The sequence below is a fragment of the Ranitomeya imitator genome, chromosome 8 (assembly GCF_032444005.1).
Source record: "Ranitomeya imitator isolate aRanImi1 chromosome 8, aRanImi1.pri, whole genome shotgun sequence".
Lineage (NCBI taxonomy): Eukaryota > Metazoa > Chordata > Amphibia > Anura > Dendrobatidae > Ranitomeya > Ranitomeya imitator.
This window is the reverse complement of record NC_091289.1, coordinates 22,471,559-22,615,737: the sequence shown is the minus strand read 5'-3', so window position 1 is coordinate 22,615,737 and position 144,179 is coordinate 22,471,559. Positions and strand designations below refer to the sequence as shown.

The 144,179-nt window shown below is 42.8% G+C and overlaps 2 protein-coding genes across 2 annotated transcripts; both read left to right on the top strand.

Moving 5' to 3' along the window:
• The first annotated feature begins 40,520 nt into the window (after window positions 1-40,520).
• KBTBD8 (kelch repeat and BTB domain containing 8) lies at window positions 40,521-47,946 on the top strand. Its single transcript, XM_069736554.1, has 4 exons — window positions 40,521-40,547; window positions 43,673-43,883; window positions 44,728-45,842; window positions 46,546-47,946. The coding sequence occupies exons 1-4, from the start codon at window positions 40,529-40,531 to the stop codon at window positions 47,004-47,006; spliced, it is 1,806 nt and encodes a 601-aa protein (XP_069592655.1). The 5' UTR covers window positions 40,521-40,528; the 3' UTR covers window positions 47,007-47,946.
• Window positions 47,947-87,990: 40,044 nt separating this feature from the next.
• Window positions 87,991-125,657, top strand: LOC138647515 (monocarboxylate transporter 2-like). The gene is made up of 5 exons (XM_069736553.1): window positions 87,991-88,153; window positions 95,293-95,532; window positions 116,057-116,200; window positions 120,413-121,273; window positions 122,317-125,657. Exons 2-5 carry the CDS (start codon window positions 95,316-95,318, stop codon window positions 122,598-122,600), a joined length of 1,506 nt encoding a protein of 501 aa, XP_069592654.1. The 5' UTR covers window positions 87,991-88,153; window positions 95,293-95,315; the 3' UTR covers window positions 122,601-125,657.
• Window positions 125,658-144,179: the final 18,522 nt, after the last annotated feature.

Genomic DNA, 144,179 nt, shown 5'->3' with positions numbered 1-144,179 from the left:
GGTGCACAGGTTGTCGTGCCAAAGGAGGAACATGGGGACGACACGTGTTTAATAGTCCAAGCTCCTCGATGAGAAGAACAGACAGCGCTCAGGTGCAGCAGCTTCTGACAGTCGGCTTTCTGGTTCAGCTTTGCTATTTTTCAGTTTTGTTACTAGCTTTACGAAGAGTAGCCGTCATTTTAATTTTAATTTCCTAAATCAATACTTCACATGAAAATAAGCAACTTTGTAATATATCTCATCAGTGAAATCTGCTTCTTTCTCCTCCTCTCAATTCATGGGTTAAATCTGGATTCACTGAAGACAGATTTTACCATATCTACCGCTGCATGGTCCAATGAAACAAGAGTTACAGTTCTCCATAGAACTTCATGAGCACCAATTGTCATCTATTATCTCAGTAATAGGAAGATCTGTATTCACTGAAGACCCCTTTACAGGATTGTTCACTTTTAAAGAAGTTGTCCACTACTTGGACAACTTCTTCTCATACCTGTCGCTTGGCCCCCATAAAATAATAAAGCCTATCTATACTCACCTTGTGTCGGCACCATTCCTGCCGGTGTTCGCACTCCATCTCCCAGGGCTCCGATGCTGTTGTTGTGACACGTGATGCCAGTGCCCAATCAGGCAGTACTTCGGCACTGTTGTTATGAAGGCAATCCAGTAACACAGTGTGCCAGTAATCAGAGCACATACAGTGATCTGACAATAACCCAAAAACAATAGAACGAGCTCTGAGACGTGGAATCTCTGTAGACCGCAATACCTGAACCTATCCTAAACACAACTAAAGGCAGCTGTGGATTGCGCCTGACACTACCTATGCAACTCGGCACAGCCTGAGGAACTGACTAGCCTGAAGAGAGAAATACAAGCCTGACTTGCCTCAGAGAAATACCCCAAAGGAAAAGGCAGCCCCCCACATATAATGACTGTTAGCAAGATGAAAAGACAAAACGTAGGGATGAAATAGATTCAGCAAAGTGAGGCCCGATATTCTAGATAGAGCGAGGATAGCAAAGAGAACTTTGCAGTCTACAAAAAACCCTAAAGCAAAAAACCACGCAAAGGGGGCAAAAAGACCCACCGTGCCGAACTAACGGCACGGCGGTACACCCTTTGCGTCTCAGAGCTTCCAGCAAAAACGAATAGACAAGCTGGACAGAAAAAACAGCAACAAAAGCAAAGAAGCACTTATCTAAGCAGAGCAGCAGGCCACAGGAAAGATCCAGAAGCTCAGATCCAACACTGGAACATTGACAAGGAGCAAGGAAGACAGAATCAGGTGGAGTTAAATAACAAGGCAGCCAACGAGCTCACCAGAACACCTGAGGGAGGAAGCCCAGAAGCTGCAGTACCACTTGGGACCACAGGAGTGAATTCAGCCACAGAATTCACAACAGTACCCCCCCCTTGAGGAGGGGTCACCGAACCCTCACCAGAGCCCCCAGGCCGACCAGGATGAGCCACATGAAAGGCACGAACAAGATCTGGAGCATGGACATCAGAGGCAAAAACCCAGGAATTATCTTCCTGAGCATAACCCTTCCATTTAACCAGATACTGGAGTTTCCGTCTAGAGACACGAGAATCCAAAATTTTCTCCACAATATACTCCAATTCCCCCTCCACCAAAACAGGGGCAGGAGGCTCAACAGATGGAACCATAGGTGCCACGTATCTCCGCAACCATGACCTATGGAATACATTATGTATGGAAAAGGAGTCCGGGAGGGTCAGACGAAAGGACACAGGATTGAGAATCTCAGAAATCCTATACGGACCAATAAAACGAGGTTTAAATTTAGGAGAGGAAACCTTCATAGGAATACGACGAGAAGATAACCAAACCAGATCCCCAACACGAAGTCGGGGACCCAAACGGCGTCTGCGATTAGCGAAAAGTTGAGCCTTCTCCTGGGACAAGGTCAAATTGTCCACTACCTGAGTCCAGATCTGCTGCAACCTGTCCACCACAGAATCCACACCAGGACAGTCCGAAGACTCAACCTGTCCTGAAGAGAAACGAGGATGGAACCCAGAATTGCAGAAAAATGGAGAGACCAAGGTAGCCGAGCTGGCCCGATTATTAAGGGCGAACTCAGCCAACGGCAAAAAGGACACCCAATCATCCTGGTCTGCAGAAACAAAACATCTCAGATATGTTTCCAAGGTCTGATTGGTTCGTTCGGTCTGGCCATTAGTCTGAGGATGGAAAGCCGAGGAAAAAGATAGGCCAATGCCCATCCTACCACAAAAGGCTCGCCAGAACCTTGAAACAAACTGGGAACCTCTGTCAGAAACAATATTCTCAGGAACGCCATGTAAACGAACCACATGCTGGAAGAACAAAGGTACCAAATCAGAGGAGGAAGGCAATTTAACCAAGGGCACCAGATGGACCATTTTAGAAAAGCGATCACAGACCACCCAAATGACTGACATCTTTTGAGAAACGGGAAGGTCAGAAATGAAATCCATCGAAATATGTGTCCAAGGCCTCTTCGGGACCGGCAAGGGCAAAAGCAACCCACTGGCACGTGAACAGCAGGGCTTAGCCCTAGCACAAATCCCACAGGACTGCACAAAAGTACGTACATCCCGTGACAGAGATGGCCACCAGAAGGATCTAGCCACTAACTCCCTGGTACCAAAGATTCCTGGATGACCAGCCAACACCGAACAATGAAGTTCAGAGATAACTTTACTAGTCCACCTATCAGGGACGAACAGTTTCTCGGCCGGACAACGATCAGGTTTATTAGCCTGAAATTTTTGCAACACTCGCCGCAAATCAGGGGAGATGGCAGACACAATGACTCCTTCCTTGAGGATACTCGCCGGCTCAGATAAACCCGGAGAGTCGGGCACAAAACTCCTAGACAGAGCATCCGCCTTCACATTTTTAGAGCCCGGAAGGTACGAAATCACAAAATCGAAGCGAGCAAAAAATAACGACCAACGGGCCTGTCTAGGATTCAAGCGCTTGGCAGACTCGAGATAAGTAAGGTTCTTATGATCAGTCAATACCACCACGCGATGCTTAGCTCCTTCAAGCCAATGACGCCACTCCTCGAATGCCCACTTCATGGCCAGCAACTCTCGGTTGCCCACATCATAATTACGCTCAGCAGCAGAAAACTTCCTGGAAAAGAAAGCACATGGTTTCAACACTGAGCAACCAGAACCTCTCTGTGACAAAACCGCACCTGCTCCAATCTCAGAAGCATCAACCTCGACCTGGAACGGAAGAGAAACATCTGGTTGACACAACACAGGGGCAGAACAAAAACAACGCTTCAACTCCTGAAAAGCTTCCACGGCAGCAGAAGACCAATTAACCAAATCAGCACCCTTCTTGGTCAAATCGGTCAATGGTTTGGCAATGCTAGAAAAATTACAGATGAAGCGACGATAAAAATTAGCAAAGCCCAGGAACTTTTGCAGACTTTTCAGAGATGTTGGCTGAGTCCAATCCTGGATGGCTTGGACCTTAACCGGATTCATCTCGATAGTAGAAGGGGAAAAGATGAACCCCAAAAATGAAACTTTCTGCACACCGAAGAGACACTTTGATCCCTTCACGAACAAAGAATTAGCACGCAGGACCTGGAAAACCATTCTGACCTGCTTCACATGAGACAACCAATCATCTGAGAAGATCAAAATGTCATCCAAGTAAACAATCAGGAATTTATCCAGATACTCACGGAAGATGTCATGCATAAAAGACTGAAAAACAGATGGAGCATTGGCAAGTCCGAACGGCATCACTAGATACTCAAAATGACCCTCGGGCGTATTAAATGCCGTTTTCCATTCATCTCCTTGCCTGATTCTCACCAGATTATACGCACCACGAAGATCTATCTTAGTGAACCAACTAGCCCCCTTAATCCGAGCAAACAAGTCAGATAACAATGGCAAGGGATACTGAAACTTAACAGTGATCTTATTAAGAAGGCGGTAATCAATACACGGTCTCAGCGAACCATCCTTCTTGGCTACAAAAAAGAACCCTGCTCCCAGTGGTGATGACGATGGGCGAATATGTCCCTTCTCCAGGGATTCCTTCACATAACTGCGCATAGCGATGTGTTCAGGCACGGATAAATTAAATAAACGACCTTTAGGGAATTTACAACCAGGAATCAAATTGATAGCACAATCACAATCCCTATGCGGAGGTAGGGCATCGGACTTGGGCTCTTCAAATACATCCTGATAATCAGACAAGAACTCTGGGACCTCAGAAGGAGTGGATGACGAAATAGACAAAAATGGAACATCACCATGTACCCCCTGACAACCCCAGCTGGATACCGACATAGAGTTCCAATCCAATACTGGATTATGGGTTTGTAGCCATGGCAACCCCAACACGACCACATCATGCAGATTATGTAGCACCAGAAAGCGAATAACTTCCTGATGTGCAGGAGCCATGCACATGGTCAGCTGGGCCCAGTACTGAGGTTTATTCTTGGCCAAAGGTGTAGCATCAATTCCTCTCAACGGAATAGGACACCGCAAAGGCTCCAAGAAAAACCCACAACGTTTAGCATAATCCAAATCCATCAGATTCAGGGCAGCGCCTGAATCCACAAACGCCATGACAGAATACGATGACAAAGAGCATATCAAGGTAATGGACAGAAGGAATTTGGACTGTACAGTACCAATGACGGCAGACCTATCGAACCGCTTAGTGCGCTTAGGACAATCAGAAATAGCATGAGTGGAATCACCACAGTAGAAACACAGCCCATTCAGACGCCTGTGTTCTTGCCGTTCAACTCTGGTCATAGTCCTATCGCACTGCATAGGCTCAGGTTTAATCTCAGACAATACCGCCAGATGGTGCACAGATTTACGCTCGCGCAAGCGACGACCGATCTGAATGGCCAAAGACATAGACTCATTCAAACCAGCAGTCATAGGAAAACCCACCATGACATCCTTAAGAGCCTCAGAAAGACCCTTTCTGAACAAAGCTGCCAGCGCAGATTCATTCCACAGAGTGAGTACTGACCACTTCCTAAATTTCTGACAATATACTTCTATATCATCCTGACCCTGGCACAAAGCCAGCAAATTTTTCTCAGCCTGATCCACTGAATTAGGCTCATCGTACAGCAATCCGAGCGCCAGGAAAAACGCATCGACACCACTCAATGCAGGGTCTCCTGGCGCAAGAGAAAATGCCCAGTCCTGAGGGTCGCCGCGCAAAAAAGAAATAATAATCAAAACCTGTTGAACTGAATTACCAGAAGAATGAGGTTTCAAGGCCAGAAATAGCTTACAATTATTTTTGAAGCTCAGAAACTTAGTTCTATCACCAAAAAACAAATCAGGAATAGGAATTCTTGGTTCTAGCATAGATTTCTGATCAATAGTATCTTGAATCTTTTGTACATTTATAACGAGATTATCCATTGAAGAGCACAGAGCCTGAATATCCATGTCCACAGCTGTGTCCTGAAGCACCCTAATGTCTAGGGGAAAAAAAAGACTGAACACAGAGCTGAGAAAAAAAAATGATGTCAGAACTTCTTTTTTCCCTCTATTGAGAATCATTAGTTTGGCTCCTTGTACTGTTATGAAGGCAATCCAGTAACACAGTGTGCCAGTAATCAGAGCACATACAGTGATCTGACAATAACCCAAAAACAATAGAACGAGCTCTGAGACGTGGAATCTCTGTAGACCGCAATACCTGAACCTATCCTAAACACAACTAAAGGCAGCTGTGGATTGCGCCTGACACTACCTATGCAACTCGGCACAGCCTGAGGAACTGACTAACCTGAAGAGAGAAATACAAGCCTGACTTGCCTCAGAGAAATACCCCAAAGGAAAAGGCAGCCCCCCACATATAATGACTGTTAGCAAGATGAAAAGACAAAACGTAGGGATGAAATAGATTCAGCAAAGTGAGGCCCGATATTCTAGATAGAGCGAGGATAGCAAAGAGAACTTTGCAGTCTACAAAAAACCCTAAAGCAAAAAACCACGCAAAGGGGGCAAAAAGACCCACCGTGCCGAACTAACGGCACGGCGGTACACCCTTTGCGTCTCAGAGCTTCCAGTAAAAACGAATAGAGAAGCTGGACAGAAAAAACAGCAACAAAAGCAAAGAAGCACTTATCTAAGCAGAGCAGCAGGCCACAGGAAAGATCCAGAAGCTCAGATCCAACACTGGAACATTGACAAGGAGCAAGGAAGACAGAATCAGGTGGAGTTAAATAACAAGGCAGCCAACGAGCTCACCAGAACACCTGAAGGAGGAAGCCCAGAAGCTGCAGTACCACTTGTGACCACAGGAGTGAATTCAGCCACAGAATTCACAACACACTGTACAATGGACGCATATGGCGGCACACAGTGTGCCTTCAGCTCAGTGGTATCGAGTCCAGAGGACTCTGTGTGCTTCTTCTCTACATGAGACCTTTAGTTAGTATACTGACATATATTGTCTAAAAAATGAAATTAATAGGAACAAATCTCAGAAAGATAACAGTCAACAAAAAGCCGTCACGTAATTGTATTTTTATTACAAAATCCATTCAAGTGCGGCAAACTGATAACATATGAGATAAAATAAGACCAGAGGTTTGTCGCAGTGAGTATATTCCAGTGGTAAGTATTCCTTCTTTTCTTCTTTCTTCTGGTTGGATTTACCCTGTGAAGGATGAAAATATACCGGAGAACACCCTTCAACACCTGTTATTTTTACATCTAGTTTTATGTGCAGTTTTATTCCGTTATGCATCTAAATAGCAGTTGGATATATATTTTTTATTAAAGGCAAATAATAATTTTGTTTAGAGGCAAATAATAAAAAAACATAATTGAAGGAGGACCTGTCTCTTGACATAAATATGTATTTCTTTATCTGGTATAAATTCCGCTGTTCTCCTGAATCCAGCTATGTTTTTCTTTTCCTCCCACGTCTCTCCATTCCTGAGATGTGGCTCCTTCTTCTCTCTATGTAAATCAAGTCTTGATAACAAGTGGGTGTGGCACTGTTCTCTTCTGTGTGGGATGTCTTCCTGCAGGCCACACCCAGTTTGCTAACAAGACTTGATTTACATACAGAGAATAGGGGGTCATATCTCAGGAACGGAGAGGCCCAGGAACAAAGGAAAAACATTGCCGGATTCAGAAGAAGAGCGACATTTACACCAGATTAAAAAAATTGCATATATGTGATGAGTGTTAACTCAGTGAAAGAAAGTAAGTGGCACACAAGTAGGTATATGAAATGGAGTTAGGACCCTCTATGAAATGTATGATATTTAGGTTAGAAAAATGGCTAAAATTTGGTCGACATTAGATATGTATCACAAATATGGGTTAAACCGTTTAATCACCCATAGTGAGTGTAAAGGGTCTATGTTATGGATATTTAGGGTCAATTTTTGATTTTACATGCAACACTCTGAATGTTGCAATTTTACAACAAATACAGGAAATAGAAGAAAACAAGATTAATGTGAGCCGATATAAGAGCCGCTATTTCTGTGGTCAACATATTAAAATTACCCTTTCCGCGCGTATTATTGTATCTACTGTGTGCATCCGAAAAGTTATTTACTAAAGGTCATATCCATGGGCTAATAAAAACAGCTTCACATCACACGATCCATTCCCTGCTCATTATTCATGTGTGAGCGATATTACATGAATGTAGAATTTCTATACAACTAATATACAAGGTAGGTAAAAGCACAGTGGGGGAGGGGATGCATAAAAGTCCATTGGGGTTTGTATTATAGATCCATAGGCACTGTGTGCTTGTATGTATTGTATGAGGCACTGTAATGTGCTGCTGCAGTGTAGTATAGTGCAACCTCCACCAGGGGGTGCTGGTTAAGGAAAAGAGGTTGTACACACAGCGCAGCAATACTGAACAACAACACAGGTGTCACAGGTAATGAAAGAGAAGTCAGACAAGCCAAGGTCATACACATAGAGATCAGCGCAGTACACAGGGGCAGTCAGAGGAAAGGTTGGGGACAAACAAGAAGTCAGAGCCTACCAGGAACGTGGTAAAACGGTAAAACGTGGTAAAACGTGAGACGAAAGATGAAGTCGAGATACAAGCCAGAGGTCAGAACAAGTCATAAACGGGTACAGGCAGTCAGAGGCAAAAAAGGAACACTAGTACAAGTGAACAGGTCAGGTGCTCAAGCCGTGCAGCATGAACTATAGCTGACACTGGCCCACAGGCTGCAGAGGACTTAAATAGCTCAGCCAGCTTCAAAGTGAGGCAGAGGGGATTAACTCACACATGACCAGTCCAGAGACAAGACAGCTGAACATAAACTCAGAACTGGATCATGACACTGTTGTTTAAGTGTTCCCTTTATTTTTGGAGCAGTGTATCTATGTATATGTATATACTGTATATAATTTTTTATCATATTTCTTAAAACTTGTTTTTCTTTAATTTTTTTAGTCCCCATAGGGGACTGGGAGGTAGGATCTTGTTCCATATGCAACAATACTAGTTCTATTATGTTCTATGTTCTATGTTGGGAAGGGGTTAAAAGGGTATTATTATCTGAAGAAAACTGCCCTGCTCAGTGGTATATCTGGAAGCTACCGGCATTAAGGCAAAATCTGTAAAAAAGCCTCCCCACCTACCATGTGCCACTCATAATACTGGTGTCTCCTTGTAGGACAGAGGATCCCCTAAAAAATCAGGGCTGTGTACGACTAGTGTCGGACTGGATTGACAAAGGCCCACCAGTAACATTGATTCTTGGGACCCACTGTTCAGCTACATGAAACCTGATCCTAGCACACATTTACTTTTGTTTCTATGTAATAACTTGGCTAGCTTGTTTAATTAATGATTAGAATATACTTTTTTTTTCAGCAAATTATAAATCAAGTGTAGTAGCGCTGCTCATCAGAACTCCTTGACAGGGGCCTACCAGAAGATTTTTCTGCTCTCCCGTTTGCCAGTCCGAGTCTGTGTGCGACTGCTATTTTTTCATACCATACAGCTTAGTTTCTGGTGTTCAGCTGTCAATGTGAGTAAGACCTGACGATTAGCTGTTAATGCTTGGAAAAGCTTCACAAACCTGTACATTTCCCATACACCACCATATAAATGTATTGTTACATGGAATTCAAATGAAACAACGACCAAGTGACACCTAAGTGCAAAAGGCGATATCCCAGTCCAATATGGAAACCAATGGGAAAAGTTATATTTGAATGGGCAGAGCACACATACGAGGAAATCTGACACCCTAATAATTCAGCACCAATTAGTCTCTCGTTATTAATATAGACAGGTGAGATAACCGCGACGAGGGGAAATTAACGCTTCTTCGGTGGATAGATTTTAAATATCCTTGACAGGTAAAAAGGGAACGGCCCGAGATAATCAAATCAGACAGAATTTCATCATTTATTTCTAAATTTAGTCTGGTCAAGGTCTAATTCTCACCTATGAGAAAGTATCCAATAAAGGAGAACTCCGGCACACACTTTACTTTACTTTCTTTGATTATTTCTTCATCTATCGTTATGCCCCTGCTAAAATATACTCTTCTAGAAGTACAGATAATACCTCCGCAATATAGCGGGTGGCAGAACATGGGAATTTCTTTTCTTTATAAAATCAGTGAGGAAAATCCTTATAAAATTGAACAGTGGAATTCCCATAAAAGCACTCCCCAACAAGAAGGAAAAGTTGTGGAATTATGGAAACCACGGGATGGATAGACATGTTAGTAATGTGCAAACGATGAAAAAATGTAAAAACATTTCAATCTATTCTCTATGGAGTATGAGAGCCACATGGAGAAATCTCGGCACTTACTTCTGCCATCAGGATCATCAAAATCCACTGCTGGCAGCTTCCTTTGCAATTCCTGATCAATGACTTGCCAGATGTACACGATGGAAGAGTAGTCCAGAGACATTGCAGGCCTTGGTAGCACGTTTGTGGTTGTATCACTGGCTCCATTCTGTACTCCAAGTGAAATTGGCACCAAACAGCCTGAAATTCTTGCTGTGAATTGTAAAATTGCCCATCTATTATGATACTTGACTGGGTTTCACAAGTAGGCAAACAAGACAGACACATAAGCCTTTAGTAGGCAGCTTGCTGTCATGACAAGAAGCACCTAATCTCCAACCTCGTAAATGCTGCTGTCACATCTATGAGTGTAAAATGCTGAGATCAAAGCTAGCTCTCCCCACAGGGGTTAGAATCTGCTGCCTGCTGTAAAACACAGCCAGCGCCTGTGCTGTATGGAGTGGGATCAACTGTGAAGCCCAACCCATTCATGCCAAAAGGGCCACTCGGATGTAGTTGTACCCGGAACTATGCAAAGCAATAAAGGGGGCATAGCTCACAGGATCCTCTGGGGAGTGGCTTTAGGTTGGTCTGCATAATTACCCTGTGAAACATGCCTCCTTATAGAAAACCCTAAAAATTAGCACTAAATAAAAAGGTCCATATCTCTGGAATCCTATGGTGGATTTAGAGAAAACAAAAAGCAGAATACTCAGGAGAACAGTGGAAATAAAATAATAACGAAAACTGGACTCTTCTGATCTGGGGAAAGGTCCAATTTATGTTTTGAGACCCTTAACTTTTTTATAGACATGAGACAATAGTAAATATAAGAATTAAACTGACAACTTAGGAGCAAATGGATGTTAAATTTGGGGCACATTATAAAATCAAATTACTCTAAAAACGTGGAGTAACAGGAATAATTGGACCCCACTGATTCTAGGAAAGAATATGGTGCCTGTCATGATCCAGTTCTGAGTTTGTGTTCAGCTGTCTTGTCTCTGGACTGGTCATGTGGGAGTTAATCCCCTCTGCCTCACTTTGAAGCTGGCTGAGCTATTTAAGTCCTCTGCAGCCTGTGGGCCAGTGTCAGCTATAGTTCATGCTGCACGGCTTGAGCACCTGACCTGTTCACTTGTACTAGTGTTCCTTTTTTGCCTCTGACTGCCTGTACCCGTTTATGACTTGTTCTGACCTCTGGCTTGTATCCCAACTTCGTCTTGCGTCTCAAGTTTTGGTTACCACATTCCCGGTAGGCTCTGACTTTTTGTTTGTCCCCGACTATTCTTCTGACTCCCCCTGTGTACTGCGCTGATCTCTCTGTGTATGATCTTGGCTTGCCTGACTTCTCTTTCATTACCTGTGACACCTGTGTTGTAGTTCAATATTGCTGCTCTGTGTGTACAACCTCTTTTCCTTAACCAACACCCTCTGGTGGAGGTTGCACTATACTGCACTGCAGCAGCACATTACAAACAGAATATAACTCCAATAAATCAAACTTCTGTGGAATCAAACTGTCCACTTAGGAAGCAACACTGACTGACAATCAATTTCACATGCTGTTGTGCAAATGGAATAGACAACAGATGGAAATTATTGGCAATTATCAAGACACCCTTAATAAAGGAGAGATTCTGCAGGTGGGGACCACAGACCACATCTCAGTACCAATGCTTTCTCGCGGATGTTTTGGTCACTTTTGAATGTTGGTTGTGCTTTCACGCTCGTGGCAGCATGAAACGGACTCTACAACCCACATAAGTTGCTCAGGTAGTGCAGCTCATCCAGGATGGCACATCAATGTGAGCTGTGGCAAGAAGGTTTGCTGTGTCTGTCAGCGTAGTGTCCAGAGGCTGGAGGCACTACCAGGAGACAGGCCAGTACACCAGGAGACGTGAAGGGGCCGTAGGAGGGCAACAACCCAGCAGCAGTACCGCTACCTCAGCCTTTGTGCAAGGAGGAACAGGAGGAGCACTGTCAGAGCCCTGCAAAATGACCTCCAGCATGCAACAAATGTGCATTTGTTTGCACAAACGGTTAGAAACCGACTCCATATGGATGGTCTGAGTGCCCGATATCCACAGATGGGGGTTGTGCTCACAGCCCAACAACGTGCAGGATGCTTGGCAATGGTCACAGAACACCAGGATTGGCAAATTCGCCACTGGCGCCCTGTGCTCTTCACAGATGAAAACAGGTTCACACTGATCACATGTGACAGACGTGACAGAGTCTGGAGATGTCGTGGAGAGCGATCTGCTGCCTGCAACATCCTCCAGTATGACCGGTTTGGCTGTGGGTCACTAATGGTGTGGGGTGGCATTTCTTTGGAGGGACGCACAGCCCTCAATGTGCTCGCCAGAGGTAGCCTGACTGCCATTAGGTACCGAGATGAGATCCTCAGACCCCTTGTGAGACCATATGCTGGTGCGGTTGGCCCTGGGTTCCTCCTAATGCAGGACAATGCCAGACCTCATGTGGCTGGAGTGTGTCAGCAGTTCCTGCAAGATGAAGGCATTGAAGCTATGGACTGGCCCGCCCGTTCCTCCGGCCCTGAATCCGATTGAGCACATCTGGGACATCATGTCTCATTCCATCCACCAACGTCACGTTGTACCACAGACTGTCCAGGAGTTGGCGGATGCTTTAGTCCAGGTCTGGGAGGACATCCCTCAGGAGACCATCCACTGCCTCATCAGGAGCATGCCCAGGCATTGTAGGGAGGTCATACAGACATGTGGAGGCCACGGACACTACTGAGCATCATTTCCTTGTCTTGAGGCATTTCCACTGAAGTTGGATCAGCGTGCAATTTTATTTTCCACTTTGATTTTGAGTATCATTCCAACTCCAGACCTCCGTGGGATATTAGTTGTCAGTTACATTGATCATTTTTAGGTTTTACTGTTCTCAGCGCATTCCACTATGTAATGAATAAAGATTTACAACTGGAATATTTCATTCAGTGATATCTAGGATGTGGGATTTTAGTGTTCTTTATTTTTTTGAGCAGTATATATAGAGAGAGAGAGAGAATCACCTATCTCCCTCTTTTCTGGTCTTAAAACTAAAGACACTAAAAAAAATAAACATATGTCATATTACCACATATGCAAACGCCCGACCTATCAAAATCAAACATTACTTAACCCATGCGTGAAATGCCATAAACCAATGAGAAAAATGTAACGAAAAATTAAAAAAGGAGCAATCAAAACAATTTGAGTAATAAAATATGGTAAAAATAAAAAACTACAGCTAACTCTGCAAAAAACTGAGCTCTCACAGCCCTACCGACAGAAAAGTTAAAATGTTGCTGGTTTTCCAAAATGATGACACAAACCTAATTTTTATATTTTTGTTTTTACAAGTTTCTTCACTTAAGTTAAAAAAAAAACTATATAAATTCGGTGTCACTGTTATTCTGAAATGGAAAATCGTGCAACCAAATAGTTTTTTACTGCACAATATATGTAAAAACTAAAGCAAAAAAAACCCCAATATTAAAATATCATTTTTTTTTCATCATTTTGCTGCAATTGAATTTTTTTCCAGTTTTCCAGCACATTGTATGGTATCATTCAAAGCTATAAATGATCCTGCAAAAAAAAAGAAAAAAAAAACCCTGGCTATATTAACAGAAAAATTACAAAGAGACAACTCTTGGGAAAAGGGAAGGAAAAAACAAAAGCGCAAAAACAAAATATAGATGCGCGAATATCCTGCACAACCAAAAGTGTCCTACAGATGGCACTGTCGCTCTATGGCTGTTTTCTTGTCCTGATAAATGCAACAAACACCTTCATTTTAATCACCTACCTGTTTTCCGAAAACATCCATCACATCTCTTATTTCTGTAATAGAAGTTAGCATGTAATTCATATTTTCTGCTATCAACATTATTAAATGCTATGTCGTAAAAAGCCTCATTACCTTCCTAAAGAAAGCTCTCGAAAAACCGCCAGTTGGGTGTAGACAGTGGAATTACTGCAGAAAAGATTGTATTTCTGAATTTTCAGACGACATAAAATGATTTTCATTTTCATATCGAATGCAAATACTATACAAACACATAATAGATAATATAAATCGAAATAATGTACGGAATATACATAAACATAATGTACGGTATATAGTATACTTATGTCTGCTCCACATGGGAATATAAGAACAGGGTCCCACATGGAGATTTACACATTCGAGACTTTATTAAACCTGGGCAATTCTGAATTTCCATGCAAACTGGGCTTTTTATATTTGACTTATTTGCTCCTTTTATGTATATTTATAAGCAAATATGAGCAAAAAAATAAGCAAAACAATTCTACATACTATATATATTATATATTTCTATGTATAAATATTCATAAAATAAGCATAATATACATCTGTTTCTGTGTATAAATTTACAGTGCATAAAATGAGCAAAAAATATATTAATATATATATGTATATATATACATATATATATATATGTATATATATACATATATATACAGTACAGACCAAAAGTTTGGACACACCTTCTCATTTAAAGATTTTTCTGTATTTTCATGACTATGAAAATCGTAAATTCACACTGAAAGCATCAAAACTATGAATTAACACATGTGGAATTAGATACTTAACAAAAAAGTGTGAAACAACTGAAATTAGGTCTTATATTCTAGGTTCTTCAAAGTAGCCACCTTTTGCTTTGATGACTGCTTTGCACACTCTTGGCATTCTCTTGATGAGCTTCAAGAGGTAGTCACCGTGAATGGTCTTCCAACAATCTTGAAGGAGTTCCCAGAGATGCTTAGCACTTGTTGGCCCTTTTGCCTTCACTCTGCGGTCCAGCTCACCCCAAACCATCTCGATTGGGGTCAGGTCTGGTGACTGTGGAGGCCAGGTCATCTGGCGTAGCACCCCATCACTCTCCTTCTCGGTCAAATAGCCCTTACACAGCCTGGAGGTGTGTTTGGGGTCATTGTCCTGGTGAAAAATAAATGATGGTCCAACTAAACGCAAACCGGATGGAAAAGCATGCCGCTGCAAGATGCTGTAGTAGCCATGCTGGTTCAGTATGCCTTCAATTTTGAATAAATCCCCTCTGTTATGATCAGGTGGCCTTGGAGCAGCATGAAATGACCTTCGCTGGAGCAGTGGTACCTTTCCTGACCGCAAACCCTGATCCTATCACCTCAACTAGAAGTAGCCGTGGGGTGTGCCTAACCAGACCTAGACACCTCGACACAGCCGGAGAACTAAATATCCCTAAAGATGGAAATAGGAAAACTCTCTTGCCTCCGAGCAGACCCCCAAAGGACAGGTAGGCCCCCACAAATAATGACTGTGAGTAGGAGAGGAAAAGACACACGCAGACAGAAAACAGGGATAAGCAAAGGAGGCCACTTCTACCTAGATAGGAAAGGATAGTACAGGATACTATGTGGTCAGCATAAAACCCTACAAAATATCCACAGCAGAAAAATACAAAAACTCCTCCACCTAACTAAAGATGTGGAGAGTATATCTGCGACTCCAGCGAGTCCAACTAGACTGAGAAAAACATCAGGCACAGTCTAGCAGGAACAAAATAGAAACAAGATCAGCACAGAAAATAAACACACAGCCGTGTGTCTAAAAAAAGAAGCAAACATTCATCTTTTGCTGAATTGGCAGCAAGCAGGAGGGGCCAGGCAGAGGACCAACACTTCCAAAGGAACAATGACTACTGGCAAGGACTAATGAGTCCTGCACAGCTAAATACCCCAGTCCGAATTTCAATTAGCAGAAACACCTGTCCAAGACTGCTGCTCAGGAATAACTGCATTACCATCAACAACCACCGGAGGGAGCCCAAGAGCAGAATTCACAACACTCCTCTTAACAGTTGTTGTAGAGATGTGTCTGCTGCTAGAACTCTGAGTGGCATTGACCTGGTCTCTAATCTGAGCTGCTGTTAACCTGCGATTTTTGAGGCTTGTGACTTGGATAAACTTATCCTCAGAAGCAGAGGTGACTCTTGGTCTTCCTTTCCTGGGGCGGTCCTCATGTGAGCCAGTTTCTTTGTAGCGCTTGATGGTTTTTGCCACTGCACTTGGAGACACTTTAAAAGTTTTCCCTATTTTTCGGACTGACTGACCTTCATTTCTTAAAGTAATGATGGCCACTTGTTTTTCTTTACTTAGCTGCTTTTTTTCTTGCCATAATACGAATTCTAACGGTCTATTCAGTAGGACTATCAGCTGTGTATCCACCAAACTTCTGCACAACACAACTGATGGTGCCAACCCCATTTATAATGCAAGAAATCCCACTTATTAAACCTGACAGGGCACACCTGTGAAGTGAAAACCATTCCCGGTGACTACCTCTTGAAGCTCATCAAGAGAATGCCAAAAGTGTGCAAAGCAGTCATCAAAGCAAAAGGTGGCTACTTTGAAGAACCTAGAATGTAAGACATAATTACAGTTGTTTCACACTTTTTTGTTAAGTATCTAATTCCACATGTGTTAATTCATAGTTTTGATGCTTTCAGTGTGAATGTACAATTTTCATAGTCATGAAAATACAGAAAAATCTTTAAATGAGAAGGTGTGTCCAAACTTTTGGTCTGTACTGTATATATAGTATTTATATTCTTGGTTGTTCTTTTGCTCATATATGTTTATAAATATACATAAAATGAACAACAAATACACATATAAATGCCCAGTTTGCATGGAATATATTTCTCGCTCATTTTATGTACTGTAAATATATACATAATATGTAATAATGTATATAATTTATAATATATATATATAAACATTTTATATATATATATATTATTTTTATTATTATATATATATCATTTTAATGATAGCTTGTGACCTACTCTACATGCGGCAGATGCATGTTGTGATATACAAAAAAAAACTCGTACTTTCTCAACACCTTAAAAAAACTGTGTGAACATGTCCAAAGAGTTTTGTATCGTTAGGGTATGGTCAGACTTAATTGAGCAAATTTATTTTTGTGTCTACGTTTCAAATTTAGCAATACATTGTTCTAAATTTTACATATCAAGTTTCATCTATATTTATTTTACGTTTTAGACCATTTTTGCAGCACTTTTCTCAAGAGGCACCACAAAATTTGCCAAATTTCACCAAAATACAACCGATATCCACCATGTGTCCAACTCCACTTCTGGATCCAACATCTAAAGGAAGAAATTGACTGATAGTCGACCCTGCGGATGTCATAATTTCAACATTTAAAAAAAAAATATTATGCAGTTTTTAAACATAACTCAACTTTGTTGTTGTTTTTTCCCCCAAGATTAATGTCTACATCCAATAAATCAATTGTATATGGTTTCTATTTTCGAAGGAATCTTTTACAATGACTTTGAAAAGCCTCTTTTTTTACTACAGGAATGACAACTTTAATGTCCTAATTAGGCAAATGGCTCAGTGATTTCTGGGGGGATTTGTCTTCAGAGGCTCGCAACGGTTCCTCTAATGGTTACAATTAAAACCTAAGGTGTGAAAGCTGTAAAAATAGATCAGGAGGAAGGACACAATTACTGGGACATGAAGAAGAGGCCACGGACTCCTGTGGAGGTGAACAAAATTATTATATAAAAATGTGATGGATGGTTGGATAGATAGATAGATAGATAGATAGATAGATAGATAGATAGATAGATAGATAGATAGATAGATAGATAGATATTAGATAGATAGATAGATAGATAGAAAGATAGATAGATAAGATGAATAGAGTAATAGCACAGTTGAAATAGGGTGCCAAGCCTCACAGGTACATACCAGTTCTTATGAATAATATCAAAAAAAGATTGAGGCAGCACACCATAATCCGGTAGAAAAAAGGTGCTCTTTAATGGCCCACATGGCGACGTTTCGATTCCAAGTGTGGATCTTTCTCAAGCTTGCCTCAAACTGTTTTTGATATAGATAGATAGATAGATAGATAGATAGATAGATAGATAGATAGATAATATATAGATAGATAGATAGATAGATAGATAGATAGATAGATAGATAGATAGACAGACAGATGTTTGTGCTGATATGCTGTATTTCGTTTTCACCAAATGTAACACAGGGCATTAAGGCCAAACATCTCTACTTTGGTCTCGACTGTCCAAAAGACATTGTACCAGAAGTTTAATGGCTTGTTCAAATGCAACCTTACAAATTTTAGCAGAACTGCGATATTCATTTTGAAAAGAAGAGGCTTTCTCTTGGCAAACCTTTCATATAAGCCACATTTTGTTCAGTCATTTTCTAATTGTACTATCATTAACTTCACCATTTAAGATGCTTACTGAGGCCTTTAGAGTCTCGGCTATAGCTCTTGGGTTTTTTTTTCCTCAATTTATCTGAGCAATGCACGGTTTGACTTTGGTGTGAATTTCTTGGGAAGTGTAGTATTCATTTCCGTCACTGAGCAATCTGTTTCCACTTCTTTGACTGGGTGATGGCACGTCTTTATTACTGGCAACAAGACAGTCCTGTTCAATTCTCTGGGACTTGTGGTGCCATCAAGGCAGAGAGTTTGGGGCTAATACCTCTCCTTGGTTTAGTGTTAACTCCTTGATGTGAGCCCTAGTTGGGGCTACTTACTATATCCCTGTCTCCCACAGCCAGTTATAAGTTCTGCTTAACCTGGTTCACAACCCTGTTTTCAGCTCCTTTTTGTGCTTGTCTCTGACTTTGGTTTGTTTTCTAACTATTCTTTTTGTTTGACAATTTTGTTCTTGTTCCCGAGTTATAATTCTTTATAGATTGATGTCCAGTGACAATTGCGTATGTAAGATTATTGTCTCTGCTTCTTGGCATTGTGTTACCACAATGCTCATGGCCGCCATCAGGGCATTACTACCCTTACTAGTGTATGGGGCCCGGTGAGCAGAAGCAAAGAGGGGAGGCCGGGAACCCAGTCTGGGCCCCGCCTCCTCTTTTGCTTCTGCTTAACTTGGCCTGGTGGGATGCCACCCACATTTTGCCTGTGAAGGAAGCTTTTCTGGAGCTACATGTCCGTCAACAGAACGGCAGCGCACACAGCTCGGAGCTCCCTCCGTCTTTTCTGAGACGGCACCTTACGCGATGAGGTAAGCATGAAAATTGTTTTTCTTTTTTAACAAAATGATTCAAATAGATGTGGGAGTAGCAAATGATGATGAATTGAGACTGCGGGTGGGGTGCAGCAAATGATTATGAATTGAGACTTGGGATGGGGGACTGGAAGTGATCATGAATTGAGAATGAGGGAAGGGGTACAGCAACCGATACTGTATTGAGACTGGGGATGGGGTACAGCAAATGATGATGAATTGAGACTGGGAATGGGGAACAGCAAATGATGATGAATTGAGACTGGGAATGGGGAACAGCAAATGATGATGAATTGAGACTGGGGATGGGGTACAGCAAATGATTATAAAGTGAGACTGGGGAGATGGAGCACAACAAATGATGCAGTATTGAGACTGGGGGACTGGGTACAGCAAATGACGCTGTATTGAGACTGGGAGGTGTCATTCAGCAAATGATTGCAAATTGAGAGTGGGGAATGGGGTACAGAAAATGATTATGAATTAACACTGGGGATGGGGTACATCAAATGATGATGTATTGCGATTGGGGGTTGGGGTACAGCCAAAAAACAGTGCCAGCCAGAGAGTGCTGTTGTGAATTCTGTTGTCGGGCTCCCTCCTGTGGTCATGAATGGTACTTCGGCTGGTTCTGTTCATGGACTTCCTCTGGTGGGTGTTTCTGAGTTTCCTTCCACAGGTGACGAGGTTAATTCGTTAGCTGGCTGCTCTATTTAACTCCACTTAGATCATTGCTCCATGCCACCTGTCAATGTTCCAGTATTGGTCTAGTTCTCTCCTGGATCGTTCTTGTGACCTGTCTTCCCAGCAGAAGCTAAGTTCCAGCTTGTATTTCTTTGGTTTGCTATTTTTCTGTCCAGCTTGCTATTTTTATTGTTGTCTTGCTTGCTGGAAGCTCTGGGATGCAGAGGGAGCGCCTCCGCACCGTGAGTCGGTGCGGAGGGTCCTTTTGCGCCCACTGTGTGGTCTTTTTGTAGTTTTTTGTTGCTGACCGCAAAGTAACCTTTCCTATCCTCGGTCTGTTCAGTAAGTCGGGCCTCACTTTGCTAAATCTATTTCATCTCTGTGTTTGTATTTTCATCTTTACTCACAGTCATTATATGTGGGGGGCTGCCTTTTCCTTTGGGGAATTTCTCTGAGGCAAGGTAGGCTTTATTTTTCTATCTTCAGGGCTAGCTAGTTCCTTAGGCTGTGCCGAGTTGCATAGGGAGCGTTAGGCGCAATCCACGGCTATTTCTAGTGTTTTTGATAGGATTAGGGATTGCGGTCAGCAGAGTTCCCACGTTCCAGAGCTCGTCCTTTATTATCAGTAACTATCAGGTCATTCCGTGTGCTCTTAACCACCAGGTCCATTATTGTCCTGACCACCAGGTCATAACAGAGTGCCACCATAAACAGTGTCAGACAACAGAGAGTGCAACCATAATCAATGTCAGACACAGAGAGTGCCACCATAAACAGTACCAAACAGAGAGTCAAAAGAGAGAGTGTCACCATAAACAGTGTCAGACAACGGAGAGTGCCACCATAAACAGTGTCAGACAACAGAGAGTGCTACCATAAACAGTGTCGGACAACGGAGAGTGCCATCATAAACAATGTCAGACAACAGAGAGTGCCACCGTAAACAGTGTCAGACAACGGAGAGTGCCACCATAAACAGTGTCAAACAACAGAGAGTGTCACCATAAACAGTACCAAACAGAGAGTGCCACCATAAAAAATGTCAGACAACAGAGAGTGCCACCATAAACAATGTCAGGCAGTAGAGAGTGCCACCATAAACAGTGTCAGACAGAAAGTGTCACCATAAACTACCAAACAGAGAGTGCCACCATAAACAGTATCAGACAGAAAGTGTCACCATAAACAGTACCAAACAGAGAGTGCCACCATAAACAGTGTCAGACTGAAAGTGTCACCATAAACAGAGTCAAAGAGAGAGTGCCACCATAAACAGTATCAGACAACAGAGAGTGTCACCATAAACAGTCTAAGGGGTAACGTTTCTCCTTATGGAGAGTGACATACCACCTCTGGCTTGTCAAGGTAAGGAGGCTTATTCGCCGTGCAATGGTCCTCTGGGAAATTAAATATGTAAATTGCCTCTTCTGAGAAAAAGAGGACTTAGACTCTATAGCGCCACCAGTTGGAAGTAGCGATCCTACAAGTCACAATCAACCCTTTAACGAGTTGTGCAATATGACTTAGGATAAATGCCAAATCGGTATCTCAATTCGCAGACATGGTGTTTCGGGCTGTTGGCCCTCGTCAGTGCGAAGCATGAGAACTGATTTGGCTAGGTGAGAGGCTCTGGACTGGGGTCTAAGGGGTAACGTTTCGCCTTAATACCGATACTTAATACTTGATACCGATTTGGCATTTATCCTAAGTCATATTGCACGACTCGTTAAAGGGTTGATTGTGACTTGTAGGATCGCTACTTCCAACAGGTGGCGCTATAGAGTCTAAGTCCTCTTTTTCTCAGAAGAGGCAATTTGCATATTTAATTTCCCAGAGGAGCATTGCACGGCGAATAAGCCTCCTTACCTTGACAAGCCAGAGATGGTATGTCACTCTCCATAAGGAGAAACGATACCCCTTAGACCCCAGTCCAGAGCCTCTCACCTAGCCAAATCAGTTCTCATGCTTCGCACTGATGAGGGCCAACAGCCCGAAACACCGTGTCTGCGAATTGAGATACCGATTTGGCATTTATCCTAAGTCATATTGCACGACTCGTTAAAGGGTTGATTGTGACTTGTAGGATCGCTACTTCCAACTGGTGGCGCTATAGAGTCTTAGGGTACCGTCACACAGTGGCACTTTTGCCGCTACGACGGTACGATTCGTGACGTTCCAGCGATATCCATACGATATCGCTGTGTCTGACACACAGCAGCGATCAGGGATCCTGCTGAGAATCGTACGTCGTAGCAGATCGTTTGGAACATTCTTTCGTCGCTGGATCTCCCGCTGTCATCGCTAGATCGGTGTGTGTGACACCGATCTAGCGATGCGTTCGCTTGTAACCAGGGTAAACATCGGGTTACTAAGCGCAGGGCCGCGCTTAGTAACCCAATGTTTACCCTGGTTACCAGCGTAAATGTAAAAAAAAAAAAACAGTACATACTTACATTCCGGTGTCCGTCAGGTCCCTTGCCGTCTGCTTCCCGCACTCACTGACTGCCGGCCGTAAAGTGAAAGCAGAGCACAGCGGTGACGTCACCGCTGTGCTGTGCTTTCACTTTATGGCCGGCAGTCAGTGAGTGCGGGAAGCAGACGGCAAGGGACAGACACCGGAATGTAAGTATGTAGTGTTTTTTTTTTTTACGCTGGTAACCAGGGTAAACATCGGGTTACTAAGCGCGGTCCTGCGCTTAGTAACCTGATGTTTACCCTGGTTACCCGGGGACCTCGGCATCGTTGGTCGCTGGAGAGCTGTCTGTGTGACAGCTCCCCAGCGACCACACTACGACTTACCAACGATCACGGCCAGGTCGTATCGCTGATCGTGATCGTTGGTAAATCGTATAGTGTGACGGTACCCTAAGTCCTCTTTTTCTCAGAAGAGGCAATTTGCATACCATAAACAGTGCCAGACAGAAAGTGTCACCATAAACAGTATCAGACAGAAAGTGTCACCATAAACAGTACCAAACAAAGAGTGCCACCATAAACAGTGTCAGACAGAAAGTGTCACCATAAACAGAGTCAAAGAGAGAGTGTCACCATAAACAGAGTAAGACAACAGAGAGTGCCACCATAAACAGTACCAAACAGAGAGTGTCACCATAAACAATGTCAGACAGAGAGTGTCACCATAAACAGTGTCAGAGAATGTCACCATAAACAGTGAAACAGAGAGTGTCACCATAAACAGTGAGAGTGTTACTATAAGCAACGTCACCAATAATCAGTGCTAACAAACAGGAAGTGACCCCTATAAACCCCTATAAACAGAGACCATCATAGAGTGTCATCATAAACAGTCTCAGACAGAGCAAGAGTGTCCCTATAAGCAGAGCGTGTCCTTATACACAGTATCAGATAAAGTGCCCCTATAAGCAGAGCGTGTCATGAGAAGTGTCACTTGAAGAGTGTCTCTATAAAGTGTTCTCCAAAGAGTATCCGCATAAACAGTATAATCATTCGCGACCCTCAAAGAATGTCCCTATGAAACAGTGACAGTGAGCGCGGGTCCCTATAAACATAGAGTGCCCCCACAGTATTTTGCTCCCCTTTTTTGCTGAATCCCTAGCTACACCTCCGGAGCCATCCAGAGACTGTCCACAAAAACAATGTCAGCCAGAGAGTATGCCCATCACCCTTCCTATGATCAGTGCCACCCAGATAATCCCCCTATACACTGTGTCAGACAGACTAAGGGTACCGTCACATTAAGCGATGCTGCAGCGATATAGACAACGATGCCGATCGCTGCAGCGTCGCTGTGTGGTCGTTGGAGAGCTGTCACACAGACAGCCCCCCAGCGACCAACGATGCCGAGGTCCCCGGGTAACCAGGGTAAACATTGGGTTACTAAGTGCAGGGCCGCGCTTAGTAACCCGATATTTACCCTGGTTACCTAAGAAAAACAAACACTACATACTTACATTCCGGTGTCTGTCGCGTCCCTCGCAGTCAGCTTCCCGCACTGACTGTGAGAAACGGCCGCGGGAAGCTGACTGCGAGGGACGCGACAGACACCGGAATGTAAGTATGTAGTGTTTGGTTTTTTTAGGTAACCAGGGTAAATATCGGGTTACTAAGCGCGGCCCTGCGCTTAGTAACCTGATGTTTACCCTGGTTACAAGTGAAGACATCGCTGAATCGGCGTCACACACGCCGATTCAGCGATGTCAGCGGGTGATCCAGCGACGAAATAAAGTTCTGGCCTTCTAGCTCCGACCAACGATCTCACAGCAGGATCCTGATCGCTGCTGCGTGTCAAACACAACGAGATCGCTATCCAGGACGCTTCAACGTCACGGATCGCTAGCGATATCATTCTAAAGTCGCTCAGTGTGAAGGTACCTTAACCCTATTACCAGTGCCGGCCAAGGAGTGTTCTCTCTACCTCTCATCTACGGCACGGCACAAAGCACTTTATAAAAAGGCAAACTTCCGATTCCGCGGTGTACGAATGAATTGTGCGTCTGCCTCTTTTTACGCTAAATTAATCTGCAGATTTAATTACATTTGCTCTCATTTAGCGGTGTAATTCAGAGCGCCGGCGCTGCAGTTGCAAGTTACTAAATGGAGGTTTCTTTCTACCTAAGTACATAACAACACTGTCTCCTCTCTGCTCTGTGTCAGCGGCACAAACCTTAAAATGACAAATTGTAATTGCCTTTTCCATATAATCTCTGCAGATAAAAGAGAAAAAAAAAACTCGGGGCCTCCTGACGGGTCTAAGAAGCAGATGAGATTGATTAAACAATTTTTAAACAACTTGCTACCACATAAAATTTTTATGAAACCCTCCGCTGTGAAATGTATTTCTTTGATTTGCCACAGGTTTTTTTTTTCTGCTTGTTCACTGGTGATAATTACTACATTAGGAATTAAATGAACCTCATATACTATGCCCTGCAGATCGCCTCGCTGACTTGTGAACGTGATTCACTGAAGTGAATTTTCTATTGAGCCTAAATGAAATAATTGTTCCCTATAATTTAAACTTGACTTCCTTTTCTTATTAAAGTTTAGGCTGCTCAGTGTTCTCTGTTTCATTCATGAGCCGGCGAGCTTACTAGCGGAAAAAAATCCTTAAAGGGATTCTCTGTGATTTTATCAATGAAGAAAATGGTCCCTGTGCATTCAGACAACCTAATCTGATTAGACAATCTGCAAATCACTTTTTTTTCATAAATTATGTTTTCTTACCCCTGAATTATCACAGCAAAATGCCGTCTGCTGGGTGTCTCATGTCTGTCATACTTGATGACCCGCTGCCTGTTGTCAAGTGTAATCTGTCTCAGATTACAGTAAGGGGGAGTGGGTATTTGTCTCTCTACAATAAGTGGTGGCAGGTCTTTGTTTCTACAGGAAGTGGTGGTGGGTCTTTGTTTCTACAGGAAGTAGGGGGTGAGTATTTGTCTATCCACAGGAAGAGGGGAGTGGTCTTTATCTCTCTACAGGAAGTGGGGGTGGGCTACAGGAAGTGAGGCGTGGTCTTTGTCTCTCTACAGGAAGTGAAGAGTGGTCTTTGTCTCTCTACAGGAAGTGAAGAATGGTCTTTGTCTCTCTACAGGAAGTGAGGAGTGGTGTTTGTCTCTCTACAGGAAGTGAAGAGTGGTCTTTGTCTCTCTACAGGAAGTAAAGAGTGGTCTTTGTCTCTCTACAGGAAGTGAAGAGTGGTCTTTGTCTCTCTACAGGAAGTGAGGAGCGGTCTTTGTCTCTTTACAGGAAGTGGGGGTGGGTCTTTGTCTCTCTACAAAAAAGTGGTGGTGGGTTTTTGTATTTCTACAGGAAGTGGGGTGGGTGTTTTTATCTCTATATGAAGTAAAAACAGGTCTTTGTCTTTCCATAGGAAGTGGGGAGTGGTCTTTTTCTCTGTACAGGAAGTGGGGCAGGGATTTTGTCTTGCTACAGGAAGTGGAGGTGGGTATTTTTTCTTTCTACAGGAAGAGGGGGCAGTTCTTTGTCTACAGGAAGTGGAGGCGGGTCCTTTTTTTCTCTGCAGTAAGTGGAGGTGGGTCCTTAGCTCTCTACAGGAAGTGGAGGCGGGTCCTTATCTCTCTACAAGAAGTGGAGGCGGGTCCTTATCTCTCTACAGGAAGTGGAGGTGGGTCCTTATCTCTCTACAGGAAGTGGAGGCGGGTCCTTATCTCTCTACAGGAAGTGGAGGCGAGTCCTTATCTCTCTACAGGAAGTGGAGGCGGGTCCTTATCTGTCTACAGGAAGTGGAGGTGGGTCCTTATCTCTCTACAGGAAGTGGAGGCGGGTCCTTATTTCTCTACAGGAAGTGGAGGCGAGTCCTTATCTCTCTACAGGAAGTGGAGGCGGGTCCTTATCTCTCTACAGGAAGTGGAGGCGGGTCCTTATCTCTCTACAGGAAGTGGAGGTGGGTCTTTTTCTCCTTACAGGTAGTGCTTGTAGGTTTTGTCTCACTGCTCTTTCTCTCCTGCCTATCAAACTACATACAGGCAAAGCAGAGAGGATGGCTTATAATTCACTTATAATTCAGGGCAGGAAAACAATTGGACACTGTTAGGAGCAAAGCTTTGCAAGAAGTAAGAGATAGCATGTTCCTGGATATATATTGCTGGTGGAGTGTTATTAAGGAGGAATTGCCCAATGAAAAAGACTGGATGGAAATTTACAAAGCATGAGGATCAGGGACAGTTCCTGGATATATTAGACTGGTGAGTGTATCAAAATTGGTATTGTTTTGTAGTAAGGGATGAGGTCACTAGGACTATGGTTTTCTTGATGTTGATTAACTAATTGTTTCCTCCAGCTACCCCTCCACCCAAAAAATAAAACAAGAATCACTGATTGTTAAAAGGGTTGTCACACCAACACAAACCCCTTTTTTTTTTACCACCAAAGCCACCCTCCCAATTAATGTTGTACATCTAGAAATCTAGATTCTAGATTTTGGAACCTTCACCAATCAAATGATTTAGAAGGAGAAGGACTTGTCCCACCATATGGCGGCCACTACAGGGATAATTTAGTATTACATAAAGCCTATTCAAATTAATGAAAGACCACCAGAGAGGGATAAAAATTATCTACTCTGGCAAGGAATAGGGGTGTCCCAAGTTGTATAGTCTCTTGCATGATGCTCATATGTCTTAAGTGGATTAAATTCTGGATTTCTTGTTGAGACCATGCTTTGCATCATTGCCTATTCATGTTAACCTAGGCTCAATGCTTCATGGTAAGTAGGGTTGTGCCTTTTAAATCAAAATGTATTCCTTGATCTTCAACCATAGAAAATATGGGAATATCAACAGGCTGGGCCATAAATGTCTATTAGATGAAGAACCCTCCTCTGGGATTAGCACCTATCTCCAAAAACAGTCGGCCCCTAACCCAGATTTACCATAACTGGTGAGTTAGGTGCCTGCCCAAATAGTTATTCCATAAATGTCTATGGTGGAGTTCTCCCTTTAAGCAACCAATAGAAAACCAGCCACTGTTGGCCCAAGAAGACTGGATATTTTCTTACTTGTCGGCAGATTAGTCTTTACTGGACACATTTGCAAAGCTTAAAAAGACTGTTGATGGTTAGAAAAACATGGCTGTTCTCTTCCCAAAACAGCACCTCTCCTGTCCACAGTTTGTGTCTGGTATTACCACTCATCCTTATATGACGCTGTAATGAGAGACCCGACGGCCAGTTCGAGTACCGCGTTCCGATCTCAGTCTTGATTTATACGGCAGTCTGAATGCGACCTTATTCAGTTTAATGGAGATGATCTGCAATATCGGACATGGAAAGATGTGGCACTGATTCTGGAGGAAAGAGGCCATGTTTTCCTACTCGTGTATAATCCTTAATTTCCCAACTCAGACCAATAAAAAGAAGAGTGACCAATCCGGTTAGGCTCTACCCATTTGGTTGCCTGCCTTCGGGTCATCGGAGTGGGATGGTGCCCTATATACAGCCAGGTGAGAAGATATGGAATTGATCTACATTGCTAATTACAACATAGATGGAAATCCCGATTATCTTTCTGGAACGATTCAGACGATTGCCCTCCATTCTCATGTAGTAAAAAAAGTACGGTAAATCACGTGAGCCATATTTTTCCATTCTGCCTGATATGCTTTCTACGTGTAGGTATCACCATACTCCACTTGTTCCCGTTTTTCAATCACAGTACAATTTGGTGGAGATGTTACAAGTGCAGAATTCAAAGCTTCTAATCTTCTCCTCTCCTTCTATCTGTGTCTCTTCTCCTGGAACTCCAGGCTACTTTATCTCAAACACTTGCCAAACGTTAGTGCCGCAATCGCATATTGACATGCAAAAAACGACAGCCAGAGCTTTCACACTCTGGTGATCTTTGGGCGCCTGGGAGAGTCTCAATTCCGAAAGCACTATTAGGTTTGCAACCCCCCTGTTGAGTTCCTCTCCTCTAGTCGCATCAGGTAAGCTTTGTTATGCATTGGATTCATCTGCTGGAACTAATCCTGCATAGCTCCTTTCCCTAACACAGAACAATTGGCCGGAGGAACAATCCTGTCATTTGTACAAGAAGGAGACCACCTTGTATTGGACCGCAGTTTACTGTCTGATTTTTTGGGCCAAATAAATGATCGGAATTGTATCATTTGCTGAATTCTGGCATCTCACAAACACAAATTTCTCAGCATGAAATAATTAGATTCTTCATTTCAAGGTTCTTACAAGGGGGTTTCTCCTGTATCAGAAATCCATCAGTGTCGGAGATACTCCTACAGAATGCTGGAGCGCCTCCGTGGGCAGTCGGGTACTCGGTACCGGGTCCTTCGGTTCTCAGGGGGACGTCACGGTGGCAGACACAGTCCGTGGCCCATGGAACATCCGTGTAAAAGGGAAAGGTCTTTAAAGGGATATGTTCGTGATGCCACCTGTGGTATTCGGTCAGGGTGACCGACGCTGCTAAGGGGTCCGCTGGGGTGATGTTATGGCAGCTAGATGGTGTACCTTCCCACAGGTGAAGTGTATCCCAAGGGCTTCCCAGTGTGTAGATACATGATAGATATTAGGTCCATCAGTGGAGGCTTCCCAATAATGCCTTATAGCTATCACATAGAATAACACAGGCAGTCAGGAGGGAGTAACAGAACCTGTATAAAAGCTGAGCCAGGGAATGCAGCAGCCTCTTGTATGGTGAATCTGGATAGTGAGACAACGTCATTAGGTCATTGCTTAGCCATAGGGATAAGGAGAGAAATCCATAAAACAATGAAGAAACTGTGATAAACAGCTACTATCCATATATCCATAGCCTTTTTCGGAGACGCCATTTTGACATTACTAAGGTTGCGTTTGTGTCAATGAGCTTCAAAAGTGTTGGACAGGATTATTGTACATGTCTTTTCAGGACAATTGAAGGCATTGCCATACTTGCAATTCCAATCAAAACAATTACGGTAACTGTGAATCTAATTTTTGGGAAAAATTTGGCAAAGCCGGTTAAACAATATTTCAAAAGATTTGCTCATCTCAATAGCTCGCAGTACACAACATAAGTAATGATATACACTTGTAGCTCTATTTTTTTTTAAACGCTTTTTTTTTCTGTCGGAGACTTGTTAATGTCTTAGTTTTCCATGAGAAAATACAAACCATAAATGACTTTGATAGCCATATTTGACAACCAAGTCAGCGTGAAGATCATTAATCAGTGAGCGGGGGATGGGGAGACTACTACGGAATAAAACCGCCAAATAGTTCTTGTTAGAGCGATATACAACGCGTTTCGGGACATGAAATTTACTATTAATTTATTGACCAATAACTAAATGTTTTTACCTTTCTTTCAGCTGGTATATTGCAGTTTGTTTCCGGCTGTAATCAAATCCAAGACCGCCATTATTATTTTTTTAACTTCATTGCTTCGAAAAAAAATAAAAATAAATAAAAGATCTTTCCCTACTTGATTATTTTGGTGGTATGGGTATAAGTGTAAATTAGCTGTCATGTAAATTATCTTTGTCAGGTATCTCCTCTGGGTCCGGATGTGGACTCATTAATCAGATTTTAATGAGAGTATTCCCTGAAGGAGTTTAATCAGTGACTGCATAGACTCATTTTAGTTTGTAGGTTATATTACTTTCATGGATACAATGTTTCATCAGGTGATTATATTATAGCGCATTAAAGGGTTATTCCAAAAAAAAAAAAAACAAGTTATCCCCTATACTCCGATCCTCTAAAAACAGCCCAGCATCTGGAGCCCGAGCAGCCCAAATGGTGCCTCCGACAAGTGATAATTTGGGGCCTTGCTTCAAATATTGCACAGGAGGATCAGGAGCCTCAATATGTTTTAAAAAGTTATTTCCCCCCAAAATGCAAAAAATACATGGTCCCTTATCCATAGGATGGGAAATACACATATCATCCATAGGGCCTAGGGGTACTCGGTACCGGGTCTGGTGGTCATTAAAGGGGAAGTCACGGTGGCAGCGACCCGGTCCGTGGCCCTGGGCGTCCAAGTAAAAGGTACGGTCTTTAAAGGGGTTTGAATAAAGTTTGTAAAATAAGAAAAGTTTGTGACGCCACCTGTGGTATTCAGTCAGAGGTGACCGACGCTGCTTAAAGGGGTCCTCTGGGGAGCGATGGCACTGCAGCAAAGATGATATGGCTTCCCACAGGTGAAGCTAAGTCCCCAGGGCTCCCGGTGTATTTGGCCAAGATGGTGTGGTGCCAGAAATAAACGGAGGACACAGGGCTGCAGTCTCTTTACCTGGTTTACTGATGGTAGACAGCCACAGTCCAGAGTACCAGCAACATGTGTTGGTGAGGTCCGGCCGGCCTGGAAGCAATTACAGATCCTTTCCCAGGTGAGGTTCGAAAGCCTTCCGCCTCGCACTGAGTAATCAAGTTCCTTGCTGCCTGTGGCTTTCGTCAAGGTCCTCTCTCTCCTGTCCGGGGACAGTACCTGCAAGGTAGGCAACTCAAGCCATTTTAGAGTCTCTATCACGACTCGGGCTCTATGTGTTGCTGTACCTTCAGGTTGGAGTGGACTTAAAATCTACTGTCCTCCAGTTCTGCTGTGGGACATGAAGTACTACACAGCCTCGGGCTCCCGGGGCCCGGTTTCTGCTCTTCAGCTTGGAGGGAGCCCAGTCACAGCTCTCCTCCAAGCTCCTTTGTTCTCCCGTGCTTCTCCCCTCTGGTACTTCCTATCAATGCAACCAGTCTGCTTCTCTTCTCTGTCCTGGAGCTGCAGCACCAGACGTGACTGCACAGCCCCAGCTCAGCTCTCACTCCTCTGTCTGCTACCAACTCTCCCTCCAACTGCCTAACTCCTCCTCCAAGCAAGAATCTATATCTCTGGGGAAGCTCCCCTGAAACCATGTTTAGAGCTCCCCCTTCTGGCTTGGAGTCAGAAGGTGTTGCATGTAGGTGTACTACCTTTTAAAGGGATCTTCCTTGCTTTCAGGCATGACATCACCCTTCCCGAAAGGAAGGCGACATCACTGTAACAACCGGTTTCCTGGGGTGTTACATATAATATTCAGCCCGTCGCCCCCAGTGTATAACATACAGCCCCCGGTGTATAAAATCCGGCCCATTATCCCCAGTGTACAACATCTAGCCCATTGTCCCCGGTGTATAACACTCAGCTCCTCGCCCCAATGTATAACATACAGCCCCCGGTGTATAACATTCAGCCCATCGACAGAGTGTACTACATACAGCCCCTGGTGTATAATATCCGGTCCATTATCCCAACTGTATAACATCCAGCCCCATTACCCCTAGTGTACAATATTCAGTCCCTCGCCCCCAGTGTATAACATCCACTACCATTGCCTCTTGTGTATAACATCCGTCCCTCCGCCCTCGGTGTATAAAATATGGCCGCTCGACCTTGATGTATAACACCGAACCCCTCGCCTCCAGTTTATAACATGCAGCCCTTCACCCCTGGTGTATAACACATGCCCCCCATTGTATAACATTCTTTCCCAATGACCTCCAGTTTATAACACCCGGCCCCCGACCATGCCGTCTGTCTCAACTACCATATGACAGAACGGCCGGTGGTGCAGAGCTCCTGATACCAGCGCGGTCCTGTAATAAACCTTCCCCTATCACCTGTGAGTGATATTATTGAGAAGTGGAAGGAACCGCAACAACTCAGCCAGTGGAAGTGGAGAACTGTAATGTTACAGAGCGGGGGGCCGCGTGCTGAGGAGCAGAAGGTAAAAAAATCATCAACGCTCTGCTGACTCCATAACTGCATAGTCCAGACCTCCTCTAACATCAGCACAAACACCCACCGTGCCCCCGCCGGGAGCTACAAGGCCGAGCAGCTGCATTCAGCCTTACATCACCAAGCACAATGCCGAGTGTCGGATGGAGTGGTGTAAAGCCGCCACCACTGGACTCTGTAGGAGACATGTTCTGTGTAGTAATGGGTCACACTTATCTATCTGGTGTCTGATAGACGAGTCTGGGTTTGGTGAATACCAGGGGACTGGGATAGGGTAGTAAATCAGTCCCAGGCACATCTGGCAGAGGCTTATTTCCCAAGATTTAGAAATATTCAAATCCAACATGCCCGACCTTCTTTCTAGGAAAAGCCTGGACGTTTCCCATTAAATTAAAATGCTGGATCATGTATGAAAATATTGACACCGGAGTGATACCATTACCTTCTGTCAACAGGATTGATGAGAAATATCACCTAGTCCATACCGATCATTAGAAAGGGGGACAACCCATCAAAAAAGACACAGAATCATAGAATGGTAGAGTTGGAAGGGACATGTCAGAGAGCGGTCGGGTCCTCTTTAATAACAAGTCTAAAGTGCTTTATGTTAAGCCGACATTGCCAATAAAGCAAATAAAACTCCAGTCATTCTGTGTGCCGAGCATCTATTACATAGGCTGGATATGATGGTAGTCACAGGCTGCACGATGAGAGTTATACTTATCTTACATTTCATTTTTTTTTTCTTCTTTATGAATCTCTCTGCAATTTCACAGCCCACACAAACACCGGCGAAGGAAATTGGAAAACCTGAGAATCGATTTGTAGAAGCTTATTTCTATTCTTTTTTTTTTTTAACACGCTCTTCATCGAGACCCTTATCCTGTACTGAGAGAAGCGCTATCACAGACCAGGCACCGAAACGCGTCGATAATTGCTATATGAGAACGAAGGCTGCGGTATAAGGGGAGAGCGGGTCACGTGATCGGGCAGATGTTATACAGAGGCTCCCTTTCAGGAATTCAATTATAATTCCATTAAGGATTCATTGCCATTTGCGAGTGCTGACAGTAGGTAGCGATCCGTTCGTAAAACAACACTTAAAAAAATGCCTGCGCGGTAAAAGACGAGACGGAGTGGATCTTAATTACATCTGAAACGTTTAAACATTGATAGACGTTTTAATATCGCCGGCGATAAGGTTTAAATGTATTTTAATTGCACATTATAATTAAGACTGAATGCAAATGGAAGCACGAGATTATTTCGGAAATGCTGGCAAAGGAAAAGTCTGGTGTAGAAAACTCATTTTCCTACAACCTGTTACAGAATTTTCAGTCTCCTTTTCGGGAACTCAAGTGGTCGCGAAGCGCGTTTCTCACGCTGGAGGTCCTATCATGTCCTGCAATACACAAACAATCTGCTGGCTTGATTGGGCATTGTGTAATGCTTAATGTCACCTGCGGAGGCGCTGTGGGGAAAGTGAACACTTACTGCCAAGATTGCCCATTTAAATCCCGCTGACAATATTTCACAGTGGGATTTAACATGCGCCAGCCCCTTGTCATGTGATCGGGGATCGCCGATTGCTTGTCCCGGGAGTCTCCTGATCAAGAAAAAGTTGGAGAGAATCTGTCAGCGGGTTTTTGTTACCCCATCTGAGAGCAGCATGATGTAGGGAAAGAGACTCTGATTCCAGTGATGTGTCACTTAGTTTATTTGGTGCAGCATTTGTGATAGAATCACAGTTTTCTCTGCTGCGGATCTAGCAGAGCTCAAATGCTGAGCTGTGTATAACCCCGCCCACACCGCTGATTGGCTGCTGAATACACTGTATATTGACAGAAGGCTGCCAATCCGTGGTGATGGTGTGGTGGCATCAAGAGGCATGAGACACATCCTCCTGTAGTGATAATCTCCTGCTGATAAAACCCTGATTTTATTAAACCAATACACAAATCAGTAAGTGAGGCAAAACTGGAATCAGATAGCTATGCACTTCTATCCCTCTCTCAATCATTTATCCATTCTGCATCTACCTATCCATCTCATATCTATGTGTGTCGTATTTCTATCTCTTCATTATCTATTTATCCATCCATCTCGTATTTATCCTTCTATCTATCTTTTATATCTACCTAACATATAAAATGATATAAAACGCCTTCTTTGCCGCGTTCATCAGTCTCTGCCTCCCATCATTATCAGAGATTCGCCTTTTATTGTCTTCGGAGAGATTAATATGTAAAATGTAATTGTCCTATTACTTCTGTTTTCTCTCTTCATAATCAATTCACAAAGAATATAATTGCGGTTATAATAATAACGGGCGCGTGGCAGCTCACTGCCGTCTCGTCACGGTTTTAGCGATCGTCGGAGGGATAGCCGACAAATTAAAGATCATTATTATCCCATTATAATCCAGAACACAAGAGCTGCGCTCAAGAGACGCCTCCTGCAGTCACGGAGCCAGACGCAGCGAAGAGCCAAGGACAGGGGAATCCTGCGCTCGTTACCGGTGACACGTCACGTCGTGCCACAATGTATGGCGGCTCACTCTTTATAAATAACCTGCCGATGATTTGCACAGTTCATTTGGTTCTAATTGTGGCCATGAGAGTATTGCTACAATTGTGCTGGATATGATAAGTATTGGAACTAATTAAGATGGTAATGATCAGGGGAACCAGCTCTGAATGGCATCTGTGACAAGGGGGATGATAGACGGAGACGTTTTTGACTACAGTAATTAGATGCCGTATTGCAGCCATGATGATAAACAAACGTGAGATAATTCCATTCATTCGGATTTGTTGGTACAAAACTGCGACATACTTTGGAAACCATAGAATCAGAAGCTTCAGATTCTCCTTATAGGAGGCATCTTCTGGCTTCCATTGATGATGGATCTGCAATATGGCTCCCACAGTCTTTATATAGTGTCAACATATTCTAAAACCAAAAACACATGGGCTACTTGCACAGTGAACAAGTCTGTAGAAACCTGTTCACACCACCAAAGAACTTGAAGACACAAAAGCGCACAGAGGGGTAAAAAAATACTCTGTTGTAAAAAAGTCACAGTAAATAAGCAAGTGCTAGTCAAAAAATGAAAAAAATACAAAAATACAGGGTATTTAGTTAATATGTTTTTTTGCGAAAAAAGTATGTTAAGCTGCTCCACCAATTGCCATAATAGAGCAGTCCTATCTAATGTATATAATCCCTATCTGATGTATTGGTGGAGCAGCTTAACATACTTTTTTTTGCAAAAAAAGTATTAAGTAAATACCCTGTATTTTTTTTCATTTTTTGACTAGCACTTGCTTATTTACTGTGACTTGTTTTTTTCTCTCTGAACCCTGCTCATACAGGTACTATTTATGTATTAGTATGTAGGTACTATACAGATGATCAGGTTTTTAAATATATCAGATAGGGATTATATACATTAGATAGGACTGCTCTATTATGGGTATACCTTGGCGATTGGTGGGGCAGCTTAACATATTTTTTTTTTGCAAAAAAACTTATTAACTACAGTACAGACCAAAAGTTTGGACACACCTTCTCATTTAAAGATTTTTCTGTATTTTCATGACTATGAAAATTGTACATTCACACTGAAGGCATCAAAACTATGAATTAACACATGTGAAATTATATACTTAACAAAAAAGTGTGAAACAACTGAAATTATGTCTTATATTCTAGGTTCTTCAAAGTAGCCACCTTTTGCTTTGATGACTGCTTTGCACACTCTTGGCATTCTCTTGATGAGCTTCAAGAGGTAGTCACCGGAAATGGTCTTCCAACAATCTTGAAGGAGTTCCCAGAGATGCTTAGCACTTGTTGGCCCTTTTGCCTTCACTCTGCGGTCCAGCTCACCCCAAACCATCTCGATTGGGTTCAGGTCTGGTGACTGTGGAGGCCAGGTCATCTGGCGTAGCACCCCATCACTCTCCTTCTTGGTCAAATAGCCCTTACACAGCCTGGAGGTGTGATTGGGGTCATTGTCCTGTTGAAAAATAAATGATGGTCCAACTAAACACAAACCGGATGGAATAGCATGCCGCTGCAAGATGCTGTGGTAGCCATGCTGGTTCAGTATGCCTTCAATTTTGAATAAATCCCCAACAGTGTCACCAGCAAAGCCCCCCCCCCACACCATCACACCTCCTCCTCCATGCTTCACGGTGGGAACCAGGCATGTAGAGTCCATCCGTTCACCTTTTCTGCGCCACACAAAGACACGGTGGTTGGAACCAAAGATCTCAAATTTGGACTCATCAGACCAAGGCACAGATTTCCACTGGTCTAATATCCATTCCTTGTGTTCTTTAGCCCAAACAAGTCTCTTCTGCTTGTTGCCTGTCCTTAGCAGTGGTTTCCTAGCAGCTTGTCTTAAAAGTTGTTGTAGATATGTGTCTGCTGCTAGAACTCGGTGTGGCATTGACCTGGTCTCTAATCTGAGCTGCTGTTAACCTGCGATTTCTGAGGCTGGTGACTTGGATAAACTTATCCTCAGAAGCAGAGGTGTTGTGAATTCTGCTCTTGTGCTCCCTCCGGTGGTTATGAGTGGTAGTGCTGCTATCTTTGGATCGCAGCATTTATCAGGTGTGTCCACTTATTGCAATTTGGACTGGGCTATTTAGTCTTGCTTGATCCTTTAGTCAGTGCCAGTTGTCCATTGTTTTTGGAGGATTCACATCCATACCTGGTCTCTCCTGTTTTGCTGTTCATTTCAACAAAGATAAGTTCTGGCTTTGTTTTTGCTGTCCACATGCTGTGGACCTTATAGCTCAGTGCATTTTCATGTTTTGTCTTGTCCAGCTTTGTCTGTGAAGGATTTTTTGCAGCCAAGCTGTGTCTCTGGAAATGCAGATATTCCCTCCATGTCTTTAGTCAGATGTGGAAATTTGTATTTTCTGTGGTGGATATTTTCTAGTGTTTTAATACTGACCGCATAGTACTCTGTCCTATTCTTTCTTTTTAGCTAGAATGGCCTCCTTTGCTAAATCCTGATTTCAGTCTGCGTATGTAATTTCCCTCTCCTCTCACAGTCAATATTTGTGGGGGGCTGTCTATCCTTTGGGGATTTTCTCTGAGGCAAGATAGTTTTCCCGTTTCTATCTGTAGGAGAAGTTAGTTCTTAGGCTGTGTCGAGGTGTCTAGGGAGTGTTAGGTACCCCCCCACGGCTACTTCTAGTTGCAGTGCTAAGTTCAGGGTCTGCGGTCAGTACAGGTACCACCTTCTCCAGAGTACGTCTCATGCTGCTCCTAGGCCACCAGATCATAACACAGAGGTGACTCTTGGTCTTCCTTTCCTGCGGCGGTCCTCATGTGAGCCAATTTCTTCGTAGCGCTTGATGGTTTTTGCCACTGCACTTGGAGACACTTTCAAAGTTTTCCCAATTTTTTCGGACTGACTGACCTTCATTTCTTAAAGTAATGATGGCCACTCGTTTTTCTTTACTTAGCTGCTTTTTTCTTGCCATAATACAAATTCTAACAGTCTATTCAGTAGGACTATCAGCTGTGTATCCAACAGACTTCTGCACAACACAACTGATGGTCCCAACCCCATTTATAAATGTTAAGTATATAATTCCAAATGTGTTAATTCATAGTTTTGATGCCTTCAGTGTGAATGTACATTTTTCATAGTCATGAAAATACAGAAAAATCTTTAATTGAGAAGGTGTGTCCAAACTTTTGGTCTGTACTGTAAATACCCTGTATTTTTGTATTTTTTCATTTTTTGACTAGCAATTGCTTATTTACTGTGACTTTTTTTTTACAACAGAGTATTTTTTGACCTCTCTGTCAACATATTGTGCAGCACTTGAAGGGGTAGTCGACTATATTTGATTAGTCTAAAAATGAGCCCATGGTGATCGTAAAATAAATTTAAAAGAAAACATACTCAGCTACTAGACCCCTGCCACTTCCATGTATTGCTCCTGTCGGTCTCTTAAATTCATCTACCAATAGGGGCCATGCTATACACACGTTTATTTCCTTTGTGTGTATTGGAACAACACAAGAAAACAGAGGAAAACAAGGCAAATTGGACATAATTTTTACACAAAACCCCCAAAATAGGCAGGATAAAATTGTTGGCACCCTCAACTTATTTGGTTGCACACCCTTTAGAATAAATAACTGCAATCAATCGTTTCCTATAACCATCAACAAGCTTCTGACATCTCTCACCTGGAATGTTGGAGCATTCTTCTTTTACAAACTCATCCAGGTCTCTCATATGTGAAGGCGCCATCTCCCAACCGAAATTTAAAGATCTCTCCACAGGTATTCAATTGGATTTAGATCTGGACTCATTGCTGGACACTTCAGAACTTTCCAGCGCTTTGTTTCCATCCATTTCTGGGGGCTTCTTGAAGTCATTTGGGGGTCATTGTCCTACTGGGAGTCACATGGCTTAGGACACAAACCCAGCTTTCAGACAATGAGCACTAGATTGTGACCCAAAATCCTTTGGTATTCTTTAGATTTTATGATGTCTTGCATATAGTCAAGCCACCTAGTGCCAGAGGCAGCAAAACAACCCAAAAACATCTGTGAACCTCCACCATATTTGACTGTAGGTACTGTGTTCTTTTCTTTGTAGGCCTCATTCCATTTTCAGTATACAGTAGAATGATGTACTTTACCCAAAAGCTCTATCTTGGTCTCATCTGTCCATAAGATGCTTTCCCAGAAGGATTTTGGCTTACTTACATACATTTTGGCAAATGGTAGTCTAGCTTTTTTATGTCTGTGTCAGCAGTGGAATCCTCGGAGGTCTCCTGCCATAGCGTTTCATTTAATTCACATGTGGACAGATAGTTTTTGCTGACACTGATGCACCCTGAGCTTGCAGGACAGCTTGAGTTTCTTTGGAACTTGATTGGAGCTGCTCATCCACCATCTGGACCATCCTGCATTACAACCTTTCATCAATCTTGCCTTGCACAGGCGTGTACTACGGAGGACATAGAATGAACTTCAATCCAATATTGCGGCCAGCATGCAGCCAGCGGGTAAGGAAAGGGTGAATCAAACACCCGAAAACTCCGTCCATATGACCAAACACTGGTCCCGCCAAATTCAGGTGACAGGATCCCTTTAAATGTGGTGGACCATCCCTTTTTAAAGGGGTTGTGTCAAGTTCCGCCTTCAGGAGCGCACCATTCTCCTGCCTCCTGGCTTCCTGGGGAATGGTTTTCTCCTGAAGATATCAGTCTAGGCTACTTTCACACATCACGTTTTTTTGCATCAGGCACAATCCGGCGAATGTTGGAAAAACCAGATCCAGCGCAGATTGTGAAAAACTGATGCAACGGATCCGTATTTTTTCCCGATGGATCGGGCTAGCATATCTAGATTATTAGATAAAAAAAATTTGGAGCATGCTCAGTTTAAAAAAACGGAATCCGGTGCCAGAATCCGTCATTTTCCGGATCCCATAGGCTTCCATTCTAGCAAACAGCCGGAAGTGCCGTATCCAGCGCTTCCGGCTTTTTCGCCGGAGACAAAAAACGTTGCTATGGACGTTTTTTCCAGAAACTGGAAACGGCTGATTTGCCGGATCCGGCGAAAACCGGATAAAACGCAATGTCATCTGGTGCAATCCGGCCCTAATACAAGTCTATGTGGAAAAAAAAAACGGATCTGGTGGCAACATTCGCTGGATCCGTTTTTTTGAAATTTAGCCGGATTTAGCCTGACACTGAAAACCAATGGCAATGAGCAGTATACTGAAGAATTACAAATCCCTTAGTTCATCCTTCTAATAAAAAAAATGCAAAATAATAAAAAAGAAAAATCTACAAGTCACAAACACCCCCTGCCTTCCCCAAAATAAATATTATTTGATATCATCATGTCTATAAAAGTCTAATCAATCAAAATACAAAATTATTTACCCATTCCAATAAAAAAAAACAAAATTGCCTTTTTTTTGTCAAAAATGTAATAAAAGGCGCTCAAAACGTCATTCCGGTGCTCTAAAAACAACCTGATGGATGGTGCAAATCAAAACCTATCCAAGTGAGGTATCGCCGTAATCGCAGCGGCCCCGACAGTCCGGTTTTCTGGTCATTTTTTAATGCACAGGGAGTAAATTAGAAGCAAAACCCAGAAGCAATGCCGGGATCGCATTTTATTCACCATTTGGAATTTTTTTCCCCATTTATTCAGTACATTATATGGTAAAATGAACAAGAAGTTCAACTCGACCCCCCAAAAAAAGACAAAAAAAAAACAAGTCTTCGTGTAGCGGCCATGTCGAGTGAATGACAGAAAATAAAGTGGGAAGAAAAAAAAAATAACGAAAGCGCAAAACTGAATATAGGTCAGGGAGGGAAAGGGTTAATTTACGGACTGCACTGGTGACTGTGGGGGGACTGCAGGTACCATTATCACCCCGCGGAGACCTGTCATCCCCCCCCACCCCCCCTGTAGAACTACAAGTCCCGGCATTCCTCTCCCAGCTGTTGACACGTCACACAAAAACACCGGGCGTTAGCTCCGCCTATTGCTAATGACAGGAACTACACTTCCCGGCGTCCTTGGCGCTAAACTGTCCAATAGAATGACGGCGGCGCTGACAGGGGCGCTTTGTGATTGGCTGGCGGGGAGCATCCGGGCTTTCTAAAGGAAGTAAGTGACGTTTTGTACTCAAGCTGGAGCCGGAGGAGGAGAATGGCTGCGCAGGGAGGAGGTGGGTCATTTGGGGGCTTCGGCTCTGATTTTGGGGGGCCATATCCCCTTGACGCGCCTGTAAATAGGGGTTACATGGCGGAATTTCACAGTGGGCTGCGCTGTGCCTGTTTGCACACAATCCCCTCATGTTTTATGGTTACAGTCACTTCCCAGGTAATAGTGCAGGTGAAATGAGGTGTAATAGGGCGCTGTATCTATGGCAACAGATATGAACTGTGAAAATTGCGTAAAACTTTATTGACAAGCTTCGCGAATGATGCTGGCTAATGATCCCCCGTATGGGAACGCTTCAGGGTACCTGTGTTGATGGTGCGTTCTCTACGGGCTCAGCCTCTGGCGGCGGCTTCTTTCCCTTAAAGGGGTTGTTTGCTATTTGTAAACCGCTTTCTTTAATGGCCCCTGTGATTTGGCGTCCCGGATCGGCGCCATCTTCTGTTTTGATGGCGGCTTCTGGGCTGGAACGTCCTCCCATCCCCCACCTTTAGATGTCAGGACTGCCAGTGGCTGGTACGAAAGTGCACTTTAAAAAGAAAAAAAATTGCCCCATTTTAATTTAAAGAGGCGCCGTCCCGTTTAAAGGTCGTTTCGAAGGGATAAGGGTCTTCTCTAAATGCCACCGATTGCCGTACGTACAGGAGGGACCTAGTGCTCTTTCTTCCAGAGCGCACCGCTCCTCTACCTTCCAGCCTCCTCTTTGCCAGGGGGCCGGGCGCTCTAGAAGATTGACGGCTCGGACCAGCAGCGCCCCAGATCCGTGCCATGCGCAAAGACCTCTTGGTATCGGAGGATCGCGGAGACACTAAAGCTCCAAGGATTCAGAGCAGCGCTCGCAAGCTCTAAAACAGTCTACTAGCAGCACATGCTCCTTGCCTAGGCAACCAGCCACCTGCTGATTAATGCAGAGGTGGCCGGTAACCCAGGCAATGAGCTGTAAATTATGGATCTAAAAATTGTGACAATCAGAATCTTATTTAAAATTAATAATAGATTGTAAATTTGCACGTTTTTTTTACAGAAATTACTTGCCAACCCTTTTTTATTTATTGTTTTTTAATTCTCTTTCTGGTGCGTCTTGTTCCGGGTTAATAGGGTATGTGCTGCCGATGCTAGTGATATTCTGTGTGTGGAGATGGATCTATTAATGATCGCTCTGCGCTCAAAGAAGTGCAGTTGGACCGTCTGCATAGGCTTTAATTGTCATGTTTGTATATCGCGATATATATCCTTTTAGCCAAAAGTAGCTTTATTTTTACATATGCAGCAATGTCCATCTTGGATTTGGAATTCGGGGAGGTGAAGCTTTGAGATATCTATCTATCTCTCATCAGCTGATTTTTGAGCCGCTCTGCAGATAATCAGGGCATTTGGCTTTTGATGTTGGGGTCAAGGATTGACAATGTTGGAATGAAGCCTGTGCAATCTCGTTCCCGGGGAGGAGATAAGCAGCGCCGGAGGTGTGTGGCAGTGTACTATCCTCCTCTTGTGTCCTTTGTTCACACTCTCGGGACTATAGCATTATACATGTCAAAGACCAACCTGAAACCATATAGTGTCCAAAAATTTTGAGGGAGGGGTGTCCATGGCGGCCTGATATGATTTCTGTAATTAGTCTTTATCCTACAGTAATGGGGCAAGAAGGTGCCTGCATCACCCTCCATGTGTTCCCAAAGTATCCAAGCCCTTAGGTGCAAGAGCGTAGGGTGGTCCTGACTCTCTCTCCCCAGCAGAGAATATAATGAGGCCTGTTGAATTATGACACCTTTTGTATCCGGCAGTGGCTTATCCCCCCCCCCCTTTAGTGATGAGCGAACGTGCTGGGATAGGGTGTTTTCTGAGCATGCTCGTCTGCTAACCGAGTGTCTTCGGCGTACTCAAAAAAAACAGCCGTAACACGTGTAGGGATTGTCTAACAAACAGCCGTGAGACATGCAGTCGTGGGGACTCAAACAGCTTTTGAGGACGCCGAAGACACTTGATTAGCCCTTGAGCATGCTCAGATAACACCTTATCCCAGCACGTTCGCTTGTCACTACTGCCTCTACCCATTAAAAAAAAAAAAAAAAAACATGATTGCTTAGCTAAACAAAATGTCCTTCCCCAATCAAGATCCAGTAACATTTTGGTGATCCTTGTTCCTGTATTTTCTCGGGATCTTGCCTCCTCCGATCTCCCTGAAAATATACACTCTCATATTTTTCCAGCAGGAAGGTATGGTACAAGACCCTGTCAAAAAAGGCCATTCTAAGGCTGGCTACAGACTTTACACCGTTGTCAGCCAAATGCACGTTAATGGAGTTTTCTGGACTACGACATTGAGGACATATTCTTAGAAAGGGTCATTAATAGCAGATTGATGGGGGGCTACCGCTTGGCACCTCCACTGATCGTGTCCCACAGAGGCGGATGCCCTCAGTGTGCAGAGCCAGGACTGCATGGCATCGTACACTGTTTAGTGGCCGATCTCGGGTACTGCAGCTCTGATCGGTCACTTCAATAGGCGCTGAGCTGCAGTACCGAGACCGGCCACTACACGGTGTAGAGAGCTTTGCTGTTTCGGCTTTGGTCACTGTTTATATCTGGCTCCCACGGCATCTGTTACTGAGCAGTGGGGGTGCTGGATGTCACCCCCTTTCCCCGATGTGATATTGATAACTTCAGTATATAAGCCCTAGGCTCCCTTTTAAACCGATGACTATTCCTCCTGACCATGTGGGGGTTCTTAATAGTGAGTTGCATCCAGATGCCTCTTTTATCTTCCATCAGAAGAAATGGTTGAGCATGTTAAATTTCAGCATGCCTGACCCTTCTGATTCCTGACATCTGCATTCTGAGGATATTCGGGACTATCAGCCGGTTGGCCAATCCTACTGGATTTGGTGGGTTCAGCTGACATTCATTTAATATATCTGGTTTGCTTTAGCTTCCCCATGAGTCGCACACTGTACGTTCTTAGTAAAGAATAAAGGGTTGTTGGGTTTTTTTTTTTTTTTTTTTTACTTTTGATAGTTGAGAAAGATATTCAGAGGGGAATGGAACAAAGGAAAGGCCCTACCCCATGTGGAGAGGTCCATCCTGTTCCTGACAACCAAATCTGTATTATTATAATATATTTTTATTTTCCAGAAGTAGCCAAGTTTTTACAAACACAGAATGGAGTCCCTTCGCCCAGTCCAGTCAGTGGCGGCATGGACCCTTACCACGCCTGCAGCATTCTCCAGCAGCTTAAAGCAATGTACGACGAAGGCCAGCTGACCGATATCGACGTAGAAGTGGATCACGGGAAACATTTTTTTTGCCACCGGATCGTTCTTGCTGCAATCAGTCCGTACTTCAGGTAAAGCAACCAGCAAATGTCAGGGTAAAGCAATCTGGGGCCATTTTAGTGGAAGCGTTAATGTGGACTGAGAGTTGTGGCTTCTGACCGGAAGTTGTCCAGACAGTAATGGCGGACAATGCACCGCGAATGCTTAAATGCCCCATGTCCTTTTCTAGAAATAAGGATCCTTCAGTCCATAGTGGAAGGAGTAACACGCCTGCAGAATCGCACGGATGGTTTGTAGTCTGTAACCGTTGTTTCACTTAGGGGCTCTTTCACTATTTTTAGCTCTCTAAATCGGCCATATCATGGAACCGTGGCTGCAGAGATGAATAAAACGTCTTTTAATGTGTGTGGTGTTTTTTTAGTCTTTTGTTATGGGGAGTAGACTTTAATTTATAATCCCAACAGCGGGGAGTTGTCAGTCTTCTCTGGGTCGCATGTACTTTTTCCAGTGTATGAAGCAGTCTAAACATAAGCATACCCTTTCAGCTTTAATCTATTGGCAGTCAGTGAGGAGTATAGCTTAGCTGCGTGTGGTTATTATAAAATCCTCTGCAGCTCTCTTTTCACAACACTGTCAGCTTTTCCTCTCTATTCACACTGACTGCCATGAGATGAAACCTGGATGTGTTTGTAATCATACTTTGCTCTAAACCACACTGACTGCCAGGAGACAAAACTCGGAGGTGTTTGTAATCACACTGAGCTCTGCCCCACACTGACTGCCATGACATTAAATGCTTTACCACTACAATTCTCCATTTTTAGTGCACGGCCAATAGTCTTCATACTTCTCACCTTGAATCAGTGTAGTTTTTACTTTTTTGTTTATTTTCCCGCTCTTCTCTTCCCTCCACAGATCCATGTTCACTAGCGGCCTTACAGAGAGCACACAGAAGGAGGTCCGGTTGGTGGGAATCGACGCAGATTCAATGCAGCTCGTCCTGAACTATGCATACACCTCCCGAGTCCAGCTGACCGAGGCCAACGTCCAGGCTCTGTTCACCGCTGCGAGCATCTTCCAGATCCCTTCCCTCCAGGACCAGTGCGCTCAATACATAGTCAGCCGATTGGACCCCCAGAACTGTATTGGTGTATTTATTTTTGCCGAACACTACGGTCACCAGGAACTTAAGGACAAGTCTCAAGATTACATCCGTAAAAAGTTTCTGTACGTCACCAAAGAGCAGGAGTTTCTGCATCTGAGGAAAGATCAGCTCATTGGTATACTGGACAGCGACGACCTGGACGTGGACAAGGAGGAACATGTGTACGACAGCATCATCAGTTGGTTCGAGCACGACCAGGCCGAGAGAGAAATGCATCTTCCAGAGATATTTGCCAAATGTGTCCGTATGCCTCTTATGGAAGAACAATTTGTGGAAAAGATCCCTCCAATGTTTGCACAGGCAATGCCTAAAAACCATATAGAAAAGGGAAAGATTAGTGCCAATTGCTGTAATCGGCGTCTCGGCATGACCGCTTCGGAAATGGTTATCTGCTTCGAAGCCGCCAGCAAACACTCAGGGAAGAAGCAAACTGTGCCTTGTCTGGACACGCTCACAGGGAAAGTCTATAAACTATGCAAACCCCCCGGAGACTTGCGGGAAGTCGGGATCCTTGTGACGCCAGATAACGAACTTTACATCGCGGGGGGCTATAAACCAAGTAACAACGACGTCTGCATAGACCATAGAGCCGAAAGCGATTTCTGGTTATATGACCATTCGAACAATAGGTGGCTGGCAAAGGCACCGCTACTGCGGGCACGAATAGGTTGCAAACTGGTTCATTGCTGTGGTAAGCAATACGCAATAGGGGGGCGCGTTTACGAAGGGGATGGCCGCAACCCGCTAAAGTCCGTTGAGTGCTACGATGTCAGAGACAACTGTTGGACGGCTGTGAGTTTGATGCCTGTCGCAATGGAGTTTCATAGCGCTGTCGAGTATGAGGACAAGATATACATCCTACAGGGTAAGATATGGCGATACAAAGTTTATAAGGGGGTGGGGAGGGCGGTGGCTGAGCTCATGGATGGCTGTCAAAATGTTGGCCTATTAAGACTTCAGCCTGGTGAAGTAACAATTCTGTGCGTAAAACATGCATCCCACACTTCAACCACTTGCACACAGTCTCCGTATCTGAGTGTACTTTTACACCCTCTCTCTACTGGTGCAGGTTTAGCAGCAGTAATTTAAAACTGATGCCCTTTATACAATGGCTGGGATCGGAGTAAAGCCCTATAGTAATCATTTAACCCCTTACTGACATGACGTACTGGAGCGTCATATGCCGGCTCCCTGCCTTTGATTGCAGGCTCGCACTCCGAGCCAGCATCTTTCCCTGCACATGATGCCTTATTTAATTAGTCATCAAGTGCATCTAACAGCTAGTGGTGGAGCAGAGCTTTGCCTGCGGCTGTTTCTTCCCCCCCCCCCCCCCCCCCCCCCCGTCAGCCTCTACATTACAATAAGAGGCAATGAAAACATAGTATCTACTACAAAATGATATCTGTAAAAACATCAGCTCAGGATGCATAAAAATAAGTCGCAAAACGGCCCCATATCCCCCCAAAAAAATCACTGATGAAAAATCAATGTATGAATGAGGTCTAATGTGGAAGTTACAACATTAATTGCGTTCATCCTTAGCTCTTCTTCCCTTTCTTTCAACGTAGGAGACGTGTTTTTGTGCTACGATCCTCCCAAAGATTACTGGTGCCACCTGACTCCTATGACGGTTCCTCGAGTCCAGGGGATGGCGGCTGTATACAAAGATTCCATCTACTATGTAGCTGGCATCAGGGCCAACCATCGCGTGCTCACCGTGGAGGCTTACGACATCCAACAGAACAGTTGGACTATAAAAAAGGATCTTCCATGTGAACAGTCTTCGAATCCGTACATCAAACTTTTGGTCTTGAAGGGTAAACTCCACCTGTTCGTCCGCGCCACTCAAGTCAGCGTGGAAGAGTTCGTGTTCCGAACCAGTCGAAAAAATTCCCTGTATCAATACGACGAGGCGGCAGACAGTTGGAAAAAGGTGTACGAGAGTCCAGAGAGGCTGTGGGACCTCGGCCGCCACTTCGAATGTGCAGTTGCTAAACTCTATCCCCAGTGTCTTCAGAAAGTTTTGTAGACTTTTTTTTTTTTTAGGCAGCTTTTACTTTGCCTACCAACGGGAAGAAAGACAGTTTTTGTTTTGTTTTTTTTTGTTTTTAAAGAAACAATTTGTCAGTATTTAATGTGTGTGGACCGCTTCCTGTACTTGTGGATGGGTGCTTTTAAGGTTGCTGTAGGATTGCAGCTTGTTTGGTGTTTTTTTTTTTTTTTTTTTTTTTTTGTTTTTCACCACTGTATTTCAGTGTGAACCTGAGTTTACAAAGTGCAATTATCAGCATTGTTTTCATGGCGTACATGTGACCATGTCATTCTGTTGTCATATTTTGTAGGTAGGAATTGTTTTTAAAGTAATTTATTGATTGCTTTAGACGAACCAAGATATCTATGCACTAGAGCGTGAGCAAACCTACAAAAAAAAAAATTGGTGGAGAATGCGGGCACTTGAGGTGGTTAGGTGCCTTTTGATACCGGAGTTTTTTATGGGGACAGTTCCACTTGACTTTTATCCTATATATATATATTTTTTTTTTCTTCTACTTAAGGACATTTTGTTTGTTCTGTACGTTTTTGGGGTTTTTATTAACTATTTGAGTTGCTAGTTTCCAGCTTCTTTACGCTGTAAAAATAGTTTTTTTTGTTTTTTTTTGTGTAGGTTTGCTATGGAAAGAGCTCAGTAAGAATGGTCTTCTGCATTATATTTAATGATATATTTTTTTTTTTTTCCTTTTTAATTTTTCTTCTATATGATGCAGAGGATGTTACATGTTGGAGTGCCTTCATCGCTACACCGCGGCACAATATGTCGAAGTGGTACTGCATCTTTTTAAAGTTTGAAGACTTAATACGGGTAATATCTGAGGCAATATCACTAGGCTTTGTGTCTTTCTTCCCCTTTTTTTAACCCTTTCTGATTTATTTATAATTCTAGAATAAATAAAACACAAACACTAGAGATCAATCCTTCTCAGTTTACCCTTTCATTTATTTTTATTTTTTCTTCTTCCCTGCATGGACAGCTTCCTGAGTACTGCAATACTCCATCATCCTCGAGGCTGTAATTCATGCGCTATGTACTTTTAATGCTTGATGGTTGTTTTTTTTGTTTTTTTTTGTTTTACCTTTGTATAGATTACTAAATCTACTTTATTTTTTTTTTTAGTTTTCTCAGTTTTTGGACAAAGCACATGGTATGGTGGGTTTTAATTTGTTTACATGCTTTATTTTTTTATTTTTTGTATTTAAATGGTGCTATCTTTTTAAAAGTTAAAAAAAAGTAAAACTAGAAGACCAAATCTAGAATAATTGATCTTTCAACTGAGTACTGTAAGTAGACTGCGATATTGTTGTGGGTGTTTTTTTTTTTTTTTTTTTTTTTTTTTTTTTTTTTTTAAATTCTGGGGGATGTACATAAAGAATTAAAATTTACGGTAAGTATATTCTCAGAATAGATTTGAAAGAGCCATTTAGATCTTCACATCTTTGTGTAAGCTATAGAAGTCTCTCCTTGTAGATGAATCAGCCACACTTTATATCTGTGTACAATATTTCTTTTTTTTTTTTTTTTCCTTTTACTTGTACTTTTGGAGTCATTAATACAGTCATATACGAGCTGCTGAAGCTCTTACACTTGCAATATCGACCTGAGAAGCAAACTGTAACTGTAACAATCTTAGAAAAGAAAAGGCAAATTAGTGACTTGTGACTTTTTTTTTCTATTTTGTCACCAGTGTTTTATTTATTTTTTTTTTTTTTTCATACCAATTAAATTGAGCCCCGCCACAAGAGGGAATAAGTCAAATTCTTCAAAGGTCCCTGTTGATCTGTTAACATTGGGTGACATTGTCCTTCATAAACTCAATTTGCTTCCCTTGCTGTGTGTGGGAGTTAAAGGGGTTAATCCGGCGCTGTTCAGAACCGCTGTAACATGTTGACCTGTCGTCACGATCGCGCAATTGTACTATTCGCAGGACTCTAGAGTCAGTAACCCAAACCTCCGACTACTCAATTTCCATGACTACGACTCCACAGCCCTGACTATTCGTTAGGATTGGATTTGCGGCCAATACCTGATGATGGTGTAACATCAGCAGCTCTGGATAGCCCCCCACATAGTGTTGACAGGCTCCACCAACTTTGGCACATCTGGCGGACCATCTAATGTGTACGGTGGTGGAGGGGGAAGAGATGGAACTTCAATATATGATCCTTTTTGATCTCGGGAGATTAGCTGCCACTTAGGATGTCGGTGGCAGCTTACTCCCTTTCTCACTTTTTTAGAGTAGCTTACTTTCCCTAAGTCTATATACGGCATTACTCTAAATCTGTGTTCCCCAACTCCGGTCCTCAAGAGCCACCAACAGGTCATGTTTTCAGGATTTCCTTAGTATTGCACAGGTGACTGAATGCTTGCTTGTCCACGTAATGCAATTATCACCTGTGCAATACTAAGGAAATCCTGAAAACATGACCTGTTGGTGGCTCTTGAGGACCGGACTTGGGGAACACTGCTCTAAATAATAGTAAATTTATATATAATGTATATTGCAATCGACTATCTTACTCGTAGATTTGCCTTTTTATATCGGTGTTGGGACACACAAAATACTCCCCGAGACTCTGGAGTATGCCACCACCCCCACTTCTTTCCACCCTTCCAAGACATGCCACGAAACAGCTGGGGTACATATACCATAGGTTAAGAACCTAGGTGCTAGGAGAAGCCAATTACAGTGACTGGATTTATTGGCTTTACAAGACTTTTGTTTGCTGCCCTCTCCAGATCTCTACTAAAATACACCATGCTGAACTTGGGACACCTGCTCCTTGCCGTGTGTGTGTGGGTGTTTTTTTTTTTTTTTTTTTTGATGCTTTGAATAGGGAATGTCCTCAAAAACCTTGGGGTTCACATTGGTTAACTCCTCACTTGAAACGTAGTTTGGTGCTCAGTTCTGTATCCATCCATAACTGTAATTTTTAGATAAACCCGCTTCTGTCTTTTGCCGCCACATCGCTGTAGTTAGGAAGTAATTGAGCAATCGTCCACTGAATCTCGGGGCACCATGTGGTGCATGTAGAGGAACCCTACTCCAGTGTCGGTAAACCTGGATTCCTACATGGCTACCTTGGCAAGATAATAAAAGGCCTTATGACCAGAGCCACCTTGATGCTTGCAAAAAGTTGCGTCAAACGCAAATTTTTTTTATTTTTGTGTCAAATAAAAAAAGTAAACTTGGCAAGTCAGTTTTTTTTGTGTGGTCTTACTCTAAATGAAAAAATTCTACTAATGGCGGTTCAACACATTCGATATTCATGGTCTGGGCCGGTTCCGCGTCTCCTGACAACATTATAAGCATATGTTGGGCTGTTACATTCAGATCCGGAGGAACTGCGACCGGTTTGTACTCGGACCGTGAATGTTGGATTCATGAAACTGGCTGCCGGTCTCTTTACACTACGATTGCTGCTCATAACGAGCGTCCCTTTTTAAATGGGACAATGCAAATTGGAACGATCGTCAAGACTATTTTGTCGAATTTGCATATTTTCGGCAGCACGTTGCATTTCGCTGGAATATGTGCCGCCAACAAATAATTTTTTTTTTGGCCACACGTGGCATACGATGATGAGCGAGCGTGCTCATGTGCTAACTGAGTGTCTTGGGCATGCTCAAAAATAATGTCTGAGTCCCCGCGGCTGCGTGTCTCACGGCTGTTCGACAGCCGCAACATGTACAGGGATTACCTGTTTGTTAGACAATCCCCACATGTGCTGTCGAACAGCCACGAAACATGCAACCGCGGGGACTGACTTTTTTTTTTTTTTTTTTTTTTGAGCACACCAAAGACTCTCGGTTAGCATCAGAGCATGCTCAGATAACACCTTATCCCAGCACATTCACTCATCAGTCCTTTTGTTAATTGATTGTGTGTAATGATCGTTACCATGTTTACACAGGGTCCGGTAAGAGGGTCTTGCACAGGAGCGAGCCATTATTGTACTTGAAACTTTTTAAATTAAAAAAAAATAATAATAAACTGGAATTTTTGCAAATATAAATGGCACAATATAAGCTTAATGAGCAATAAGTCGTAAAAAACAAAAAAAAACCAGAAAAACAAATGCTTATATATTTGTGTGAATCCTTCAGGTGCAGGCCTATGATCCATGTGGGGGCTCGGTGTTTTATTGGTCTTTGGCATGTTTTTATCATTCTATTATATACATACAATCATATATTTTATTACTATATGCTCATGTCTTGCACAATCAAAACTGTGAAGAGAGAAAAAAAAAGCCTTGACAAATCGCATACCTCATCAGTTGTTTTTTTTTTTTTTTTTCTTTCTTTGTAGAACATTGCATATGCATACTCACATCTGTCATGTGTAATGTGTATATAATTTTTTTTTTTTTTTTCTTCTTCTATGGGTTGAATGAGGTTTGAAAAAGATGGCTGCTCTTTCAGAAACAGCACCACCGTTATGTATGGCTTATATTTTGGTATTGCAATTCAGCCGTCACTTTGTCCTAAACGTTCGTGTAGTCTCTTTTTTTTTTCCCCTGTAGGATTTGTATTGAAATCCAATGTTTAGAATTTTTTTTTTTTTTTTTGTAGTTGTTTCTGCTTTTCCTGTGTTTTTTTTTTTTATGTAAAGTTGAAACGCAGATGCTGTCTAAGATGTGACGTTTTATGACACCCACCCCCCCCCCCCCCCACCATTTCTGGCTGTTTAGAAATATTTTGATTTTGGACAATCTATAGTTTTAGCCCCCCCCATCCATATCAATCAGGAGTACTTGAATTTTGTGGTGGGACATCGAAGAATACTTGACTGATCGAATCCCACCATTGACCCAGTTGGGTTCTGGCCGTCTGGATCTGTGACGATGTAATGATATAAATGTCCTTAGTTACAAGTGTAAGAACCTGGAACATTAAGCTTTGTGTTTAGGATATTGACTAAAGTTTTTTTTATTTTCACCCACTGCATTATTTTTTTTTTTTTTTCTTCCTGGTAATGTATTGTACTTTTTTGTCCAGTAGTTATCAAAAATGTGGCTTTGGTGTTTCTGAAATATAAAGTCTATTTTTAATACCGTTTTATAAGTGTATTTTTTATTTCTTTGTGAAAATGTGTGGTGTATGGAGTTTTTTTTTTTTTTTAAATTAAAGGGACTCTATCACCAGGTTTTTGCTACCCCGTCTGAGAGCAGCATAATGTAGAGGCAGACACACTGATTCCAGTGACGTGTCACTTACTGGGCTGCTTGCTATGATTTTGATAAAAATCATTGTTTCAACGGCTGCAGAATTACCAGTATGACCCCGCCCACATCACTGATTGGCAGCTTTCTGTCTCCATTGGATAGAGACCTGCCAATCGGTGATGGAAGGCGGGGTTCTCCAGAGCTCACGAAAATGGAGGACTGCCTGGCAGCAGATTTACTAGTCTTCTAATGATCTCCTGTTTCAAGTAATTTTATCAAAATTACGGCAAACAGCCCAATAAGTGTCACCTCGCTGGAATTGGGATCTCTGTCTCTACATTTTGCTGCTTTCAGATGAGGTGGCAAAAACCTGGTGACAGATTCCCTTTAAATGATTAACAATTAACTCTAAAAATCCGTGTGAATTTAGTCTTCCAGCTCTAAATTATTGCATGACAAGATCTAGGTGATGTCCAGAAATCTATAGAACGCTCCGTCACAGTATTCCAGATGTCATATGGTAACAATGGGGAAACCTGCAGTGGTTGTTTTGGTTACTCAAATTCATAGATAAAGTGACCAAAATCGCACCCTGCCCCCCCACCAAAAAAAAAAAAAAAAAATGTTTGGGAGTTTTTGTTTTTTATTTAAAAAGAAAACAAAATAAAAAATGTTTAGGGAAATTTAAAATTTTTTAAAAGATCAACACTTTTTTAAAAAAGTTAAGGGGTGATGGGAATAAAATATGCAGAAAATTGCTTTTTTTTGTGTGTGTTTGATAGAGTATTTGACCTGAAACTTACCTTGCCCCTCGAAGTTGACAAAAAAGGTACACATTTTAAAGCATAAGATAAAAATACTAACTTTAGTCTTGGTGGTGTTTTTTTTTTTTTTTTTTTTCCAATTTATTTTTTCATTCTCACAATTCTCCAAAACTGTGTTGCAGATTATTTGTGATGCTGTGCCGAGTTACCTGCGCAATAACAATGTGTATGTTTCACATTTTGTAAAATCAGCTTTTTGATCTGATGTATTTTTGTGTTCTGTCTTTTGACAAATCTTTTTACATAGTTCTGAGAAGTTGTGTGTTGGTGAGAACTGTAGTGCAGTTACAGCAAATGTGAAATATTTTTATTTGGTTTTGACCTATTTAACTTATTTTACCGTGTTATTACCATCTTATGCACGTTGGCGTTCTTGATGTCATTACTTTTCCGATAATAAAATTTTTTTGAGATTTTATGTATGTACGATACTTTTTGTTTCCCACTTGTGTACGCGTGTGTCCTTTTTTTCATTGTCCGTTTCCATTCCAAACACTGAAATATTAGTGACTCCATAGAAAACGTACGACTTGGTGATTGTGTTTTTTTTTTTTTTTTTTTTTTTTTTCTTCAAAAAAACCTAGGTCCTATTCCCACTTTGCAGATTTGCCCACTATCAGTCAAAATCAGGATTGCACTCCCTTAAAAAAAAAAATAAAATATACATACATACATACATACATACATACATACATACATACATACATACATACTGGCCTGATTTCTAACGCATCGGGTATTCTAGAATATGCATGTCAACATAGTATATTGCCCAGCCACATAGTATATAGCAGAACCACGTAGTATATTGGCCAGCACAAAGCCACGTAGTATAGAGACTTAAAAAAATAAAAAATAAAAAAAATAAACATATACTCACCTATAGCCCGTTGAAGTCCTGCAATACTTACCATCTGCCGCCTTTCCCACTCCTCGCCACGCTCCCGGGATCGCTCCATTGCAAGCGGCAGCTTTCGGTCCCAGGGCTGGTGTGAGGAGGACCTATGATGACATCGCGGGCACATGACCGTGACGTCATGGCAGGTCCTTGTCGCACACCAGCCCTGGGACGGGACCGGAAGCTGCCGCTTGCAATGGAGCGGTCCCGGAAGCGTGGCGGGGAGCGAGAAAGGCGGCGGATGGGGAGTATAGCAGTTTTTTTTTTTTTTTTTTTTTTTTTTTAACATGACATATTTTTACTATTAATGCCACATAACAGCATCAATAGTAAATAGTTGGGGACACACAGGGTTAATAGCAGTGGTAACGGAGTGCGTTACACCGTGGGGCGTTACCGCTGCCATTAACCCTGTGAGTGGAGGGGATTACGAAGCGGGCGCTGGGCAGTGAGTGCAGGGGAGTAGGGGAGGGACTAATCGGACTGTGCCCGTTGCTGATTGGTCGCGGCAGCCATGACAGGCAGCTGCTGAGACCAATCAGCGAGCGAATAACCGTGACAGAAGGACAGACAGACGGAAGTGAACCTTAGACAATTATGTACAGTGCCTACAAGTAGTATTCAACCCCCTGCAGATTTAGCAGGTTTACACATTTGGAATTAACTTGGCATTGTGACATTTGGACTGTAGATCAGCCTGGAAGTGTGAAATGCACTGCAGCAAAAAAGAATGTTATTTCTTTGTTTGTTTGTTTTTTTTAAATTGTGAAAAGTCTTTTCAGAGGGTCATTTATTATTCAACCCACCAGAATTCTGTTTTGGTTCCCCTAAAGTATTAAGAAGTAGTTCAGGCACAAAGAACAATGAGCTTCACATGTTTGGATTAATTATCTCTTTTTCCAGCCTTTTCTGACTATTTAAGACCCTCCCCAAACTTGTGAACAGCACTCGTACATGGTCAACATGGGAAAGACAAAGGAGCATTCCAAGGCCATCAGAGACAAGATCGTGGAGGGTCACAAGGCTGGCAAGGGGTACAAAACCCTTTCCAAGGAGTTGGGCCTATCTGTCTCCACTGTTGGGAGCATCAGCCGGAAGTGGAAGGCTTATGAAACTACTGTTAGCCTTCCACGGCCTGGACAGCCTTTGAAAGTTTCCTCCGGTGCCGAGGCCAGGCTTGTCCGAAGAGTCAAGGCTAACCCAAGGACAACAAGGAAGGAGCTCCGGGAAGATCTCATGGCAGTGGGGACATTGGTTTTAGTCAATACCATAAGTAACGTACTCCACCGCAATGGTCTCCGTTCCAGACGAGCCCGTAAGGTACCTTTACTTTCAAAGCGTCATGTCAAGGCTCATCTACAGTTTGCTCATGATCACTTGGAGGACTCTGAGACTGACTGGTTCAAGGTTCTCTGGTCTGATGAGACCAAGATCGAGATCTTTGGTGCCAACCACACACGTGACGTTTGGAGACTGGATGGCACTGCATACGACCCCAAGAATACCATCCCTACAGTCAAGCATGGTGGTGGCAGCATCATGCTGTGGGGCTATTTCTCAGCCAAGGGGCCTGGCCATCTGGTCCGCATCCATGGGAAGATGGATAGCACGGCCTACCTGGAGATTTTGGCCAAGAACCTCCGCTCTTCCATCAAGGATCTTAAGATGGGTCGTCATTTCATCTTCCAACAAGACAACGACCCAAAGCACACAGCCAAGAAAACCAAGGCCTGGTTCAAGAGGCAAAAAATCAAGGTGTTGCAGTGGCCTAGTCAGTCTCCTGACCTTAACCCTATTGAAAACTTGTGGAAGGAGCTCAAGATTAAAGTCCACATGAGACACCCAAAGAACCTAGATAACTTGGAGAAGATCTGCATGGAGGAGTGGGCCAAGATAACTCCAGAGACCTGTGCCGGCCTGATCAGGTCTTATAAAAGACGATTATTAGCTGTAATTGCAAACAAAGGTTATTCCACAAAATATTAAACCTAGGGGTTGAATAATAATTGACCCACACTTTTATGTTTAAAATTTATAAAAATTTAACTGAGCAACAAAACTTTTTGGTTTGTAAGATTTATGCATCTGTTAATAAATCCTGCTCTTGTTTGAAGGCTCTAACTTATTTGCATCTTATTAAACCTGCTAAATCTGCAGGGGGTTGAATACTACTTGTAGGCATTGTATATAGATATAATTTATTTTTATACAGGTGTATAATATATTAAAATGTGTAATAGCTTATATATAAACTAATTTTGTAATATACTGTAAAACATTTTTTACATTTATATTACAAAATTTGAAGATAAAATATACATATATTTCAAACTATACATTTATATTTTATAATATATTATTTGAAAAATATATATATTTTTAAATTATAATAACAATATACATATATAATTCAAACTATAAACTTATATTATATATTCAAATTTTGTAATAGTGTAAATAAAAAAATATATAATCTTGTTACAAAATTTTAATATATTTGAAATTACTGTATATAAATATAACTTGAAATATTTCAAATTATAACTTATATTCATATCTTATATATTATACACTTCAAATATATACTCAAGTTTTGTAAGAAATATACAAAATTTGAAAATAAATATATTTAAAAACACTATATATAATGTTTTCATTTTATGTTTAGCTTTTTATTGATAATCACTAAAATGTATCCGTGTATTGCATAAAGGGTCTGCAGACTATTCTCGGTACCTGCCTCCTCTCTCCTGCTATTTTGTTGTTAGTGTTATCAGTAAATGATGCGATTTATAAACTAAGGCTCTGTTTCTAGAAACACAAGTAACAAGTTGTGTAAATAATCCAAGAGGTGGAGATACAACAGTGGATTATAACTTCTTCGCTAGGACACAGTCCATGGCTGTATTTTATTGATACTTATTATTTTTGTTTTTTTCATTTTCTAATTGTTTTCTTTGGGCGGAAGTAAACTAAAAATCGACAGGCTGCAGTGCTCAAATTCAGTCGGTGGGGAAAACACTGGTGTGCATAACATTTCCTAAATTTCAGCTTTTGATGGAACTGTAAAATGCAGCTTTAAAAAGTGTCAACTAAGTCTAAATTCACATGGGACATTCCAGCTGCTTTTCATTTATGCAGAAAAGCTGCATTTTACAGTGCCAGCACAACATAAGATTTAAGAAAACACATGCAATTTTTTTTTCTCCATAGATGGCAGAGAATTCAAACATGCTACAACAAGTTTTTGCTGTTTTTTTTGGGTCACTCAAAATAGGTTTATGAAACATGTACTGTAGGCAAGTCACACATATAATCCATGTAAGGCTTCTTTTACCCTTCGCCACGACAGCACCCAGAGAGATAGGGATCCGCCCCAAGGAACAGGAAACCTACAGAAGAATAAAAGGGGCGGTCTGCCTCTCCTCCTCAGTTTGGGTTTCCTGTTCCCAGAGGACAGGATCTCTGGATTCTCAGAAGACCATACCTGGGCCAGGGGCATCCGCCTGTGCGGTCTCTGCGGGAACGGCAGGGGATGTAGTCCAGATGCAGCGTCGAGAGTTTCTGTTAGACGGCTCCCACCTCGTCTGACCGGCACAGTGAGGGCTGGATCCGGGAGAGGCTACCCAGTCTCACTGACAAGTGCTGCGGTAAGGTGCGGGCTAAGGAGAGCTCCGGGACGTCGGAGGACATATGGGGGTCTGCCGCAGAGTCACCAGAAGCAGCAGCAGCCAGGAACGCTGCTCCATAGCGCGAGCCAAGGTGAGACGCGGCTGCGCATGCGCAGACCGGCGGAAAACTCCATTACCTACCCGGAAGTGATCTTAGCACTTCTGGGGCATACAGCACAGTGGTGGGGGAAAGTGCGGTTTGGCGCATGCGGTGTACACCGCTAGTAGGAAAAAAAACCCCTGGATATTCTGCTTAAAAAGAGGATGTTGCGCGCGCGCGCGCGCACAGGCGATGCAACATGTCATCCCCAGGCAAGCCAGTGGACCCAGCGGGTGATTCAGCCAGCAGGAGGTCCTCTGTTGTGAATTCTGCTCTTGGGCTCCCTCCGGTGGTTATGAGTGGTAGTGCTGCTGTCTTTGGATCGCAGCATTTATCAGGTGTGTCCACTTATTGCAATTTGGACTGGGCTATTTAGTCTTGCTTGATCCTTTAGTCAGTGCCAGTTGTCCATTGTTTTTGGAGGATTCACATCCCTGACTGGTCTCTCCTGTTTTGCTGTTCTTTTCAACAAAGATAAGTTCTGGCTTTGTTTTTGCTGTCCATATGCTGTGGGCCTTATAGTTCTGTGCATTTTCATGTTTTATCTTGTCCAGCTTTGTCTGTGTAAGGATTTTTTGCAGCCAAGCTGTATCTCTGGAGATGCAGATATACCCTCCATGTTTTAAGTCAGATATGGAGATTTGTATTTTCTGTGGTGGATATTTTCTAGTGTTTTAATACTGACCGCATAGTACTCTGTCCTATTCTTTCTTTTTAGCTAGAAAGGCCTCCTTTGCTAAATCCTGATTTCAGTCTGCGTATGTCATTTCCCTCTCCTCTCACAGTCAATATTTGTGGGGGGCTGTCTATCCTTTGGGGATTTTCTCTGAGGCAAGATAGTTTTCCCGTTTCTATCTTTAGGGGAAGTTAGTCCTTAGGCTGTGTCGAGGGGTCTAGGGAGTGTTAGGTACATCCCACGGCTACTTCTAGTTGCGGTGCTAAGTTCAGGGTCTGCGGTCAGTACAGGTACCACCTTCTCCAGAGTACGTCACATGCTGCTCCTAGGCCAACAGAACATAACAGTCCTCGCACGTCAGCCGTAAGAGTGATGCCGCGGATTCAATGGCGCTTCGGCCACCTGATCAGTTATCATACAGCTTCACTGGGTGAGTGTAAAAACCCTCTACCTATTAAGCTGGCACTCTTTTCCACAACATTTTCCCCCCAGGCCAAAAAGAAACAGAAATCTAAACATAAACAGTGTGCGTTGTGTGATCAACCTCTCCCAGATTCCTACCCTAAAAAACTCTGCAAACAATGTATTAGTGAAACCATGCAGGGACCTGTTGTGAATTCTGTGGCTGAGTTCACTTCTGTGGTCACAAGTGGTATTGCAGTCTCTGGGCTTCCTCCCTCAGGTGTTTTGGTGAGCTCGTTGGCTGCCTTGCTATTTAGCTCCACCTGAGTCTGTCTTCCTTGCTCCTTGTCAATGTTCCAGTGTTGGATCTGAGCTACTGCATCTTTCCTTGGGCCTGCTGCTCTGCTAGATAAGTGCTTCTAGTTTGTTTTCTGTTTTTTCTGTCCAGCTTGCTATTAACTTTTGCTGGAAGCTCTGAGAAGCAAAGGGGTGCACCGCCGTGCTGTTAGTTCGGCACGGTGGGTCTTTTTGCCCCTTTGCGTGGTTTTCGTTTTAGGGTTTTTTGTAGACTGCATAGTTCTCTTTGCTATCCTCACTCTGTCTAGAATATCGGGCCTCACTTTGCTGAATCTATTTCATTCCTACGTTTGTCTTTTCATCTTGCTAACGGTCATTATATGTGGGGGGCTGCCTATTCCTTTGGGGTATTTCTCTGAGGTAAGTCAGGCTTGTATTTCTATCTTCAGGCTAGTCAGCTCCTCAGGCAGTGCCGAGTTGCATAGGTAGTGATAGGCGCAATCCACTGCTGCTTATAGTTGTGTGAGGATAGATCAGGTACTGCAGTCTACAGAGATTCCACGTCTCAGAGCTCGTCCTATTGTTTTTGGTTATTGCCAGATCTCTGTATGTGCGCTGATTACTGCACGCTGTGTTGCCTGATTGCCAGCCATAACAGTACAAGGAGCCACACCAATGATTCCCAATAGAGGGAAAAAAGAAATCCTGACATCATTTTTTTTTCTTAGCTCTGTCTTCAGTCTTTTTTTTCCCCTAGACATTAGAGTGCTTCAGGACACAGCTGTGGACATGGATATTCAGGCTCTGTGCTCCTCAATGGATAATCTCGTTGTAAATGTACAAAAGATTCAAGATACTATTGATCAGAAATCGATGCTAGAACCAAGAATTCCGATTCCTGATTTGTTTTTTGGTGACAGAACTAAGTTCCTGAGCTTCAGAAATAATTGTAAGCTATTTTTGGCCTTGAAACCTCATTCTTCTGGTAATCCTATTCAACAGGTTTTGATTATTATTTCATTTTTGCGCGGCGACCCACAGGACTGGGCGTTTTCTCTTGCACCAGGAGATTCTGCATTGAGTAATGTTGATGCATTTTTCCAGGCGCTGGGATTGCTTTACGATGAGCCTAATTCAGTGGATCAGGCTGAGAAAAATCTGCTGGCTTTATGCCAGGGTCAGGATGATGTAGAAGTATATTGTCAGAAATTTAGGAAGTGGTCAGTATTCACTCTGTGGAATGAATCTGCACTAGCGGCTTTGTTCAGAAAGGGTCTCTCTGAAGCTCTTAAGGATGTAATGGTGGGATTTCCTATGCCTGCTGGTTTGAATGAGTCTATGTCCTTGGCCATTCAGATCGGTCGTCGCTTGCGCGAGCGTAAATCTGTGCACCATCTGGCGGTATTGTCTGAGAGTAAACCTGAGCCTATGCAGTGCGACAGGACTATGACTAAAGTAGAACGGCAAGAACACAGACGTCTGAACAGACTGTGTTTCTATTGTGGTGATTCTACTCATGCTATTTCTAATTGTCCTAAACGCACTAGGCGGTTCGATAGCTCTGCCGTTATTGGTACTGTACAGTCCAAATTCCTTTTGTCCATTACCTTAATGTGCTCTTTGTCATCGTATTCTGTCATGGCGTTTGTGGATTCAGGCGCTGCCCTGAATCTGATGGATTTGGATTATGCTAAACGTTGTGGATTTTTCTTGGAGCCTTTGCGGTGTCCTATTCCGTTGAGAGGAATTGATGCTACACCTTTGGCCAAGAATAAGCCTCAGTACTGGGCCCAGCTGACCATGTGCATGGCTCCTGCACATCAGGAAGTTATTCGCTTTCTGGTACTGCATAATTTGCATGATGTGGTCGTGTTGGGGTTGCCATGGCTACAAACCCATAATCCAGTATTGGATTGGAACTCTATGTCGGTAACCAGCTGGGGTTGTCAGGGAGTACATGGTGATGTTCCATTTTTGTCTATTTCGTCATCCATTCCTTCTGACATCCCAGAGTTCTTGTCGGACTTTCAGGATGTATTTGAAGAGTCCAAGTCTGATGCCCTACCTCCGCATAGGAATTGTGATTGTGCTATCGATTTGATTCCTGGTAGTAAATTCCCTAAGGGTCGTTTATTTAATTTGTCCGTACCTGAACACACCGCTATGCGCAGTTATGTGAAGGAGTCCCTGGAGAAGGGACATATTCGCCCATCGTCGTCACCATTGGGAGCAGGGTTCTTTTTTGTAGCCAAGAAGGATGGTTCGCTAAGACCGTGTATTGATTACCGCCATCTTAATAAGATCACTGTTAAGTTTCAGTATCCCTTGCCATTGATTTCTGACTTGTTTGCTCGGATTAAGGGGGCTAGTTGGTTTACTAAGATTGATCTTCGTGGTGCGTATAATCTGGTGAGAATCAGGCAGGGAGATGAATGGAAAACGGCATTTAATACGCCCGAGGGTCATTTTGAGTATCTGGTGATGCCGTTCGGACTTGCCAATGCTCCATCTGTTTTTCAGTCTTTTATGCATGACATTTTCCGTGAGTATCTGGATAAATTCTTGATTGTTTACTTGGATGACATTTTGATCTTCTCAGATGATTGGGAGTCTCATGTGAAGCAAGTCAGAATGGTTTTCCAGGTACTGCGTGCTAAATCCTTGTTCGTGAAGGGATCAAAGTGTCTCTTCGGTGTGCAGAAAGTTTCATTTTTGGGGTTCATCTTTTCCCCTTCTACTATCGAGATGGATCCGGTTAAGGTGCAGGCCATCCAGGATTGGACTCAGCCGACATCTCTAAAAAGTCTGCAGAAATTCCTGGGCTTTGCTAATTTTTATCGTCGCTTCATCTGTAATTTTTCTAGCATTGCCAGACCATTGACCGATTTGACCAAGAAGGGTGCTGATTTGGTTAATTGGTCTTCTGCTGCCGTGGAAGCTTTTCAGGAGTTGAAGCGTCGTTTTTGCTGTGCCCCTGTGTTGTGTCAACCTGATGTTTCTCTTCCGTTCCAGGTCGAGGTTGATGCTTCTGAGATTGGTGCAGGGGCGGTTTTGTCACAGAGAGGTTCTGGTTGCTCAGTGTTCAAACCATGTGCTTTCTTTTCCAGGACATTTTCTGCTGCTGAGCGTAATTATGATGTGGGCAACCGAGAGTTGCTGGCCATGAAGTGGGCATTCGAGGAGTGGCGTCATTGGCTTGAGGGTGCTAAGCATCGCGTGGTGGTATTGACTGATCATAAGAACCTTACTTATCTTGAGTCTGCCAAGCGCTTGAATCCTAGACAGGCCCGTTGGTCGTTATTTTTTGCTCGTTTTGATTTTGTGATTTCATACCTTCCGGGCTCTAAAAATGTGAAGGCGGATGCTCTGTCTAGGAGTTTTGTGCCCGACTCTCCGGGGTTATCTGAGCCGGCGAGTATCCTCAAGGAAGGAGTCATTGTGTCTGCCATCTCCCCTGATTTGCGGAGAGTGTTGCAGAAATTTCAGGCTAATAAACCTGATCGTTGTCCGGCCGAGAAACTGTTCGTCCCTGATAGGTGGACTAGTAAAGTTATCTCTGAACTTCATTGTTCGGTGCTGGCCGGTCATCCAGGAATCTTTGGTACCAGGGAGTTGGTTGCTAGATCCTTCTGGTGGCCATCTCTGTCACGGGATGTGCGTGCTTTTGTGCAGTCCTGTGGAATTTGTGCTAGGGCTAAGCCCTGCTGTTCACGTGCCAGTGGGTTGCTTTTGCCCTTGCCGGTCCCGAAGAGGCCTTGGACACATATTTCGATGGATTTCATTTCTGACCTTCCCGTTTCTCAAAAAATGTCGGTCATTTGGGTGGTCTGTGATCGCTTTTCTAAAATGGTCCATCTGGTGCCCTTGGTTAAATTGCCTTCCTCCTCTGATTTGGTGCCTTTGTTCTTCCAGCATGTGGTTCGTTTACATGGCATTCCTGAGAATATTGTTTCTGACAGAGGTTCCCAGTTTGTCTCGAGGTTCTGGCGAGCCTTTTGTGGTAGGATGGGCATTGACCTATCTTTCTCCTCGGCCTTCCATCTTCAGACTAATGGCCAGACCGAACGAACCAATCAGACCTTGGAAACATATCTGAGATGTTTTGTTTCCGCTGACCAGGATGATTGGGTGTCATTTTTGCCGTTGGCTGAGTTCGCCCTTAACCCCTCTGTGACCTTAGACGTACTATCCCGTCGAGGTGCCCTGGGCTTATCTGACCCTGGACGGGATAGTACGTCATAGCCGATCGGCCGCGCTCACGGGGGGAGCGCGGCCGATCGCGGCCGGGTGTCAGCTGCTTATCGCAGCTGACATCCGGCACTATGTGCCAGGAGCGGTCACGGACCGCCCCCGGCACATTAACCCCTGGCACACCGCGATCAAAGATGATCGCGATGTGCCGGCGGTACAGGGAAGCACCGCGCAGGGAGGGGGCTCCCTGCGGGCTTCCCTGAGCCCCCCGCAGCAACGCGATGTGATCGCGTTGCTGCGAGGGTCTCCTCACCTCCCTCCCTGCTCGAGCCCCGGATCCAAGATGGCCGCGGATCCGGGTCCTGCAGGGAGGGAGGTGGCTTCACAGAGCCTGCTCAGAGCAAGCACTGTGAAGCAGCCTGCACTCCTATCAGATCAGTGATCTGACAGAGTGCTGTGCAAACTGTCAGATCACTGATCTGTGATGTCCCCCCCTGGGACAAAGTAAAAAAGTAAAAAAAAAAATTTCCAAATGTGTAAAAAAAATAAAAAAAAATATTCCAAAATAATGAAAAAAAAAAAAAAATATTATTCCCATAAATACATTTCTTCATCTAAATAAAAAAAAAAAACCAATAAAAGTACACATATTTAGTATCGCCGCGTCCGTAACGGCCCGACCTATAAAACTGGCCCACTAGTTAACCCCTTCAGTAAACACCGTAAGAAAAAAAAAAAAAAAACGAGGCAAAAAACAACGCTTTATTATCATACCGCCGAACAAAAAGTGGAATAACACGCGATCAAAAGGACAGATATAAATAACCATGGTACCGCTGAAAGCGTCATATTGTCCCGCAAAAAAAGAGCCGCCATACAGCATCATCAGCAAAAAAATAAAAAAGTTATAGTCCTGAGAATAAAGCGATGCAAAAATAATTATTTTTTCTGTAAAATAGTTTTTATCGTATAAAAGCACCAAACCATAAAAAAATGATATAAATGAGGTATCGCTGTAATCGTACTGACCCGAAGAATAAAACTGATTTATCAATTTTACCAAACGCGGAACGGTATAAACGCCTCCCCCAATAGAAATTCATGAATAGCTGGCTTTTGGTCATTCTTCCTCACAAAAATCGGAATAAAAAGCGATAAAAAAATGTCACGTGCCCAAAAATGTTTTCAATAAAAACGTCAACTCGTCCCGCAAAAAACAAGACCTTACATGACTCTGTGGACCAAAATATGGAAAAATTATAGCTCTCAAAATGTGGTATTGCAAAAAATATTTTTTGCAATAAAAAGGGTCTTTCAGTGTGTGACGGCTGCCAATCATAAAAATCCGCTAAAAAACTCGCTATAAAAGTAAATCAAACCCCCCTTCATCACCCCCTTAGTTAGGGAAAAATAAAAAAAAATGTATTTATTTCCATTTTCCCATTAGGGCTAGGGTTAGGGCTAGGGTTAGGGCTAGGGCTAGGGTTAGGGCTAGGGTTAGGGCTAGGGTTAGGGCTAGGGTTAGGGTTAGGGCTAGGGTTAGGGCTAGGGTTAGGGCTAGGGTTAGGGCTAGGGCTAGGGTTAGGGCTAGGGCTAGGGCTAGGGTTAGGGCTAGGGTTAGGGCTAGGGTTAGGGCTAGGGTTAGGGTTAGGGCTAGGGTTAGGGCTAGGGTTAGGGCTAGGGTTAGGGCTAGGGTTAGGGCTAGGATTAGGGCTAGGGTTAGGGTTAGGGCTAGGGTTAGGGTTGGGGCTACAGTTTGGGTTGGGGCTAAAGTTAGGGTTAGGGTTTAGATTACATTTACAGTTGGGAATAGGGTTGGGATTAGGGTTAGGGGTGTGTCAGGGTTAGAGGTGTGGTTAGGGTTACCGTTGGAATTAGGGTTAGGGGTGTGTTTAGATTAGGGTTTCAGTTATAATTGGGGGGTTTCCACTGTTTCGGCACATCAGGGGCTCTCCAAACACGACATGGCGTCCGATCTCAATTCCAGCCAATTCTGCGTTGAAAAAGTAAAACAGTGCTCCTTCCCTTCCGAGCTCTCCTGTGTGCCCAAACAGGGGTTTACCCCAACATATGGGGTATCAGCGTACTCAGGACAAATTGGACAACAACTTTTGTGGACCAATTTCTCCTGTTACCCTTGGGAAAATACAAAACTGGGGGCTAAAAAATAATTTTTGTGGGAAAACAAAAAGATTTTTTATTTTCACGGCTCTGCGTTATAAACTGTAGTGAAACACTTGGGGGTTCAAAGTTCTCACAACACATCTAGATAAGTTCATTGAGGGGTCTAGTTTCCAATATGGGGTCACTTGTGGGGGGTTTCTACTGTTTAGGTACATTAGGGGCTCTGCAAACGCAATGTGACGCCTGCAGACCAATCCATCTAAGTCTGCATTCCAAATGATGCTCCTTCCCTTCCGAGCCCTCCCATGCGCCCAAACGGTGGTTCCCCCCCACATATCGGGTATCAGCGTACTCAGGACAAATTGGACAACAACTTTTGTGGACCAATTTCTCCTGTTACCCTTGGGAAAATACAAAACTGGGGGCTAAAAAATAATTTTTGTGGGAAAACAAAAAGATTTTTTATTTTCACGGCTCTGCGTTATAAACTGTAGTGAAACACTTGGGGGTTCAAAGTTCTCACAACACATCTAGATAAGTTCATTGAGGGGTCTAGTTTCCAATATGGGGTCACTTGTGGGGGGTTTCTACTGTTTAGGTACATTAGGGGCTCTGCAAACGCAATGTGACGCCTGCAGACCAATCCATCTAAGTCTGCATTCCAAATGATGCTCCTTCCCTTCCGAGCCCTCCCATGCGCCCAAACGGTGGTTCCCCCCCACATATCGGGTATCAGCGTACTCAGGACAAATTGGACAACAACATTTAGGGTCCAATTTCTCCTGCTAACCTTGGAAAAATACAAAACTGGGGGCTAAAATATAATTTTTGTGGAAAAAAAAATATTTTTTATTTGCATGGCTCTGCGTTATAAACTGTAGTGAAATACTTGGGGGTTCAAAGCTCTCACAACACATCAAGATGAGTTCCTTAGGGGGTCTACTTTCCAAAATGGTGTCACTTGTGGGGGGTTTCTACTGTTTAGGTACATTAGGGGCTCTGCAAACGCAATGTGACGCCTGCAGACCATTCCATCTAAGTCTGCATTCCAAATGGCGCTCCTTCCCTTCCGAACCCTCCCATGCGCCCAAACGGTGGTTCCCCCCCACATATGGGGTATCAGCGTACTCAGGACAAATTGGACAACAACTTTTGTGGTCCAATTTCTCCTCTTACCCTAGAGAAAATACAAAACTGGGGGCTAAAAAATAATTTTTGTGGGAAAAAAATTTTGTTTTATTTTTATGGCTCTGCATTATAAACTTCTGTGAAGCCCTTGGTGGGTCAAAGTGCTCACCACACATCCAGATAAGTTCCTTAGGGGGTCTACTTTCCAAAATGGTGTCACTTGTGGGGGGTTTCAATGTTTAGGCACATCAGTGGCTCTCCAAACGCAACATGGCGTCCCATCTCAATTCCTGTCAATTTTGCATTGAAAAGTCAAACGGCGCTCCTTCCCTTCCGAGCTCTCCCATGCGCCCAAACAGTGGTTTACTGCCACATATGGGGTATCAGCGTACTCGGGACAAATTGGACAACAACTTTTGAGGTCCAATTTCTTCTCTTACCCTTGGAAAAATAAAAAATTGGGGGCAAAAATATAATTTTTGTGAAAAAATATGATTTTTTATTTTTACGGTTCTGCATTATAAACTTCTGTGAAGCACTTGGTGGGTCAAAGTGCTCACCACACCTCTAGATAAGTTCCTTAGGGGGTCTACTTTCCAAAATGGTGTCACTTGTGGGGGGTTTCAATGTTTAGGCACATCAGTGGCTCTCCAAACGCAACATGGCGTCCCATCTCAATTTCTGTCAATTTTGCATTGAAAAGTCAAACTGCGCTCCTTCCCTTCCGAGCTCTCCCATGCGCCCAAACAGTGGTTTACTGCCACATATGGGGTATCAGCGTACTCAGGACAAATTGGACAACAACTTTTGAGGTCCAATTTCTTCTCTTACCCTTGGAAAAATAAAAAATTGGGGGCAAAAATATAATTTTTGTGAAAAAATATGATTTTTTATTTTTACGGTTCTGCATTATAAACTTCTGTGAAGCACTTGGTGGGTCAAAGTGCTCACCACACATCCAGATAAGTTCCTTAGGGGGTCTACTTTCCAAAATGGTGTCACTTGTGGGGGGTTTCAATGTTTAGGCACATCAGTGGCTCTCCAAACGCAACATGGCGTCCCATCTCAATTCCTGTCAAGTTTGCATTGAAAAGTCAAATAGCGCTCCTTCCCTTCCGAGCTCTCCCATGCGCCCAAACAGTGGTTTACTGCCACATATGGGGTATCAGCGTACTCAGGACAAATTGGACAACAACTTTTTGGGTCCAATTTCTCCTGTTACCCTTGGTAAAATAAAACAAATTGGAGCTGAAGTAAATTTTTTGTGTAAAAAAGTTAAATGTTCATTTTTATTTAAACATTCCAAAAATTCCTATTAAACACCTGAAGGGTTAATAAACTTCTTGAATGTGGTTTTGAGCACCTTGAGGGGTGCAGTTTTTAGAATGGTGTCACACTTGGGCATTTTCTATCATATAGACCCCTCAAAATGACTTCAAATGAGACGTGGTCCCTAAAAAAAAATGGTGTTGTAAAAATGAGAAATTGCTGGTCAACTTTTAACCCTTATAACTCCCTAACAAAAAAAAAAATTGGTTCCAAAATTATGCTGATGTAAAGGAGACATGTGGGAAATGTTACTTATTAAGTATTTTGTGTGACATATCTCTGTGATTTAATTGCATAAAAATTCAAAGTTTGAAAATTGCAAAATTTTCAAAATTTTCGCCAAATTTCCGTTTTTTTCACAAATAAACGCAGGTACTATCAAAGAAATTTTACCACTATCATGAAGTACAATATGTCACGAGAAAACAATGTCAGAATCACCAGGATCCGTTGAAGCGTTTCGGAGTTATAACCTCATAAAGGGACAGTGGTCAGAATTGTAAAAATTGGCCTGGTCATTAACGTGCAAACCACCCTTGGGGGTAAAGGGGTTAATAATCGGGCCAGCTCGGCTACCTTGGTCTCTCCATTTTTCGCAATTCTGGGTTCCATCCTCGTTTCTCTTTAGGACAGGTTGAGTCTTCGGACTGTCCTGGTGTGGATTCTATGGTGGACAGGTTGCAGCAGATCTGGACTCAGGTAGTGGACAATTTGACCTTGTCCCAGGAGAAGGCTCAGCTTTTCGCTAATCGCAGACGCCGTGCGGGACCCCGACTTCGTGTTGGGGATCTGGTTTGGTTATCTTCTCGTCATATTCCTATGAAGGTTTCCTCTCCTAAATTTAAACCTCGTTTTATTGGTCCGTATAGGATTTCTGAGATTCTCAATCCGGTGTCTTTTCGTCTGACCCTCCCAGACTCCTTTTCCATACATAATGTATTCCATAGGTCGTTGTTGAGGAGATACGTGGCACCTATGGTTCCATCTGTGGAGCCTCCTGCCCCTGTTTTGGTGGAGGGGGAATTGGAGTATATTGTGGAGAAGATTTTGGATTCTCGTGTCTCTAGACGGAAACTCCAGTATCTGGTCAAATGGAAGGGTTATGCTCAGGAAGATAATTCCTGGGTTTTTGCCTCTGATGTCCATGCCCCAGATCTTGTTCGTGCCTTTCATGTGGCTCATCCTGGTCGGCCTGGGGGTTCTGGTGAGGGTTCGGTGACCCCTCCTCAAGGGGGGGGTACTGTTGTGAATTCTGTGGCTGAGTTCACTTCTGTGGTCACAAGTGGTATTGCAGTCTCTGGGCTTCCTCCCTCAGGTGTTTTGGTGAGCTCGTTGGCTGCCTTGCTATTTAGCTCCACCTGAGTCTGTCTTCCTTGCTCCTTGTCAATGTTCCAGTGTTGGATCTGAGCTACTGCATCTTTCCTTGGGCCTGCTGCTCTGCTAGATAAGTGCTTCTAGTTTGTTTTCTGTTTTTTCTGTCCAGCTTGCTATTAACTTTTGCTGGAAGCTCTGAGAAGCAAAGGGGTTCACCGCCGTGCTGTTAGTTCGGCACGGTGGGTCTTTTTTTCCCCTTTGCGTGGTTTTCGTTTTAGGGTTTTTTGTAGACTGCATAGTTCTCTTTGCTATCCTCACTCTGTCTAGAATATCGGGCCTCACTTTGCTGAATCTATTTCATTCCTACGTTTGTCTTTTCATCTTGCTAACGGTCATTATATGTGGGGGGCTGCCTATTCCTTTGGGGTATTTCTCTGAGGTAAGTCAGGCTTGTATTTCTATCTTCAGGCTAGTCAGCTCCTCAGGCAGTGCCGAGTTGCATAGGTAGTGATAGGCGCAATCCACTGCTGCTTATAGTTGTGTGAGGATAGATCAGGTACTGCAGTCTACAGAGATTCCACGTCTCAGAGCTCGTCCTATTGTTTTTGGTTATTGCCAGATCTCTGTATGTGCGCTGATTACTGCACGCTGTGTTGCCTGATTGCCAGCCATAACAGGGACCATCCATGTCCGTTACGGATATACGGGCCATAATCGGGGAAGAGTTACAGGCCATCACCCAAGCAAATGCACCTCCTAAAAAAAACTAGTAGAGGAAAAATAGTGTCTAGCTCTGAGTCCGATGATGATAGCGTTATCAACTCGGACTCTTCACATGCAACATCCTCCTCTTCAGTACTATCTGATATTGAAGGTCGGTCTTGTTTTCCCCTTGATGAGGTTGATTTTACTAGGTTTTCAATCAGAAACACAATAGGTTGTGAAGATACAAAGGATGACCAAACAACGCAAGATATCATGTTTGCAGGGTTAGCGGAGAGGAAAAGGAGAGCGTTTCCGGTTATTCCTGCCGTTAAAGCATTGATAAGGAGAGAATGGGAAAAACAAGACCAGAGAGGTTTTCTCCCATCAGCCTCCAAAAGGAAGTACCCTTTTAGCGATGATGAGTTTATATCATGGACTAAGATTCCAAAATTGAATGCAGCGGTCACCTCCACTTCAAAACAATCCACCTTTACCAGTAGAAGATGCAGGCCTACTTTCTGATCCTTTAGACTGGAAAGCGGAATCAGCATTAAAAAGAACATGGGAAGCTTCCACAGGTATATTTAAGCCGGCTATTGCCAGTACATGCACTGCTAGATCCATGCTTGTCTGGATTGATCAATTGGATCAACAGGTAGAATAAAGAGTCTCTAGACAAAAATTGCGGGAGGCGATACCATTGATTAGAGGGGCGGCAGCTGACTCTACGCCTCACAGCAAGATCAGCAGGTCTAGTAAATAATGCCAGACGAGCCTTGTGGATGAAGAGTTGGAAGGGGGATACGCAGTCAAAGACAAAAATCTGTGCTATCCCATGTGAGGGTGAGTTTCTTTTCGGGAAAGCTCTGGATGACATCCTTAAAAAAGCAAAAGAAAGGACCCCTCAATTCCTTTTTATAGGAAGACTTTCAGGAGAAGACCATTTGGTAAAAGAAGACAAAATGAAAGACCATCGCGGTGGGCCACAAAGGAAGAAAAACAAAGGGGTACTATGTTTAAAGGCCCCCCCTTCCGTAGAAACAATAAATATTAAAACACCAGTCACCCCAGTAGGTGGTAGGCTAAAACTATTCCTCCCTCAATGACAAAAAATAACATCAAATTCGTGGATTCTAAATATTATTAGAGAAGAAATTAAGATAGAATTCCTCCAAATTCCCCATGAATCCTTTATTATAACAACCCTCAGCTCACCAATACAACAAAGGGCCCTTGAACTTGAGATCCAAGGTCTCATAGATAAAAATGTCTTAGTGAAAGTACCAAAGGGACAAGAGGGTAGTGGGTTTTACTCTCCATTATTTCTAATCCCTAAGCCCGAGGGTTCGTTTAGAACAATTATAAATCTTAGAAAGCTCAATACATTTATTAAAAATTATAAATTTAAAATGGAATCCATTAGATCCACCATTAAGCTCCTTTATCCAAACTGTAAAATGGGCGGCATTGATTTGAAAGATGCTTACTACCATCTCCCTATCCATAACAGATATCAAAGATACTTCAGAGTCGCAGTAAAACTCGAAGGGGAGATTCATCATTTCCAGCACACAGCCATGCCCTTTGGTCTCTCCACGGCACTAAGGATCTTCACCAAAATAATGTTAGAGGTGATGGCCTACCTTCGTCAAAAGGACACTTTAATCATCCCCTATTTGGATGACTTTTTAGTTGTAGGAAATTCGTCCCTTCAATGTGCTGAACGTTTAGCTGGCACTGTCCCATCTTTACAGGACCTAGGCTGGATAATCAACTCTGAAACATCCAGACTTATCCCAGTTTCCCTCCAGACATTTCTAGGGTTCCATCTTGACTCTACAAAACAAAGATGTCTACTCCCTTAGGTAAAAATATCTCTAATAGAGGGAAAAGTAGCTGCTGCCATTCACAAACCCCGAATGTCCCTGAGGGAAGGGATGTCCTTATTAGGATCCCTTTCTTCCTGTACTCCAGCCGTCCAGTGGGCACAACTCCATACCCGAACATTGCAACACCAAATTCTTCGGGAACAGAGAAAATTCCTTGGCCACCTCAAATAAAAAATAACGTGATCACAGGAGGTCCTAGCTTCCTTATTATGGTGGCTAGGTAGTAAGCATTTAACGAGGGGTGTCCCTTGAGTGATAACACCATCCCACACTTTGACTACTGATGCTAATCCCCACGGGTGGGGCTCACATATGGGAGATAGTTTCTGCCAAGGAATATGGAATGAAGGAGAGATCCTATATTCATCTAATTTAAAAGAGCTGAATGCGGTAAACTATGCACTGCGTCAATATCTTCCACAGCTTCGAGGAAATCACGTCAGTCTGTTCAGACAACACTATGACAGTGGCCTACTTAAACAAACAAGGGGGTACTCGGTCAGACGCTCTGATGTCTTCCGCAGAGAACATCTTGATCCTGGCCGAAAAGCATCAGTTGTCCCTCTCTGCCATCCACATCAAAGGAGAGAGCAATCAACAGGCAGACGTTCTAAGTCGACACACTCTACATCAAGGAGAATGGTGCCTGAATCCTCGCATTTTTCACAAAATAACATTATTATGGGGCCGGCCCCAGATAAACCTGTTTGCTACAAAACAAAACAGACAAGTACAGAAGTTTGCATCTCGGTCCCGTGCAGACCACCCGGACATTCTAGATGCTCTTCAAATACCTTGGCAATTCAATCTGGCATATGCTTTCCCTCTGATAATTCTGCTTCCACAAATCATACGGAAAATCAGAGCGGAACAGATTAATATTAATAGCACCATTTTGGCGCAAGAGACCATGGTTCTCGTGCCTGCAATCAATGTCAGTGACAGATCCATGGGTCCTTCCCTCAATCCCAGACCTGCTCTCTCAGGGACCTTTCTTCCACCCCCAAGTGGGCGACCTCAACTTGATGGCCTGGAATTTGAAAGGCAGATATTAAATTCTAGAGGTTTTTCAAAAGGCCTAATTGATACTCTTTTAATGAGTCCACGACAGCACCCAGTCACATCCCTCCCTAGATAAATAATACATTCCAAATTGAATTACTTCCTTTATAGAGTAAATAAGTTTAAAAATATATTCTAAATATTTGCCTAATACTGGCGGTCCTCCGGGTACTCTGAAAATTAAACTGAGGAGGAGAGGCGGACCGCCCCTTTTATTTTTCTGTAGGTTTCCTGTTCCTTGGGGCAGATCCCTATCTCTCCAGCGGGTGCTGTTGTGGACTCATTAAAAGAGCATTACCGGTAAGTAATCTGGCTACTTACACTTGTCGTGTTTTTGCGGCCCCAATGTTCTGGGTTTTTTTTTTGCACAGAAGATCTGCGTTTAACTGTCCACCTAAAGTGGATGTGATATAATGACAATGCCTGCCCACTGTGCGTCTAAAGACGCTGGTGAACTCTGCGTTTTTGGTGCCTATTTTTTGTATTATTTTTTTTTTCTATCTATAGGGATCCTGTAAATAACGCATGTAAAAAAAAAAACAAAGCCACAGAATAAAAACATTCCTGTATTCTAAAAAAAAATGTATTAAAAACGCTGAGAAGATAGTTGCTGAGCAGATTGGTACAGAAAGCATGCAGTTAACAAGCGGCAGAAAAAAAAATGCAGCATTTATGGTACCTGTGAACACTGTCTTAGGGAAGAGACAGACGGCCACATAACTCGGATGAGGAGCGCAATGCAATGCTTGGAATGGCCAGCGGGTCTCCGGACCCCAGCGTGACAGCTGCGTAGAAATACATGCAGTCACACTTGGGTTGGAAGAGCGGCCAGCCAGTCCATGCTTTGCGTTGTGATCCTCATCCGAGTTATACGGACGTCTGACTCTCCCCTTACTCCGAATAAAAGCAATTTATGAACATTTCACTGACTATGCTGCTACTGTGATCATAACCGTCAGAACATATATTTGTCAATGTGACAAGTCCCAGCTCTGTGCATTGCTGGATGCTACGCAAGCTCTTTACATCCCAACCCGTACCCCAATTTCAAAATCAGTCGGTGTCCTGCCTGTCAGACCTCCACTGATGATAAAGTAATTGTATGCCCTAATAATTTATATACCATCATTATAGGAACACCTTTAAAAATTTAAGACATTCCTAATTTGCTTTGTGACCATTGATGGGGTAATATAAACTGGATTGGCCAGAATTGGGAGATAGCAATGTGTGTAAATAGAAGGCCCCATTCCTGCAGCCAAGATCCAGCATCAGATCTGAATGGAAGATGAGTGGTCACCTGGTGCTGGACTGATAAGGATTGTCTCATTCACCTTGTGAGTCTCCTCCAGACTTGAAGGTGGCGATGGTTACTTTAAAGGGAGTCTGTAACCCCCAGAGATGTGTATGACCTATTAATATGGGCATACAGGTCATAAAAATGTTACACTAGTTTTATCTGTATGCCTCAAATTAATGGTCTTGTGGAAAAGTCTTATTTTATTTCCTTATACTAATGATTTCTTCCAGACTCTGGGGCGTGAGGTGCCTGGAAGAAATCCCTGCCTCCTCTCCTCATTATATTACTACCCCCCTCCCATTAGTGTCACGCTGCCCAGGAATCCCGCTTCGGCGCCCTGCAATAGCACGCTACCAATTCTGCTCTTCTATGGCCATTGGCTTCAGCGTTCTGCGCAGGCGTGCGCGGCTATAATGTCCCGTCCCCACTCCCTTCCTTCCCTGTATAGTTTGGAACCTTATAGTTTCACGCACAACTGAGGTCACTGTAATGGAAGCAGCAGTGACTCGCCTGTGCAGAACATTGCAGCCAATGCCATAGAAGGGCGTAATAGGTACTGTATGAGCGCGCTTTTGAAGGGCGCAGGTGTGGGATTTTGGGGTGACCGTTACATGTCACAGGGCACTGGGACGCTGATAGGAGGGGGGGGCGCTATGATAATGATGACAGGAGGCAGAGATTTCTTCCAGGCACCTGCACGCCCCAGAGCCAGGAAGAAGTCATTAGCATACAGAAATAAAATATGATTTCTCAATAAGACCATTACTATGAAGCATGCAGGTAGGTCTAGTTTAACATTTCTATCACCTATATGCCCATATTAATAGGAGGTGACAGATTCCCTTTAAATCATTGTTTTTGATGGCCCTCAGCCTGATCTCGAGCCATGGTGTCCTGATGGAAGAACGCTCTGTAGGAAGATCGATCTTGTACAACCCTAGATAGGTCCACCAGGGTCTTCTCCGCTGTTATCTTGATAGTATCAAGCCATCGGGTTGATGGTCTTCCTCTTCACCTTGCTCCTTCTATTCTTTCGACCATGATGTTCATTTCCAATGATCGCTCTCTTTGTATGATGTGTTCAAAGTAGACAAGTCGTAGTTTGGTGAACCTTGCTTTCAGTGTCATGTCTGGCTTGATTTGTTCCAAAATTGATTTGTTTGTTCTTCTTGTCATCCATGGTGTTGATAACCTCCTTCTCCAGCACCACATTTCAAAGACTTGAATTCTTCCATCTTGTACAATACTGATGATAAATGTACAAAGCAATGATGACTTAAAGGGGAACGGTCCTGTATGTGCTATAGAAAATAGCGGTTCCTGGAGGCGAGCTGGAGATCTTGGGCAAGAACCTGGTAATATATGCTTTCTATATGAGGCAATAACATTGAGAAAGTGGGGAAAAATGTAAATATATTGGATCTATGACAGTAGCATAGCTACTGGGGGACAGAGGGACCGTCGCCCTGGGTCCCGCACTCTGAGGGGCCCTCCTGGAACTACACTACACTTAACCGTATCGACGTGCACAGCATGCCGTTAGTTAAATTCTGCGACAAAACAGGGAGTGATTGTTTCCCTGCACTACCACTCTCTGCTGTGTAGGTTGCAAGATGCACTAGGCCTACAGAATGGTAAGTCCAGGGTGGAGCGACGCAATAACGTCTTGAAGTCAGACTGCTCGGGGCCTGCCGCTGTCTGCTGCATTAACTAGGTTTAGGTGAGTATATGATGTTTAATAAATTCAGCCGTGGTATAGTCCTCCCAAAAAAATGTCAACTCCTATAGGACTAAAACATAACTTTTACTAAACCGATTAAAATAGGTACAAAAAGTGCAAGGTGCAGACTAACAGACAAACAAACACATGTACGCTGCGCTACAGATATAACTCATGGAGTCTCAATACAACATCAAACGCAGCATACCCCAATATCCTCTACCATACTCCAGAAAGCCCTCAGGCACGGGTTAGAGGACACAATAGGTATAAAACACGGGTATATGACACCCCTCTCTACGTCCGCACTTTATAGGGTGAAAAGAACCGGATACACTAATAACCCATATACAGAGTGCTATGGACGGGGGTTTGCGAACAGTAAACACTCTATAACACAACTTACTTGGCATTTAAGCCCACCACTAGCGTGTTACCCTAATTAGAGTGCCTGTCCAATGATAGTAAGACTGGTAATAGAAAATACAGAACGGTCTCACCCGCCCGGAACCGTATATTAACTCCTTGTTCGGTACTTTATCTGGCGGTGGACACTATCCCCTCCTCTCCCGACGCGTTTCGGTAAATCCTCATCAGGGGGTGATTACGGGGTTCCTTGCATGTACATCATCCAGCCGACGCCAACATCCGTGTGCGTGCTTTAGACTTGCGCGTCAGTCTTTTAAATAAGCGCGCCTTGCTAGTCAACATCCGGTACACTCGACACATCTTGCCGCTCACGTGACCGGAAGTGACAACATAAAGAGTATTAGCTGTCCGGGGATACGGATCGCCGAAGACCGTGCCCACTCCAGAGCGCAGAATGTACACTGCGCCTGCGCTTCATGGTAGGCACCATTCACCGCTTAATATGGCCTCATTCAGGCTCATACTGAGGTTCGGTGCGCTTCGTTTTGTATACATCATCAGGGGGCGTGTATCATACTTACTCACATCCGTGAATGATCAATTACACCCAATCCTGGCAGTACCACTATTGTAATGTGCAGGTTTACACTGATTTCGGTAAGACACTCATATATACTTGGCTGATATAAGACAACCAATGACAGAAGATACGTTGAGTACAGATACTATTTGTTAAAATGAAACAAATGAAAAAATGAAAAAAGGGGGGAGAGCACAGTGGGGCAAATAATTATAAAGGCCCATAAAAATATGACCTAATAAATTGATTATATTAATTGTGAGTGACGACATAAACTCAGGAGAAAGGAAGGTTTTTGAAAATACAGGTAAAGACGGAAAATAGAGGCCCCAGATAGAAACAGCCTGCCATCGCCCTAGGGTACCCTGTTCTCACTCTTTCCTACCTACCGCGGAGGTTGGCACCCTAGGTCCTGCGCAGTGGCGCCCCCACTCGTCGGCGGCTGTCCCTACCTATATTCCCTAATAAACCCTATATCATAGGAAGGAAGTAAAGGAGAGCTGTTCATTCAACCCGTGGGGGTGAACTGTATGCAGCCAGAAAATCCATTTACATTCTCTCTGAAGTATGAGCTGGTCCCAGTTACCTCCTCTGCTTGGGGGTTTGATCCTATCTATACCTATAAATTTAATTTTACTGATATTTCCTTGATGATGTGTGTTCATATGATTGGCTATAGAAGTGTCTTTCTTGTTTTTAATGTCGCGTATGTGTTCACACACTCTCCTACAGAGTTTTCTCCTCGTCTTTCCTACATATTCAAGCCCACACTCGCAAGTGGCCTTATACACCACTCCCTCAGATTGGCAATTGATGAATTGTCTAATCTCGTATATTCTGCCTGTATTGTTACTCACAAATGTGCTGTTAGTTTGTATGGAGGTACAGGCCTTGCATCTGCCGCACCTATAACACCCTGCTGGTTGCGTTCCCAGCCATGTGTTATTTTTGTTTGTAGGACCTTGGTAGTGACTATGGACGAGCCTGTCTTTTATCGATCTCCCTCTTCGAAATGTGAGTTGGGGGGCAATGTGAATGGACTCCTTGATGTCCGGGTCCATGCACAGAATCTGCCAGTGCTTCTGTAGGATTTTTCGGATCTCCTCAGCTCCGTTTGAGAACCGTGTTATGAAACGTGTGGTCCCTTCCTCTGATTTAAGGGTTTTTTGGACCAGAAGGTCTCTACGTTCTTTTGTCAGTGATGATTTATACGCTTCATTTAGTACATGGTCAGGATAACCTCTTTCGAGGAAACGTCTTCTAAGATCGTCCGCTTGCTCCTTAAAGTTACTTATGTCGGAGCAATTTCGACGGAGTCTAAGATACTGTCCTTTCGGAATACCCCGTTTAAGGGGTCTAGGGTGATTACTCTCCCATCTTAGAAGCGCATTTGTCGCTGTGGGTTTTCGATAATTCTCTGTCCCAACAGTACCATCATCACTCTTTTGGACCAGGACATCAAGGAAAGCCAATTTACTCGTATTTGTCTCACATGTAAAGTGCAGACCCAGGTCATTCACATTTAAACCCTCCACAAATTTATGGAATCCAACTACATGTGTTTGTTTGTCTGTTAGTCTGCACCTTGCACTTTTTGTACCTATTTTAATCGGTTTAGTAAAAGTTATGTTTTAGTCCTATAGGAGTTGAGTATATGATGTTTGTTTTTTTATTTTAAGATTGTATGTTTGTGTCTTTATGTATGGGGACTACTACAAAGGGGGCCATAATAGACTGGAGCCTACAACTAAGGGGGTCATAATAGTATGGGAGCTACTACTAATGGCCCATAATAGTGTGGGAGCTACTACTAATGGTCCATAATAGTGTGGGAGCTACTACTAACGGTCCATAATAGAGTGGGAGCTACTAATTAGAGTGCCAAATTAGAGTTTGGGCTACTACTAATGTGGGCATAAGTGTGGGGGCTACAACTAAGGGGTCTTAATGGGGGGCTACTAAAGGGGGCCATCATATAACGTAGGGGCTACTAAGTCGGCCCTCACACATAGTGGGGGTTACCAAGCGAGCCCACACACATAGTGTGGGTCACTAAGGGGTTCCACAATATATTGTGTGAGCTACTAAGGAGGACCATCATACAGTGTGGGGAGTAGTAAAGGGGCAATGTTGGGATTGCTAAGGAGTCCCCCTATGGAGTTGTGGCTACTTAGGTGGCCAAGATAATAGTGTGGGGGCTACTAAGGGGGACCATCATACAGATTGGAGGCTACTAAATGGCCATGATGCAGAGTGGGGGCTACTACTGGGGCCCGCTTACAGTGTGGGAGGCTTATAAGCAAGCCCTCCTTCAGAGATGTAGCTTCTAGTGGGGCCATCTGAGTGAGGTCTATTAAGGGGGCTATCTTACAGAGTGGTGGCTACTAAGGTGGCCAATATACTGTGTGAACTACTGTGGAGGTTGACATACAGGTTAGGGACTACTGTGGGGGCCATAATACAGTGGGGACATCGTACAGCATGGGAGTCATCAAACAGTGTGGGCTACTAAGGGGCCATTATACATTGTGGCGGCTACTGTGGGATCATCATACAGTGGGAGGACTACTGTGGAGGCATATAGATTCAGGGCATTATACGGTCTATAATAGAGCTGTAGGGACATCGTACTGTATAGAGCTGAGCTGTAGACATCCTACTGTATAGAATGAAGCTGTGAGGACATAATATTGTATAGAGCTGAGCTGTAGACATCCTACTGTATAGAATGAAGCTGTGAGGACATAATATTGTATAGAGCTGAGCTGTAGAGACATCATACTGTATAGAATGAAGCTGTGAGGACATCATACTGTATAGAGCTGAGCTCTAGAGACATCATACTGTATAGAGCAGAGCTATAGAGACATACTGTATAGAGCTGAGCTATAGCTACATCATACTGTATAGAGCTGAGCTATAGATACATCATACTGTATAGAGCTGAGCTATAGATACATCATACTGTATAGAGCTGAGCTATAGATACATCATACTGTATAGAGCTGAGCTATAGACATCATACTGTATAGAGCTGAGCTATAGACATCATACTGTATAGAGCTGAGCTATAAAGACATACTGTATAGAGCTGAGCTATAGATACATCATACTGTATAGAGCTGAGCTATAGAGACATACTGTATAGAGCGGAGCTATAGATACATCATACTGTATAGATCTGAGCTATAGAGACATCATACTGTATAGAGCTGAGCTATAGATACATCATACTGTATAGAGCTGAGCTATAGAGACATACTGTATAGAGCTGAGCTATAGATACATCATACTGTATAGAGCTGAGCTATAGATACATCATGCTGTATAGAGCTGAGCTATAGATACATAATACTGTATAGAGCTGAGCTATAGATACATAATACTGTATAGAGCTGAGCTATAGAGACATGCTGTATAGAGCTGAGCTATAGATACATCATACTGTATAGAGCTGAGCTATAGAGACATGCTGTATAGAGCTGAGCTATAGATACATCATACTGTATAGAGCTGAGCTATAGACATCATACTGTATAGAGCGGAGCTATAGATACATCATACTGTATAGATCTGAGCTATAGAGACATCATACTGTATAGAGCTGAGCTATAGACATCATACTGTATAGAGCTGAGCTATAAAGACATACTGTATAGAGCTGAGCTATAGATACATCATACTGTATAGAGCTGAGCTATAGAGACATACTGTATAGAGCGGAGCTATAGATACATCATACTGTATAGATCTGAGCTATAGAGACATCATACTGTATAGAGCTGAGCTATAGATACATCATACTGTATAGAGCTGAGCTATAGAGACATACTGTATAGAGCTGAGCTATAGATACATCATACTGTATAGAGCTGAGCTATAGATACATCATGCTGTATAGAGCTGAGCTATAGATACATAATACTGTATAGAGCTGAGCTATAGATACATAATACTGTATAGAGCTGAGCTATAGAGACATACTGTATAGAGCGGAGCTATAGATACATCATACTGTATAGATCTGAGCTATAGAGACATCATACTGTATAGAGCTGAGCTATAGATACATCATACTGTATAGAGCTGAGCTATAGATACATCATACTGTATAGAGCTGAGCTATAGAGACATGCTGTATAGAGCTGAGCTATAGATACATCATACTGTATAGAGCTGAGCTATAGATACATCATACTGTATAGAGCTGAGCTATAGAGACATGCTGTATAGAGCTGAGCTATAGATACATCATACTGTATAGAGCTGAGCTATAGATACATTATACTGTATAGAGCTGAGCTATAGAGACATCATACTGTATAGAGCGGAGCTGTGGGGACGTCATACTGTATAGAGGTGAGCTGTGGGGACGTCATACTGTACAGAGGTGAGCTGTAGGGACATCGTACTGTATAGAACTGAGTTGTGGGGACATCGTACTGTATAGAACTGAGTTGTGGGGACATCATACTGTATAGAGCTGAGCTGTAGAGACATCATACTGTATAGAGCGGAGCTGTGGGGACATCATACTGTATAGAGCGGAGCTGTGGGGACATCATACTGTATAGAGCGGAGCTGTGGGGACGTCATACTGTATAGAGCTGAGCTGTGGGGACATCATACTGTATAGAGCTGAGTTGTGGGGACATCATACTGTGTATATGGGAGTTGTGACATTATCTAGAGGGGAGCTGCAGAGGGGAAGTTTCAGTGGACAATATTAATGTTAAGTGGGAACTTATTTAGGTGCACATAAGGTGTTGTGACTGTCGAAGTGGCACACAGGGACATTATTACCTTCTAGGGGCAAAATGAGGGCACGATTTTCTAGGGCACTGGCACAGGACATTAATATATTTTAGAGGTCTGTCTTACCATCTAGAGGGCACAAATTTTACTTTGCAAGAGGCACAGTGGTGGCATTATTATGTGGGGCACTGAAGAGAACTGTTTTTTGTACCACACAGCAAGTGCAGTAATATGGACTCATACGGCAGTGGCCGATTTTTTTTTAACGTACACAAAAGAAAGTTACTTTGTCCGTTGTCTCCAACCGCCGGACAGACCATTTTCAACGAATCCGGCAAACGACGGATAAACCATGAGGCCATCCATCGCTAATACAAGTCTATGAGGAGAAAACGGATTCGGCGTCAATCGCTGGACTCGTTTTTTTTTTCAAAATTCGACGGATTGTGACTGATAGCAAAAAACTGATGTGTGAAAGGGGCCTTAATCGCCATCAATAACCGTACTGCAATCTCTTATGTGTTCAGTAGGTGCGGTGTCTACTACTATATGGTCACTATATGACGGTAATGTCAGTGTTGGTCTCTGTATAGTGACTTAACTTCAGTAGCAGCCAGGTCATCTGCTGAGGTTCCCCTATATCTATTACTAGGGTGTGCCACCATACTTGGAATCATGGTTACCTGGTTAGGGGCCACTCAGATGTTTCTCCCCCGAAATGAACCTCTGACTACGACTCTGATCCAAGATATTTAATTTGTTTCTAGTGTTTTACCTTAACCATAGATGAATGGAAAAGATATAACAAGTGTGGCCATTAGGTGGCGCTCCCACCATGGATGCTCAGACACAATCTAATAAAATTATGCTACTTTGTTTGAAACGTGTAAAGCTCTTAATAGTGTTATAAATGTTTTGACAGGAAAAAAAAAGCGTTCCATGCCTCGAAAGAGAACTTGTTCTACAGCTGCAGATGTGAACAGAGCCTGATACGACACAATTCTTATGTGCACAGATAGGAACAATCTCTGCGCTGCCACCGCATACCAGTTATAATTTGTATATACTGCATACTATTGTGGGCTAGGTATCACCCTACCTTACCCATGTTACCTAAATGGCCTAAACTCTTTAGAAATTATAGAATGGATCTTTACATTTGTCAACTTTGTTTTTTCATTTCAGAAATCATGTTGGGGGGGGATGGGGGGGGGGGGGGGCATTATTATTATTATTATGCTTTGCTTTTCTAGCGTCATCATATTTTGCAGCGTTGTACAGATATCATCATCACTGTACCCATTGGGGCTCACGATCTAGATCTGCAGTAGTTGGATGGTCTGATTCAATGTTTGCAGATCTCCTATCCTGGTACAGATCATGCCTACGTATGGAAATTGTAGGAGGTCACAGCAGTCATACTTCTATCAGTTTACGTCTCTTAGGACAGGTGCAGGCGGCCGTAGATTCTGCAAATGACGCTCTGAGCAAACTCTGATCAGAGTGTGAGCAATAGTGTGATCTGATTCCTTCCATGGACTGATACAATGGAGAAGATGGAGATTTTTTTTTTCTCCATCTTCTCCATTGTGTCTGGTCATGAGAATCGGACGGCACTCATTGACTTGCATAGCTGAATGCAATACAAATATTGTATCAACGTTGGGCGGGTAGCAATTTGTTTTTTTCCTTTTGTTCAAAGTCAAAATCGAACATGTGCGCGGCCCCATAGACTCACATTGGTCCAGGTGCTGACTCGGACAGCAAATGCTCTTGTCTGCACCGGCCCTTAGAGTCTGTAGATTCATGGATCTGCGATATATACACACGATACAGGAGGAGATTATTATTCAAGACAATTTTCACTTTTTTTTCTCTAGTTTTAGATGCAATAAAAACCTTGCTGCAAAGGAAAATGTAGCAAAAGTTTCAGGTTTATGAGCCATAAGTCTCATGCTTCAATTATGCAGCAATTTTTTACAATACTATGTTGTTAACCAGCTGAAATCAGGTCAGACTTGTTGTAAATTCTAAAAGATAGTAAAAAAAAATAACCGATTAAATGTTTCAGGTCAGCTCTATGCTGTGCAGCATGTACTGCCAGATCATATTGCTCCCTCTCTGTTCCTGCTGACCCTTTATTGCAAATAATAATAGTAATCTTTATATAGCGCCAACATATTCCGCAGCGCTTTACGGCTTAACAGTTTCAAACACAAAAGTCATAATTAACAACGTTAACAATACAATAATTAAAGCAAAATAAGCCGCCCCTGCTCGTGAGAGCTTACAATCTACAATGAGGTGGGGGAGATACAAAGCACAGGTGTGTATTTACAATGATGTATTTACAATGATGGTCCAGCCATCTTAAGGGGGTGGGGGGTAGATGGGGATAGTGAATGGGCTACACACACACACAAACATAAAATGACTTTGATTAGGGAACGTGATAGGCCGCTCTGAACAAATGTGTTTTGAGCGAGCGCCTAAAACTATGCAAATTGTGGATGGTCCTAATATCTTGGGGTAGAGCATTCCAGAGGATTGGCGCAGCACGGGAGAAGTCTTGGAGTCGGGAGTGGGAAGTACGGATTAGTGCAGAGGTTAGTCGAAAGTCATTTGCAGAGCGCAGTGGTCTGTTAGGCTGATAGACAGAAATGAGGGAGGAGATGTATGGGGGTGCCGCACTGTGGAGAGCTTTGTGGGTGAGAACAAGTACTTTGAATTGGATCCTATAATGAATCGGCAGCCAGTGTAACGACTGGCGAAGAGCGGATGTGTCCGAGTAACAATTAGCCAGATGGACGACCCTGACTGCCGCATTAAGAATGGACTGGAGAAGGGAAAGTCGAGTGAAAGGGAGGCCAATTAATAGAGTGTTAAGGCCCCGTCACACATAGCGACGCTGCAGCGATACCGACAACGATCCGGATCGCTGCAGCGTCGCTGTTTGGTCGCTGGAGAGCTGTCACACAGACAGCTCTCCAGCGACCAACTATCCCGAGGTCCCCGGTAACCAGGGTAAACATCGGGTAACTAAGCGCAGGGCCGCGCTTAGTAACCCGATGTTTACCCTGGTTACCATCGTTAAAGTAAAAAAAAACAAACGCTACATACTTACCTATCGCTGTCTGTCCTCGGCGCTCTGCTTCTCTGGTCTGGCTGTGAGCACAGCGGCCGGAAAGCAGAGCGGTGACGTCACCGCTCTGCTTTCCGGCTGACCGGCGCTCACAGCCAGACCAGAGAAGCAGAGCGCCGAGGACAGACAGCGATAGGTAAGTATGTAGCGTTTGTTTTTTTACTTTTAGGATGGTAACCAGGGTAAACATCGGGTTACTAAGCGCGGCCCTGCGCTTAGTAACCCGATGTTTACCCTGGTTACCAGCGAAGACATCGCTGAATCGGTGTCACACACGCCGATTCAGCGATGTCAGCGGGACCTCAACGATCAAAAAATGGCCCAGGCCATTGCGACACGACCAGCGATCTCACAGCAGGGGCCTGATAGCTGCTACGTGTCACACATAGCGAGATCGCTACTGAGATCGCTGTTGCGTCACAAAACTTGTGACTCAGCAGCGATCTCGCTAGCGATCTCGCTATGTGTGACGGGGCCTTTACAGTAGTCCAGGCGGGAGTGGATGAGGGCGACAGTGAGGGTTTTTGTTATTTCCATGGTGAGAAAAGGGCGGATTCTAGAGATGTTCTTTAGGTGTAAGCGGCACGAGCGGGCAAGAGATTGTATATGGGATGTGAAAGTTCTATTTCCTATTTCTCAACCTTAGATTTTTGCCAGAATCCATAGTTTATATTCTGATATTATTATTAGTTGGAGGGAACCTGTCACCCCGTTTTTTCAAGAAGAGCTAAAAATAGCGTTAAATAGGGGCAGAGCTGGGCTTTACATTAGTGTATTTTGGAGCCTTTATTCCCCACCTATGCTGCCGAAATACCTTTGTAAAGTCGCCGTTTTGGGCTGTCACTCACGCTGGTCAGGTCATATGGGCGTGGTGACAGCGCTGTTTCTCCCCCAGATCTCCGTTGGTGTCGTAGTGGTGTGCGCATGTCCAACTGGCGAATCCACTGCGCAGCTTGAAGGAAAATAGCGCGATCTGCGCTATTCAGCCGTTTATCGGTGGGCCAGGCCATCTTTGTGAGGCCGCGCGTGCGCAGATGGTTCTTCTTGGCTTCCCGGGGCTTCAGGAAAATGGCCACGGGATGCCGCGCGTGCGCAGATGGCGATCGCGGCGGCCATTTTCCTGCAGCCGAGATGCGAACTCGGCTGCAGGAAAACCTCTTTTCTAAATACGGAGCCAAATAAAACAATAAAAACAAAATCAAACATACACATATTTGGTATTGTCGCGTTGAGAATCGCCCGATCTATCAATAAAAAAAAGGATTAACCTGATTGCTAAATGGCGTAGTGAGAAAAAAAAGTCAAAACGCCAAAATTAAGTTTTTTTGGTCGTTGTGACATTGCATTAAAATGCAATAAGAGGCGATCAAAAGAACGTATCTGCACCAAAATGATATAATTAAAAGCATCAGCTCGGCACGCAAAAAATAAGCTCTCACTCAACCCGAGATCACAAAAAATGGAGACGCTATGGGTATCGGAAAATGTTTTTTTTTTGTTTTTTTTTAAACAAAGTTTAGAATTTTTTTTTCACCATTTAGATAAAAAAGAACCTAGACATGTTTGGTGTCTAAGAACACGAAATAACCTGGAGAATCATAATGGCAAGTCAGTTTTAGCATTGAGTTAACCTAGTAAAAAAGCCAAACAAAAAACTTTTGAAATTGAGCTTTTTTTTGCAATTTCACCGCAATTGGAATATTTTTTTCCTGTTTTCTAGTACACAACATGGTAAAACCAATGATGTCGTTCAAAAGTACAACTCGTCCCGCAAAAAATAAGCCCTCAGGCGGCTATATTGAGGGAAAAACAAAACAGGTGTGGCTCTGGGAAGAAGGGGAGAGAAAAACGAAAAAAGCTCCAGGGGTTAAGGGGTAAAAATTTAAAATGACAAAAACGATCAGCATTAAAATGTTAAAATTAACTCATAAAAGTACAAATACTCAGAAAAATGTAAAAATAAAATGTAAAATATACCATATTTTTCGGCGTATAAGATGACTGGGTGTATAAGAAGACCTCCAACTTTTCAGGGGTCATCTTATACACGGGGTGTCATCTAATATACGGTGTGTGCAGGGAGCATTCCCGGATGGTTCCCAGGGTCTGGAGGAGACAAGACTCTCCTTCAGGCCCTGGGATCCATATTCGTGTAAAAAAAAGAATAAAAATAAAAAATATGGACATACTTACCTTCCGACGGCCCCCGGAGTTCTCCCGGCTCTCAGCGGTGCATGCGGCAGCTTCCGTTCCCAGGGATGCATTGCGCGCCGCGAAGGTGCATCAGGGGCATTGCAAACGCAACATGACGCCCGCAGACCATTCCATTAAGGTCTGCATTTCAAAACGTCACTACTTCTCTTCCGAGCTCCGACGTGCGCCCACACAGTGGTTCCCCCCCCCCCACATATGGGGTTTCAGCGTACTCAGGACAAATTGGACAACATCTTTTGCGGTCCACTTTCTCCTTTAACCCTTGGGAACATTGTTTCTAAAAGATCATTTTTGAGACTAAAAAGTTAAATGTTCATTTTTTTTCTTCCATGTTGCTTCTGCTGGGTTAATAAACTTCTTGAATGTGGTTTTGAGCACCATGAGGGGTGCAGTTTTAGAATAGTGTCACTTTTGGGTATTTTCAGCCATATAGACCCCTCAAACTGACTTCAAATGTGAGGTGGTCCCTTAAAAAAATGGTTTTGTAAATTTTTTTGTCAAATTAGAAATTGCTGGTTAACTTTTAACCCTTAGCTTCCTAACAAAAAAAATTTTGTTTTCAAAATTGTGATGTGAAGTAGACATGTGTCTCACTGATTATATATATATATATATATATATATATATATATATATATATATATATATATATATATATATATACAGTATATATGTTTTTACTATTATTTGAGCCCATGGATCCATTGTATGTCCGTATGCTGGTTTTGCAAGCCTGCGAGAAAATCTCGCAGTAAGGATGCCATGCGGATTACATACGGAGGATGCCAATGCGCAAAATACGCTGACACACCCTGCCTACGGATGACCTACGGATCACTATTTTGGGGACTTTTCTGCGTATTACGGCCGCAAATAACGGACCGTATTTTTATACGCTGAGCGTGAGGCCGGCCTAAAACTCATAAAAACTCCTAAATCCAAGAGGTTCTGCAGAAGCAGTGTGTCTTTGGAGTAGACTTCTGATCCCCAGTCATTGCCATGTTCTCCTCTTTTAATGTATGCAGCTCTGCACCAATCACAAAGTTCTAAAACCCTTTTCTTTCTTCCCCAGCCCCCTCCTCTGTTTAGGAGGTGACTGAGGAAGGAGCAGGAGCTGAGGTCTGTGCTGTCCATGGTGTGACCGTGTGCTGGGCTCCTCCCTGCATCCTGCGCCTTTATACAGATGAACTCTGGAGTAAGAGACTTTTCTTTCCCCACCAGCTCTTATTTGTCAGCAGCAGAAAGCTCCAGGACCTCCGGCCCCGGGTAAGTGACTGCAGGGGATGGGGAACTTCTGCTGCACACGTGGAGGAGCAGAGAAGAAAAGAGTTGTCTCTGCTGCCACTTCCTGCTCTGGGGGCCCCAGCATGGACTGCTGCTCACATGTGCTCTGCAAGAAGAACACCAAGCTTGTGTTATTAAACTGCTAACAGGCTGAATTTTTCATTTGGAATACATTATTGTATTTTTTTTTGTAATCCTAGGATTATATGCAGGTCTGCAGTGCCATGTAAAATGTATCATCCTAACACAAAAAGTTCAAAAATGGGGCAGCCCTGAATTATAAAATGATGTTTTCAGCACTGCTGCATCTGTAGCATAGCATTCGCATTGTGCGATTAATACAATGTATCTGTTAATATTTATTTACAAATACCATGTATCATTTATTTACAAATACAGTGTATCTGTTATTTGTTTACATTCCATGTGATACTTTTGTTTAGTTCTATGTTAGGCACAGAATTCACTGAAGAAATCTGGAACAGGGAGGCTCATGCCACAAGTTGGAGTTTTCCCCCTTTGAGATGTGACGATAAGATTACATTTATTCATTATTTTTATAGTCTTCTTATATTTTTGTTTTGTAGCTGCAGAGTTTCTGCATGTATAAGGTCAGATTCCTAGAGGGACAATGCCATTTTAGGTGCAGAAATTGGACCAGCACCTATTGTGTATTGATGCTGTAACTTAACAACACAAATATAAACTATAATTGTGACAGATCTGAACTTGTTACAGTGTAAAGAAAAAAACTTTCCAAAAAAAGTGTCCTCCAAACTGTTACATACTTGTAAAACATCACACAGTCTCTCACGACCACTGCATCCAACCACTGAGCTCATGCTGTCTACTATATATATATATATATATATATATATATATATATATATATATATATATATATATATATGTATAATCAGCAGTGATTGGCTGCAGCGTTGATGTGCGCTGTGGTCTTGACATCACATCTGCAGCCAAAACACAGAGAATGGGGCAGTGTCGGAGAGATCGTGCTGGACCCAGGGAGGGTGACTACCTGCTCTGTTTTTGTTATTTTACCGGTATAAAAATCTTTGTAGAAACTTTTTCTTAAAATGGAAAAGTGAAACACTGTCAGTAGGACCAACCCTCCTTAGCTATCTATATGGTCATGATGCAGGTTATAGGAAGATGAAGAAAACGATACCTTGATGTTTTGGGATCAGGTGTTTTATTAATATGTAAATGAGATGTTAAGATTTATGGGCAGGACATAGTTCCCTCCCCCCCCCCCCCGGATAATCTGCCTCCACAGCTTACATTAAATGAAAATGGGAGTTACCAATGTGAGATCTGTAGATCAGGAGAGCAGACTGTCAGTCATTACATGTCTCACACTGGTAACTCCCTATGGAGGTGGAGTCTCGGGGTGATCTGTATCCAGCCCATAGATCTTAACAGCTCATTTGCATATTAAGAAAAACTGGAATTTCTGTGGAATAAATCTCATTGCATAGCAGATATCAAGGCATCATTCTATTCCACTTCCTATGACCTATACGCCCATACAGACAACTTAGGAGGGTTGATACTATTGACAGATTTATTATTTTGCACCATTTGCCTTTTAGAACCTTTGCTTTTCTGGTTTCTAAATGAGTTAAGAATTCAACACGGCACACATTTTGACAGGAAACAGGAGTTTGACAGGTTGCTTGCCTTTTCTTTTTTTTTAAATGCGCAACATCATAAACTCATCATGGGAACACGGCTTTAGATATATTTTACTTTTCTCCTCTGTGCTGATTTATAATCATAGACCACCTCAAAGTTGAGCTGACTTTTGACGTGGTCATAAATCTGCTGAAAAAAAGCTCAGAGACAAACATAAAAATAGTTATTAACGCCCTTCAAAATTAGCTCACTTCAGGATCCTCAGTTAAAGGGAATGTGTCACCTGATTTTGGCCCTGTAAGCTACGGCCACCGCCATCAGGGGCTTATCTATAGCATTCTGTAATTCTGTAGATAAGCCCCCGATGTATCCTGAAAGACAAGAAAAACAAGTTAAGGTACCGTCACATTAAGCGACGCTGCAGCGATATAGACAACGATGCCGATCGCTGCAGCGTCGCTGTGTGGTCGCTGGAGAGCTGTCACACAGACAGCTCTCCAGCGACCAACGATGCCGAAGTCCCTGGGTAACCAGGGTAAACATCGGGTTACTAAGCGCAGGGCCGCGCTTAGTAACCCGATGTTTACCCTGGTTACCATTGTCAATGTAAAAAAAAAAACACAACATACTTACATTCCGGTGTCTGTCGCGTTCCCCGGCGTCAGCTTCCCTGCACTGTGTAAGCGCCGGCCGTAAAGCAGAGCGGTGACGTCACCGCTGTGCTCTGCTTTACGGCCGGCCGGCGCTGACACAGTGCAGGGAAGCTGACGGCGAGGGACGAGACAGACACCGGAATGTAACAATGTAGTATTTTTTTTTTTTTTTTTTTTTACATTTACAATGGTAACCAGGGTAAATATCGGGTTACTAAGCGAGGCCCTGCGCTTAGTAACCCGATGTTTACCCTGGTTACAAGTGAACACATCGCTGGATTGGCGTCACACACGCCGATTCTGCGATGTCAGCGGGTGATCCAACGACGAAATAAAGTTCTGGCCTTCTAGCTCCGACCAGCGATGTCACAGCAGGATCCTGATCGCTGCTGCGTGTCAAACACAACGATATCGCTATCCAGGACGCTGCAACGTCACGGATCGCTATCGTTATCATTCTAAAGTTGCTCAGTGTGAAGGTACCTTTAGATTATACTCACTCGGTGAGGGGGTGGGGGGGCGGTCCGCTCCCATCCGATGGGCAATGCAGGTCCGGGTCTGGCACCTCCCATCTTCTTACAATGACGTCCTCTTCTTTGCTTCCTGTCCCGGCTTCGGCGCAGGCGTACTGATTTGCCCAGTTGAGGGCAGCTTAAAGTACTGCAGTGTGCAGGCACCGGGCCTCTCTGACCTTTGCCGGCGCCTGCGCACTGCAGTACTTTGCTCTGCCCTCAACAGGGCCAGAGAATTAAGCCTGCGCAGGAGCCGAGACAGCAGCAAGGAAGCGGACAACATCATAGGAAGATGGGAGGCGCCGGACCCAGACCTGTAATGCCCATCGGACCGGACTGTCCCCCCGAGTGAGCTCAAATTTAAAAAAATGAAGAAATAGTAAAAAAAACAACAACACATGCCTATAAGTAACAACATAAATGTCCATATTCTTTAAGATGATGCATTTTACATCTGACTGTTGTGTGCACACAGTCCAATGAAAGCAAAAGCCTAGATGTCATAATGAGCAATATAAAATGAAAAGTGTCAGCTCTGCTGCACCTGCCTGAAGTTGTCCATATGAAACGCCGGCCAGGTCCGTGGGGTACTCGGCACCAGGTCTGATACTTAAAGGGATGTGTCACGGCGGCGGTGACCCGGTCCGTGGCCCTGTGCGCCCATGTAAAAGGGACTGTCTTTAAAGGGATTTGTAAAATAATAAAAGTTTGTGATGCCACCTGTGGTATTCGGTCAGGGGTGACCAACGCTGCTTAAAGGGGTCCATTGCGGTGATGTTATGGCAGCAGGGGTGGTATGGCTTCTCACAGGGGAAGCTAGGTCCCTCGGGCTTCTCGTGTAGTAGACAGGTGGTAGGTGGTGTAGAAAGAAACGGAGGACACAGGGTTGCAGTCTCTTTACCTCTTTACTGTATGATTCAGGCAGCAACAGTCGAGTGTACCGGATCACGGATGCTGGTGGTGGTCCGGCCGGCTTGGAAGCGTCTCAGGAATCCCTTAACCAGGTGGGGTTGGAAGCCTTCCCTCTAGCGCTGTGGTGTAGTCCCTTGCTGCCTTAGGCCTCACACAAGGTCCTCACATTCTCTCTCTGTCCCCCTTTAGGTAGGACACTAACCCGTACGACAGGTAACTCGAGCCTTTTTACAGGATCTCTATCACGACCCGGGCTCTATCTGTTACTGTGTCCTCAGGTGTTAATGGTAGACAGGTAACTTGAAATCTAGCTGTCCGCCGGTTTCTGCCGTTGGGCATGAAGTTAACCCCACAACCTCAGTCTTCTGGCTACCGGTATATGCGCTCAGCATGGAGGAAGCTCAGTTGCAACTTCTCTCTCCAGCTCTTCACTTCGCCTTTGCTCCTTCCTCCTTTCAGTCTCTTCACAAGTTGCTCTGCTCTTTTTTCCTTCCCAGGAGCTGCAGAATCACTTGTCTGCGCGGCTCCAGCTTTCCTTCCTCACTCCTCGCTCTCCTCTCATCAACTGCCTCTCTTCAACTGCCTAGCAACTGACTCCTCCTCCTGACCAGAGAGAGCAGCTCCCCTGAAGTCGGGTGTAGAGCTCCCCCTTCTGGCCTGGAATCAGAATGGTGTTGTATGTGCTGAATACCTGTTAAAGGCTTCCAAGCGTGACATCACTCTCCCCCTGAGGAAAGCAATGCTACTGTAACAACCGGTTACCTGGGGTGTTACACATACACATAAGAGAAAACTGCCGGAATAGTGTGTCATCGGTGTTGTGCATCAGTGTGTAATCCATGGTCCATTTTACGATCCGTGTGTCCATTTTTACCATCTGTGTGTCATCCGTGTGTCCGTTTTTACCATCAGCATGTCATCGGTGGTTTGTTTTTACCATCTGTGTCATCCATGGTCTGTTTTTACGAGTTTTTCACGGATAGATAAATAAATGAATTACAAAGTTTCTCCTGTACTTTGCGATGATAAACACGGACAGCACACGGATGTCACACCAATGTCACCAGTGTTCTGTACATGTTTTTTACACACCCATTTTTGCAATCAATAGGGGGCAGATGGGGAGTATGTGGCCGTGGCCACTATCGGTAGAAGGAGCAGCTCCGTAACTGAGCAGTTCGGCCATCGCCAGCACCTAGAACAGATCATTGGCAGAGGAAACCGATGTCGAACCCCCCTTATTCAATCATTGATGGGATAGGTCATCAATTTTAAAGTAGTAGACAACTACTTCAAGATAATAAACCCCCCCCCAAAAAAAAAAAAAAAAGTATAAACATGTCCTTAATCTCATGTTGATGGATGGATCGATGATATGAATGATATATGTGTGATTGAGCAGTTGTTATAAATATGATGGATGGTAAGAAGAACAAACAAACCAATTTTGGAACAAATCAAGCCAGACATGACACGGGAAGCAAAGATCACCGAGATACAACTTTTCTCCTTTGGACACATCATACGAAGAGAGCAATCACTGGAAAACAACATCATGGTCGAAAGAGAAGAAGGAACAAGGCGAAGAGGAAGACCAGCAACCCGATGGCTCGATACTATCAAGAAAATGGTGGAGAAGACCCTGGTGAAACCTATCTAGGTTTGCACAAGATCGATCTTCCTACAGATTGTTCACCTATGAAATCGCCATGGCTCGAGAACGAGCATTGTTTTGCTGAACCGGACATGGATCACCGTAAAACCCTCTGCATTGTTATATATGGACCACAAAATAGGGAAACCCTTCCAGGCACCGGTGGAAGGAATCACACCATTGCTACAAGATCTGAGGCACAATGTGAACGTATTCTGGATCTCTTCTGCCCGCCTGCCAAACCGCTCTGCATTCAGATCTCCGTTTAATTGCATCTGGCAGAACCTAAACTGTGTATAAATAGCCCCTTTGTGGGCCGCCAGCTGCCAGTGTCCCCCGAGTCCTGACTTATTATATTTGATTTAGGGGATTTACGAGGAACATGTGACGACGACTCTAATGTGGATAAGCGTTTAATGCGGCAAATTCGGCATGAACACAGGGCGCTGTGTGGAGCGGAGGGGGATTACAACTTCACTCATTCAGATACAATGCACGCGGGACAAATTTATTTTAACTAAGGTCCCGATTCATCAGTTGGGTCTTTCTTTAAGTCACTTGGGCTGATTCATTGTAGAATTTACGCTTCAAAAGTGGCGTAAAAGCTTGGGAAAAATTGCAACATTTTTGTGCAGCGTCGCAAAAGACGTTTGCGACTTTTTGTGTTTTCACGCCACTTTGAAATGGTTTTACCGAAATGAGAGGAGCTGGGGAGGGGCGCAGGCACGTCTGATTCATGAAAAGTTTTGGCGTCTGTTACTCTAGAAATATTTCACCAGGGATTTCATAGAAGTGTTTCTGGTGCGTTGCATGGAGGTGTACGCCACTCAGAAGAAACGCCAAATTCATTTAGTGGCGTGCACCTCCTAATGAATTCGACACCTCTTCTATCCCAAGATTGGGGTACCGCGAGCGTCATTCTTGATGAATGAACTCCACTTTTGATTTTCTTTGTCTCGTGATATTCTCTGATGTTTATTGTGCCAAATTCATCAAAGTGGCTCAAGCGGTTTATTAATTTTGCGCTTTTTTCCAGTATTAATCAAAATGTCCAAAAAGGGGAACTTTTTCAGAAAAGTGCATAAAATCACTCCAGAATGAGACTAGAGTAGAGTTGCGTCACATTTTGCTACTTTTTTTTTTTTAAATTTGCAATTGACAAATTAGGTGAAAGCATCTGGAATCAATAAACTCAGTCCACATAGCGGAAAAAAATAAAACAGGCGAGCACATGTAAAATAGATATAAAAAACGTGCAAATTGGATGCTAAAAAAGGCACAAAAGTAGACAAACAGGTACAAAGTCAATGATGAATCTGATCCAAAATCTGCTTCGTTTTCCATTGATTTGCCCCTTTTTAGGGTATGTGCACACATTGAGTATTTGTAGTTGATTTTTCTGCACCAAAAAACAGACGGTTGGCAGGAAAAACACTGTAAAAAAAAATGCACGTTTTTTATGCGTTTTTTTCATTTACTTTTTATGCATTTTTACTTTTTTATTTAAATGAATGAGTGAAAAATGTTGCAAAACGCTGAAAGAATTGACATGTCGCAGGTTTGAAGAAACTTTTTGACTGTCAAAATCTGCAAGGAAAAAAATATTTAGCGTCTGCATGAGATTTCAGAAATCTCATTAACTTTGCTAGTACTGTAAAATGCTGCAAAAACGCGTAAAAAAAAAATGTACAAGCCCATACATATTATTTTGCCTATTGAATACTTCTTCTCTTTCAGATCTATGAGAACTTCGTTTCATAATGGCTCCAGCAGCGGGAACAGATCTGGGGTACACCCCTCCTGATGGCGGCTGGGGATGGATTGTAGTCTTGGGGGCTTTTATATCTATGGGATTCTCCTACGCCTTTTCCAAAGCAATCACTGTTTTCTACAAAGAGATCCAGGAGTTTTTTGGAGCCTCTTATAGTGAAATCGCCTGGATATCCTCGTTATTGCTGGCCGTTATGTACGCCGGAGGTGAGTGAGAGTCACATCAATGGCTGATATCAGAAATTATAGCAGCCATGTATTATAGTGAGTCAACCAACCAAAGTTGTATTGAGGAATGGTCTACAAGGCCTTCTCAGAGATAGCCAGTATGCATAATATGTGTTCAGATCTGGTCTTTTTAGAGGGGCGGTCTTTTTTGAGAGCAAGTCCTGCTAAAATTATTGGCAACTATGTTACTATAATTGTGAATAAGCTGATGTAATGTTATGTAACACATAAGGGAAAATGTATCAAACCCCTGTGCAAACGATGGGTGGAGGAGATGCCTACAGCAAACGATTAGAATTCTTCTTTTCTGAAAGTTTTTTTAAAAAAATGATAGTTGTTATCCGATTGGCTGTTGAAACGAATGATGTCAGAATTCTATTGGGTGAACCCCAGTACCTTTCATTGCATAGAGTGCTAGACTCCAATCTGTTGGACCTTTGACCATCACAGCATCCTGGGAGTTGTAGTTTGCAACTGCTAGAAAGCCACAAATTGGAGTCAGTGATATTACCGTGCCTTATTCACCTTATATGTTGAGCATTCATTGTTTTTGAAGACCGGTTTGACACTTTAAATAAAAAACTTGCGTAGTAACATTGTACCTTGAGGCTCTAACATTACTTTGTACATTTCAAGTTATGTTTTGTGCTAAATATAGAAACTGATAAATGTCAAAAGCAAATCTTAATTATTTATCGGAGCAGTGGTGGCCAATGCCTATGGGTTCTTTAACTTGGGGCTCATAAATTGACCTAAAGACAATCCTGTAAACTGGACTACAAAAGGGACAGACATTTGTACTCCAGACATCAAACCTTTACACATGTCACTATGCTATGTCAAAAGTATTTTAAAAGTTTAGTTACCTTTCAAACGCCTTTTTTATCTATATTATTTTTATCCCTTATATACCGTAGATGCAGATTTGTTAAATAACATGCAGGCTACCAACAGCCACCTCTAGGGGGTGGTAACTGCATACAACTCACATATTAAGAGCCATAATAGTTGAGTGTGCTGTAAGCTCTTTGATATGGACAAAATATGATTTTTACATATATTGGTGATTATACTTTTAGTGAAAAAAAAATAACATTAAGTTTCAGTCTGCAGTCTTCATTCCTTCGTTCATTTTCAGACCCATTGATTTGCAGTTTTCTGATTTTCATCTTGTGGGAGTGACATTCCCAGTAATATAGGCTAGATGTGAGCTGTGTGTGTTTGATTTATCCACAGCTCTGCTTTCTTTATTAGCACATATACCAGTACAGTTCCAATACTTTACTTATTTCCTCATCATCTGCTTTTTTCTTTATTAACTTGTCAACTCATTAACTTGTTCTCTCGGTCCTCCCTGAGACTGTAGATGCTTTCTTTCCTCCCTGCTTTCTTACTTATTAATTTATTAACTTTTTCTATTTTCCCTCCCTGAAACTGTAGATACTTTCTTCCCTCCTAGCTTTATTCCTTTTTAACTTGTTCTCTCATGCCTACCTGAGACTGTAGATACTTTCTTCCCTCCCTACTTTCTTCTTTATTTATTTGTAAGTTGCTCTCTTTTCCCTCCCTGAAACTGTAGATATTTTCTTTGCTCCTTTCTTTCTTCCTTATTAACATGTTCTCTGCCCTTCCTGAGACTGTAGATATTTTCTTCCCTCCCTGCTTTCTTCCATATTAATTTTATTAACTTTTTCTCTTTTCCCTCCCTGAAACTGTAGAAACTTTCTTTCCTCTTCGCTTTATTTCTTATTATCTTGTTCTCTCAGACCTACCTGAGACTGTAGATATTTTCTTCCCTCCTAGCGTTCTTCCTTATTACCTTATTAGCTTGTTCTCTCTGCCCTTCCTGAGACTGTCGATACTTTTTCCTCCCTGCTTTCTTCCTTATTAATTTATTAACTTACTCTCTTTTCCCTCCCTGCAACTGTAGATATTTTCTTCGCTCCGTGCTTTCTTCCTTATTACCTTTTTTCTCTCTGCCCTCCCTGAGACTGTAGATACTTTTTTCCTCTCCGTGCTGGTATCTCAAATATTCGGAGAAGAGAGGGGGGAAGCAGACTTCTAATAGATTTCCTAACATTTCTGCAGAGGGCACACCTAGATAAAATACGGACAAACGCTCTGCAGCAGCAAAATGGAGGATCCTGTTCAATGGGGACGATTTAGAAAGTTGATTAACTTAATATTGCAGCGCAAAAGAATCTTAAGGGTGTACTTAGCCTTTAAGATCCCTTTGGTGTTGGTATCAGTCTGAGAGTTGGGTTATACATTTCTGGGATTTTAGGCTTTGTATCAGACAAATGGAATTTCCAACCACTAAAAAATAACATATAAAAACTATTTATTCTACCTGCTAATGATGATTCTGGAAGATGGAGAATCCCTTAAGGAAAGATAAGGCTCTCGGTTGGCGACTGGATAAAGTTTTGCATTCGTAGCTGGTTTGCAGCGATAATTAAGTTGTCATTACTAATAATTAAAGTCGTATAAATTCACCGTTTCGTACAGAGCTCACAATTACTGCGGATGGAAAAGTTCCAACAGAAGCAGAATTTTCTGCAGCCGGTAGAATGTTAATCAGCAGCTGCAGTTGTGCGCAGGATCGCAGCTGGAAGCAAGTGTGGATAAAGAGGAGGTTAATCCACTTAGAGGAATTACCGCACAGTAACATACTACATGAAAAAAATCTCCAGACTTGAGCAAAACTTGTTTCACACAGTGAACCATGACTGATGTGAAAATTATTGTCATTAAAGTAGACCTTCACCTTATTATTTAACAAATCTGTTAAACCTGATGGTGCTAATGTACTTACTCTGAAAATCCAAGAATGCCTGTGTAATCCTGCTGTTAATATGAGCATCTTATGAGCTCAGCTAAAGAGTAGTAAAGCTCATGAGTCCGAGTGTATTCATTCTCTGCCTACCCGGCCTGACTTGACAGGTGCAGCTTGTACTGAGCAGTGTGAGATCTCAGCAGGGAGGAGGGACATTGAGGAGCAGTCAAAAAGGCTAGATGGGATGAGATTGAGCTTCAATTTTCAGAAAGGATTATGCAACCATTGCGACTTGCGTTAACAAAGTAAGTTCACCAATCTCACCAGGTCTAAGATATCGATTTAATAACTTATTCAGTTTGTGTTGGGAAAAGTTTTTGCAAAATGTCTGGTCTCTCTCTTTTGAGTCTTTTACTCCTGAAACATTCCTTCTCTAAGTGAAGACGCGACTGATCGAGTGATCGTTCTGGTATTGTTGGGGCAGTAGTACTATAGTGGCCGCTGCTGGTGAAAAGTGGTATTACAGGGCACCAGTTCAAACGAATTACTGATTATGCAATAAATGGTGCGGAGCCCATCACAGTCTAAAACAGGAGTATTGTTTTACGTTAATCTATAGAATTTTAGGACAGCGTAGTGTGAATGACTATATGGGACATGCTGGTAGTTACACCTGGAGTGAGGTACTAGTGCCGGTACAGTAGTGGGTGGTGTTATCAGACTGGCAGAGCCATCATACAACAGTTATGCATGTTGCAAAATGTTACTGGTGTTCTGCTTTAGTCCTCTGTGTGTTGCCCTTAGTAATAATGAATGATTACGACCAAGCTCGGACTGGCCCATAGGGTAACAGGTGAATCCCCCGGTGGGCCCCTTGTGCAGATCTGGGCCCCCAACCCCTCTGTATGGGCAGTACTTGGCATAATTCACTTGATTCACTCCGTACAGAAAAAAACAGCATCTCATCATTCATTAACCACACTACCCAGTTTATTAATATATATGGATATAGGTAAATTTGTGAACACGGGTAGTGTAATATTTGTATGCAGCTGAAAATTGGGCCCCTCAAAGTCAATGTTACTGGTGGGTCCTTAGCACCCCAGTCCGACACTGATTACGACTGTTAGTGACACTGTGTAAAACCTTATTTTGGTCAAAGAATATGGTCACACGGTATATCTGGATGACCGGAGTGTTCTACCGGTAGATGGACACATGACCCACAACCTAAAGGCACAGTGTTTGACTTATTTCCTCTTCATGTGTTCTAACGATAGATGGACACATGATCTACATCCTAAAGGCACAGTGTTTGACTTATTTCCTCTTCATGTGTTCTAACGGTAGTCGGTAGATGAACACACGATCCACATCTTAAAGGCACAGTGTTTGACTTATTTCCTCTTCATGTCCTTTTCCTCCATATCTGCAGCGTATTTTCTCTGCCCTCCCTGAGACTGTAGGTACTTTCCCCTCTCTCAATGTTGTGGAAATCTGTGTACAACAAGAGGTTAATGAGGAACATTCAAATCAACATTTTAATTAAAGATCTCTGCTTCTTGCTGGTAAACAAAAAGAAATGTAAAATTGAGTAGAAGGAATCCCTATCTGACATAGTCAGGTTCACAAAGTTGTGGGTTTGTTATAATCTAGACATAAAACCGCAGCATGCACTGTAAACTTCAGTTATGTTAAATACGGTAGGTTTAATGATATTTTCCGTGTCTTTTTGGGAGCAACAGCTCTCAAGAGTGAGATAGTAAATCGGTGACATGCTAGTTCGGGTTTATTAATAGATCACGCTGTGTCATGAATTTACTCACTTATTATTTAGATTGAAGGTTTAAAGTGCAGTATTAATTATCATGTCTCCTGAACAACAGTAGAGTGATGAAATAACACAAGTAATGCAAAAATACCGGAGTATGAACATCACCTGGCTCTAGGATGTGGCAGCTGGTAAGAAAACAGTCAGGCGTACTTTTATACAAGCAGATTTCTGCCCATTACCTGGCCTGATGCCAGGCTTTCCTTCACTTCAGGTTCCGTTCACTGCCTACTCCCACTAAACCCCATGATCCAGCAAGGTTCCTTGCGGGAGGCTCCCTCATACCCAGCACCCTATAAAAAGAGAAATAAATGAACGAGAACCTCTCCACGGGTCGAAAAGAAGCCAGTTCTTGCTCTTATTTTATATTTGCTGCTGAGTACTTTTTTTTTTTTTTTTTTAAATTTACCATACGGCTCCAGAGATACGGGCTTTTTTTAATTTAGTGCTAATATTTATGGTCGAATTATGGCTGACAGATCCTCTGGGGCGTGTCTTTAGGATCCTCTAGGGCATGTATTTAGGATATTTGCATAAGTGCCATGCCTTCTAAATGAAAATGTGAACTAAAAGGCTCATTTCTGGAACCGTATGGTGAATTTTAAAAATTTGAAAAACCGCTGAATACGCAGGGGAGTGCGGGAATAAAAAAAGAGCAAAAACTGGACGCTTTTGACTTGGTGATAGGTCATCTTGGGTATCTTCAGGTATTCACTGTATTGAAATAATGGAGGGTTCTATAAGCACTGTGCCCACAATGCTTTGCCAGAGGCAAATAATATTTCGGCTCAAGGTGTGAACCTTTCTCAAGTGAGAAAATTATATTTAACAGGTATGTACAGGTGTGTGTGTGTGTGTATAGATATAGAGATATAGCTCTCCGGATAGAACACTGAGACTATTGATACAAATTGTATGAGATTAGGAAAATTATATCCAGACACAGCACTGGGCTAAGATGGTGCTGTTTCAGGAAGTAGGCAGTCCCTTCTTTTTCTAATGTTATACCACCCCTTTAAGGCTGACTGACAGTTGCAAACATAAAGATGCGTCATTCTGCACGTCTGTTACACAGTGTCCTTGATGATTTACTACATATAGATGAGAGGTTATTGCTAGATTACGGCACCAATTCCAGGTTATATGTGATCTTTGTATTACTGCCCTACATAGGAGTGCCAGACATGAGATTCAACATATGTAATGGGGAAGAGTCATTAAAAGTGGTGCATAAAGTGGAATGTTTGCCCATAGATTGCAACATTTTTATTTAAATATACCGTATATCTATAATATCTTCAAATAGTTGTCATTCCTCCAAATAATTATCTATAGTGGGACCTATGGGAACACGCTAACTCTAAAACCTATGGAAACACCGTACCACCAACGCCCATGGGAGCACCGTACCACCAACACCTATGGGAGCACCGTACCACCAACACCTATGGGAGCACCGTACCACCAACACCTATGAGAGCACCCTACCACCAACACCTATGGGATCACCGTACCACCAACACCTATGGGATCACCCTACCACCAACACCTATGGGATCACCCTACCACCAACACCTATGGGATCACCCTACCACCAACAACTATGGGAGCACCGTACCACCAACACCTATGGGAGCACCGTGCCACCAACACCTATGGGATCACCCTACCACCAACAACTATGGGAGCACCGTACCACCAACACCTATGGGAGCACCGTGCCACCAACACCTATGGGATCACCCTACCACGAACACCCATGGGAGCACCCTACCACCAACACCTATGGGAGCACCCTACCACCAACACCTATGGGAGCACCGTACCACCAACACCTATGGGATCACCCTACCACCAACACCCATGGGAACACCCTACCACCAAGACCTATGGGAGCACCCTACACATAGATTTATACAGCACCCATCTATGCTGTTAGCTCCCCCTGGTGGTGACTGAAGGCAGCCAGAACGGAATTGAATTAGCATTGAAAATAAAGCACTTTTCAGAAATTGGACCGCCCTCAGTGCACTTTTGGCATCATTTGCATAAAGCATCAAAGCTTATTTTTTCATCAATTCCAAACCTATTTGCCTCCTCCCCCTAACCCCGAAGGCATGTGTGATATTAAAGCCCCTGACAACTTCCCTTAAAAAAATGACCAACGGATTGAGCAATCTTTGCGATATTATGAATTATTATTATTTTTTTTAAAGTCCGGTTCCATCATGGCAGCAATTAAAAAAGGATTTATACAGTGTGAAATCGGTAACGAGTTCAGTCAATGATACGTGACATGTTTTTCCGATGAGTAATTATCCGGGCAAGTCTGGGTGGCCTCATGCTAAAAAAAAAAAAGTACAGTAATGAAATGGCGCACGATGTCTAAACAGCATGTCGCGGTTATTAGCTGCACAAAAAAAAAAGTCTTTTCCGGAGCGACTCTCATGACTGTAACGGGCTCCCGTTATGAGCTCAGGATAATTATGCAGCTCAGTAAACAAGATAAGTACAATTACATTAAGCCCTAATGGATGCGCTCTCCAGTCGGCGGGAATGACACATGAGCGAGCACCACCGAGGGGGAGAAGCAAACAGTCTACGAAAGGTAAAAGGTTAACGCTCCCATAGAATTAATCTGATCATTAAAGCCCGACCTGGCTGCCAGTTCAACACCGAATGAATTATCCGACCTTTGCACCGTCAAATAAAGCCATTACATAGCGTGTGATTGGGCATCAAAGGCCAAGAAGAGAAAACAAATGTGGGATGTTTATGAGCAGCGTATGTGACCCCGAAACTGTGAAGATCAACCATAGGTTAAAAAAAATATGCAAAATCATTATTGCATGATAATATGACGTGAAGTCTGTGTATTACCTGCACAAAGGAGATGAGCTGGTATTCACTTTACATCTAATTAATATGGCAGCAAAAGAAAAGGAAACTTGCCGCCAATATGGCGTGAGACGGACTGGTTGTCTAAAACCTCGGGGAATTCATTCAGATGGGTGCCAATATGGTGTGAGATGGACTGGCTGTCTGACAACCGAGGAAGTACTTTCAGATGGGCGCCAGTATGGCGTGAGATGGACTGGTTGTCTGACAACCGAGGAAGTACTTTCAGATGGGCGCCAGTATGGCGTGAGATGGACTGGTTGTCTGACAACCGAGGAAGTACTTTCAGATGGGCGCCAGTATGGCGTGAGATGGACTGGTTGTCTGACAACCGAGGAAGTACTTTCAGATGGGCGCCAGTATGGCGTGAGATGGACTGGTTGTCTGACAACCGAGGAAGTACATTCAGATCGGCGCCAGTATGGCGTGAGATGGACTGGTTGTCTGACAACCGAGGAAGTACTTTCAGAGGGACGCCAGTATGGCGTGAGATCGACTGGTTGTCTGACAACCGAGGAAGTACTTTCAGATGGGCACCAGTATGGTGTGAGATGGACTGGTTGTCTGACAACCGAGGAAGTACTTTCAGATGGGCACCAGTATGGTGTGAGATGGACTGGTTGTCTGACAACCGAGGAAGTACTTTCAGATGGGCGCCAGTATGGCGTGAGATGGACTGGTTGTCTGACAACCGAGGAAGTACTTTCAGATGGACGCCAGTATGGCGTGAGATCGACTGGTTGTCTGACAACCGAGGAAGTACTTTCAGATGGGCGCCAGTATGGCGTGAGATGGACTGGTTGTCTGACAACCGAGGAAGTACTTTCAGATGGGCGCCAGTATGGCGTGAGATGGACTGGTTGTCTGACAACCGAGGAAGTACTTTCAGATGGGCGCCAGTATGGCGTGAGATGGACTGGTTGTCTGACAACCGAGGAAGTACATTCAGATCGGCGCCAGTATGGCGTGAGATGGACTGGTTGTCTGACAACCGAGGAAGTACTTTCAGAGGGACGCCAGTATGGCGTGAGATCGACTGGTTGTCTGACAACCGAGGAAGTACTTTCAGATGGGCACCAGTATGGTGTGAGATGGACTGGTTGTCTGACAACCGAGGAAGTACTTTCAGATGGGCACCAGTATGGTGTGAGATGGACTGGTTGTCTGACAACCGAGGAAGTACTTTCAGATGGGCGCCAGTATGGCGTGAGATGGACTGGTTGTCTGACAACCGAGGAAGTACTTTCAGATGGACGCCAGTATGGCGTGAGATCGACTGGTTGTCTGACAACCGAGGAAGTACTTTCAGATGGGCGCCAGTATGGCGTGAGATGGACTGGTTGTCTGACAACCGAGGAAGTACATTCAGATGGGCGCCAGTATGGCGTGAGATGGACTGGTTGTCTGACAACCGAGGAAGTACTTTCAGATGGACGCCAGTATGGCGTGAGACTGACTGGATGTTTGACAACTCAGTGAGTACATTCAGATGGGCACCAATATGGCATGAAAAGGACTGGTTGTCTGACAACCAAGGAAATACATTCAGATGGGCGCCACTATAGCGTGAGACGGACTGGTTGTCTGACAACTCATGGAGTACATTCCTAATAACTGGTCTGACTCAAGTGACTGTTCCTCAAAACTGGGTTGTCAATAAAATATTGGCTACATAGGGGAAAACTATTCAATGGTTTAAATCAAGAGTGGGGACCCCTTGGCCCGAGCGCGATTTACGGTCCAAGTACATTTTCTCCGGTCCCCGGGCAGATTCCTGGGGACCACAGTGCTTGGGCCGGCAGCTGTGTTTTGATGGCCACTGACCTTTTAATTTCTTCTTGCTCTATTAGCACGCGCATGCACTGTTCACTACTGAATGATGAGGTGTGTGCAATGAAGGGTTATGTCCTGACACCAGATTCAGCATCAGGTTGTACTTTGTGGGCGGAGCTAGAGCACGATTTGTACGGCCCCGAAGGATGGATTCAACATCCAACATCTGCCAAATGGTCTGTGGCAGAAGGAAGGTTCATCACCCCTGATTCAAATGGTCCCTGAACTTTCAGACGTGTTCTCATTTGATAGATAATGTGATAAATTTACTTTATTTAATGATTATGTCCTCCGAAATGCTGAGGTAACTTGTGGTCTACTGACTGTTGTTAGGTGTAATAATAAATAAATAAATCTTTATATAGCGCTAACATATTCCTCAGCGCTTTACCATCATCACAGTCCCCGATAGGGAATTTGGATTGTGAGCCCCATCAGTATGTCTTTGAAATGTGGGAGGAAACTGGAGTACCCGGAGGAAACCCACACAAACATGGGGAGAACATACAGTACAAACTCTTTGCAGATGTTGTCCTTGATGGGATTTGAACCCAGGACTCCAGCGCTGCAAGGCTGCTGTGCTATCCACTGAGCCACCGTGCTGCCCGGACTGTAATCAGTTACTAGCAGCAGAGACAAGTTTTTATTAAAGGAAGTAAGGTTGGTCTTTGTGTCTATACAGGAAGTAGGGGTGGGTCTTTGTCTCTCTACAGGAAATAACAAGGGGTGGTGGGTTTTTGTCTCTACACGAAGTGGTGGCAAATCTTTGTCTCACTACAGGAAGTGGAGTGGGTTTTTGTCTCTGCTGCATGTCTTTGTTTCTACAGGAAGTGAGGATGGATCATTGTCTTTACAGGTAGAGGTGGCATGTCTTTTTATCTACAGGAAATGGGGGTAGATCTATGGGTCTTTGTCTCTACAGGAATTGGTTGTAGGGTCTATGTCTCTCTACAGGTAGTGAGGGCGGGTCTTTGTCTCTACCTAAAGTGACGGAAGTGATGGCATGGTTTTTGTCTCTCAGGTCTTTGTCTCTCTTCAGGAAATGAGGGCTGGACTTTTTCTCTTTAAGTGGAAACAGGTCTTTGTCTCTAGAGTAAGTGGAGGTGGGTCTTTGCCTCTCTACAGGAAGTAAGGGCTGGTCTTTGCCTCTCTACAGGAAGTGAGGGCTGGTCTTGGTCTCTCTACAGGAAGTGAGGACTGGTTTTGGTTTCTCTACAGATAGTGAGGACTGGTCTTGGTTTCTCTGCAGATAGTGAGGACTGGTCTTGGTCTCTCTACAGTTATTGAGGGCTTGTTGTTTCTCTACAGTTAGTGAGGGCTGGTCTTTGTCATTCTACAGATAGTGAGGGCAGGTCTTTGTCTCTCTACAGTTAGTGAGGGAAGGTCTTTGTCACTCTACAGGAAGTGACGGCTTGTCTTTGTCACTCTACAGGAAGTGAGGACTGGTCTTTGTCACTCTACAGGAAGTGAGGGCTTGTCTTTTTCTCTCTACAGATAGTGAGGACTGGTTTTGGTTTCTCTACAGATAGTGAGGACTGGTCTTGGTCTCTCTACAGTTATTGAGGGCTTGTTGTTTCTCTACAGTTAGTGAGGGCTGGTCTTTGTCATTCTACAGATAGTGGGGGCTGGTTTTGGTCTCTACAGTTAGTGAGGGCTTGTCTTTGTCTCTCTACAGGAAGTGATGACTGGTCTTGGTCTCACTACAGTTATTGAGGGCTGATTGTTGTCTCTCTACAGTTAGTGAGGGAAGGTCTTTGTCTCTCTACAGGAAGTGAGGACTGGTCTTGGTCTCACTACAGTTATTGAGGGCTGGTTGTTGTCTCTACAGTTAGTGAGGACTGGTCTTTGTCACCCTACAGGAAGTGAGGGCTTGTCTTTGTCTCTCTACAGTTAGTGAGGGCTGGTCTTTGTCATTCTACAGATAGTGGGGGCTGGTCTTGGTCTCTACAGTTAGTGAGGGCTTGTCTTTGTCTCTCTACAGGAAGTGATAACTGGTCTTGGTCTCACTACAGTTATTGAGGGCTGATTGTTGTCTTTCTACAGTTAGTGAGGGAAGGTCTTTGTCTCTCTACAGGAAGTGAGGACTGGTCTTGGTCTCACTACAGTTATTGAAGGCTGGTTGTTGTCTGTCTACATGAAGTGAGGGCTTGTCTTTTTCTCTCTACAGGAAGTGAGGACTGGTCTTGGTCTCACTACAGTTATTGAGGGCTGATTGTTGTCTCTCTACAGTTAGTGAGGGAAGGTCTTTGTCTCTCTACAGGAAGTGAGGACTGGTCTTTGTCACTCTACAGGAAGTGAGGACTGGTCTTGGTCTCACTACAGTTATTGAGGGCTGGTTGTTGTCTCTACAGTTAGTGAGGACTGGTCTTTGTCACCCTACAGGAAGTGAGGGCTTGTCTTTGTCTCTCTACAGTTATTGAGGGCTGGTCTTTGTCATTCTACAGATAGTGGGGGCTGGTCTTGGTCTCTACAGTTAGTGAGGGCTTGTCTTTGTCTCTCTACAGGAAGTGATAACTGGTCTTGGTCTCACTAGAGTTATTGAGGGCTGATTGTTGTCTTTCTACAGTTAGTGAGGGAAGGTCTTTGTCTCTCTACAGGAAGTGATAACTGGTCTTGGTCTCACTACAGTTATTGAGGGCTGATTGTTGTCTTTCTACAGTTAGTGAGGGAAGGTCTTTGTCTCTCTACAGGAAGTGAGGACTGGTCTTGGTCTCACTACAGTTATTGAAGGCTGGTTGTTGTCTCTCTACATGAAGTGAGGGCTTGTCTTTTTCTCTCTACAGGAAGTGAGGACTGGTCTTGGTCTCTCTACTCCTGCTCTTTTGTCTAACTACATACAAGCATAGCAGAGAGGCGGCTTTAAGTTCAGAGCAAGTACAGTGCATCCTACGTGGTAAGCAAAAGGAAGTTCTAGCAGATAGAGTACTGACACGGTGCTAAAGAGAAATCACCCACTGAAAAAGAGGTGATGACAAGTCACAGTACATGAGAATTAGGATAGTTACTGGACATATTAGACTGGTATGAGCACCGAAGGAAATATTTCCTTATGGGTTATTTGGGTAGCATAACCATATTATTCTACAGCATTTGAGAAAGGACAGGTAGTTTTTAAATTGAACTGTGAATAATTAATTAGATATTTCTTGAAATTCATTTAGGTTTCTGGCATCTTTACAAAAGTATCCTGACATATCTAATTAACTAAATTCTTGTATTTCCCTCGAAATAACAATTCTGGAACTTCTGAAAGTTCTGTTTTTGCTCATACTCTGTTATTCCTCAAGGAAATGTGTGAATAGATATATTGACAACTGTTTACTTTGACGGGTTCCAATAATTTTCACTATTGATTCAATTACTGCTTCAAATGCAGCAATGACTCCTCCGATCAGACAAGTGGAATAATAGTATGAAAGAATCAATTATTTGCTCGCTTGTGAATGGGAAAATTGTTACTATGCTGCAACATAAATCTTTGCTTCTTTCGATATGGCAATTATGGTGAAGCTTTCTATACAGATTAGATAATGATCAGGTCCTATTATAAATCCAAATGACCATTATGCTTATTAGGTTATAAGATGTATGATTTAACGGGATATACATTACTCTGCTATATGGATGTACAAGTGCACGACATAGCACAACCTGCAAGCGTACACTATGTTGTCATGTCCTTAAAATACTCGATTGCTAAATATTGAGACTTCTAGCATTCTAGGTCGATCACATTTATATGCGGTTATGTCATTTTTAGGGGGTCTCACCTGGGGATATCTCATTTTATGTGGTCTGAGCTAGTGGAGGTCTGATGGTATCATATACGGTCTTACCATTTTAAGGGGTCAGGGGTGGGGTTCGGACATCATTATGGAGTGTAATTTGGGTGTGTGACAGTCTGTATATACAAAGGTAGTGTTTTTAGGTATGTAATTGTTAGGAGGTGGAGGTCTAATCTTTAGGGGACTATATACACGAGGTACTGGGGTCTGTAAGCTCTAGGAGGTCTAACATAGGGCTTATTTTTAGGGAACCTGTGTATACAAGGTAGACTGGTCAGGGGTCATTTTTAGGTGGTCTGTTTTATACAAGAAGCTATGATCTAGAGTCCAGGAGGACCTGGTATGGAATTAAAAAAAAAAAAAAAAAAATAGGGGTAGGGTCTATTTTGGGGTTTCAACCTGGATTCTATACATAAGGTAATTTGGCTTGAGGTCTATATCTTTATTTAGGAGGGAGCTCATGTGTGTTTTAAATGAGGTTCTTTGGCAGAGTGCCCTATGTAAATGGGTGGGTCATAGAAATGAAACTCTACCCTGCACACTGAGCGTGCCTCTTTTAGTTCTCCTTCTGGGATCAAAACGCCTCCTGACACCGTACCAGATCCATTGCACAACAGACACCAATTGTGCCCAACAGGACCACTCCAAAACTTTAACGTAGAGTCCATCAGGGTCCTCACATGGTGTTTTTGTCTTTTTGACAAGAAAAACGTCTATTCACGCTGCACTATCCTTCTTGGAAAATCTAAATGAGCGTGCCTAAAGAGACTCAAAGTTTTCTTAACATTTATCACTTTTTGGAAAGGTTCTCGGCTTCAAAGATTTCGATACACTGCCCTAGAGAATGGGCGGCCCACGAGGTTCCCTTTTAATCACAGTCCTGAACTCTAAGCTTTAGAGAGATGGTAATAAAAAAACTGTTTTTTGGTTTCACCTTGACATTTTATCTTGTCTTTGAAAGTAAAAGTTTAACTTCTGTAAAAGAGTTGAACTCTTTGTCTCGTAAACTTTCCCCACGTTTAGGCCAATTAAAAGACAACAGAGATGACCCACGCTCGTTATATGTATCTTGTCAGCTTTAACAGCAGGAGATTTTGTGTTGTATTTTATCGATAATCTCCCCTTTAGTGTAGCCCACTAATACTCATTAACTAATGTGATATTTGCTTTAGGGTCCATTATCAACACAAGAGGCCATTTAGTCGGTGTCATAGCATTGGCGAACATTGACTTATACTAGGATTACCGGTGTATATAGCTTAAAAAGTAAGTAAACTTCTGTAGATCCTGAAACCCTCACTAAGAAGGGCAATATGGGCACACATGTACGCCTGGCACAATGAAGTTCAATGAATTTATCTTCTCTGAGAAATTTGAGACTCTGTCCTGTCCAGACAATTACGGCATTTCTGCTGAAAGCAACTTTAAACCGTACCTGACCTTTTACACAATCCTATTGAAAGCCATCATTTTGCTACCTTCATCCCCCACATCATGTTTAAACTGCTTTTAGTGCACGTAGCTGTCCAATATTCTCAGTTACTTATCCAATGTTCATGCTGCTTGCCAGCACTTTAGGTACTGGATCTTCCAGTCCTTAACTTCTCAACATCTTTTGTTCCTGACATTGTCCAATAGCTGTCTAATATGCTCAGTTGCTGGATCAATTCTCATGCTATCTGCCAGCACTATAGGTACTGGATCTTCCACTCCTTAACTAACCAACATTTTTTGTTCCTGACATTGCCCCATAGCTTATCAAAGAGACAAAAATCCGCCCATACTTCCTACAGAGATAATGACCCCCACCCCCCACTACCTGTAATATGTCTCAGTGTCTCTGCTGCTGGAGTCAGATTATACTTGATAAAAAGCTGCAAGTTGAACCAACAGTAGACCCTGTTAGGCTCACTAGGGGAGGTATATCCTCAGAGCCCAAGGTCATGGACGTTGGTGCAGCCTTCAGATGAGGCATGTGGGAACAGGTAGCTGTGGTCCTGGAGAGACAGAGGCAAGTAGTAGAGGCCTGGAAGCCACAGATGTACACGTACCAGAGGTCTTGGAAGACTAGGAACAGGTAGCAGAAGTCCTGGAAGACCAGGAACAGGTAGCAGAGGTCCTGGAAAACGAACATGTAGCAGAGGTATTGGAAAACCAGGATTAGGTAGTAGAGGTACTGGAAAACCAGGAACAGGTAGCAGAGGTCCTGGAAAATAAGGAACAGGTAGCAGAGGTCCTGGAAAACCAGGAACAGGTAGCAGAGGTATTGGAAAACCAGGATTAGGTGGTAGAGGTACTGGAAAATCAGGATCAGGTAGCAGAGGTCCTGGAAAACCAGGATCAGGTAGCAGAGGTTAATACCACACTTTCCACAGAATACTGAGTAACTGTCTACTAAGGGTGTGGTAGGATCTGACTGCAAAGTACTTTTCTTACCTAAACTAATATGTACATTTGTGATCTCTTATCATTTGGTTTCTTAATAGCTAATAATAAGACTCTCTGTAACAAGTTGCTATACACTTGGCCACTCCATTTCCTGCCATGCGATTCAGGTCATGTCAGTTCGGAATGATGTTTTTGCATCAATTATAATGGTGGCTAGGGTGGAGCTGTTGTGTTGGTGTCTATGGAAAAAGTGGTAATATTATTCTCATGGTAAAAAATGGTCTTGCAAGTGTCAGAATAAAGTGGCTCGCCAAAGTCCACATATTATATTTTTTGGTTTGATTGAATGCTACCCCCATTACGATTGACGCAAATCCTTTAACAAAATAATAATGCGGCCATTTAGGCTATTATGTCCTCTGCCTCAGTGTAGAGTCCAAGTAAGTGGTACTTAAAGGGGTACTCCTATCGCAGACATTTATGGCATACCAAAAGAATATGGAATAAATATATTACAGACATGTGTCCGACTCTTCCAAGTAACCAGTTATGTGCTTCATTCACTTCTGCCTTAAGGTTACTGTAGGGAAATCTTTAGATAGAAGATAATTCGGGGGTGCCAGCTGTTATCTTGTAGAATTCAGGGGTGCCAGCTGTTATCTTGTAGAATTCAGGGGTGCCAGCTGTTATCTTGTAGAATTCAGGGGTGCCAGCTGTTATCTTGTAGAATTCTGGGGGTGCCTGCTGTCACTGTCATTTTTGTATACCTAATGAAGCGCAGCCTGTAATATTTCAGTATATAGTAGTAGCAATCAAACTTTAAGCCCCCTAGAGGGGGTAGAAATAAAGTAAAGAAAAATGTAAAAAAAAAAAAAACTAAGTTTGAACCACACCCCCCTTGTTTAACACAAAAATAAAGAACTTTAAAAAAAAATAGAATAAATAAACATATTTGGCATCACAAAAACTTTCCACAAAGGTCCGATCGATGATGATATAGCAAAAAAAAAAAAACATACCGTATATACTGTATATTGAAATGCCACAAATGCTGTTTTTCAATATGATATTTATGAAAACGGCATCTTTGTCGACGGAAAAATAAAAAAGTTTTGGTCTCCGAAAATAGTGATTTACCAAAATCAGTCCGGAAAAATCCGCACCACTTTCCGCAACGTGTGCACGTGGTCTTAAGCGAGTCAAGTTCAAAAGTTTATTCTACTTGTTAAGTAAGGAAAAGTACATTTTCCATTTTATGGCAAGAACTCGAGTTTTATTTTTCTATTCTAGGTGAGTAAGCAGGATTTCTGGTTTACCGGGCAGCGCTCGGATCATTTTTGTTTTATTTTTTTCAGCTTGTTATGGAAAATGTATGATTGCATTGTTTGGTAACCATAATGGCTTCGCTGGGTTTAGTACAGTCCATATATATGCAGGATGATATACAATTTCCAGTATAATGCATTGAAAAATTATCTTCTCCATCTTGCTTTTGTCTTTTCTCCGCTCTCTGGAATCATTTTGTCCCATTACTTATATCGCTTTCACCTTGGCAAGAAAATGCTTTGTGCATCTCTATGTCTTTAAATTGCACTCCATTTGTCTGAGCCACTGACTGGGCATTTTTTCTCTTGTTTTTTCGCTCGCTGTAATCTGGCATTCTCAGTACAAATTGCCGAACGCTCGCTGGAGAAGTCATTTGTTCTGTGGGTAATGATGCTCCTCTTCTATCACCGGAGCATGTAAGGACTATCTGCAAACCCTTTGACTTTTTTGCTTTTTTTTTTTCTGCTTCATTCTACAAATTCTCCTTGACTTTTCTTATAGCTTAACTAACAAAAAGGTGAGAAAAATATCAGCGTCTAATTTACAGCTTTATAAAAAGTCCATATTAAAAAAGGTTTTATTGTAGAATAGGATAGAAAAGACTTCGGAATGTCTATTTTTGTAACTGAAATCCCAAGTGATTGCCTGTGATCAAGTTTCCCTGCAGCACTCCCGCAGGTGAGATAAAGCATTACATCTGAAATCAATGTTTTATCTGCATAATTCATGGATATGGTGGATTCTTAACTTAGTAGCCACTATTTCCTCTATATGAGGATCACCCATCTATTAACTCAGAATGTCCTAATAACACATTCATAAATAGTTTCTTTAAAGTTTTCTATAATTTATACACCTTGACTTTTTGCAGTCATTTCTGTCTTTTGATATCACAAGAACATAGAATTGTTGGACCAATTGCTAGAATAAAGGAGCGTAAATGTGGTGGCCCCCTACACTTTGCCCAGTGGTCTTGACGGGTTTTCTCCACCTTTTCGTAACTGTCCAGGGTTGAGGGATCGATTTTAAAAATAAAGAACTGAGTATTATTATACTTACCACTCCAGTCTCCAAAAACTCCAGCAACGCCACTCCGGCGGACTTCACCAGACTTGGTCTGATGAAATCCCATCCATACAGGCACCTGGACCACTGAAAGGCTACACAGATCAGATCTCGTAGGAGATCGTGATGTTTCGACAGTAGCAGACACAGGTGGAAGATGGCCAATGTGCAAGAACAAGGGCCTCTTTTTGGACCTGCTTGCTGTTTTGAAGGTGAAAGTGGGCCCCTTTATCTCTTGGGCCCCTGTTGCACCAATGATATGTCTCATCCGAAGACACCTGATGTTGCAGTCATCCAGTGGCCTCAGCGGTCCGGCTACGGAATGGATGAGACTTTATCACTTCCTGGTCTAGTTGAGATGACTGGGGTGGGATAGGGAGGGTTGGAGTGGTACGTAACCTTCACATCTTTTTATTTTAGAACAGTCCCTTCGTACTGGAAAAAACCCCTTTAATGTCTTTATTTCCTTCCTCCTTTTCGATAATCCAGTCAATATAGTGAAAAATGTAAAGAAAGGTGTCCGCTATATGATTATATGGGGTATCCGTTCCCCCTTCATTGTTACACACCTCAGAAAAGACAAATCTCCCACTGGGAGGCAGCTTGCTGTAGTGGGAATCACCCCCCATTGCGTTCTCAGCAGTGGGAGGCAAGGTCGGGATGTCATACCCTTCAGGCAACCAATACGTTGGTCCTATCCAGGCTGAAATTGAAGGATCTGGGAGAACATGGACATCTGTCTTTGCCGCATAATTTTTAGACTGCAGAAAGTAACCGTTGCTTTAATTTTTTTTAATAAATCACATGATAATAAGAAACTTTGTAAAATATCTTATTGCATAAATCTGCCTCTTTCTCCTCCTGGATTGATCTTTTGTTAATTCATGGGTAAAATCTGTATTCGGTGAAGACAGATTGATGTCCCCATTACTGAGATAGGTGATGACGGTTGGTGGCTTTAAAACTTTATAGAGATGGGAAGAGCGAGGAACATTCGTCGGCAAGTTTTAACGGGAGTGGTGGAACCACTGGTGGTTCGAGGAGAGCCTAGAGGGGCCTGAGTCGGTGGGCACCTGTCTCTTCATCAGAGCCCCCGATGGTGGGGTTAGGCTTAGCTCCCGATGGACACCAGGTGCTACTCCAAGATATACCTTGGACGCACGGCAGGAAATGACCAGCAGGAGAGTACAGCTGATGCGCGCACGGCAGGAACACAGGAACCACAGATGCAGATGGGCATGGCTGGTATACAAATAGGCACAGGCTGGTCCAGCTGATATTCAGATAAGCACTGGCAGGTGCAGGCAGGTCAAGGTGGTATACAGATAAGCACTGGCAGATGCAGGTGGGTACGGCTGATACACAGACTGGCACGGCAATTGCAGGCGGGGCTGACTGATGCACAGACTGGCACGGCAATTGCAGGCGGGGCTGACTGATACAGACTGGCACGGCAGATGCTGGTGGTACTGGCTGAAATACAGACTGACAAAGCAGGTGTTAGCAAGAACGGACAGGAACAAGGCAAGAATTAGCAGGTAGGGTTAGGGACGGGCAGACACTAGCAGAACTAGCGGAAAGCCTGCTGGGAACAGACTAACAACGTTGCACAGGCCCCTCCGTGCAGGTGGAGGTGCCTTAAATAATAAGTGCCTCCCAGCCACTGCTGCAGGACTGTGCGCACGTGCCCTTAGCACAGTTTCGGGGATCTGCACACCGTGGGCAGACCCCGGCCAGCAGCTGGAAAGAAAGGAGGAGGAAGTGACAATGAAAATAATCCATCAGTTTTTCTTGGTTTTTAACTGTAAAATTACAAAATGACTCTTGAAACCTTGGAGAAGGTTTCATCAAACATAGACAATTTCTTTAAACCAACATGCATTATACAATTTATGTCTATATTGTCGTGCTGCTGTTTGTATTGTTTATTTTCTATGCAAATTGTCTCTTCAAAGAGAAATAGGACTAAAGCTCTAGTGCCACTTACTGGAATAAGAGATCCTAAAAGTCAATATCGACCCTTTATCGAACCTTGCCACATCGCTTAGGATAAAAGCTAAACCAGAATCTCTATTTGCAAACACGTGTTTTTGAGTGTTGCCTCTCCTCAGTGCAAAGCAAGAGATATGAATTTGCTGTATGAGAGGCCTCTGACGGGTGCCTAAGGGGTAACTTTTCTCCTTTGGACAGTGACATGGCAGTGTACGTTACCTCTAGACCCCAGCCTCGCATACAGACAAATCAGATCTCTTTCCTTGCACCGAAGAGGTGCAAACACCCTGAAACATGTGCTTGCAAATAGAGATTCTGGTTTGAGTCTGTCTTGTTTTTTGGCAAGACTCGTTAAAGGGTCTATACTGACTTTTAGGATTGCTACTTTCAGCAAGTAGCACTAGAGTTTTAGTCCCTTTCCTCTCTGAAGAGGCAACTTTCCCATTTAATTTCCCATAGGAGCATTACATGGCCTATAAGTCTCCTTACACTGCCATGTAAGGCATTTCACTCTCCCGAAGGACACACGTTATCATGTAGACCCTAATGTTTATGTTGTAATTTATCATCTTTAGTTACATTGTTACCATGTCTATTTGCATTTTTCAGGTCCTGTAAGTAGTATCCTGGTAAACCGATATGGCAGCAGACCGGTGGTGATCTTTGGGGGTTTCCTCAGTGGAATTGGATTGATTTTAGCCTCTTTTAGCACCAGTCTTATACAATTATATATCTGTGTCGGTGTCATAGCAGGTAATAAGGCCTAATATTCTGATTTACTGTACTTAACATAATCTCTCTTATCATATGGATTAGTTGATGGGCTTTTGACAGGCGGATCGATGTTTGATTTGTGAAGTATGATAAGGAAGAACAGCCCGAGGTTATATTGTCATTAGATGAAATGATATGTAACATTAACTTATGACAGAATGAGTCTTTAAAAAAAAAAATGAATATTACATTTACTCCATTCGCAAGGTTAATGGGGGCCATTAATATCACATCTCTGCGGCCTGGGCTGTTTTTCTTGTAAATGTAATGATGCAACATTAACGAGAAATGAAGGCAATTTGCTAAATGTATTACCGCTCAGTAAAATTCATAGATTTACCTGTCATGTTCTAAGACTGATTCTAAGACCCCCTACCAGTCGCTAAAATGTTGGGGTAGAAGCTGTATTTTATCTACTTTCTTCAGTTACCACACAGACCATATGCAAACTGCCTCTTCAGAGAGGAAGAGAACTTGAACTCTATAGCGCCACCTGTTGGAAGCATCGATCCTACAAGTCACTATCGACCCTTTAACGAGCCTTGCAATATGACTTAGGATAAAAGCCAAATCAGAATCTCAATTTGCAGGCACGGTGTTTCGGGTTATTGTTCCTCATCAGTGCAAAGTATGAGAACTGAAATTTCTAGGTGAGAGCTGTGGACTGAGGTCCAAATGGTAATGCTTCTCCTTATGGAGAGTGACATACCGGCTCTGGCATGCCATTGTAAGGAGACTTATTCGCTGTGCAACGCTCCTCTGGGAAATTTAATATGCGAGAGAGGACGAGGATTTGAACACTATGGTGCCAACTGTTGGATTGCACTGCACGGCGAATAAGCCTAATGGGAGGGCCTAAGAAAGGTGAGCATAATGATTATTATTTTTAACACCTTCCTTCCCCCTTTGTTTATTACTCTTTGGAGTCTGGAGAGATCTCAGCATAGGTAATGTCTTTTCACAGCAAGTGGAGCACATTTGATTTGGACCATATCGAATCTACAGGGTCGATTTGAACTAATCTGTCTGAAATGAATTTTAGTAGATGTGCTCATCTCAAAAAGTAATTTGAAGAATTAAAAAAAAAATAATCCAACATTCTTACCTACTTTAAACAATAGATCATTTTCTGAAGACAGATCTCTTGCTTTGCACTGAGGAGGTGCAAGCTCCCTGAAACATGTGTCATGACTCAGTTGTCAGCTGTCCCGGGACTGTCCCTAATGCTAGGGGCGCCCTAGCTCATCCTGTTTCCCGGATTCTGATGGTGAAGACGCCGAGGCCACATAAAAGTAATATGGGAAATTAAAAATAAAACATACAAAAATTCTTACCTGCTTTAAACAATTGGTCATTTTCCGATGACATATTCCCTTTAAGCGTTTTACAGGTTGTCCTTCAGTGATCAATGTGATCTATTAAGATATATACTAGCTAATATTTCCACTTCAGTGCCACCATAGAAGAGCCAAAGTATTACACAGTACTCAAAGAAATCAGTAACTGACCCTGTAATGCACAAACAGCGTGGAAAATGCTCTTTTTCCACTTTTCTCCAATCTGAAGAGGGAAAACTCTCTTAAAGAGTATCTGTCAGCAAGATCAACTCCCCAAATTGCATATATGTGCATTCAGGTCTTTGAAAGCTAAATCTTTTGACACCTTTTATATCTTCTATCTGTTGCTGCATTCCTGAGAAATCAAAGTTTTATTTCCTATATAAATGAGGCTTTCATTAAGTGCTCTGGGTGTGACAGCACCTTCCCAAGTCTCTGCCTCCCATGGTTGTTTCCTTGCAGAGCCCAAGCATATTTAGCTTGATTACTTTGTCTCGTCACACAGACAGTGATTCATCAGTCAAGCTAAAGAGGCTGGTGCTGGATGGAGAAACAACCTTGGGAGGCAAAGGCTTGGGAAGTGCCTTGTCACTCCCAGAGAACTTTCTGTCTCATTTGCATGTGTATTTAAATGCTGATGTCTCAGGAATGCAGCAACAGATAGAAGATATAAAGGTGTTGATAAATTTTTATTTCAAAGACCTGCGTGTCCGTATGTTTGGCTTGTTGTAAAGGGGAGTTTGATTCCTTTTAAGTTGGACTTCACTAATAAAGAAATTGTTGGAGAACAAACTCAAAAGTCAAGGAAACAGAGAAGCAGTTGAATGTAAATGTTTTTGCACATTTTAGATTATTCAGTCCGTTTTTACAGAAGTTTAATGATTGTAGTCCCAAAGGAACTACCGTACTTCTAATAGGAGGAAAAAATTGTGGAGTCTAATTTACTGCAAGGATTTTGTTAGTGACTGAAACAAATTTTTAATGACAAGTCAGCAAGAGGAATGCTGAGTAGTTTACTAATTAATGCTAGTAAAATAAGATGATAATAAATTAGATTTGTGTCAGTGGAAATTTAATGAAGAGATAATAAGGAGCTATAATTGATTATTACCTAAATGGATAGTTGGCATTCAACCTAGTGGTTGGCATTCGACCTAAATTTGCATAACTCCTTACATTTTATAAATTCTTTCAGTGTCACCCAAAATATTTTAATGCCTATTTTTCATAATGTCAGTAGTTTTTTTTTTTTTCTCCTAATCTTGTTAGAGGAAGTTCTAAAGGAATTTGAAAAGCCATTTATTCTGCAATTTTCACTTGTGGCAATAAAATCGTATATATGGTATTTAAAAGAGTAAATAAACTTTTTTTTGTTTTATTATTGACCTGTCTTTGCAAACTTAAGAACCTTTGTAATATATTGCATTACTTTTATTTTGCTTACTTTTCTCTCAAACGCCATGCTGAAGTGGATGTTTTAACTGCCTTTGTTCATGCATTTAGAGTAGATGTTTTGAACTCCAAATTTATCCGTTATCCCTACTAAAGTGTGAACTTTTCTACCCTCGTCCCTCATGCTCAGACGCTATTTACAAACACAAAAGGGATATTTTAACTGCCTTGTTCATCATGCACTTGGAGTAGATGTTTTGAACTCCAAATTTATTAGTTATCCCTACTCCAGTGTGAACTTTTCTACTCTCGTCTCTCATGTTCAGACACTATTTACAAACACTCTGTCTGAGCATGGGGGAAAGGAGGATGTGCAGATATTTGATAGATCTGCTGTTTAATTAAAACCGTTACTCTAAATGCATGAGCAAGGCAGGTGAAAAGTTTGTCTAAAAAAAAAAAAAAATCAAGATCGGGGAGAAGTTTGGCTAAAAGAATTGTAACTTATGCTGAATGTTTTTGCCATAAAATTATATAGAATCTGCTCGACTCCTCATGCTCCATAGCATAGTGGCTGCAGATTGGCTAACATTCTCAATGTGACAGGTTCCCTATAAGAAGGTTGCAAATTAAAGTCAGTCTCACAGGCTGTAGGGATGGCTTCAAAATAATAATCTTCCAATCAATATGTCCTCCAGTTTATTTGGGCTGTATCATCAGATAATTACCTTCTGTTAAATAAGGTTTGTATGTTAATTTTTTTTATAAATTAGGCTTTTTTGTTTAATTTTTGATGTCACAATTTGTATTAAAAAAAATTCTTGCACTCTCACTTTGGCCACTGGGGCTATTCTCATCTCACACTTACTGTTCTTGAAATAAATCTACAAGTACATTAGCAGCTGTCGACTGACTCAGACCCTATCATTTGCATTGAAGCATCTAATGAGCGTGTGCAAAAGTTCATTGTGAAGGGAGGTGGAGATGGTGAGCTGTGACATCACCTATTGTGTTAGGTGGATCCTTTGTTATTAGCTGTGGAGGTGTTACCGGCCATTGTAATCCTGACTTTGATGATCATGATACTGCTGCAAAGTTTTCTGCAAAGAACAGAAAGTATAAGGCTAAAATAGCTTCATTTGTCATGGTGAAGATTGCAATATTTGATTTTTTTTTTTAAACACAAATTTTGAAATAATAATAATAAAAAAAATTATCAAAAAAATGTAAATTAAAAATATACATCTACCACAAACACGTCATTTAAGCAGTAAGTCATTTCATAATGATATTCCTTTTTTAACCCCCCCCCTTGACAAAAAAGAGTAACACTAATAAAGAAATTTTTGGGGAACCTTTTATTTAGCCTCGGCCGCTAGTTTATTATAACAGTATAAATTGTTGTACAGATCTCATTGTTTTGTATCAATCATTTTGCCCTTTTTTTTTTGTTTATTTTCAGGGTTTGGCTTTTCTATGAACCTTCAGCCATCAGTTATCGTAATAGGGAAATATTTTCTGAAAAAACGCCCCATAGCCAATGGCCTCGCGATGGCAGGAAGTCCGGTTATACTTTCCACGCTTGCCCCTCTGAATCAGTTTCTGTTTGATGAGTATGGCTGGAGAGGAAGCTTCCTTATTTTGGGGGCCACTCTGCTTAACTGCTGCATTGCAGGGGCTCTCTTCCGACCGATTGGCCCTAAGACGTTGAAAGCCAAAAAGGGCAAAAACAAGCCAATCCAAGACATGGACCCAGAGAAAGTAAACATGAATCCAGAAGAAGAACCCCAAAAGGGGCAGAACCCTCCATCAAAAGCGAAAGAAAGCTGTTTTACTAGATTCAATAAGGTCTTAGACTTGACTTTGTTTAAGCACAGAGGCTTCTTGATCTACCTCATAGGAAACGTCTTGATGTTTCTTGCCTTCTATGCCCCTATAGTGTTTTTGGCTCCTTACGGGAAGCACCTTGGCGTTGATGAGTACTCAGCGGCCTTCTTATTGTCCATACTTGCCATCGTTGATATGATCGCTAGACCGGCCACTGGTATGATTGCCAACACTAAATGGATCAGGGCGAGAGTCCAATACTTTTTTAGCTTTGCCGTGACTTTTAATGGTTTCTGCCACCTTATGTGCCCTTTTGCAACAGGATATGTTGGTCTCGTTGTGTACTCTGTGTTCTTTGGATTAGCATTTGGCATGGTTTGTGCTCTTCTTTTTGAAACTCTCATGGATCTTGTCGGAGCAAAACGATTTTCAAGTGCTGTTGGACTGGTCACCATTGTGGAATGTGTCCCTCTTCTACTGGGACCCCCAATTGGAGGTAATTTGTCTTATATATTTATTTTATTACTTTTTTATATTTGGGTTATTATATAATTTTTTTTTAGGGTTTGTACATATCATTTTTGAGCCTTTTGTCGGATAGCAATCCATTCGAAAAGCTGGCAATATGACACTCTTTAGGCATCCATTAAATAAATGAATGGATACATTCACCTGGAGCTTTTTCAGCTCCCCAGCCTGACAAAGTTGCAAAACATGATTTTGTCAAAGGGCTCACTAGGTGGGGTGTATCATGTAAGGCCAAGGTCCAGGTGGGCACACGGGCGACATGTATCGGTGCAGCAGGCGGGTGAGACACGCATGACACAGATAGCAGATAGGAGACCATTAGCAGAGATAATGAAGGCTGCAGACAGAGAGGTAGCTGAGGAATTGTAAGCCGCAAGCAGACTGGAGACGTTCAAAGGCTGTAGACAGATTGTGGAGGTACTGAAGACCGCAGTCGTACAGATAACTGAGGGACTGGAAGCCTCAGGCAGATCGGTAACTGAGGAACTGGAAGCCGCAGGCAGCTAGGAGATGTCCTGAAGACTGTAGACAGCTTGTGGAGGTACTGAAGACCGCAGGTATAGAGATAACTGAGGGACTGGAAGCAGCAGGCAGATTGGTAACTGAGGAACTGGAAGCCGCAGGCAGCTGGGAGGTGTCGTGAAGACTGTAGACAGGGAACTGAGGGAACTGTGCACAGGCAAACTACAAATCTTAATACCAAGACAGAGGTGTGTGTCTGGGTAGGCCTTATGTGGGCCTAGGAAGCTCAACACATGGGAGCCCGATGTGGAGCACAAGAAAGTCTAGTGGACCGGGTTGTAGGGAGCTGAGTACAGACCAGAGACAGGTGTTTAATAGATCTTGAGAATGAACATCAGATTCTCAGAAATCTACAAACAGTATAAAAAATCCTTATACGTTCTATAGACCTCAAAGGCGTCACCAACGTGACCTTCTCTGATGTACATAAGACATTTGCTGACCTGTATGTTGTAGGGTCCTAATATTTGTATGTTTTATTTCTTACAGGTGCTATTGTAGATACCTTTGGAGACTACAAATACATGTTTTTTGAATGTGGGGCCATTATGGTATTTGCTGGTCTCTTCCTTTTCGCTGGGAACTTTTACAACTACCGTATGCTGAGGAAAGAGGCAAAATCTCAAAACCAAGAGCGGAACGATATAGAAATGAAGGATGGTGCCAGTTTGAACAAAAAGGATTATGATCAAGTTTGCGATGGTGAAAAGCCAAAAAATGGCAATGAGGTACCTCCATCCAAATGTGAAGATGTGAACGGATCAGGCCATTAACGATGGTAGCACTTCAGGACATTTGTAGTTATTTGGTGGGATCTTCACATTGGAATTTTTTGTTCTCTTTCTGGTCCTCTGTGTGTACTGGTAGCACAAACTCTGCCCCAATATGGGGTGTCAAGAGTTGTATTGGACCACAGGAAATGTCTCTACCTGGGACAGAGAAAATACAAACCCCAAATGAAGGCAACAGACCTCTGTAAACTACAGATATCACATGAACCCCCTACAAGGATGACATAAGATACTTCGATGAGCTCCCAACCTAAATCTGTAATATACAACAGGATTCACGAAACATGAGATATCTGACATAAAATAATGATCATGGGGGTTTTCTAAATTTTTTATCAGCCAAAGTTAATAAAAAATGTCTTAGAGGTGTATATATGTCCTGCTTATGAGCCCCCTCTTTGATCAAAAGTGTAGAGCAAGTACAAAGAGGGTCTTCTGCTTTGGAGGACTTCTGACCACATTCTCATTCATTTAATTTGAGTGGACCACATGTAATGACACACTTCTCAAGCAGTGGCCGCTATTGGCAAAATGGTGACCTCTTCAGCTTCTACTGTTGATCGGTAGGGGACAACCACTTTAGTATAATCGTAATTGATCAGTCATTGGTGATTGAGGCTTTTATATATGGTCTCCATTCTGGGTAGACAGCATGGATTATGTTAGTGAATATCCAAAAAGGGGTCACCACTGAAAGAGTGAAGTGCCTAGGCCTTGAATTGTAATTTGTTTGACAGTAAATGTCTGTCTCGACGATATTTAAAGGGGTATTGCAGCCAAAAATATATATAATCCATTTACAGAATAGGTAATAAATGGTAGATTGAAGGGGGGGTCACAGAGAGCCGCTAGAACGAGACACCCCAGACCGCCATTCCTTTAAGTGGAGGGCTGTTGTCTATTTCCATTTCCAAGTAGAGCGGTGGGGTTATTAAGAATAAATCATGGTATGGCTACAATTTTCAGACTGCTCTATGCCATGCACTATGCCTACAAGGCTTTTTTACTCTCAGGAAACAGTATACAATTTGCACTTTAAAAGGGTGGTCTGAAATGCAAATACATTTTTCTCCAAAATGCCTATTGCCATAATCTAATATATTTTCTAACATACTTTAATTAAAAATCCCCTATCATTCCCTTACTATACTATCTAACAGCTTCCTTTTTGATGACACTTCATTTAAGAATTCCCAGTGCATGCTGGGATCGTCAAATGAACAGTCATCAAGGTGTAGAGGCAGCGGTCACTTCGTTTCAGGGTTTGGGCTAGTCCCTGCACTGTCACTGTGTGAAGTGCACAATGACAGTGCGCTCTCTCGCAGACTGATATTAGTAGTAATGAGCCGGCAACCGAGCAGGCTGTCAGTGTGCACTGTAAGACGAATACCCGGCATGCAAAGACCAGTTCTGTACCCGCAAGTTACTTGTTGGTGCAACTCAGGCGCCTGCACGCTGGGTAGTCTTACAACGCGCACTGACAGTGCGCACTGTTGCCAGCTCACTACTATTGATCTGAGCCGGTGAGAGAGTGCACTGTCATTGAGCACATTGTACAGTGACAAACCAGGGACTAGCTCAGCTCATGGAACGAAGGTCACCACAGTTGCAGCTTCGTTTCAGGGAGGCACCGCAGCCTCTTCCCCCTGATGACGCTTCATTTGACTATCATAGCATGCCCTGGGAACTCTCAAAAGAAACGTCATCAAAAGGGAAGTTGGAAAAAAGAAAAAAAAAGCAGTTAAATAGTATAGTAAGGGAAGAATAGGGAATTTTTAATGAAACTATGTTAGAAAATCGATTAGATTATGGCATTAGATGGGCATTTAGGATAAAAATGTATTTGTATTTCAGTCCACTCCTTTAACTGAGCGATGTCTGGAACACACATTTTTCAAATATATCTTTGTTTCCCAAACCAACCAATCACAGTGCAGCGTTAATCTTTTAAGATCGGATCTGTTATTGGTTGCCATGGGTAACAAGGTAAGTTAATTTTAAATTAGACAGATTTTTCAAATCTTAGACCAGTTGAGGGAAATTTTTGAATCATTTAAAAAAAACAAACTGCCCTTGTTGCCCATAGCAACTAATCATAGCGCTGCCTTCATTCCGTATTGTGCTGGTGAAACAAATCCGAGCAGTGATTGGTTGCTATGGGGCAACAAAGACCGTGTCGTAAATCTGTCCCATTTCTATATATTTGTGGTGATATTTATTCTCCAATTCTTTATTTGTGAACCTTTTGAATACCGTAGAACAAAATTCACCCTTGTGTAAAGGAGCATCTGCATCCGCCCCCCCCCCCCAAAAAAAAGCATGGAGTCAGATTTATTAAATATATATATATATATATATATATATATATATATATATATATATATATATATATATATATATATATATATATATATATATATATATATATATATATATACATCAATTTTTAGTGTTTTTTTGCACATCTTAAGACACTCCCACTTTCCAGCTAAACCATGCCCTTGTCAAGTATGCCATAAAAAGTGCCTAAAATATTTGATAATTATGGTTATTTTGATTAGTTACTCCCCTCCCTTGTATAATGAGCTACTTTAATCCTTAAAGGGGTTGTCCACTTTTATATACTTTTATTTTTAGATGAAATTGGGACTAAAAATTAATTTTTACAATTGGGTTTCATTAAAAACTTATGCATCATTTACATTCTTTCGTCTCTGTGTTGCGCTGTCTATTGCTGGGTACAGAATGAGTCAACTGAGAATCCATTAGTGAGCTCGGTGAGATTGTCTTTTTCTGAGCCTCTCAGCTGATTTATGAAAACAGACCACATTAAATTGAATGTGCGGGGAAACAAAACAAAAAAAAAACTATAAAATACCTGTGTAAAAAGTGTCCTCAAAGCTTGGCGACCCCTTTAAAAAGAGAAATCTCTTTTGTCCTCCAAGCTTGACAATCTCTTTTGTTCATAGATTAATACAGAGCTGATGGCAGCTGATTTGACATTGTTCCATACTACCAAATAAAGATGTTTGTTTTTTTAACCAGTGTGTCATCTGTTTGTCTTTTTCCCTGTGTTTTTTTTTTTAAATTATTTTAAAAATTGTTGACAAAAATATTTTAAAGAGGTTTTCCGAAGATAAAAAAAAAAAGTCTTTAGTAATTTAGTCTTTACGCAATTGTACACTGCCGAATCGTGACCGTTTGCGATGCACACACTCTCCCAATTCCTCTGGGTTCACGGCACCAATGGACGGCGGTCACGTGCCCGCATGTTGTGTTGAGAGGAGCGTGTGCAGATCGAGCTGTCAGTGAGTCATTACAGCCGCGCTCACAGTGAATTGGTCAGTGACTAATCACTCCCTGCACCGTCCCAGTGACTGGAAGCCAGCGGCTACAGGGAAGATAGAAATTTTTTTTTTTTTTCCCTTTTGCTGCTGCTTTAGAAAACTTACTGGGCATGTACCTGTGAAGTAACCCTATACCTGTAGGTAAATAGCATTTCTGGGGAGACAGCGGAGAGGAAAAGACTTAAAATAGTCCCTCCCGCAACCTGTACAGTGTAAAGTCAGGGATCCCGTGCCCCCACAGGTGGGCCTTCTGCTCCTGGCCTTATTTCACTTGTCCCAAAATGCTACCAACTCCTGCCTCACCTGCTGTGCGGTAAGAAGCCATTCATTTCTACGGCGCTCCTGTGTGTGCACTAGCACAGCTGCGTAGGTGTGTGTGTGTGTAGCTGCGTTGGCGCACCTGGCGAAGAGGCGTGCGTGCGACTGTGTCCGTGCATTTGGTATCTCTTATAGTTGCTGCTGAAGTTTTCTTTCACTATTTGCGGTCCTTTATTTTCGGCATGAGGGCGACCAGACGGTGGTATCGGATTTGGGTTTTAAGGCTACGTTCCCACACTGAGTATTTGGTGCATATTCTCAAAAAAATTGCAGCGTCTTAGGCGGTATCACATGTCAGTGCCACCGGTACGTGTTGTGACAGTTTCCTTCATTACCGGAGACACTGACACACGTAGACCCTGCACATGTCAGCATGTTTTCACGGACCATGTGTCCGTGTGCAAAACACGTAGACATGTCCGTTTTTTAACGGCAGCACGTACCACAGTACACTGTCCTCCGTACGCACGGACAGGCCGCTGGGGAAGATGCGCTACTGTAAGCTGCTATCCCCTGTGTGTGGTGCTGAACGCGCCTTTCATCCATTGTCCCCAGCTCTGCCAGCAGCAGCGCGAGCAGGGAACAATGAATGAAAGAAAACCCGACAAAACTCACAGGTGCGGGCTGCTATTCTCAGGCTGGTAAGGGGCCATGGATATGGGTCCCCCCAGCCTTAAAAAAGCAGCCCACAGCTGCCCAGAAAAGACGCATCTATTAGATGCGCCAATTCTGGAGCTTTGCCCCGTTCTTCCCACTGCCCTGTAGCAGTGGCATATGGGGTAATAAGGGGATAATGTCACCTTGCTATTGTAAGGTGACATTAAGCCGGCTTAGTAATGGAGAGATATCAATAAGACACCTCTCCATTACTAATCCCACAGTTAATAAGAGTTAATAAAACACACACACACACACACACACACAGTAAGAAAAAAGTATGTAATGAAACACACAGCTCACGGCGCCTTTTCTGGGCAGCTGTGGGCTGCTTTTTTTAAACTGGGGGGCCCATATCCATGGCCCCTTACCAGCCTGAGAATAGCAGCCCACACCTGTGAGTTTTTCCGGGTTGGTTGGAAAATATAGGGGGACCGCACGTCGGGTTTTCTTTCATTCATTGTTCCTTGCTCGCGCTGCTGCCGGCAGAGCATGGGACAATGGAGGAAAGCCGCGTTCCGCACCACCCGAAGGGGACAGCGCTTACTGTAGCGCTGCTTCCCGGTTGCCATCCGTGTGGTCCTGATACGGCACACAGCTGTCGCACGTGTGCCACACGGATGTACCATGTGAGCACACGGACACGGATATCTCCGGTACTGATTTTTCCGTTACCGGAAATATCTGGATGTGTGAAATCGACCTTAGGATATGTGCACATGTTCAGTTTTTGCAGCAGGAAATTCTTTTGTGTTACAGGAAAAACAATACATAAAATTTGTGCGTTTTTCATATTTTTCTTTTCTTTAAAGGGACACTGTCACCTGAATTTGGAGGGAACAATCTTCAGCCATGGAGGCGGGGTTTTTGGGTGTTTGATTCACCCTTTCCTTACCCGCTGGCTGCATGCTGGCTGCAATATTGGATTGAAGTTCATTCTCTGTCCTCCATAGTACACGCCTGCGCAAGGCAATCTTACTTCACGCTAAAAACGCTATAAAAACTCATTAAAAACGCATACATTATGCATTCTATCATTTAGAATGCATTCTGCATGTTTTGTGCACATGGATGCGTTTTTTTCCGCGAAAAAAAACGCATCGCGGTAAAAAAATGAGCATGTTCATTATGTTTGCAGATTTTCTGCATTTTTCCCGCAATTCTATGCATTTGGGAAAAAACGCACCAAAACGCGGTAAAATCGCGGTAAAAACGCATGCGGATTTCTGGCAGAAATGTCCGTTTTTTGTCAGGAAAATTTCTGCAAGAAATTCTGACATGTGCACATACCCTTTATGTTTCTGCAGAGGAAATGCACAAAGAAAAATTGATGTAATCCACTCATGATGATTGTGTCAATAGTATTATCAAAGCTAGAAAAGGAAGTTTTCCAAAATGAAGCACTTTTCATTAAAACATGACCCACCAAAAGAAAACAAGATTGATTGCTCTCAATAGTAGAAACAAAATAATGATCTTGTAGTTATACCTTTTTGATGGCTAACGAAAATAAAATAAGTGATACAAAGCGAGCTTTCGAGACTGCTGAAATTGAAGAGAACCACAATAAGTGGTCTCGAAAGCTTGCTTTGTAACATCACTTATGATGCCTTTTAATGGCTAACAAAAGGAAAATATCTACAAGATTATTTTTGTTTTTCCTACTGAGAGCAATCAATCTTTTTTTTTTTTTTTCAACTGGCTAACACTGTACCAAAATGTTTTTTCTTTTCTTTGATGAAAATGAAACAAAATGCATATCCTCCCCCCCCCTAAGGAAAATTACACAAGTACTATACAGCAACAAATACTCATGGTGGGAACATAGCCTAATCCTTGATCTGGTTCCACATCCGTGTTGTAAACGTTCTATGTATTTATGCAGTACATTTCTGATACGTTATGCTGTAAACTTGGTTCTTCTACTATGTGTGTATATACAGTACGCATAGTTTTGGTATTACATACATATGATAAGCTTGGTTCTGGAACTTTTACTATGCAGTATGCATAACTCTGGTTCTATATACATATAATAAGCTTGGTTCTGGTACTGTGTCTATGTAGTATGCATAACTCTGGTTCTATATACATATAATAAGCTTGGTTCTGGTACTGTGTCTATGTAGTATGCATAGCGCTGGTTCTAAATACATATAATAAGCTTGGTTCTGGAACTTTTACTATGCAGTATGCATAGCTCTGGTTCTAAATACATATAATAAGCTTGATTCTGGAACTTTTACTATGCAGTATGCATAGCTCTGGTTCTAAATACATATAATAAGCTTGGTTCTGGAACTTTTACTATGCAGTATGCATAGCTCTGGTTCTAAATACATATAATAAGCTTGGTTCTGGTACTGTGTCTATGTAGTATGCATAACTCTGGTTCTAAATACATATAATCAGCTTGGTTCGGGTACTGTGTCTATGAAGCATTCATGGCTCTGGTATTATATAAATATAATTAGCTTACCTCTTTTATATTCTTCAGTGATTTTCAACCCAGAAGTTTTGCTCCAGCACAGTGTGCTGAGAGGGGTTAATCAGCCTTCTTGTTTAAGGGCTGGGTTTTTGTGGACAACCATAGAGCAGGTTGTCCAACCTTATCTCCACCCCAGGGTGTGGACTGGAGCTTAAATAGTCAGCCTCCAGAGGCAATCAGTGTTCAGTATGTTTGGGAGAGAGTAACTCTAGGAAAGTGCTTGTGTTGGTGCTTAACTGAACCCTGAGCGAACGAATCCCCGCAGTCATATGGACTGTGAGATATCATTTTGTTTTGTTTTTTTCTGTTTTGCCCAAAGGGCCATATTTATTTTACTTCACCATGGTTTATGCCACATGTACCTAATAAATCCAACCGTGAAGGACTTAAAGAGACAGTGTTGCTATTTCTACCTCCGTGTACCGCTGAGTGAACTGATCTACCACAATACGTATAACAAGCTTGGTTCTGGTACTGTCTGGCATACTTGGTTGTTGTACTACATCCATAGAAAAAGCTTGGTTCTGCTATTGTGTATGCAGTATGCATGGATCTGGTATTCTATACATATACAAGGGCAGACTGTTATGGATCTGGTGGTTAGGAGCACCCGGAACGACCTGATGGTTAAACTCACACAAGACAAGCTCTGGGAAGTGGGAACTCTGCTGACCGCAACCCCTAATCCTATCACACAACTAGAAATAGCCGTGGAGCGTACCTAACACGACCTAGACGCCTCTTCACAGCCTAAGAGCTAACTAGCCCTAAAGATAGAAAATAAAGCCTACCTTGCCTCAGAGAAATTCCCCAAAGGAAAAGGCAGCCCCCCACATATATTGACTGTGAGTTAAGATGAAGTCACAAACACAGAAATGAAACAGGTTTCAGCAAAGGGAGGCCAGACTTACTAAACAGACAGAGGATAGGAAAGGTATTTTTGCGGTCAGCACAAAAAACTACAAAAGACTACGCAGTGTGTGCAAAAAGACCTCCGCACCGACTCACGGTGCGGAGGTGCCACTCTGCATCCCAGAGCTTCCAGCTAGCAAGACAAAATCATGATAGCCAACTGGACAAGGAAACAATGAACAAATAAATAACTAGCAGGGACTTAGCTTCTGCTGGAGTAGACAGGTCACCAGAAAGATCCAGGAGCAAACTGAACCAGTACAAGAACATTGACAGCTGGCATGGAGTAACGATCTGAGTGGAGTTAAATAGAACAGCCAGCCAACGAATAAACTACATCACCTGTGGAAGGAACCTCAGAAGCAGCAGCTCCACTCACAGCCACCAGAGGGAGTCCATGGACAGAACTCGCCGAAGTACCATTCATGACCACAGGAGGGAGTTCGAAAACAGAATTCACAACAGCAGACCTATCATTGGTGCAACCTGTAAAGCTGCACAGGGGCCCAAGAGACAAGTGGGCCCACTTCCACCTCTAAACTACTGTAGTTGGAGGTGTCCAATATCCTGAATATTTTGACTACAAAGGGCCCATATATCTTTGCACAGGGGTCCTCTTCTGTCTGTCTCTGCTACTGATATGATAAGCTCTGGTACTGTGTCTCTGTAGTACGCATGGTTCTGTTACTACATGGGTATATTAAGCTTGGCTCTGGTACTGTGTGTATGCAGAATGCATGGTTCCGGTACTAGAAACATAATAAGCTTGATTTTTGTACTGTGTCTATGTAGTACAGGAAAGAAAATGATCCAGCTCCCGGTACGTTGTGGGTAAAATCAGATTTATTCTTGTTCATTTAAAAGAAGGTATCCGAAAATATTTGTAGAAAGGGGGGAGACATGGGAGAAAAAACATATATGATAACCAGATCAAACAGGACATGTTCTAAGAAACCTTTAGTGACCTAAAACGGGAAAGGTTTCTTCTGATTTGATGTCAGATATTGAGGAAAACATGCACCCGTGTCTTTTTATATAGTGTATGGAAACTTCTGGTTTCAACTGTATATGTGCTTGTTTCTGGTGCTGTCTATGTAGTATGCATTCTTTTGTTACTTCATGTATACATTAAGCTTGGTTCTGGTACAGTATCTATACATTGTTCATGGCTCTGGTACTATATTCATATAATACGCTTGGTTCTGGTACTGTATCTATTCATGGATCTGGTACTATATACATAAAATAGGCTTGGTTCACATACTATGTCTATGCAGTAAGATTGGCCTCTGTCATGGACCGGAACAAACTTGATATGTATTTTTAAGTAAATGTACCTGCACTAAAAATCTGAAAATGAAACATTTTTTTAAAATCTGCTGTGGATGTGTCAGTTGATTTTCAAATGGATTAGCTACAGTGTCTTTCAATAGGAGTAATAATAAGCTTTTCGGTATGAACTGTTAATGAGTAATGAACATGTGAGTTTTTTTTAAAGTATGTACAGTACAGACCAAAAGTTTGGACACACCTTCTTATTTAAAGATTTTTCTGTATTTTCATGACTATGTAAAATTGTAACTTCACACTGAAGGCATCAAAACTATGAATTAACACATGTGGAATTATATACTTAACAAAAAAGTGTGAAACAACTGAAAATATGTCTTATATTCTAGGTTCTTCAAAGTAGCCACCTTTTGCTTTGATGACTGCTTTGCACACTCTTGGCATTCTCTTGATGAGCTTGAAGAGGTAGTCACTGGGAATGGTCTTCCAACAATCTTGAAGGAGTTCCCAGAGATGCTTAGCACTTGTTGGCCCTTTTGCCTTCACTCTGCGGTCCAGCTCACCCCAAACCATCTCGATTGGGTTCAGGTCTGGTGACTGTGGAGGCCAGGTCATCTGGCGTAGCACCCCATCACTCTCCTTCTTGGTCAAATAGCCCTTACACAGTCTGGAGGTGTGTTTGGGGTCATTGTCCTGTTGAAAAATTAATGATGGTCCAACTAAACGCAAACTGGATGCAATAGCATACCACTGCAAGATGCTGTGGTAGCCATGCTGGTTCAGTATGCCTTCAATTTTGAATAAATCCCCAACCGTGTCACCAGCAAAGCACCCCCACACCATCACACCTCCTCCTCCATACTTCACAGTGGGAACCAGGCATGTAGAGTCCATCCGTTCACCTTTTCTGCGCCACACAAAGACACGGTGGTTGGAGTCAAAGATCTCAAATTTGGACTCATCAGACGAAAGCACAGATTTCCACTGGTCTAATGTCCATTCCTTGTGTTCTTTAGCCCAAACAAGTCTCTTCTGCTTGTTGCCTGTCCTTAGCAGTGGTTTCCTAGCAGCTATTTTACCATGAAGGCCTGCTGCACAAAGTCTCCTCTTAACAGTTGTTGTAGAGATGTGTCTGCTGCTAGAACTCTGTGTGGCATTGATCTGGTCTCTAATCTGAGCTGCTGTTAACCTGCGATTTCTGAGGCTGGTGACTCGGATAAACTTATCCTCAGAAGCAGAGGTGACTCTTGGTCTTCCTTTCCTGGGTGGTCCTCATGTGAGCCAGTTTCTTTGTAGCGCTTGATGATTTTTGCCACTGTACTTGGGGACACTTTCAAAGTTTTCCCAATTTTTCGGACTGACTGACCTTCATTTCTTAAAGTAATGACGGCCACTCATTTTTCTTTACTTAGCTGCTTTTTTCTTGCCATAATACAAATTCTAATAATCTATTCAGTAGGACTATCAGCTGTGTATCCACCAGACTTCTGCACAACACAACTGTTGGTCCCAACCCCATTTATAAGGCAAGAAATCCCACTTATTAAACCTGACAGGGCACACCTGTGAAGTGAAAACCATTCCCGGTGACTACCTCTTGAAGCTCATCAAGAGAATGCCAAGAGTGTGCAAAGCAGTCATCAAAGCAAAAGGTGGCTACTTTGAAGAACCTAGAATATAAGACATAATTTCAGTTGTTTCACACTTTTTTGTTAAGTATATAATTCCACATGTGTTAATTCATAGTTTTGATGCCTTCAGTGTGAATGCACAATTTTCATAGTCATGAAAATACAGAAAAATCTTTAAATGAGATGTGTCCTAACTTTTGGTCTGCACTGTACATAGCAAGAATCTAAGGTCTCACTAAATATGTATATACATACAGACTAAAATTACTCCACTTAGTGTTTTTAGGCACTATTTTAGCCATGTAGGAGCCTTTTATAATGCGATGTGTAGGGTTATCCCTTATCCTTAGGATAGAAGATTAATGGGTGATTGTCGGGGGTCTGACATCTGAGATGAGACCCCCAGTGATCTAGTGAATAGGGCTCTAGTTCTCCTGGATGCTGAGAAAACAGAAGTCGTGAAACCAGTGTGACAGAAGTCTTGATCCATCTGGCCCTACTAACGTAGATGCTACATTTGATCTCCGTCATCTGTAGACGCACATGGTGTCACATTAGCTACATTATCACGTGTCATGGTGTTATTGGTAACATACAAGATCCTCATGTGGATATTTATAGGATTTTGGCTATGACCTGATTTGCAGCATGACCCCCCGGAGAGAGAAAATTTAATTAAATGTGGGGGAGGATGGAATATTATGTTCTAGAACATCGTGAATGTCTCAGGTCATGTTCTGTTCCTGCCCCAGACAACCAGCTCCGTTATGTTGGCCATTGACTCAAGAATACAAGAGACGTCGTTCATCAGTCATTCCGCTCACATGCCTGGATGCCGGGAGTGACTGGTAATGAAGGTAATTAAACATCCATCTATAATTAATTTCACACACTTCCTTGCCTCTGACAGACATTCTGGATATAAAATCTCAGAGAACGAGGACATGTGTCTGCGCCGAGACCAGACAACAGCATTACGATGGCCAATAATTTTCTTGCTAAATCTCTTATCATTTATGTGAACTTTCCAAAAAACAAAATAAATATACATTGATTGAAGATACAGAAACCAGAGTTTTGTTGGGGGGGGGGGTGACCATCCATTTCATACTAATAGAGTATTTCGAAGAGAGTGGGAGTTCTCAGCCGTTTCCATATGTCCCATAGAATTGTATGGATCGGCAACGTTCGCAGCTACCCTTATATAAGTCTTCACTTGTGGACTTGCTTGTTGACTTGCTGGTCAGGAGGATTAAGGGACGTCATCTCGATGATCGTCCAGTGAACTGATGTTTGTCAAAAATCTAAAGGTGTGCCATTTTTGAGGTGCAAAAAAAAAAAGTAATAGAGGTTGTATATAAAAGGAAAGCGAAGCAAGTCTAAAATGCGCCAACGCTATCAATCTGCATGAGTTGCCATGATAGAATTGTCCAGGGGAGCGTGTGCACCTGTGTCCCAGTTATGCCACCGAGACACAGGGGTGCACAGAGAAGGAAGAAGGCAAGGACTGGAGCAAACCGGGGATCGTGCCAGGCCCAAGGTAATGAGTAAGCCGGCGTTCCCGCATGGTGACAGAACACCATGCAGGGACGTAGAGCATAACGCTACAAAAAGTTCTGTTTCTCATTTTATATTTTATTTTTAGGAATGCTAGAGGCAATCAATATCTAATTAGAGGTGTTCAAGTTACATAGGCGCCATACTGACTAACACTAATGTACTGCAGGATGCAGCAGCTCCCATGATAAAGGCAGAGGTTGCAATATACTGATGATATAGTCACACACTTGCCATCCTTGTGGGTGGATGCTTAGTATTACAAAAGGGATCTAAGCGGGAACATCTCTCCTTGTGAAGAGTGGCATGCCAGTGTGAGGAGGCTTATAAGCCATGCAAGGCTCCTCTGGGAAATCCCAGAGCAGCATTGCACGGCTGATAAGACTCCTTACACTGGCATGCCACTCTCCACAAGGAGAAATGATACTCCGTTTGTATGAGTTGCCAGTCACACAGATATGTGTAGTACGCCACGCCGGTAATCAGAAACTGGAAGCAAATGCATTAAACTGCGCTGCCATTCAGAACGCTATAAAGAATGCAGAATCCAAATGTAGGTGGTTTATTGGTCAACGCGTCTCAAAGTTATTACGATTTCTTAGTGCCAAGCTCCCTTCTCCAACGGCTGATTCCTTTTGCAGTAGCCTGTTCTCGGGTTTTCAGGTAACTTGGCGAACTCCTCTGACATCAGTACCCTTGGCCTTTTAAAGCCACCTCAAGCAAAAGCCAGATTTTTGAGTATTTAGTATTATTGCATACAGGTGCGCCTTAAGTTTGTAAGTTGCTGCTACTTTTCTTGGCTCGGCCCCAGCCAGATGTCTGTCATGTCCTCAGCTTGTTCTAGCTTCCATGCTGCAAGCAGCGATAATTTTCAGCTCGGTCAGTTTACTTGGGTGCTGTCCACATCAACCCCACAACAAGTTATCAACTCCTCGCTACTGTTTACACCTGGCCTCTGCACTCAAGGTAATGCATCTCAAGTTTGCCTGTACTTGATTGTAGTCCTGCAGTTAGCTATTGCCTTGCTGGAAGATACCAGACTGCATTTACTTTTGTAAAGGCACAGATGATTGGCCTCGGGGAGACCAAAACATCCAACACTGCGGAGACACCATCACGTGTTTCTCAACGCAGTGATTCCAGAACACTGCCCCCATCCCTTATGGGAAATATGCAAATGCAAGTAAAGAAGCTGCGGAGACACCATCACGTGTTTCTCGACGCAAGCAATGAATAGCCAGGCCTTTCCCCGGGAAGGAACAACCACGGGAAGGGCAGCATCCTAAGAAGGAAAGCCACCTATGCCAAGCATGGTATCCATCCACAGACAGCTGTCTGTGGATGGATACCATGCTTGGCATAGGTGGCTTTCCTTCTTAGGATGCTGCCCTTCCCGTGGTTGTTCCTTCCCGGGGAAAGGCCTGGCTATTCATTGCTTGCGTCGAGAAACACGTGATGGTGTCTCCGCAGCTTCTTTACTTGCATTTGCATTTACTTTTGTGACATTGCTGCTATTATCCATTGCCATGCTGAAAAAAAAAACAGATTATAGGTATGCCTTGGTTACTCCTGTGTTTAACCACTGACCTGCTGTAAGATACCAGACCTCATTCCTATAATTAGCTGCTTATCGGTTATTTATACTGCTCCTGTTTCTATTCACACACCTTGCACTGCTTTACTTGTGCTACCTGCTCTGCTTGTTGGTCTGCCATCTTGCATACTCTGCTGTCCTGGCCCTCATTGGTCCTCGTGTTGCCCATTAAAACCTACTTTGTTTCACGGTCACCTCCAGACTTGCAGCTTATATAATCCACCTCACCAGTTGAGCCCATAACACAACGCCCACACACTATACTTATCTCTGTGTTCTTTTACAATATAGTAATGTGTAAATCCTGAAACTAGTCTCATCAAGGAAAACCATTAATTCCACCGGCCAATACCCTCAAACTGGATAAGACCAGCGCTTGTAACTGGAACTTTACAACACTTTTTTTGCAATCCCCAAATTTTCATGCTGCTAGGATTGTTTTGGAAATATCAGAATAGTCCCTACAATTTAGGACTGTCGGCATCTGTGCATGTGCACCAGGCGCTGGGTCCCAAGAGGAGTACCAGAAAAATATATTTTTACCCACCTTCCCTAAATTCTGTATGACAGATCTAATCATTTCCACCCCGGGTGGATGGATTTGCCATTCTGATTGCTGGGAAAGTAGAGTGTGGAGCTGCAATGGATCCGATATTATCTGTCATATTAGCCATTAGTGCTTTGTAGACAACGTATCTGCATCGTGTTGCCTTTTGTGAAGGTAAAACTAATCATCATCTGTGATGAGGTCTCCGAGGACACAACCTCCTCGACTATAGTCAGACAGTGAGAAATGTCCCCGATTAATGGCGGTGTCAGCTCTTATTGCTTTGTTCTGGTCATTTCTCCTAGACAAAAGGTTAATGAGTAAAGCGTCTGTTTATAATGAAGGAGCTGCAGATATAGAAGTTACTGTTGTCACAATAAATTCATTCCCATCCAGTTATGAAGAAGCACAATGACAGGCGAAGAAATGGTATATAGTATATAGGATATTCAATGTAACCTGACCATAGACATTGATAGTCAGTGGATCGGCTGCCATTGAGGGGAAGTCACAGTCACACAATCACAGTCACACAATGTCTGCATGACTCTATAGTTCATGTATGGAATTAATTAACCTTTCAGAAAATTTACTGTTTAAATACATTACTGATCCTATACTGATCCTGAGTTACATCCTGTATTATACCCCAGAGCTGCACTCGCTATTCTGCTGGTGCAGTCACTGTGTACATACATTACATTACTGATCCTGAGTTACATCCTGTATTATACCCCAGAGGTGCACTCGCTATTCTGCTGGTGCAGTCACTGTGTACATACATTACATTACTGATCCTGAGTTACATCCTGTATTATACTCCAGAGGTGCACTCGCTATTCTGCTGGTGCAGTCACTGTGTACATACATTACATTACTGATCCTGAGCTACATCCTGTATTATACCCCAGAGCTGCACTCACTATTCTGCTGGTGCAGTCACTGTGTACATACCTTACATTACTGATCCTGAGTTACATCCTGTATTATACTCCAGAGCTGCACTCACTATTCTGCTGGTGGAGTCACTGTGTACATACATTACATTACTGATCCTGAGTTACATCCTGTATTATACTCCAGAGGTGCACTCGCTATTCTGCTGGTGCAGTCACTGTGTACATACATTACATTACTGATCCTGAGTTACATCCTGTATTATACTCCAGAGGTGCACTCGCTATTCTGCTGGTGCAGTCACTGTGTACATACATTACATTACTGATCCTGAGCTACATCCTGTATTATACTCCAGAGGTGCACTCGCTATTCTGCTGGTGCAGTCACTGTGTACATACATTACATTACTGATCCTGAGCTACATCCTGTATTATACCCCAGAGCTGCACTCACTATTCTGCTGGTGCAGTCACTGTGTACATACCTTACATTACTGATCCTGAGTTACATCCTGTATTATACTCCAGAGCTGCACTCACTATTCTGCTGGTGGAGTCACTGTGTACATACATTACATTACTGATCCTGAGTTACATCCTGTATTATACTCCAGAGGTGCACTCGCTATTCTGCTGGTGCAGTCACTGTGTACATACATTACATTACTGATCCTGAGCTACATCCTGTATTATACCCCAGAGCTGCACTCACTATTCTGCTGGTGCAGTCACTGTGTACATACCTTACATTACTGATCCTGAGTTACATCCTGTATTATACTCCAGAGCTGCACTCACTATTCTGCTGGTGGAGTCACTGTGTACATACATTACATTACTGATCCTGAGTTACATCCTGTATTATACTCCAGAGCTGCACTCACTATTCTGCTGGTGCAGTCACTGTGTGCATACATTACATTACTGATCCTGAGTTACATCCTGTATTATACTCCAGAGCTGCACTCACTATTCTGCTGGTGCAGTCACTGTGTACATACATTACATTACTGATCCTGAGTTACATCCTGTATTATACTCCAGAGGTGCACTCACTATTCTGCTGGTGCAGTCACTGTGTCCATACATTACATTACTGATCCTGAGTTACACCCTGTATTATACTCCAGAGCTGCACTCACTATTCTGCTGATGCAGTCACTGTGTACATACATTACATTACTGATCCTGGGTTACATCCTGTATTATACTCCGGAGCTGCATTCACTATTCTGCTGGTGCAGTCACTGTATACATACATTACAGTACTTATCCTTTATTATACTGCAGAGCTGCACTCACTAGTCTGCTGGTGGACTCATTATGTAAATTCATTACTTATTCTGTGCTAATCCTGCTTTATTTTCCTCCAGAATTGCTCTCCCGATTCTGCTGAGGGACTCTATGTACATACATCATTTATCCTGTTATAATCCAGAGCTGTATTTATGTTCCCGCAGTCACAGGAAATAGAAAATAAGCTTAGTTATATATAACCCTAACTACTTAGTCACTTCAGATCACCGAAACATACGCAGCTTGCACAATAGCTCAAACTTTATACTATTTGCAAACATTTAAGATTTCAGCTCTGAAGACTGCAGAATTATAAATGCAGCTCTGCACTAACTCAGGATCAGTACAGGATAAAAACAGGGCGTTTATTAATCTGCTTCACTAGTTTGCACATCACCTCTCACGACTCTACCTGCTGGATCTGGCTCCATTCCTTGGCTTATTGAATGGGCAGTAGTATTTAGCAATCTGCCTGACAGTCTTCAGCACTATAAATGCAGAATATAGGCTGCTGTACTCAGTCTGTACTCTGCTGAGAATGGGAAGGAGGCTAATTTTGAGTCCTTGTCCCTTAGCATCCAATAACAAATGTGCAATATGGAATTCCATTATGCGCAGTCCTCCAGTATAAAGTTGTGTTTGTCATTGACTCCTGAAGCCCAGTTATCTTGCAAGATGAACGCAGATTAGACGCTGTCGCCCTTTTTTGCAAAACTTCTGTCTATCTTTATGCAGTCAGCGTTCCTATTAATTAATTTCTCCTAATGTTTGTGAAAACACGCAGACAGAATGTAGCAAATTGTGTGTTCATTACAGGAAAATAATGAGGTAATGATTTTCTGCCACAGAATCTTTGCTCAGCAGCACATTATTACTGCATGCAGTGCCCCCATTCAGTCACTAGAGGGCAGCCTTGCACCATAGGAAAAAACTTGTCTAGAAAGTTTCCAGCTGTGATACTAATTTCCTACCTGTTATTAGATCCAGGTGATGTTACTTATAATTCCACAGCTAATTAACAATCATTAATGTTCATTTCTACGAGATGTATAGCTCTAGGGCCGGGCCAGATTAAGGTTTACATGGCACCTTTGGCAATTGAGTCATATGGGCTACTTCATACCACAAGATCTTTTATCCACCCAGTATACCGTACAATACGTCAGTGATGTTTTCAGTCTTGTTTTAGTTCTTTGTGTGTTGTTTTCTTTTTTAGAATATATTTTTGGAGTGTGTGTTTTTATTTATTTATATTTTTAATTAACCCCATCATGACTCCCCTTCAGCACCATATAATATTATTATTATTATTTTTTTTTTTTCAATATAGCTGTATATTTTCTCCGGGACGACTTGCAGTTTTGAATAATATATTTCACTTTAGCAAATAATGTGCTGGAAAAATTAAGGTAAAATGGTGAAAAATAAATAATGATAAAAAACAGCAATTTTTTTTGTGTGCTAAATTCGTGGTAAAAATAATATTACGGCAATGCCAAACGTATATTGGTTTTAGATTTTGCTAAAAACAAAAAAAAAATCAGAACTTTGAAGCAAAAAATGTGTTTTGTGTTGCCTTTTTTAAATTCTTACGCCGATGGTGCTATAAGGCGTTGTTGTTGTTTGTTTTGTTTTGTTTTTTGCTGTTTTTATTTTTTGCTTGGGAAGCTGTAGGTTGCAGCAAATGTTCGATGATACACCCCCTTAAATGCTTTCTCTACACAGCAGAGTGTTGTGAGTTCTGTTTTTGGGCTCCCTCTGGTGGTTACTGATGGTACTGGGTGACTTGTGTTCTCTGCGGTCTCTGGTGTCCACCTGTTCCATCAGGTTATGGGAGTTTCCTATTTAACCTGGCTTTTTTGTCATTTCCTCGCCGGCTATCAATGTAATCAGCGTGTCTTTTTACCTCTGCTCCCTGCGTCTGTTATCTTCAGGACAAGCTAAGTTTTGATTTTCCTGTTCCACGTTTTGCTTAATTTTTTGTCTTAGTCCAGCTTGCAGATATGTGATTCTTTGCTGCTGGTTGCTCTAGTGGGCTGAAATTACTCCTCATGTTCCATGAGTTGGCACATGAGCTCAAGTAATTTCAGGATGGTTTTTTGAAGGGTTTTTCGCTGACCGCGCAGTTCACTTTTGTATCCTCTGCTATCTAGCTTTAGCGGGCCTCATTTTTGCTGATTCTATTTTCATAACTACGTATGTGCTTTCCTCTCATTTCACCGTTATTACATGTGGGGGGCTGCTATTTCTGTGGGGTGTTTCTCTGGAGGCAAGTGAGGTCTGTGTTTCTTCTTATAGGGGAAGTTAATCCTTCGGCTGGCGCGAGACGTCTAGGAATCATCGTAGGCACGTTCCCCGCCTACTGCTAGTTGTGTGTTTAGGTTCAGGATCGCGGTCAGCTCAGGTTCCATCACCCTAGAGCTTGTTTTGTTTTTGTGCTTGTCCTTTTGTGATCCCCTGCCATTGGGATCATGACAGCAGAGGTCCAAGCATGGCACAAGTATAAGTGAATGGGGCTGCAGTGACTAAGTGTGGATTGTCAGCACTTGGGGTAAGGCAAATGTTGTGCTACTTAAAGGGAACCTGTCACCTGAATTTGGCGGGACAGGTTTTCGGTCATATGGGCGGAGTTTCCAGGTGTTTGATTCACCCGAAATTCACCTGCCTTGCGCAGGTGTGTACTAAGGAGGACATAGAATGAACTTCAATCCAATATTGCGGCCAGCATGCAGCTAGCGGGTAAGGAAAGGGTGAATCAAACACCCGAAAACTCCGCAAATATGACCGAAAACCGATCCTGCCAAATTCAAGGGACAGGTTCCCTTTAATCCAATAATAATGTCCCCTTGATACAGGGGAAGTATGACTGCTTTCTCCCCTGCGCCACTTTTAGAAAGTAATGACTTTCCCTGAGTTCCTTCTCCAAAAGTAATAATGTCCCCTTTGTGCCACCCCTTGCAAAAAGAAAAACAAAGTTCATCTTTGCCTCCGAGCAACTGAGTCCACTTTTCCACCAGGACACAATACAATGCAGTGATATTTTTTGCACTGAATGGGTCCAGACGTTGACATGTCATAAGCTGTTGACCTGGGGGTCTACAGGACAGAGAAAAGTGGGGCAGGGAGCCTGTGGCTCTCTTCTCAACCAAAGGACCCAATGGTATCTCTGTCCTCTTGATGCCAACACAGTTCAAAATGGCGCCTGCTCAAAGATTGGGGGCACCCAACCGGAAACCCAGGGCACGTGTACTGCTTGTACACTAGCAATATGCTTCTTAGGGGTACAATATTTTAAAAAGAATAAAACCGAGTAGCACTTGGCATCCCTAAGAATTTAATGCCACCCACAACACCATTGAGGGGCTGTACGTCATTGTTTTGCACATTGGAGGGCTAAAATTCCAGATCGGTGGTTCCATCCCTATTATAAAAAAAGTGATGGCATATCCCAGCTGTGGAAAATAGTATGAGAAGACCCCCTTTAAGAATATGCAGGTAGTTTGGAGAATGCCATCAGAAAAGCGGAGCTCTGTCTGTTATAAAAAATAAAATAAATGCATTGTGAAGTTGTACAACACAGACTCTCGGACTCCTCCACAACATGGCGCCACGAGGAGAACATTCCCCGTAAGTGCCCCCTTTCAGTATGCTCCGAAACAACAGTCTGATCCTGCTTTTATCAATTCTCTAGGCTTCCACAATTAAGCACTCAGATGTAACGAGCTCCTCTGGCGAAAGTCCCATTCACTAAGAGCCAGTCACCGATGTCTGTCTGCCAGCAACCTGGGATTCACCCGCCATCACCTTCATCAAAGCGAATAACCGCATTGATTCCCCCCCCCCCCAAAAAAAATAAATCTTCATTTCATGCAGGATTTTGCTCGCTCTTTGACAATCTACTCGTAACGACGTCCTCTAATAACCCGCTCTTGGCCTTTTTCGATGGTACTTGTCTTTTATATAAGGATTTCCGGCATCGGCAGATACTGATTAATTGTGACCCAGTCCAACTTGGCTTCAAAAATCTAAAATGTAAAACCACCTGTCATGGCAATAATTGTACAGATATCCCCCTTCTCCCGTGTCGGTGTTATCAGTCACCCAAATTCGTTTAATTAAAACGCATTGGCTGGCGCTCGTGTCCCTCATCGTGGAGTAAATCTTCTGGCCCCGGCTATTACGTTGTTATGCCCAAATTACTTAGTTCTGCATGAAGAGAGCCGCTAGATGCCAGCGGCTGCAATTCACCGGCTAAATGTACATTTTTAGAGAGGCAAATAACTGCTAGGATTAAGGCGTTATTGGGCCTAGCTTCTCAACACTGAGGTTGTATTTGTTACCCATAGCAACCAATCGGAACTCTGCTTTCACTTCTTAAACTGCTCTGGTATTATGAAAGCTGTGCTCTGATTGGTTACTGTGGGCAACAAACAGTTTTGCTTTTCGACAGTTTTAATCCATTTAGGCCTAATACATTCTTCCTGAAATTTAGGTGCCTCTCCAAAATCTGCAATTTTATTTTTTTTTCCAGGCTGATTCCATCGGGAACCCGTCTGGAAAAGGGATGCAGAAAATAAACCTAATTCACATGTTCCGTCTTATGTCATTTTGGTCATGTCATGTTATCTTGTGTCGTGTTCTTTTGACATTTTCTGAAAACTGCAACCTTTTCTTTGTGAAAAATAAATGCATCCTGGTGTAACAGGCCATATTAACCCCCATCTAGACTAAACCTGGGTGTAGCTTGGCCCAGGCCAGAGTATACCCCAAGGGATCAACTGGTCGAGGCCAAACTATAACTGGTTGTAGAATAGCCTAGGCCAAACTATACCCCTCCAGGCTACAATATACGCTCCCCAGGGAAAAATTAAACTAGGCCAAGCTATACCCGGGGTTATAAAATGGCCTAGGCCAATCATTTTGTATTAACTTAAAAGGGACGTACACGTAGTGGGAAGGAAGTTGTGTTGGTAATCACATGAAGATTGATCTTTCAATACAATGTAACTCGGAAGTCTGACATCT

What these genes read in the sequence shown, in the direction of transcription:
- KBTBD8 (XM_069736554.1), top strand. An exon ending in GCAATCAGTCCGTACTTCAG is followed by an intron (nt 43,884 to 44,727) that starts GTAAAGCAACCA and finishes TTCCCTCCACAG; the next exon opens with ATCCATGTTCACTAGCGGCC. An exon ending in CAAGATATACATCCTACAGG is followed by an intron (nt 45,843 to 46,545) that starts GTAAGATATGGC and finishes CTTTCAACGTAG; the next exon opens with GAGACGTGTTTTTGTGCTAC.
- LOC138647515 (XM_069736553.1), top strand. Translation starts at nt 95,316, where the DNA reads ATGGCTCCAGCAGCGGGAACAGATCTGGGGTACACCCCTCCTGATGGC. An exon ending in GGCCGTTATGTACGCCGGAG is followed by an intron (nt 95,533 to 116,056) that starts GTGAGTGAGAGT and finishes TGCATTTTTCAG; the next exon opens with GTCCTGTAAGTAGTATCCTG. An exon ending in ACTGGGACCCCCAATTGGAG is followed by an intron (nt 121,274 to 122,316) that starts GTAATTTGTCTT and finishes TATTTCTTACAG; the next exon opens with GTGCTATTGTAGATACCTTT.